A 144,179-nucleotide genomic window follows, 5' to 3' on the forward strand; every position below is an offset into this window, starting at 1 on the left:
GTATATACACATGGAGAGGACTACAGCAGTATATACACATGGAGAGGACTACAGCAGTATATACACATGGAGAGGACTACAGCAGTATATACACATGGAGAGGACTACAGCAGTATATACACATGGAGAGGACTACAGCAGTATATACACATGGAGAGGACTACAGCAGTATATACACATGGAGAGGACTACAGCAGTATATACACATGGAGAGGACTACAGCAGTATATACACATGGAGAGGACTACAGCAGTATATACACATGGAGAGGACTACAGCAGTATATACACATGGAGAGGACTACAGCAGTATATACACATGGAGAGGACTACAGCAGTATATACACATGGAGAGGACTACAGCAGTATATACACATGGAGAGGACTACAGCAGTATATACACATGGAGAGGACTACAGCAGTATATACACATGGAGAGGACTACAGCAGTATATACACATGGAGAGGACAACAGCAGTATATACACATGGAGAGGACTACAGCAGTATATACACATGGAGAGGACTACAGCAGTATATACACATGGAGAGGACTACAGCAGTATATACACATGGAGAGGACTACAGCAGTATATACACATGGAGAGGACTACAGCAGTATATACACATGGAGAGGACTACAGCAGTATATACACATGGAGAGGACTACAGCAGTATATAAACATGGAGAGGACTACAGCAGTATATACACATGGAGAGGACTGCACACGGAGAGGACTACAGCAGTATATACACATGGAAAGGACTGCACACGGAGAGGACTACAGCAGTATATACACATGGAGAGGACTGCACACGGAGAGGACTACAGCAGTATATACAAATGGAGAGGACTACTGCAGTATATACACATGGAGAGGACTACAGCAGTATATACAAATGGAGAGGACTACAGCAGTATATACACATGGAGAGGACTACAGCAGTATATACACATGGAGAGGACTACAGCAGTATATACACATGGAGAGGACTACAGCAGTATATACACATGGAGAGGACTACAGCAGTATATACACATGGAGAGGACTGCACACGGAGAGGACTACAGCAGTATATACACATGGAGAGGACTACAGCAGTATATACACATGGAGAGGACTGCACACGGAGAGGACTACAGCAGTATATACAAATGGAGAGGACTACTGCAGTATATACACATGGAGAGGACTACAGCAGTATATACAAATGGAGAGGACTACAGCAGTATATACACATGGAGAGGACTACAGCAGTATATACACATGGAGAGGACTACTGCAGTATATACACATGGAGAGGACTACAGCAGTATATACACATGGAGAGGACTACAGCAGTATATACACATGGAGAGGACTACTGCAGTATATACACATGGAGAGGACTACAGCAGTATATACACATGGAGAGGACTACAGCAGTATATACACATGGAGAGGACTACAGCAGTATATACACATGGAGAGGACTACAGCAGTATATACACATGGAGAGGACTACAGCAGTATATACACATGGAGAGGACTACAGCAGTATATACACATGGAGAGGACTACAGCAGTATATAAACATGGAGAGGACTACAGCAGTATATACACATGGAGAGGACTGCACACGGAGAGGACTACAGCAGTATATACACATGGAAAGGACTGCACACGGAGAGGACTACAGCAGTATATACACATGGAGAGGACTGCACACGGAGAGGACTACAGCAGTATATACAAATGGAGAGGACTACTGCAGTATATACACATGGAGAGGACTACAGCAGTATATACAAATGGAGAGGACTACAGCAGTATATACACATGGAGAGGACTACAGCAGTATATACACATGGAGAGGACTACAGCAGTATATACACATGGAGAGGACTACTGCAGTATATACATATGGAGAGGACTACAGCAGTATATACACATGGAGAGGACTACAGCAGTATATACACATGGAGAGGACTGCACACGGAGAGGACTACAGCAGTATATACACATGGAGAGGACTACAGCAGTATATACACATGGAGAGGACTGCACACGGAGAGGACTACAGCAGTATATACAAATGGAGAGGACTACTGCAGTATATACACATGGAGAGGACTACAGCAGTATATACAAATGGAGAGGACTACAGCAGTATATACACATGGAGAGGACTACAGCAGTATATATACATGGAGAGGACTACTGCAGTATATACACATGGAGAGGACTACAGCAGTATATACACATGGAGAGGACTACAGCAGTATATACACATGGAGAGGACTGCACACGGAGAGGACTACAGCAGTATATACAAATGGAGAGGACTACAGCAGTATATACACATGGAGAGGACTGCACACGGAGAGGACTACAGCAGTATATACACATGGAGAGGACTACAGCAGTATATACACATGAAGAGGACTGCACACGGAGAGGACTACAGCAGTATATACACATGGAGAGGACTACAGCAGTATATACACACATGGAGAGGACTACTGCAGTATATACACATGGAGAGGACAACAGCAGTATATACACATGGAGAGGACTACAGCAGTATATACACATGGAGAGGACTACAGCAGTATATACACATGGAGAGGACTACAGCAGTATATACACATGGAGAGGACTACAGCAGAATATACACATGGAGAGGACTACAGCAGTATATACACATGGAGAGGACTACAGCAGTATATACACATGGAGAGGACTACAGCAGTATATACACATGGAGAGGACTACAGCAGTATATACACATGGAGAGGACTACTGCAGTATATACACATGGAGAGGACTACAGCCGTATATACACATGGAGAGGACAACAGCAGTATATACACATGGAGAGGACTACAGCAGTATATACACATGGAGAGGACTACAGCAGTATATACACATGGAGAGGACTACAGCAGTATATACACATGGAGAGGACTACAGCAGAATATACACATGGAGAGGACTACAGCAGTATATACACATGGAGAGGACTACAGCAGTATATACACATGGAGAGGACTACAGCAGTATATACACATGGAGAGGACTACAGCAGTATATACACACATGGAGAGGACTACAGCCATATATACACATGGAGAGGACTACAGCAGTATATACACATGGAGAGGACTACAGCCGTATATACACATGGAGAGGACTACAGCCGTATATACACATGGAGAGGACTACATATTAAACAGCGGTAGGGTTCAGCCAGACTGCAGGGTGGAGGTGAATCCATATTAAACAGCTGTAGGTTTCAGCCAGACTGCTGGGTGGAGGTGAATCCATATTTTACAGCTGTAGGGTTAGGCCAGACTGCTGGGTGTAGGTGAATCCATATTAAACAGCGGTAGGGTTCAGCAAGACTGCTGGGTGGAGGTGAATCCATATTAAACAGCTGTAGGGTTCTACGAGACTGCTGGGTGGAGGTGAATCCATATTAAACAGCTGTAGGGTTAGGCCAGACTGCTGGGTGGAGGTGAATCCATATTAAACAGTGGTAGGTATGGGCCAGACTGCTGGGTGGAGGTGAAATAATATTAAACAGCGGTACGGTTAGGCCAGACTGCTGGTGGAGGTGAATCCATATTAAACAGCGGTAGGGGTCAGGCCAGACTGCTGGGTGGAGGTGAAACCATATTAAACAGCTGTAGGGTTAGGCCAGACTGCTGGGTGGAGGTGAATCCATATTAAACAGCGGTAGGGTTCAGCAAGACTGCTGGGTGGAGGTGAATCCATATTAAACAGCGGTAGGGTTCAGCCAGACTGCTGGGTGGAGGTGAATCCATATTAAACAGCGGTAGGGTTCAGCCAGACTGCTGGGTGGCGGTGAATCCATATTAAACAGTGTTAGGTATGGGCCAAACTGCTGGGTGGAGGTGAATCCATATTAAACAGCGGTAGGGGTAGGCCAGACTGCTGGGTGGAGGTGAAACCATATAAATCAGTGGTCGGTTTTAGCCAGACTGCTGGGTGGAGGTGAATCCATATTAAACAGCGGTAGGGGTCAGGCCAGACTGCTGGGTGGAGCTGGATCCATATTAAACAGCGGTAGGGTTCATCCAGACTGCTGGGTGGAGGTGAATCCATATTAAACAGCTGTAGGGTTCAGCCAGACTGCTGGGTGGAGGTGAATCCATATCAAACAGTGGTAGGGTTAGGCCAGACTGCTGGGTGGAGGTGAAACCATATTAAACAGTAGTAGGGTTAGGCCAGACTGCTGGGTGGAGGTGAATCCATATTAAACAGTGGTAGGGTTAGGCCAGACTGCTGGGTGGAGGTGAAACCATATTAAACAGTAGTAGGGTTAGGCCAGACTGCTGGGTGGAGGTGAATCCATATTAAACAGTGGTAGGGTTCGTCCAGACTGCTGCTGGAGGTAAATCTATATTAAACAGTGGTTGGGTTAGGCCAGACTGCTGGGTGGAGGTGAAACCATATTAAACAGTGGTAGGGTTAGACCAGACTGCTGGGTGGAGGTGAATCCATATTAGACATTGGTAGGGTTAGGCCAGACTGCTGGGTGGAGGTGAAACCATATTAAACAAACAGTGGTCGGGTTAGGCCAGACTGCTGGGTGGAGGTGAAACCATATTAAACAGTGGTCGGGTTAGGCCAGACTGCTGGGTGGAGGTGAAACCATATTAAACAGTGGTTGGGTTAGGCCAGACTGCTGGGTGGAGGTGAAACCATATTAAACAGTGGTAGGGTTAGGCCAGACTGCTGGGTGGAAGTTGAGGTGAATCCATGAAGAGGTCCAGAGTTAGGCTATGTTCTGTTTTCCTTCCCCACCGAGACAGACCCGGTTTTATCCAGTTTGAACTGGACTGAACCGGTCAGTAGAACAGTAAACTAGTGTGAAGTAGTTTGGAGCACAGTGATCCACTTTGAACCAGTCTGATCTGGTTTGTCTCTATGAAGCACAGTGACTAGCCCAGCTGAGATCCGGTCGGTAGATACAGAACTCTGCTGTGGAACCAGAACCAGCCAGGTAGAATCCTCACAGTTGTAATCCAAAGGTAACCAGATAAATATACACTGATAAGCCTAATAACTAAAACAAGCTTTGATGGGCTTATTTATCAGAATAGTGAAACTATACCACAGGTCTGCTACGTAAATAGAGTATAATACTGCCTTATTGAAGCATGGTCTGTTAACAACAATAATAACAACAGTGGATTATATTATTATCATTATTTATACAAAATACATTAATATGCAATGATATACACAAAGCAAAGTGACTAAATTAGTCAATGCTTTAATAATTGGCACAGTTATTTATGTCTGTTATTGTACAGAGGCAATGAGCTACCAATATCACAGTGAAATGACACCTACGGCTAGGCTGCATTATAACACTGGAACAGCTGCTAGCTTTGTCTATAAACGGGCTGTCATGTTGGTCTACACATTCTAAAGTCAGGTTGCTACTATTGAGAAACACTTTCTGCTCCTGTCAACACTAGTAGGCAAGTAATAACTTAATAACATATGTGATATAGATTCCCAGTAATTCCTTGATTGATAAAAAACAGAAAAGAGATAAAGATTTAGATAGATGTATATTTTAAATAGCCATGGTGTTGATATGCTTTGTGTTGCTTGGTAAGGAGAAGAAAGACAATGTAGATATCATTTTTCAATCAGCTGTACTAACGGATCAGTCCAGAGGGACCAGTCTTTAGTTAAACCAGCTGTACTAACGGATCAGTCTAGAGGAACCAGTCTTTAGTTAAATCAGCTGTACTAACGGATCAGTCTAGAGGAACCAGTCTTTAGTTAAACCAGCTGTACTAACGGATCAGTCTAGAGGAACCAGTCTTTAGTTAAATCAGCTGTACTAACGGATCAGTCTAGAGGAACCAGTCTTTAGTTAAATCAGCTGTACTAACGGATCAGTCTAGAGGAACCAGTCTTTAGTTAAACAAGCCGTACTAAAGGATCAGTCTAGAGGAACCAGTCTTTAGTTAAATCAGCTGTCCTAAAGGATCAGTCTAGAGGAACCAGTCTTTAGTTAAATCAGCTGTCCTAAAGGATCAGTCTAGTTTTAAAGTTAATTTCCTCCAATTCTGCACATTTTGCCATTGTGTATTCTATTCTATTAGTCTACTTCTTAACAATAAGTTGAGACACCAACTGTTCCCCCGTCCCCCCCAAAAAATCGATATATTTTTTAATTGCTCATGCGTCCCGTGGGCCTCGAGTTGCCCATTCCTGGTCTAGAGGAACATGTAGTTTCTACAGTCTTAAGGTGGAGATGAGTTGTATGGATAGTTGGGAGGTACTGCTGACAGACCCAGTCAACTGGAGGACACCAGAGCTGGGCCATGGAACCTCCTCTTCTCCCTCTCCCTTAGAGGGTCTCTGGATGAGGTGAGAATTCAGTCTAGATATCCATAATGTCAGTCCAAGCAACCATGTCCCGGTCCTGGTCAGCAGTTGGAGACATCTGTCCCCATTGTCTCTTGTAGGGGACAGGAGCTCTAACCAGAGGTCCTGCCATCCATCCGTCCCTAGTCTGTCTCTAGGAGCTGTGTGTGTGTGTGTGTGTGTGTGTGTGTATATATGTGTATGTGTGTGTATATATGTGTGTGTGTGTGTATATATGTGTGTGTGTGTGTATATGTGTGTGTGTGTGTATATGTGTGTGTGTGTATATGTGTGTGTGTGTATATGTGTGTGTGTGTATATGTGTGTGTGTGTGTGTGTGTGTGTGTGTGTGTGTATATATATGTGTGTGTGTGTGTGTGTGTGTGTGTGTGTGTGTGTGTGTGTGTGTGTGTGTGTGTGTGTGTATATATATGTGTGTGTGTGTGTGTGTGTGTGTGTGTGTGTGTGTGTGTGTGTGTGTGTGTGTGTGTATATATGTGTGTGTATATATGTGTGTGTGTCTGTGTGTGTCTGTGTGTGTCTGTGTGTGTCTGTGTGTGTCTGTGTGTGTCTGTGTGTGTCTGTGTGTGTCTGTGTGTGTCTGTGTGTGTCTGTGTCCTCAAACCACGGTGCTGATGCCGCTGTGTTTGGGCTTGGTGGAGGAGGCAGTGGGGGTGGGAGGCAGTGGGTGGTGGTGAGGAGGGGGAGGTGGATGAGAGGAGGAGGGGGCAGACCCAGGGGCAGGGGGGTGGTAGTGGTGGTGGTGGTGATAGGGTGGAGGGTTCTGGCAGTACTGGGCTCCTTGAAGCAACTGGTTCTGTGTATCTGCCTGGCTCTGGGCCGTCTGGTGCAGGTTGGTGGGGTGCTGGGGGGACAGGGAGGGGGACTTGGCCCTCTTGGTCCCGAACAAAGAGCCCAGGAGGGAAGAGGAGGTGGTGGGGATGGAATGTCCTCTGGAAGGACCGTCTCTGTCTCGGGAAGACGTGGCTCTGCGTCTCATGTGGGGACTGGGGTGGCTAATGATGGAGCCCTGTGGACCAGAGAGGACAGTTAGGACACAGACAGAGCAATCAGTCACACTATGAAGTTACTAACAGTGGTTACACCGTGGAACAGACAGTACAGTCAGAACATACTGCAGACTTGGCAACCATTTCTCAGGGCAGACTAGACAATTGGCCAACCACTGATCAACTAACCACTGATCAACTAACCTGGTCCTGGAGAGATACAGGAATGTGCAGGGTTTCGCTCTACCCCAACACAAATGCCAGCTAATCAAATGGTCATTAAGACCTTGTACGGCTGAATCAGGTTGTGTCAGTGCAGGGCTGGAACAAAAGCTTGCACATCATGTAGCTCTTTAGGACTAGGATTGTGGAACATATCTTAGCCTCTGTTTTCAGGAACAGAACAGGTGACATTAAACAAGGCTTTCAAATTAACCTTCATAGACACGCTGCATCCAGATCAGGATTATACAGGACGATATTATGTTCACACCTGACATTCAAATCAAATCAAATATTATTTGTCAAATACGCCAAACACAACAGGTGTAGGTAGACCTTGCTGTGAAATGCTTACTTAGACCCCTTAACAAACAATGCAGGAATAGAGTTAATAAAATATTTATTAAATATACACCACTAGTCAAAACTTTTAGAAAACCTACTCATTCAAAGTTTTTTATTTATTTTACTATTTTCTACATTGTAGAATAATAGCGAAGACATCAAAACTATGAAATAACACATATGGAATCATATGTAGGACCTGCCTTGTTGATAGTTAACCCCAAAAAAGTTATTCAAATAGCCACCCTTTGCCTTGATGACAGCTTTGCACACTCTTGGCATTCTCTCAACCAGCTTCATGAGGTAGTCACCTGGAATGCATTTGAATGAACCGGTGTGCATTGTTAAGAGTTAATTTGTGGAATTTCTTATCTTAATGCGTTTAGTTAAGCCAATCAGTTGTGTTGTGTCAAGGTAGGGGTTGGCCCTAGTTTCTACCTTCTTAACAGCACTATCAACAAGGCAGGTCCTACAGGCCCTAGTTTCTACCTTCTTAACAGCACTATCAACAGGGCAGGTCCTTCAGGCCCTAGTTTCTACCTTCATAACAGCACTATCAACAGGGCAGGTCCTACAGGCCCTAGTTTCTACCTTTGTAACAGCACTATCAACAGGGCAGGTCCTACAGGCCCTAGTTTCTACCTTCGTAACAGCACTATCAACAGGGCAGGTCCTTCAGGCCCTAGTTTCTACCTTCGTAACAGCACTATCAACAGGGCAGGTCCTATAGGCCCTAGTTTCTACCTTCGTAACAGCACTATCAACAGGGCAGGTCCTATAGGCCCTAGTTTCTACCTTCGTAACAGCACTATCAACAGGGCAGGTCCTACAGGCCCTAGTTTCTACCTTCGTAACAGCACTGTCAACAGGGCAGGTCCTACAGGCCCTAGTTTTGTCCCACTTTGACTTCTGTTCAGTCGCGTGGTCAGGCGCCACAAAAAAAGGACTTAGGAAAATTGCAATTGATTCAGAACAGGGCAGCACGGCTGGCCCTTGGATGTACACAAAGAGCTAACATTAATACTATGCATGTCAATCTCTCCTGGCTGTAAGTGGAGGAGAGATTGACTTCATCACGACTTGTATTTGTGAGAGGTATTGACATGTGGAATGCAACAAGCTGTATGTTTGAACATCTGGCGCACAGCTCTGACACCCATGCATACTCCACAAGACATGCCACCAGAGGTCTCTTCACAGTACCCAAGTCCAGAACAGACTATGGGAGGCGCACAGTGCTACATAGAGCCATGACTACATGGAACTCTATTCCACATTAAGTAACTGAGTAAAATTAGTAAGCAGTAAAATTAGATTTAAAAAACACCTTATGGAACAGTGGGGATTGTGAAGCAACATAAACATAGGCACAGACACGTGCATAAACATACACACTATATAAACACATGCACATTAATTGAATACTGTAGATATGTGGTAGAGGAGGAGTAGGGGCCTGAGGGCACACCGTGTGTTTTGACATCAAATCAATCAAAATGTAACAAGGTTATATACAGGGGGGTACCGGTACCGAATCAATGTGTGGGGGTACAGGTTAGCCAGGGTCATTTGTAAGGTGACTATGCATAGATAATAAACAGCTAGTAGCAGCAGTGTAAATTTAAAGAGGGGGGTCAAAGTAAATAGTCTGGGTGGCCATTTGAATAGATGTTCAGGAGTCATATTTAAATTTACCTTTATTTCACCAGGCAAGTCAGTTAAGAACAAATTCTTATTTTCAATGACGGCCTAGGAACAGTGCCTGTTCAGGGGCAGAATGACAGATTTGTACCTTGTCAGCTCGGGGGTTTGAACTCGCAACCTTCCGGTTGCTAGTCCACCGCTCTAACCACTAGGCTACCCTGCCGCCCCAATGGCTTGGGTGTAGAAGCTGTTAAGGAGCCTTTTGATCCTAGACTTGCCGTGCGGCAGCAGGGAGAACACAATACAGTCTATAACTTGGGTGACTGGAGTCTGACAATTTTTTGGGCCTTCCTCTGACATAGCCTAGAATATAGGTCCTGGATGGCAGGAAGCTTGGCCCCAGTGTTGTACTGGGCCGTATGCACTACCCTCTGTAGCACCTTACGCTCAGATGCCGAGCAGTTGCAATACCAGGCGGTGACGCAACCGGTCAAGATGCTCTTGATGGTGCAGCTGTAATTTTTTTTGAGGATCTAGGGACCAATGCCAAATCTTTTCAGTCTCCTGAGGGGAAAAAGGTTTTGTTGTGCCTCTTCACAACTGTTTGTGTGTGTTTGGACCATGATAGTTGGTCGGTGATGTGGACACCAAGGAACTTGAAACTCTCGACCCGCTCCACTTCAGTCCCTTCGATGTTATTGGGGGCTTGTGCGACCCTCCTTTTCCTGTACTCCATGATCAGCTTTTTTGGCTTGGTCAAATTGAGAGAGCAGTTGTTGTCCTGTCACTACACTGCCAGGTCTCTGACCACCTCCCTATAGGCTGTCTCATCGTTGTCGGTGATCAGGCCTACCACTGTTGTGTCGTTGGCAAACTTAATGATGGTGTCGAGATGTGCTTGGCCATGCAGTCGTGGGTGAACATGGAGTACAAGAGGGGATTAAGCATGCACCCCTGAGGGGCCCCAATGTTGAGGATCAACATGGCAGATGTGTTGTTGTCTACCCTTAATACCTTTTTTTTTTTTTTTTTTTTTTTTTTTTTTACCTTTATTTAACCAGGCAAGTCAGTTAAGAACACATTCTTACTTTCAATGACGGCCTGGGAACAGTGGGTTAACTGCCTGTTCAGGGGCAGAACGACAGATTTGTACCTTGTCAGCTCGGGGGTTTGAACTCACAACCTTCCAGTTACTAGTCCAACGCTCTAACCACTAGGCTACCCTGCCGCTACCTGGGGGCAGCCCGTCAGGAAGTCCAGGATCAAGTTGCAGAGGGAGGTGTTTAGTCCCAGGGTCCTTAGCTTAGTGATGAGCTTTGTGGGCACTATGGTGTTGAACCCTGATCTGTAGTCAATTAACAGCATTCTCACATAGGTGTTCATTTTATCCAGGTGGGAAGGGCAGTGTGGAGTGCTATTGAGGTTGTGTCATCTGTGGATCTGTTGGGGCTGTATGCAAATTGGAGTGGGTCTAGGGTTTCTGGCATGATGGTGTTGATGTGAGCCATGACCAGCCTTAAAAAGCACATCATGGCTACAGACGTGAGTGCTACGGGGCGGTAATCATTTAGGCAGGTTACCTTTGCTTTCTTGGTTCACAGGGACTATGGTGGTCTGTTTGAAACATGTAGGTATTCCAGACTCGATCAGGGAGAGGTTAAAAATGTCAGTGAAGACACTTGCCACTTGGTCCGCGCATGCTTTGAGTACAGGTCCTGGGATTCCGTCTGTCCTCGCGGCTTCGTGAATGTCAACCTGTTTAAATGTCTTGCTCACATAGGCTACAGAGAGCGTAATCACACAGTCATCCGGAACAGCTGGTACTTTCATGCCTTCTTCAGTTTTGCTTGCCTTGAAGCGAGCTTAAATGACATTTTTGCTCATCTGGTCATTTTTGCACAAGGCAGCTCGCAGCTGGGTTTCCCTTTGTTGCCCATAATAGTTTTCAACCCCGCCACATCCGACGAGCGTCAGAGCCGGTGTGGTAGGATTCAATCTTAGTCCTGTATTGATGCTTTGACTGTTTGATGGTTCGTCTGAGGGCATAGAGGGATTTCTTATGAGCATCCGGATTAGTGTCCTGCTCCTTGAACGGCAGCTCTAGCCTTTAGCCTGGTGCGGATGATGCCTGTAATCCATGGCTTATGGTTGGGAAATGTATGTATGTTCACTGTGGGGACGTCGTCGTCGATGCACTTATTGATGAAGCCGATGACTGAGGTGGTATACTCCTCAATGCCATTGGATGAATCCCGGAACATATTCCAGTCTGTGCTAGCAAAACAGTCCTGTAGCGTAGCATCGGCATCATCTGACCACTTCCGTAATGAGCGAGTCACTCGTATATCCTGCTTTAGTTGTTGCTTGTAAACTGGAATAGAATTATGGTCAGATTTGCCAAATGGAGGAAGATGGAGAGCTTTGTATTTGTCTCTGTGTGTTTTGTAAAGGTGGTCTACAGTTTTTTCCTCTGATTGCACATGCGACATACTGGTAAAATGCATTTAAGCCTTAATTAAAGTCCGCGGCTGCTTCTGGATGAGCATTTTCTTATTTGCTTATGGCCTTATACAGCTCGTGGTGGTAAATAGACAACTACGAATAATACAGATGAATAATACTCTCTTGGTAGATAGTGTGGTCTACAGCTTATCATGAGGTATTCTACCTCAGGTGAGCAATAACTCCAGACTAATTAAATAACATAGTGCACAAGCAGCTATTGACAAATAGACACACACCCCCATCCTTCGTCTTACCAGACGTAGCTGCTCTGTCCGAAACATGGAGAAGGCAGTCAGCTCTATATAATCTGCGTCGTCGTTCAACCAAGTTTTGGTGAAACATAAGTAATTGCAGTTTTTAATGTCCCGTTGGTAGGATAGTCTTAATTGCAGATCGTCCACTTTGTTTTCCAATGATTGCACGTTGGCCAATAATATGGAGGGAAGTGGTGGTATACCTACTCATCAGCGAATTCTTACAAGACACCTCTTCCCCCTTTTCTTCCATCTTTTCTTCACGCTGATGACGGGAATTTGGTTATTGTCTTGACAAGGCAGTCAGTATATCCTTCACGTCGGACTCATTAAAGCAAAAATCTTTGTCCAGTTCGAGGTAAGAAATCACTGTTCTGATGTCCAGAAGCTATTTTCGGTCATAAGATACGGTAGCTGTAATCGCCGTTGTTGGTGGAAGAAGGTGAGGACCAAGGTGCAGCTTGGTATGTGTCCATATTTATTAAAATGTACACGGAAATAACAAAAAATACCAAAGAGAAATAACCAAAAACAGTTCTGGCTGTTGCAGACACAGAACAGAAAACAATCACCCACGAAACACAATAGAAAATAGTCTCCCTAAATATGGTTCTTAATCAGGGACAACGTTTGAAAGCTGCCTTTGATTGAGAACCATACCAGGCCAAACACAGAAATAGCAAATCATAGAAAAACTAACATAGGCAACCCACCCAACTCACGCCCTGACCATACTAAAACAAAGACCTAACAAAAGAACTGAGGTCAGAACGTTACAGTACCCCCCCCTGAAGGTGCGGATCCTGAACCTTTAGGGGAGGGTCTGGGTGGGTGTCTGTCCGCGGTGGCGGCTCTGGCGTGGGACGTGGACCCCACTCCACTATAGTCCTTGTCCGCCTCTTAGCCCGCCTCCGTGGCCTCTTTAGAGTGGCAACCCTCGCCGCCGACCTCGGACTGGGGACCCTAGCCACGGATCCCGAATGGAAGGGAGATTCCGGCAGCTCAGGACGGACGGGAGATTCCGGCAGCTCAGGACGGACGGGCGGCCCCGGCAGCTCAGGACGGACGGGCGGCCCCGGCAGCTCAGGACGGCCCCGGCAGCTCAGGGCGGCCCCGGCAGCTCAGGACAGACGGGCGTCCCCGGCAGCTCAGGACAGACGGGCGTCCCCGGCAGCTCAGGACAGACGGGCGTCCCCGGCAGCTCAGGACAGACGGGCGTCCCCGGCAGCTCAGGACAGACGGGCGTCCCCGGCAGCTCCGGACAGACGGGCGTCCCCGGCAGCTCCGGACAGACGGGCGTCCCCGGCAGCTCCCAGCTCCGGACAGACGGGCGTCCCCGGCAGCTCCGGACAGACGGGCGGCCCCGGCAGCTCCGGACAGACGGGCGTCTCCGGCAGCTCCGGACAGACGGGCGGCCCCGGCAGCTCCGGACAGACGGGCGGCCCCGGCAGCTCCGGACAGACGGGCGGCCCCGGCAGCTCCGGACAGACGGGCGGCCCCGGCAGCTCAGGACAGACGGGCGGCCCCGGCAGCTCAGGACAGACGGGCGGCCCCGGCAGCTCAGGACAGACGGGAGCTCTGGCAGCACTGGACAGGTGGGAGCACCTGTAGGGAGGAGACCACCTGGTTGAATGCTCCCCGTGGCCAGGCCAGTGCGGCACTGGGCTGTGCTGGCGAACCGGGGTCACCATGCGTAAGGCTGGTGCCATGTACCCTGGCCCGAGGAGACACACTGGAGACCAGATGCGCTGAGCCGGCTTCATGGCACCTGGCTCGATGCCCACTCTAGCCCAGCCGATACGAGGCGCTGCTATGCATCTCACCGGGCTATGCCTGCACAACGAGGACACCGTGTGCCTCACGGCATAACACGGTGCCTGCTCGGTCCCTCTTTCTCCACGGTAAGCAGGGGAGTTGGCTCAGGTCTCCTACCTGACTTAGCCACACACCCCGTGTGTCCCTCCCCAAGACATTTTTGGGGCTGCATCTCAGGCTTCCTTGCCAGCCATGTTCCCTCAAAGCACTGGCTCCCTTTACCTGCTGCCTCCGCTCTCCTGGCTGCCTCCACCTGTTCCCATGGGAGCCGATCCCTTCCAGCCAGGATCTCTTCCCATGTGTAGCAACCCTTGCTGTCTAGAATGTCCTCCCATGTCCATCCCTCCTTATAGCGCTGCTGCTGCTGCTGCTGTTGCCTCCCGTTACCACGCTGCTTAGTCCTTTGGTGGTGGGTGATTCTGCAACAGCCATTGTTGGTGGAAGAAGGTGAGGACCAAGAAACACAATAGAAAACAGGCTCCCTAAATATGGTTCTCAATCAGGGACAACAATTGACAGCTGCCTCTGATTGAGAACCATACCAGGCCAAACACAGAAATTGCAAATCATAGAAAAACGAACACAGACAACCCACCCAACTCACACCCTGACCATACTAAAACAAAGACCTAACAAAAGAACTAAGGTCAGAACGTGACAGTAACAGCAACATTATGTACAAATTGAGTTACTAACAATGCGAAAAAACTAACGAAATAGCACAGTTGATTAGGAGCCAGTAAAATAACATTTAGCTACACACTCAGGATGCCGCCTCTCAGTTTTAACTGGGATGTGTCTGTCCATATCTAAGGCATGCATTTCATGATGTGCTCGATGGAACTTTACTTTAAATGAAACATCTGGGATTGATCAACGATATCGCCATATTGCTGAAAATAGATTAATGACATCTCATGAAATCTCATCTTGTTCCTGACCAATAGGATCTATCATTGCTGCTCTGTCCTGACCTATAGAATGTAGAGTTGCTGCTCTGTAGCTCAGTAGAGGAGTTAGGCTCAGGTAGAGGAGAGAAGAGAGGGTTGGAGAGGAAGAGGTTTTCTTGGTGCACAGTGTCACACCTGTCTCAGTTGAACAGGTTTTCTTGGTGCACAGTGTCACAACTGTCTCAGTTGAACAAACAGCAGAAAGAAAATGACAACAAAATAAACTAAACAACCAGAAACAGAATAACAAGAGATCAATGATCAGAGTAACTGTGTGGTATAGTAATTAGCTGTTTTAGTCCATCATGCTGGCAGAATGGACATAAAACAGAATAACAGGCAGGCCAGGCATGCAGCAGGTGGTATCCCGATCCTCCACTCCTGAAGACAACCAGGGTGAAGAAGAGGTTGAGCCCAGCCACTGAGACCAGCACAAGTAAGAAACAGAAGATACAGGAACATAGAACAGAAATAGAAAACAGAGAAAACAGGGTGCAGGAACAGAAAACAGGGAACAGGAACAGAAAACAGGGAACAGGGTGCAGGAACAGGGAACAGGGTGCAGGAACAGAAAACAGGGAACAGGGTGCAGGAACAGGGAACAGGGTGCAGGAACAGGGAACAGGGTGCAGGAACAGGAACAGAAAACAGGAAGCAGGAACAGAAAACAGGAAACAGGAACAGAAAACAGGGTGCAGGAACAGGGAACAGGAACAGAAAACAGGAAGCAGGAACAGAAAACAGGAAACAGGAACAGAAAACAGGGTGCAGGAACAGGGTGCAGGAACAGGAAACAGGGTGCAGGAACAGAAAACAGGGAACAAGGTGCAGGAACAGGGAACAGGAACAGAAAACAGGGTGCAGGAACAGAAAACATGGAACAGGGTGCAGGAACAGGGTGCAGGAACAGAAAACAGGGTGCAGGAACAGAAAACAGGGTGCAGGAACAGGAACAGAAAACAGGGAACAGGGTGCAGGAACAGGGAACAGGAACAGAAAACAGGGAACAGGGTGCAGGGTGCAGGAACAGGGTGCAGGAACAGAAAACAGGGTGCAGGAACAGAAAACAGGGTGCAGGGAACAGAAAACGGGAACAGGGAACAGGGTGCGGGAACAGCGACCAGGGTGCGGGAACAGAGACCAGGGTGCGGGAACAGAGACCAGGGTGCGGGAACAGAGACCAGGGTGCGGGAACAGAGACCAGGGTGCGGGAACAGAGACCAGGGTGCGGGAACAGAGACCAGGGTGCGGGAACAGAGACCAGGGTGCGGGAACAGAGACCAGGGTGCGGGAACGGGGTGCAGGAACAGGGAACGGGGTGCAGGAACAGGGAACGGGGTGCAGGAACAGGGAACGGGGTGCAGGAACAGGGAACGGGGTGCAGGAACAGGGAACGGGGTGCAGGAACAGGGAACGGGGTGCAGGAACAGGGAACGGGGTGCAGGATCAGGGAACGGGGTGCAGGATCAGGGAACGGGGTGCAGGATCAGGGAACGGGGTGCAGGATCAGGGAACGGGGTGCAGGAACAGGGAACGGGGTGCAGGATCAGGGAACGGGGTGCAGGATCAGGGAACGGGGTGCAGGAACAGGGAACGGGGTGCAGGAACAGGGAACGGGGTGCAGGATCAGGGAACGGGGTGCAGGATTAGGGAACGGGGTGCAGGATCAGGGAACGGGGTGCAGGATCAGGGAACGGGGTGCAGGATCAGGGAACGGGGTGGAGGATCAGGGAACGGGGTGCAGGATCAGGGAACAGGGTGCAGGATCAGAATACAGGGTGTTTTGTGTTCAAAGTGCATCATCACAGAGCGATACATAAATACAGCGAGAAGCCAGACGCCAGTGACATGCAGTAGTGCGATTAATGTCTTCCTACTTACTTCAGTATTGCTGTCTAGTGATCCTGCACTGCTGCGGCGCTCACGCTTACCTGAGCAGGACAGGACAGGCAATAGCAGAGGTTAGACAACCAACCAACATACAGGAACTATCTGACTTACAGCAGGACAACCAATCAACACACCTAGCATACAGGTACAGGCTGCTAGGGTTCCTTACAGGTTAATCTACACTACATATACAAAAGTATGTGGACACCCCTTAAAATTTGTGGAGTTGACTATTTCAGCCACACCCTTTGCTGACAAATGTATAAAATAGAGCACACAGTCATGCAATCTCCATAGACAAACATTTGCAGTAGAATGGCCTTTCTGAAGAGCTCAGTGACTTTCAACGTGGCACCGTCATAGGATGCCACCTTTCCAACAAGTCAGTTCCTCACATTTCTGCACTGCTATAGCTGCCCCAGTCAACTGTAAGTTGTTATTTTGAAGTAGAAACGTCTAGTAGCACAAGTGGTAGTCCACACAAGCTCACAGAACGGGACAGCTGAGTGCTGCAGTGCTTAAAAATAGTCTGTCCTCAGTTGCAACACTCACTACCGAGTTCCAAATTGCTCTGGAAGCAACGTCAGCACAATAACTGTTTGTCGGGAGCTTCATTAAATGGGTTTCCATGGCCGCAGCCACACACACACACACAAGGCTAAGATCACCATACGCAATACCAAGCGCTGGCTGGAGTGTAAAGCTCGCCGCCGTTGGACTCTGGAGTGATGAATCACGCTTCACCATCTGGCAGTCCGACAGACGAATTTGGGTTTGGCAGATGCCGGGTGAATGCTACCTGCCCCAATGCATAGTGTCAATTGTAAAGTTTGAGGAGGAAAATTGGTCTCGGGCTGTTTTTCATGGTTCGGGCTAGTCCCCTTAGTTCCAGTGAAGGGAAATATTAACTCTACAGCATGCAATGACAATCTAGACAATCCTGTGCTTCCAACTTTGTGGCAACAGTTTGGGGAAGGCCCTTTCCTGTTTCAGCATGACGACACCATGCAAAAAGCGAGGTCCATTCAGAAGTGGTTTGACAAGATTGGCGTGGAAGAACTTGACTGGCCTGCACAGAGCCTTGACCTCAAACACATCGAACACCTTTGGAAAGGATTGGAAAGCTAACTGCGAGTCTAAACGCCAAACATCAGTGCCTGACCTCACTAATGCTCTTGTGGCTGAATGGAAGCAAGTCCCCGCAGCAATGTTCCAACATCTAGTGGAAGGCCTTCCCAGAAGAGTGGAGGCTGTTATAGACTCAGCAAAAACAGAAATGTCCCTACTTCAGGACCTGGTCTTTCAAAGATATTTCATAAAAATCCAAATAACTTCACAGCTCTTCATTGTAAATGGTTTAAACACTGTTTCCCATTTTTGTTCAATGAACTATAAACAACTAATGAACATGCACCTGTGGAACAGTCGTTAAGACACTAACAGCTTACAGACGGTAGGCAAGGAAGACAGGATGGACAGCTGATCGTCCTCGCAGTGGCAGACCACGTGTAACAGCACCTGCACAGGATCGGTACATCCGAACATCACACCTACGGGACAGGTTGGCAACAACAACTGCCCTTAGTTACACCAGGAATGCACAATCTCTCCATCAGTGCTCAGACTGTCCGCAATAGGCTGAGAGAGGCTGGACTGAGGGCTTGTAGGCCTGTTGTAAGGCAGGTCCTCATCAGACATCATCGGCAACAACGTCACCTATGGGCACAAACCCACCGTCACTGGACCAGACAGGACAGGCAAAAAGTGCTATTCACTGACAAGTCGGTATCTTCAAAGGAATGAGCGTTACACCGAGGCCTGTACTCTGGAGCGAGATCAAGTTGGAGGTGGAGGGTCCGTCATGGTCTGGGGCGGTGTGTCACAGCATCATCATCGGACTGAGCTTGTTGTCATTGCAGGCAATCTCAAAGCTGTGCGTTACAGGGCAGACATCCCCCCCTCTCAGGTGGTACCCTTCCTGCAGGCTCATCCTGACAGGACCCTCCAGCATGACAATGCCATCAGCCATACTGCTCGTTCTGTGTGTGATTTCATGCAAGACAGGAATGTCAGTATTCTGCCATGGCCAGCAAAGAGCCCGGAACTCAATCCCATTGAGGACTTCTGGGAACTGTTGGATCAGAGGGTGAGGTCTTGGGCCATTCCCCCCAGAAATGTCCGGGAACCTGCAGGTGCCTTGGTGGAAGAGTGGGGTAACATCTCAAAGCAAGAACTGGCAAATCTAGTGCAGTCCAAAAGGAGGAGATTCACTGCAGTACTTAATGCAGCTGGTGGCCACACCAGATACTGACTGTTACTTTTGATTTGACACCCTTTGTTCAGGGACACATTTTTCCATTCCTGTTAGTCACATGTCTGTGGAAGTTGTTCAGTTTATGTCTCAGTTGTTGAATCTTGTTATGTTCATACAAATATTTACACTTGTTAAGTTTGCTGAAAATAAATGCAGTTGACAGTGAGAGGACATTTATTATTTCGCTGAGTTTAGCAGCAAAGGGGGGACCAACTCCATATTAATGCTCATGACTTTGGAATGAGATATTTGACCAGCAGGTGTCCACATACACTACATGACCAAAAGTATCATCCTTACTACAAAGCTGTAGGTCTGTATTATAGGTTTTGGTTTTTGTATTTATGTTTTGAATTTGGACATTAGCACATATAGCTCGTTAGCACATAGGGCGCACCGAGTGGTGTCACGAGTCAATGTGTTACACCTTTGCTGGTTGCCATCTCGTTAGTCATAGTGTTTCACCTGTGCTGGCCCAGGTGATATTTAAGAGCGTCTGGCCCAGTGCTCCAGTTGTCTTGAGAAATGTAGAGGGTTAACAACTTCAGTTGGTGCTCCCTATTTTATTTCTAGAAAAGCATTGCTTTGTCTGATCTGTGCTGTTTTAGTTTTGCACCACCATTTTGGTTTGCTTCCTCTCTAAGTTTGGAGTGGGTTTTTCTTTTGTTTGCCTCTCAATGGGCACTCATGGTGGGTGTCTTTAAGGTCCCAGTTGTTGTTGCAAGTCATCTTTAAGTGCACTCCCCGATGACTGTCTTTCAGAACCCCTCCTAAAACTCTACCTGTTGTTTGTTGGTCAATGACTGTTAGTTCCCTCTTCTGTTTGGGCGACATTTTGTTTTTTCTTGCTGGGGAATGTATGTCTGCCTAGTGGCCACTAGGTTTTTTGATGTTGTCAGTGACCACGAGCTAGAACCAGTCTCATGGAGGGGAGGGGGTCACAGGAGAGACAGAAGGGAAAATAGCACGGAAGAGAGAGAGCAGTCTACAGTAAAACACTGGTACATCTCTAGTACGCTACCACAGCACTACATTAAATAGATACTACGGAGCTTTGAGATTTGGAGATGAACTGAGAATAAAAGTGACTCCTGATAAGTTTGGCCAACCACAACCCATCCCAAACCAAAACCAGAGAAATAAAGGTTAAGAGATTGAACATGTCAGAAGGGCTTAGGCTGCGGAGTTGAGGAACTGAAGTGTGATGTAGACAGAGGGCAGTAGTTCAGCTAACTGTTTCAGGTCATGTGTCTAGTGGGCAGAGAGAACAGGCGATGTGGGCAGAGAGAACAGGCGATGTGGGCAGAGAGAACAGGCGATGTGGGCAGAGAGAACAGGCGATGTGGGCAGAGAGAACAGGCGATGTGGACAGATGGAACAGGCGATGTGGGCAGAGAGAACAGGCGATGTGGGCAGAGAGAACAGGCGATGTGTGCAGAGAGAACAGGCGATGTGGGCAGAGGGAACAGGCGATGTGGGCAGAGAGAACAGGCGATGTGGGCAGAGAGAACAGGCGATGTGGGCAGAGAGAACAGGCGATGTGGGCAGAGAGAACAGGCGATGTGGGCAGAGAGAACAGGCGATGTGGGCAGAGAGAACAGGCGATGTGGGCAGAGAGAACAGGCGATGTGGGCAGAGAGAACAGGCGATGTGGGCAGAGAGAACAGGCGATGTGGGCAGAGAGAACAGGCGATGTGGGCAGAGAGAACAGGCGATGTGTGCAGAGAGAACAGGCGATGTGGGCAGAGAGAACAGGCGATGTGGGCAGAGAGAACAGGCGATGTGTGCAGAGAGAACAGGCGATGTGTGCAGATGGAACAGGCGATGTGTGCAGAGAGAAAATTGCTTCCAACAGTCTACTCAGCAAACTGGATGCAGTTTATCACAGTGCCATCCGTTTTGTCACTAAAGCACCTTATACCAACCACCACTGCGACCTGTATGCTCTAGTCGGCTGGCCCTCGCTACATATTCGTCGCCAGACTCACTGGCTCCAGGTCATCTACAAGTCCATGCTAGGTAAAGCCTTATCTCAGTTCATTGGTCACGATGGTAACACCCACCCGTAGCACGCGCTCCAGCAGGTGTATCTCGCTGATCATCCCTAAAGCCAACACCTCATTTGGCCGCCTTTCGTTCCAGTACTCTGCTGCCTGTGACTGGAACGAATTGCAAAAATCGCTGAAGTTGGAGACTTTTATCTCCCTCACCAACTTCAAACATCTGCTATCTGAGCAGCTCACCGATCGCTGCAGCTGTACATAGTCTATTGGTAAATAGCCCACCCAATTTTACCTACCTCATCCCCATACTGTTTTTATTTATTTACTTTTCTGCTCTTTTGCACACCAGTATCTCTACTTACACATGACCATCTGATCATTTATCACTCCAGTGTTAATCTGCAAAATTGTAATTATACGCCTACCTCCTCATGCCTTTTGCACACTACTGTGTTATTGACTTGTTAATTGTTTACTCCATGTGTAACTCTGTGTTGTCTGTTTACACTGCTATGCTTTATCTTGGCCAGGTCACAGTTGCAAATGAGACCTTGTTCTCAACTAGCCTACCTGGTTAAATAAAGGTGAAATAAATAAAAAATAAAGAGAACAGGTGATGTGTGTGTATAGTGGCAACTTTCTAAAGTCTTTATCTGGATTAACAATAGAACGTTAAGTAACGTTCCTGCTAACAGGCTGAGTACATTACTCAACACGTCCATGGGGCGGCAGGGTAGCCTTGTGGTTAGATCGTTGGACTAGTAACCGAAAGGTTGCAAGTTCGAATCACAGAGCTGACAAGGTACAAATCTGTCATTCTGCCCCTGAACAGGCAGTTAACCCACTGTTCCTAGGCCGTCATTGAAAATAAGAATTTGTTCTTAACTGACTTGCCTAGTAAAATAAAGGTAAAAAAATAAATAAAAATCTGTCTCTAGTCCACACTGAGACCCTAGTTGCACACAGAGACACCATGCTAAACTGAGACTCAAGACTGAGCTTGACTGTGCTTCACCTAACCATTCACCTATAGTATAGCCACTACTGGCCCAGAGGAGGTGATCTGCTCTTCATTTCATAACTGAGTAATCACATCGAGTGAAGTGAGTATCATACCAGCAGCTACTGCCTAGAGAGGAGACTACAGAGCTCTACTTAATGTCACAGGGCACTACACTACACATACTAGTGAAATAGGATACATCTGAAATGGCACACTTTTCCCTATATACAGTGCCTTGCGAAAGTATTCGGCCCCCTTGAACTTTGCGACCTTTTGCCACATTTCAGGCTTCAAACATAAAGATATAAAACTGTATTTTTTTGTGAAGAATCAACAACAAGTGGGACACAATCATGAAGTGGAACGACATTTATTGCATATTTCAAACTTTTTTAACAAATCAAAAATTGGGCGTGCAAAATTATTCAGCCCCTTTACTTTCAGTGCAGCAAACTCTCTCCAGAAGTTCAGTGAGGATCTCTGAATGATCCAATGTTGCCCTAAATGACTAATGATGATAAATACAATCCACCTGTGTGTAATCAAGTCTCCGTATAAATGCACCTGCACTGTGATAGTCTCAGAGGTCCGTTAAAAGCGCAGAGAGCATCATGAAGAACAAGGAACACACCAGGCAGGTCAAAGATACTGTTGTGAAGAAGTTTAAAGCCGGATTTGGATACAAAAAGATTTCCCAAGCTTTAAACATCCCAAGGAGCACTGTGCAAGCGATAATATTGAAATGGAAGGAGTATCAGACCACTGCAAATCTACCAAGACCTGGCCGTCCCTCTAAACTTTCAGCTCATACAAGGAGAAGACTGATCAGAGATGCAGCCAAGAGGCCCATGATCACTCTGGATGAACTGCAGAGATCTACAGCTGAGCTGGGAGACTGTCCATAGGACAACAATCAGTCGTATATTGCACAAATCTGGCCTTTATGGAAGAGTGGCAAGAAGAAAGCCATTTCTTAAAGATATCCATAAAAAGTGTTGTTTAAAGTGTGCCACAAGCCACCCGGGAGACACACCAAACATGTGGAAGAAGGTGCTCTGGTCAGATGAAACCAAAATTGAACTTTTTGGCAACAATGCAAAATGTTATGTTTGGCGTAAAAGCAACTCATCACCCTGAACACACCATACCTGCTAAATGACTTAAATGTAAATGTAATACCCACTGTCAAACACGGTGGTGGCAGCATCAAGGTTTGGGCCTGCTTTTCTTCAGCACGGACAGGGAAGATGGTTAAAATTGATGGGAAGATGGATGGAGCCAAATACAGGACCATTCTGGAAGAAAACCTGATGGAGTCTGCAAAAGACCTGAGACTGGCATGGAGATTTGTCTTCCAACAAGACAATGATCCAAAACATAAAGCAAAATCTACAATGAAATGGTTCAAAAATAAACATATCCAGGTGTTAGAATGGCCAAGTCAAAGTCCAGACCTGAATCCAATCGATAATCTGTGGAAAGAACTGAAAACTGCTGTTCGCAAATGCTCTCCATCCAACCTCACTGAGCTCGAGCTGTTTTGCAAGGAGGATTGGGAAAAAATGTCAGTCTCTCGATGTGCAAAACTGATAGAGACATACCCCAAGCGACTTACAGCTGTAATCGCAGCAAAAGGTGGCACTACAAAGTATTAACTTAAGGGGGCTGAATAATTTTGCACGCCCAATTTTTCAGTTTATGATTTGTTAAAAAAGTTTGAAATATGCAATAAATGTCGTTCCACTTCATGATTGTGTCCCACTTGTTGTTGATTCTTCACAAAAAAATACAGTTTTATATCTTTATGTTTGAAGCCTGAAATGTGGCAAAAGTTCAAGGGGGCCGAATACTTTCGCAAGGCACTGTAGTAATTTAATTTTTTTTATTTTTAAATTTTACCTTTATTTAACCAGGCAAGTCAGTTAAGGACAAATTCTTATTTTCAATGATGGCCTGGGAACAGTGGGTTAACTGCCTGTTCAGGGGCAGAACGACAGATTTGTACCTTGTCGGCTCGGGGGTTTGAACTAGCAACCTTCCGGTTACTAGTCCAACGCTCTAACCACTAGGCTACCCTGCCGCCCCTGCCGTAATGCACTACCTTTGGTCCAATGAGGGGAATAGGGAGCCATTTTGTATGTAGCCTTAAACATAGAACACGAGGCAGGCTGGTGACCTCTGATGTCACAGGGCAGTTCCCTGACCTCTAACCCCTCACCTGCATCTGAGAGGTCTCGTAGTGAGCTGCTGAGGGCACTCCTCTTCAGCCCCTCCCCCATGGCGTAGTTGTCATCAAGGCTCCCTCGACCCAATTGGCCGTTCCCAGAGTCCTTCTTCAGCCCCGAGCTCTGTGATAGACTGGGAAGGACCACGCCCTTCTGCTTCTCTAGCTCCGCTAGAAGGGTATGCAGAGTCAGGTTAGATTACAGCTCTGGGACCTGTCAGTCAGCCTTGAGCTCTGTGATGGGACGGACCACGCCCTTCTGCTTCTCTAGCTCCTCTAGAAGGGTACGCAGAGTCAGGTTAGATTACAGCTCTGGGACCTGTCAGTCAGCCTTGAGCTCTGTGATGGGACGGACCACGCCCTTCTGCTTCTCTAGCTCCTCTAGAAGGGTACGCAGAGTCAGGTTGGATTACAGCTCTGGGACCTGTCAGTCAGCCTTGAGCTCTGTGATGGGACGGACCACGCCCTTCTGCTTCTCCAGATCCATTACAGTGATATAATCAAAGGAGCTTCTGAATCAATTAACGTTAACTTGTATAATCTATTTATTAGAATCCCCATTAGCCGCTGCATAAGCATCTGCTACTCTTCCTGGGTCCACATGAAACATGATAAAATACATAGTACAGAACATTATTAGTCAAGGACTGAAATACATACATTTAAAAATATCACATTCATATTAGTCACATGTGCCGAATACAAAAGGCGTAGTAGAGTAGACCTACAGTGAACTGCTTACTTACAAGTTCAGTGAAAAATAGAAAATAAAAGTAACAAATAATTAAACAGCGCAGTAAAATAACTAGCAAGGCTATATACAGGGGGTACTGGTACAGAGAGTCATGTGGATGCTATATACAGGGGGTACTGGTACAGAGAGTCATGTGGAGGCTATATACAGGGGGTACTGGTACAGAGAGTAATGTGGAGGCTATATACAGGGGGTACTGGTACAGAGAGTCATGTGGAGGCTATATACAGGGGGTACTGGTACAGAGAGTCATGTGGAGGCTATATACAGGGGGTACTGGTACAGAGAGTCATGTGGATGCTATATACAGGGGGTACTGGTACAGAGAGTCATGTGGAGGCTATATACAGGGGGTACTGGTACAGAGAGTCATGTGGAGGCTATATACAGGGGGTACTGGTACAGAGAGTCATGTGGAGGCTATATACAGGGGGTACTGGTACAGAGAGTCATGTGCGGGGGTACCAGTTAGTCGAGGTAATTTGTACACGTAGGTAGAGTTAAAGTGACTATGGGGGGGGAATAGTGACTATGGGGGGGGGAATAGTCTGGGAAGTCATTTGATTAGCTGTTCAGGAGTCTGATGGCTTGGGGGTAGAAGCTGTTCAGGAGTCTGATGGCTTGGGGGGTATAATCTGTTCATGAGTCTTATGGCTTGGGGGTAGAATCTGTTCAGGAGTCTGATGGCTTGGGGGTAGAATCTGTTCAGGAGTCTTATGGCTTGGGGGTAGAATCTGTTCAGGAGTCTTATGGCTTGGGGGGGTAGAAGCTGTTCAGCAGTCTTATGGCTTGGGGGTAGAAGCTGTTCAGGACTCTTATGGTTTGGGGGTAGAATCTGTTCAGGAATCTTATGGTTTGGGGGGGTAGAAGCTGTTCAGCAGTCTTATGGCTTGGGGGTAGAAGCTGTTCATGAGTCTTATGGCTTGGGGGTAGAAGGTGTTCATGAGTCTTATGGTTTGGGGGTAGAAGCTGTTAGGGAGCCTTTTGGACCTGGACTTGGTGCTCTGGTACCGCTTTCCTTGCTGTTAGGGAGCCTTTTGGACCTAGACTTGGCGCTCTGGTACCGCTTGCCTTGCGGTAGCAGACAGAACAGTCTATGACTAGGGTGGCTGGAGTCTGACAATTCTTTGGGCCGTCCTCTGACACTGCCTGGTATGGAGGTCCTGGATGGCAGGAAGCATGGCCCTGGTGATGTACTGGGCCGTACGTACTATCCTCTGTAGTGCCTTGCATTCGGAGTAGCAGCAGTGTAAAAAAGGGCTGCAAGTCTTGGAGTATGTCTCTATAAGCTTGGCACATCTATCCACTGGGATTTTTGCCCATTCTTCAAGGCAAAACTCCTCCAACTCCTTCAAGCTGGATGGTTCCGCTGGTGTATAGTAATCTTTAAGTCATACCACAGATTCTCAATTGGATTGAGGTCTGGACTTTGACTAGGCCATTCCAATACATTTAAATGTTTCCCTTTAAACCACTCAAGTGTTGCTTTAGCAGTAAGCTTAGGGTCATTGTCCTGCTGGAAGGTGAACCTCCGTCCCAGTCACAAATCTCTGGAAGACTGAAACAGATTTCCATCAAGAATTTCCCTGTATTTAGTGCCATCCATCATTCCTTCAATTCTTACCAGTTTCCTAGTCCCTGCCGATGGAAAAACATCCCCACAGCATGATGTTTCACTGTGGGAATGTTGTTCTCAGGGTGATGAGAGGTGTTGGGTTTGTACCAGACATAGCGTTTTCCTTGATGGTGAAAAAGCTCAATTTTAGACTTCCATATGTTTGGGGAGTCTCTCACATGCCTTTTGGTGAACACCAAACATGTTTGCTTATCTTTAAACATTTCTGAGGGTCTTAGGAAGGGAGTAGCAAAATGGAGTTGTGATCTGATTTGCCAAAGCGAGGGCAGGTAGCAGTGGTAGCAGGGTTTTCCTTAAGGGAGTAAAGTCGTACTTCGAACGTTTCGAAAGCTTTTTCCTCAAATTTGCTTTGTTAAAATCCCCAGCTACAAAAAAGGTGGCCTCAAGATATATGGTTTCCAGTTTGCATGAAGTCCAATGTAGTTCCTTGAGTGCCATTGTGGTATTAGCTTGAGGGGGAATAGACACAGCTGTGACTATAACCGAAGAGGCTTGTCTTGGGAGGGTAATACAGTCGGCATTTGATTGAGATATTCTAGGTCAGGTGAACAAAACAACTTGAGTTTCTGTATGTTATCACAATCACACCATGTATAGTTAATCATGAAACATACATCCCCGCTTTACTTCTTCCTGGAGAGTTCTTAATTCCTGTCTGTGCAATGTACCGAGAACCCAGATGGCTGTATGGATGGGGACAGTATATCCCGAGAGAGCCATGTTTCTATGAAACAGAGTATGTTACAGTCCCTGATGTCTCTCTGGAAGGAGATCCTCGACTGAGCTCATCTACTTTATTGTGCAGAGACTGAACATTAGCTAGTAATATAATGGGAAGCGGTGGATGGTGTGCCCACCTCCGGAGTCAGACTAGAAGTTCACTCCGAAAACCTCTTCTCTGCCGGCGGCGTCTTGAAACAGCCTCTGGGAAAAGTTAAATTGCCCTGGAGGGTACGAACACAGGATCCAATTCGGGAAAGTCCTGGTCATACTGCTGATGAGTTACCATCGCTCTGATATCCAAAAGTTATTTCTGGCTGTATGTAATAACACAAAAAACGCTAATAATGCAAGCAATAACACACACAAAAAACTAAATACTGCAAAGTTGCTTAGGAGCTAGAAGCAGAGCTGTCATGTCTGTCGGCGCCATGTTACTTATTTATTTTCAGCAGTCTTGAGGTTCAAACCTAGGTATTTCCACTACTCACACTCTATGCGGTATTTCTCCATCTCCTGGACCTCGGCAATGGATTCTCTCAGGTCGTCAGTGAACTTCTTCCTGTCCTGAGGGTTGGGAGCGTTGAAGTTGATTAAAAGCTTGACATCCGCTCGGGGAACCGCCGATGTTAACCGCACACCATTAGGATAGTCTAGGAGGGATGACATCACAAGAAAAATAACATTTAACCCGAAAGTAGGTTGCAGCAACAGAGGGTTTAATAATAGTTTCAGCTTCATAGGGCAGCACCAGAGGGTTTAATAATAGTTTCAGCTTCATAGGGCAGCACCAGAGGGTTTAATAATAGTTTCAGCTTCATAGGGCAGCACCAGAGGGTTTAATAATAGTTTCAGCTTCATAGGGCAGCACCAGAGGTTTAATAATAGTTTCAGATTCATAGGGCAGCACCAGAGGGTTTAATAATAGTTTCAGATTCATAGGGCAGCACCAGAGGGTTTAATAATAGTTTCAGATTCATAGGGCAGCACCAGAGGGTTTAATAATAGTTTCAGCTTCATAGGGCAGCACCAGAGGGTTTAATAATAGTTTCAGCTTCATAGGGCAGCACAAGAGGGTTTAATAATAGTGTCAGCTTCATAGGGCAGCACCAGAGGGCTTCAAAATTGTTTCCGCTTCATAGGGCAGCACCAGAGGTTTAATAATAGTTTCAGATTCATAGGGCAGCACCAGAGGGTTTAATAATAGTTTCAGCTTCATAGGGCAGCACCAGAGGGTTTAATAATAGTTTCAGATTCATAGGGCAGCACCAGAGGGTTTAATAATAGTTTCCCAGACACAGATTAAGCCTGGTCCTGGACTTAAAATCATGCTCAATATAGAATATTAATTGAAAGCAGGCTGAATCTGTACTTAGGACCACCGCCCAGAGGCACACAGAAACATCACAGCAGTAGATACTTACACTGGTTCTCAAACAGCAGCACCTGCATCCCATGAAGGGAGAAGGACTGTCTGAAGCTGTATGTCACACAATTCTTCTTCTTCTGGAAGATCTTTGTCACCTAGTTGGGGAAAAACACACAGGGACATTCAGGACTCAGTCTGGTCTTGGTCATAAACAGACTAATGTTCCCTCTATACATCAGAAACAACAATGTGAACACGCTGTGTGTCCAAAGGACCAGGATTGAAGAGCTTCTCCTGGGTGAGAAAGTACTAGAGAAATAACTAGAGCCAGACAGAGTTCAGTTCTACAGGACATACCACCACCAGGTCATTGAAGAGGAAGATCTCTCTCTGGTGCAGACCCAGTTTCTGAGGCTTGTTGGGGTCTGGAACCTCAAACAACCTGCAGTAACACACCAGCCTGCGGTGTGGCAGGGACAGAACACAGCCTAGACCATGGTGCAGAGAACCAATCTGCATTTGGGGGGGGGGAGGGGTAAGAAAGAGAGAGAGATCAAGTCATTCATTGTGACAATACACAGGACTAGAATTTCTCAGCAAACAGCTGGAGGCAGTTTGAGCTAAAAAATAATAATAATAATAATAAATATATATATATATATATACATACACTGCTCAAAAAAAATGAAGGGAACACTAAAATAACACATCCTAGATCTGAATGAATGAAATATTCTTATTAAAGCATTCAAACGTGACCAAAACATCAGCCAGGAAGCATAGGAACTGAGAAGTGGTCTGTGGTTGCCACCTGCAGAACCACTGCTTTATTGGGGGTGTCTTGCTAATTACCTATAATTTCCACCTGTTGTCTATTCCATTTGCACAACACCATGTGCAATTTATTGTCAATCAGTGTTGCTTCCTAAGTGGACAGGTTGATTTCACAGAAGAGTGATTGACTTGGAGTTACATGGTGTTGTTTAAGTGTTCCCTTTATTTTTTTGAGCACCATACAAGGACTATAGGATGTCATGCATTGGGTATTGGGTAAGCGTTGAGAGGTGTATTTGTGTTCAAGCCTCTTAAATCAGCATAAAACCGATAGGCGCCATCATCCTTTAACATTTTCTCCACATTTTCTCATGATCTCTTTCTTAATGGGTGAAACCAGATAGGGCGTGGACCTAACCGGCTGTCATCTGAGGGAAGTATGGCATGCATGGACACACCCAAAACGGCCTGGACCCAACCAGCTGTCACCTGAGGAGCGTATGGCATGCCTGGTCACACCCTATAGGGCCCCCTACTAGTACTGACTTTCCTCCCCTGCTAGTACTGCCTTTTTTCCCCTGCTAGTACTGCCTTTTTATTCCTGCTAGAACTGACTTCCCCCCCTGCTAGTACTGCCTTTTTCCCTGCTAGTACTGCCTTTTCCCCCCTGCTAGAACTGACTTTCCCACCCTACTAGTACTGACTTCCCCCTGCTAGTACTGCCTTTTCCCCCCTGCTAGTACTGCCTTTTTCCCCCTGCTAGTACTGCCTTTTTTTCTGCTAGAACTGACTTCCCCCCCCTGCTAGTACTGCCTTTTTTTTCCTGCTAGACCTGCTTTTTCCCCCTGCTAGTACTGCCTTTTCCCCCCTGCTAGAACTGCCTTTTTTCCCCTGCTAGTACTGCCTTTTTCCCCTTGCTAGAACTGACTTTCCCCCCTACTAGTACTGCCTTTTTCCCCCTGCTAGAACTGACTTTCCCAACTACTAGTACTGCCTTTTTCCCCCTACTAGTACTGCCTTTACCCCTTACTAGTACTGCCTTTTCCCCCCTGCTAGTACTGACTTTCCCCCCCTGCTAGTACTGCCTTTTTCCCCCTGCTAGAACTGCCTTTGTCCCCCTGCTATTACTGCCTTTTTTCCCCTGCTAGAACTGACTTTCCCCCTATGCTAGTACTGCCTTTTTTCCCCTGCTAGAACTGCCTTTTTCCCCTGCTAGTACTGCCTTTTTCCCCCTGCTAGAACTGACTTCCCCCCTACTAGTACTGACTTCCCCCCTGCTAGTACTGCCTTTTTCCCCCTGCTAGTACTGCCTTTTTCCCCCTGCTAGTACTGCCTTTTTTCCCTGCTAGTGCTGCCTTTTTCCCCCTGCTAGTACTGCATTTTTCCCCCTGCTAGTACTGCCTTTTTTCCCCTGCTAGTACTGCCTTTTTTTCTGCTAGAACTGACTTCCCCCCCTGCTAGTACTGCCTTTTTTCTGCTAGTACTGCCTTTTTCCCCCTGCTAGTACTGCCTTTCCCCCCTGCTAGTACTGCCTTTTCCCCCCTGCTAGTACTGCCTTTTCCCCCCTGCTAGTACTGCCTTTTTTTTCTGCTAGAACTGACTTCCCGCCCTGCTAGTACTGACTTTCCCACCCCTGCTACTACTGCCTTTTCCCCCTGCTCGAACTGACTTTCCCCCCTACTAGTACTGACTTCCCCCCTGCTAATACTGACTTTTCCCCCCTGCTAGTACTGACTTTTCCCCCCTGCTAGTACTGACTTTCCCACCCCTGCTCGAACTGACTTTTTCCCCCTGCTCGAACTGACTTTTTCCCCCTGCTCGAACTGACTTTTTCCCCCTGCTAGAACTGACTTTTTCCCCCTGCTCGAACTGACTTTCCCCCTGCTAGAACTGACTTTTCCCCCTGCTAGTACTGCCTTTTTCCCCCTGCTAGTACTGCCTTTTTTCCCCGCAAGTACTGCCTTTTCCCCCCTGCTAGAACTGCCTTTTTCCCCCTGCTAGTACTGCCTTTTCCCCCCTGCTAGAACTGCCTTTTTTTTCCTGCTAGAACTGACTTTCCCCCTATGCTAGTACTGCCTTTTTTCCCCTGCTAGAACTGCCTTTTTTCCCCTGCTAGTACTGCCTTTTTCCCCCTGCTAGAACTGACTTCCCCCCCTACTAGTACTGACTTCCCCCCCTGCTAGTACTGCCTTTTTTCCCCTGCTAGTACTGCCTTTTTTTTCTGCTAGTGCTGCCTTTTTTCCCCTGCTAGTACTGCATTTTTCCCCCTGCTAGTACTGCCTTTTTTTTCTGCTAGAACTGACTTCCCCCCCTGCTAGTACTGCCTTTTTTTCTGCTAGTACTGCCTTTTCCCCCCTGCTAGTACTGCCTTTCCCCCCTGCTAGTACTGCCTTTTCCCCCCTGCTAGTACTGCCTTTTCCCCCCTGCTAGTACTGCCTTTTTTTTCTGCTAGAACTGACTTCCCGCCCTGCTAGTACTGACTTTCCCACCCCTGCTACTACTGCCTTTTCCCCCTGCTCGAACTGACTTTCCCCCCTACTAGTACTGACTTCCCCCCTGCTAGTACTGACTTTTCCCCCCTGCTAGTACTGACTTTCCCACCCCTGCTCGAACTGACTTTTTCCCCCTGCTCGAACTGACTTTTTCCCCCTGCTCGAACTGACTTTCCCCCTGCTAGAACTGACTTTTTCCCCCTGCTCGAACTGACTTTTTCCCCCTGCTCGAACTGACTTTCCCCCTGCTAGAACTGACTTTTCCCCCTGCTAGTACTGCCTTTTTTCCCCTGCTAGTACTGCCTTTTTTCCCCGCAAGTACTGCCTTTTTTCCCCTGCAAGTACTGCCTTTTCCCCCCTGCTAGAACTGCCTTTTTCCCCCTGCTAGTACTGCCTTTTCCCCCCTGCTAGAACTGCCTTTTTCCCACTGCTAGTACTGACTTTCCCCCTGCTAGTACTGACTTTCCCCCCTGCTAGTACTGCCTTTTCCCCCTGCTAGTACTGCCTTTTTCCCCCTGCTAGAAGTGAATTTTTCCACCTGCTAGTACTGCCTTTTTCCCCCTACTAGTACTGACTTTTCCCCCTACTAGTACTGACTTTTCCCCCCTACTAGTACAGACTTTTCCCCCTGCTAGTACAGACTTTTCCCCCTGCTAGTACAGACTTTTCCCCCTGCTAGTACAGACATTTCCCCCTGCTAGTACTGACTTTTCCCCCTGCTAGTACTGACTTTTCCCCCCACTAGTACTGACTTTTCCCCCCACTAGTACTGACTTTCCCCCCACTAGTACTGACTTTTCCCCCCACTAGTACTGACTTTTCCCCCCACTAGTACTGACTTTTCCCCCCACTAGTACTGACTTTTCCCCCCACTAGTACTGACTTTTACCCCCTACTAGTACTGACTTGTCCCCCTACTAGTACTGACTTTCCCCCCTACTAGTACTGCTTTTTCCCCCCTACTAGTACTGACTTTCCCCCTGCTAGAACTGACTTTCCCCCTGCTAGTACTGCATTTTTCCCCCTGCTAGAACTGACTTTCCCCCCCCCAACTAGTACTGACTTTCCCCCTGCTAGAACTGACTTTCCCCCCAACTAGTACTGACTTTCCCCCTGCTAGAACTGACTTTCCCCCTACTAGTACTGACTTTTCCACCCTACCAGTACTGCCTTTTTCCCCCTGCTTGAACTGACTTCCCCCCTGCTAGTACTGCCTTTTCACCCTGCTAGTACTGACTTTCCCCCCTGCTAGTACTGCCTTTTTCCCCCTGCTAGAACTGCCTTTTTCCCCCTGCTAGTACTGCCTTTTTCCCCCTGCTAGAACTGACTTTCCCACCCTACTAGTACTGACTTCCCCCTGCTAGTACTGCCTTTTTCCCCCTGCTAGTACTGCCTTTTTCCCCCTGCTAGTACTGCCTTTTTTTCTGCTAGAACTGACTTTCCCCCCCTACTAGTACTGACTTCTCCCCCTGCTAGTACTGCCTTTTTCCCCCTGCTAGTACTGCCTTTTCCCCCTGCTAGTACTGCCTTTTTTTCTGCTAGAACTGACTTCCCCCCCCTGCTAGTACTGCCTTTTCTTTCTGCTAGACCTGCCTTTTCCCCCTGCTAGTACTGCCTTTTCCCCCCTGCTAGAACTGCCTTTTTTCCCCTGCTAGTACTGCCTTTTTCCCCTTGCTAGAACTGACTTTCCCCCCTACTAGTACTGCCTTTTCCCCCCTGCTAGAACTGACTTTCCCCCCTACTAGTACTGCCTTTTTCCCCCTACTAGTACTGCCTTTACCCCTTACTAGTACTGCCTTTTCCCCCCTGCTAGTACTGACTTTCACCCCCTGCTAGTACTGCCTTTTTCCCCCTGCTAGAACTGCCTTTGTCCCCCTGCTATTACTGCCTTTTTTCCCCTGCTAGAACTGACTTTCCCCCTATGCTAGTACTGCCTTTTTTCCCCTGCTAGAACTGCCTTTTTTCCCCTGCTAGTACTGCCTTTTTCCCCCTGCTAGAACTGACTTCCCCCCCTACTAGTACTGACTTCCCCCCCTACTAGTACTGCCTTTTTCCCCCTGCTAGTACTGCCTTTTTTTTTCTGCTAGTACTGCCTTTTCCCCCCTGCTAGTACTGCCTTTTTCCCCCTGCTAGTACTGCCTTTTTTCCCCTGCTAGTACTGCCTTTTTTTTCTGCTAGAACTGACTTCCCCCCCTGCTAGTACTGCCTTTTTTTCTGCTAGTACTGCCTTTTCCCCCTGCTAGTACTGCCTTTCCCCCTGCTAGTACTGCATTTTCCCCCCTGCTAGTACTGCCTTTTTTTCTGCTAGAACTGACTTCCCGCCCTGCTAGTACTGACTTTCCCACCCCTGCTACTACTGCCTTTTCCCCCTGCTCGAACTGACTTTCCCCCCTACTAGTACTGACTTCCCCCTGCTAGTACTGACTTTTCCCCCTGCTAGCACTGACTTTCCCACCCCTGCTCGAACTGACTTTTTCCCCCTGCTCGAACTGACTTTCCCCCTGCTAGAACTGACTTTTTCCCCATGCTCGAACTGCCTTTTCCCCCCTGCTAGAACTGCCTTTTTTCCCCTGCTAGTACTGCCTTTTCCCCCCTGCTAGAACTGCCTTTTTCCCACTGCTAGTACTGACTTTCCCCCTGCTAGTACTGCCTTTTTCCCCCTGCTAGAACTGCCTTTTTCCCCCTGCTAGTACTGCCTTTTTCCCCCTGCTAGAACTGCCTTTTTCCCCCCGACTAGTACTGACTTTCCCCCCCTACTAGTACTGACTTTTCCCCCCTACTAGTACTGCCTTTTTCCCCCTGCTAGAACTGACTTTCCCCCCAACTAGTACTGACTTTCGCCCCTGCTAGAACTGACTTTCCCCCCCCAACTAGTACTGACTTTCCCCCTGCTAGAACTGACTTTCCCCCTACTAGTACTGACTTTTCCACCCTACCAGTACTGCCTTTTTCCCCCTGCTTGAACTGACTTCCCCCTGCTAGTACTGACTTTCCCCCCTGCTAGTACTGCCTTTTTCCCCTGCTAGAACTGCCTTTTTCCCCCTGCTAGTACTGCCTTTTTCCCCCTGCTAGAACTGACTTTCCCACCCTACTAGTACTGACTTCCACCCTACTAGTACTGCCTTTTCCCCCCTGCTAGTACTGCCTTTTTCCCCCTGCTAGTACTGCCTTTTTTTCCTGCTAGAACTGACTTCCCCCCCTGCTAGTACTGCCTTTTTTCCCTGCTAGTACTGCCTTTCCCCCCTGCTAGAACTGACTTTCCCACCCTACTAGTACTGACTTCCCCCCTGCTAGTACTGCCTTTTCCCCCTGCTAGTACTGCCTTTTCCCCCTGCTAGTACTGCCTTTTTCCCCCTGCTAGAAGTGAATTTTTCCACCTGCTAGTACTGCCTTTTTCCCCTACTAGTACTGACTTTTCCCCCTACTAGTACTGACTTTTCCCCCTAGTAGTACTGACTTTTCCCCCTAGTAGTACTGACTTTTCCCCTGCTAGTACAGACTTTTCCCCTGCTAGTACAGACATTTCCCCCTGCTAGTACAGACTTTTCCCCCTGCTAGTACTGACTTTTCCCCCTGCTAGTACTGACTTTTCCCCCCACTAGTACTGACTTTTCCCCCACTAGTACTGACTTTTCCCCCACTAGTACTGACTTTTCCCCCCACTAGTACTGACTTTTCCCCCACTAGTACTGACTTTTACCCCCACTAGTACTAACTTGTCCCCCCTACTAGTACTGACTTGTCCCCCCTACTAGTACTGACTTGTCCCCCCTACTAGTACTGACTTTCCCCCCTACTAGTACTGCTTTTTCCCCCCTACTAGTACTGACTTTCCCCCCTACTAGTACTGACTTTTCCCCCTACTAGTACTGCCTTTTCCCCCTGCTAGAACTGACTTTCCCCCCAACTAGTACTGACTTTCCCCCTGCTAGAACTGACTTTCCCCACCTGCTAGTACTGCATTTTTCCCACTACTAGTACTGACTTTTCCACCCTACCAGTACTGCCTTTTCCCCCTGCTTGAACTGACTTCCCCCTGCTAGTACTGCCTTTTCCCCCTGCTAGAACTGACTTTCCCCCTACTAGTACTGCCTTTCCCCCTACTAGTACTGCCTTTTTCACCCTGCTAGTACTGACTTTCCCCCCTGCTAGTACTGACTTTTCCCCCTGCTAGAACTACCTTTTTCCCCCTGCTAGTACTGCCTTTTTTCCCCTGCTAGAACTGACTTTCCCACCCTACTAGTACTGACTTCCCCCCTGCTAGTACTGCCTTTTTTCCCCTGCTAGTACTGCCTTTTTCCCCCTGCTAGTACTGCCTTTTTTTCCCTGCTAGAACTGACTTCCCCCCTGCTAGTACTGCCTTTTTTCCCTGCTAGTACTGCCTTTTCCCCCCTGCTAGAACTGACTTTCCCACCCTACTAGTACTGACTTCCCCCCCTGCTAGTACTGCCTTTTTCCCCCTGCTAGTACTGCCTTTTTCCCCCTACTAGTACTGCCTTTCCCCCCCTGCTAGTACTGCCTTTTTCCCCCTGCTAGAACTGCCTTTTTCCCCCTGCTATTACTGCCTTTTTCCCCCTGCTATTACTGCCTTTTTCCCCCTGCTATTACTGCCTTTTTCCCCTTGCTAGAACTGTCTTTCCCCCCCTGCTAGTACTGCCTTTTTTCCCCTGCTAGAACTGCCTTTTTTCCCATGCTAGTACTGCCTTTTTCCCCCTGCTAGAACTGACTTCCTCCCCTACTAGTACTGCCTTTTTCCCCCTGCTAGTACTGCCTTTTTCCCCCTGCTAGTACTGCCTTTTTCCCCCTGCTAGAAGTGAATTTTTCCACCTGCTAGTACTGCCTTTTTCCCCCTACTAGTACTGACTTTTCCCCCCTACTAGTACTGACTTTTCCCCCATACTAGTACTGACTTTTCCCCCCTACTAGTACAGACTTTTCCCCCTGCTAGTACAGACTTTTCCCCCTGCTAGTACAGACTTTTCCCCCTGCTAGTACAGACTTTTCCCCCTGCTAGTACAGACTTTTCCCCCTGCTAGTACAGACTTTTCCCCCTGCTAGTACAGACTTTTCCCCCTGCTAGTACAGACTTTTCCCCCCTGCTAGTACTGACTTTTCCCCCCTGCTAGTACTGACTTTTTCACCCTGCTAGTACTGACTTTCCCTCCCTGCTAGTACTGCCTTTTTCCCCCTGCTAGAACAGCCTTTTTCCCCCTGCTAGTACTGCCTTTTTTCCCTGCTAGAACTAACTTTCCCACCCTACTAGTACTGACTTCCCCCTGCTAGTACTGCCTTTTTTCCCCTGCTAGTACTGCCTTTTTCCCCCTGCTAGTACTGCCTTTTTTTCCTGCTAGAACTGACTTCCTCCCCTACTAGTACTGCCTTTTTCCCCCTGCTAGTACTGCCTTTTCCCCCTGCTAGTACTGCCTTTTTCCCCCTGCTAGAAGTGAATTTTTCCACCTGCTAGTACTGCCTTTTTCCCCCTACTAGTACTGACTTTTCCCCCCTACTAGTACTGACTTTTCCCCCTGCTAGTACAGACTTTTCCCCCTACTAGTACTGACTTTTCCCCCTGCTAGTACAGACTTTTCCCCCTGCTAGTACAGACTTTTCCCCCTGCTAGTACAGACTTTTCCCCCCTGCTAGTACTGACTTTTCCCCCCTGCTAGTACTGACTTTTCCCCCCTGCTAGTACTGACTTTTCCCCCTGCTAGTACTGACTTTTCCCCCTGCTAGTACTGACTTTTCCCCCTGCTAGTACTGACTTTTCCCCCTACTAGTACTGACTTTTCCCCCTACTAGTACTGACTTGTCCCCCTACTAGTACTGACTTGTCCCCCCTACTAGTACTGACTTGTCCCCCTACTAGAACTGACTTTCCCCCCTGCTAGTACTGCCTTTTTCCCCCTGCTAGAACTGCCTTTTCCCCCTGCTATTACTGCCTTTTTCCCCCTGCTATTACTGCCTTTTTCCCCCTGCTAGAACTGACTTTCCCCCTGCTAGAACTGACTTTCCCCCCTGCTAGTACTGCCTTTTTTCCCCTGCTAGAACTGCCTTTTTCCCCCTGCTAGTACTGCCTTTTTCCCCCTGCTAGAACTGACTTCCCCCTACTAGTACTGCCTTTTTCCCCCTGCTAGTACTGCCTTTTTCCACCTGCTAGTACTGCCTTTTTCCCCCTGCTAGAAGTGAATTTTTCCACCTGCTAGTACTGCCTTTTCCCCCCTACTAGTACTGACTTTTCCCCCTACTAGTACTGACTTTCCCCCTACTAGTACTGACTTTCCCCCCTACTAGTACTGACTTTTCCCCCTACTAGTACTGACTTTTCCCCCTGCTAGTACAGACTTTTTCCCCCTGCTAGTACAGACTTTTTCCCCCTGCTAGTACAGACTTTTTCCCCCTGCTAGTACTGCCTTTTTTCCCCTGCTAGAACTGCCTTTTTCCCCCTGCTAGTACTGCCTTTTCCCCCCTGCTAGAACTGACTTTCCACACTACTAGTACTGCCTTTTTTCCCCTGCTAGTACTGCCTTTTTCCCCCTGCTAGTACTGCCTTTTTCCCCCTGCTAGAAGTGAATTTTTCCACCTGCTAGTACTGCCTTTTCCCCCCTACTAGTACTGACTTTTCCCCCCTACTAGTACTGACTTTTCCCCCCTACTAGTACTGACTTTTCCCCCCTGCTAGTACTGACTTTTCCCCCCTGCTAGTACTGACTTTTCCCCCTGCTAGTACTGACTTTTCCCCCTGCTAGTACTGACTTTTCCCCCTGCTAGTACTGACTTTTCCCCCTGCTAGTACTGACTTTTCCCCCTGCTAGTACTGACTTTTCCCCCGCTAGTACTGACTTTTCCCCCCACTAGTACTGACTTGTCCCCCTACTAGTACTGACTTTTCCCCCTACTAGTACTGCCTTTTTCCCCCTGCTAGAACTGACTTTCCCCCCAACTAGTACTGACTTTCGCCCCTGCTAGAACTGACTTTCCCCCCAACTAGTACTGACTTTCCCCCTGCTAGAACTGACTTTCCCCCCTACTAGTACTGACTTTTCCACCCTACCAGTACTGCCTTTTCCCCCTGCTTGAACTGACTTCCCCCTGCTAGTACTGACTTTCCCCCTGCTAGTACTGCCTTTTTCCCCCTGCTAGAACTGCCTTTTTCCCCCTGCTAGTACTGCCTTTTTCCCCCTGCTAGAACTGACTTTCCCACCCTACTAGTACTGACTTCCACCCTACTAGTACTGCCTTTTCCCCCCTGCTAGTACTGCCTTTTTCCCCCTGCTAGTACTGCCTTTTTTTTCCTGCTAGAACTGACTTCCCCCCCTGCTAGTACTGCCTTTTTTCCCTGCTAGTACTGCCTTTCCCCCCTGCTAGAACTGACTTTCCCACCCTACTAGTACTGACTTCCCCCCTGCTAGTACTGCCTTTTCCCCCTGCTAGTACTGCCTTTTCCCCCTGCTAGTACTGCCTTTTCCCCCTGCTAGAAGTGAATTTTTCCACCTGCTAGTACTGCCTTTTTCCCCCTACTAGTACTGACTTTTCCCCCCTACTAGTACTGACTTTTCCCCCTAGTAGTACTGACTTTTCCCCCTAGTAGTACTGACTTTTCCCCCTGCTAGTACAGACTTTTCCCCCTGCTAGTACAGACATTTCCCCCTGCTAGTACAGACTTTTCCCCCTGCTAGTACTGACTTTTCCCCCTGCTAGTACTGACTTTCCCCCCACTAGTACTGACTTTTCCCCCACTAGTACTGACTTTTCCCCCCACTAGTACTGACTTTTCCCCCACTAGTACTGACTTTTACCCCCACTAGTACTAACTTGTCCCCCCTACTAGTACTGACTTGTCCCCCTACTAGTACTGACTTGTCCCCCCTACTAGTACTGACTTTCCCCCTACTAGTACTGCTTTTTCCCCCTACTAGTACTGACTTTCCCCCCTACTAGTACTGACTTTTCCCCCCTACTAGTACTGCCTTTTTCCCCTGCTAGAACTGACTTTCCCCCCAACTAGTACTGACTTTCCCCCCTGCTAGAACTGACTTTCCCCACCTGCTAGTACTGCATTTTTCCCACTACTAGTACTGACTTTTCCACCCTACCAGTACTGCCTTTTTCCCCCTGCTTGAACTGACTTCCCCCCCTGCTAGTACTGCCTTTTCCCCCTGCTAGAACTGACTTTCCCCCCTACTAGTACTGCCTTTCCCCCCTACTAGTACTGCCTTTTTCACCCTGCTAGTACTGACTTTCCCCCCCTGCTAGTACTGACTTTTTCCCCCTGCTAGAACTACCTTTTTCCCCCTGCTAGTACTGCCTTTTTTCCCCTGCTAGAACTGACTTTCCCACCCTACTAGTACTGACTTCCCCCCTGCTAGTACTGCCTTTTTTCCCCTGCTAGTACTGCCTTTTTCCCCTGCTAGTACTGCCTTTTTTTCCCTGCTAGAACTGACTTCCCCCCCTGCTAGTACTGCCTTTTTTTCCCTGCTAGTACTGCCTTTTCCCCCCTGCTAGAACTGACTTTCCCACCCTACTAGTACTGACTTCCCCCCCTGCTAGTACTGCCTTTTTTCCCCTGCTAGTACTGCCTTTTTCCCCCTACTAGTACTGCCTTTCCCCCCTACTAGTACTGCCTTTCCCCCCTACTAGTACTGACTTTCCCCCCTGCTAGTACTGCCTTTTTCCCCTGCTAGAACTGCCTTTTTCCCCCTGCTATTACTGCCTTTTTCCCCCTGCTATTACTGCCTTTTTCCCCCTGCTATTACTGCCTTTTTCCCCTTGCTAGAACTGTCTTTCCCCCCCTGCTAGTACTGCCTTTTTTCCCCTGCTAGAACTGCCTTTTTCCCCATGCTAGTACTGCCTTTTTCCCCCTGCTAGAACTGACTTCCTCCCCTACTAGTACTGCCTTTTCCCCCCTGCTAGTACTGCCTTTTTCCCCCTGCTAGTACTGCCTTTTTCCCCCTGCTAGAAGTGAATTTTTCCACCTGCTAGTACTGCCTTTTTCCCCCTACTAGTACTGACTTTTCCCCCCTACTAGTACTGACTTTTCCCCCCTACTAGTACTGACTTTTCCCCCTACTAGTACAGACTTTTCCCCCTGCTAGTACAGACTTTTCCCCCTGCTAGTACAGACTTTTCCCCCTGCTAGTACAGACTTTTCCCCCTGCTAGTACAGACTTTTCCCCCTGCTAGTACAGACTTTTCCCCCTGCTAGTACAGACTTTTCCCCTGCTAGTACAGACTTTTCCCCCTGCTAGTACAGACTTTTCCCCCCTGCTAGTACTGACTTTTCCCCCCTGCTAGTACTGACTTTTTCACCCTGCTAGTACTGACTTTCCCTCCCTGCTAGTACTGCCTTTTTCCCCCTGCTAGAACAGCCTTTTTCCCCCTGCTAGTACTGCCTTTTTTTCCCTGCTAGAACTAACTTTCCCACCCTACTAGTACTGACTTCCCCCCTGCTAGTACTGCCTTTTTTCCCCTGCTAGTACTGCCTTTTTCCCCCTGCTAGTACTGCCTTTTTTTCCTGCTAGAACTGACTTCCTCCCCTACTAGTACTGCCTTTTTCCCCCTGCTAGTACTGCCTTTTTCCCCCTGCTAGTACTGCCTTTTTCCCCCTGCTAGAAGTGAATTTTTCCACCTGCTAGTACTGCCTTTTTCCCCCTACTAGTACTGACTTTTCCCCCCTACTAGTACTGACTTTTCCCCCTGCTAGTACAGACTTTTCCCCCTACTAGTACTGACTTTTCCCCCTGCTAGTACAGACTTTTCCCCCTGCTAGTACAGACTTTTCCCCCTGCTAGTACAGACTTTTCCCCCTGCTAGTACAGACTTTTCCCCCTGCTAGTACTGACTTTTCCCCCTGCTAGTACTGACTTTTCCCCCTGCTAGTACTGACTTTTCCCCCTGCTAGTACTGACTTTTCCCCCTGCTAGTACTGACTTTTCCCCCTGCTAGTACTGACTTTTCCCCCTACTAGTACTGACTTTTCCCCCCTACTAGTACTGACTTTTCCCCCTACTAGTACTGACTTGTCCCCCCTACTAGTACTGACTTGTCCCCCCTACTAGTACTGACTTGTCCCCCTACTAGTACTGACTTGTCCCCCCTACTAGTACTGACTTTCCCCCCTGCTAGTACTGCCTTTTTCCCCCTGCTAGAACTGCCTTTTCCCCCTGCTATTACTGCCTTTTTCCCCCTGCTAGAACTGACTTTCCCCCTGCTAGAACTGACTTTCCCCCTGCTAGTACTGCCTTTTTTCCCCTGCTAGAACTGCCTTTTTCCCCCTGCTAGTACTGCCTTTTTCCCCCTGCTAGAACTGACTTCCCCCTACTAGTACTGCCTTTTTCCCCCTGCTAGTACTGCCTTTTTCCACCTGCTAGTACTGCCTTTTTCCCACTGCTAGAAGTGAATTTTTCCACCTGCTAGTACTGCCTTTTCCCCCCTACTAGTACTGACTTTTCCCCCTACTAGTACTGACTTTCCCCCCCTACTAGTACTGACTTTTCCCCCCTACTAGTACTGACTTTTCCCCCTACTAGTACTGACTTTTCCCCCTGCTAGTACAGACTTTTTCCCCCTGCTAGTACAGACTTTTTCCCCCTGCTAGTACTGCCTTTTTCCCCCTGCTAGAACTGCCTTTTCCCCCCTGCTAGTACTGCCTTTTCCCCCCTGCTAGAACTGACTTTCCACACTACTAGTACTGCCTTTTTTCCCCTGCTAGTACTGCCTTTTTCCCCCTGCTAGTACTGCCTTTTTTCCCCTGCTAGTACTGCCTTTTTCCCCCTGCTAGAAGTGAATTTTTCCACCTGCTAGTACTGCCTTTTCCCCCCTACTAGTACTGACTTTTCCCCCTACTAGTACTGACTTTTCCCCCTACTAGTACTGACTTTTCCCCCTGCTAGTACTGACTTTTCCCCCTGCTAGTACTGACTTTTCCCCTGCTAGTACTGACTTTTCCCCCTGCTAGTACTGACTTTTCCCCCTGCTAGTACTGACTTTTCCCCCTGCTAGTACTGACTTTTCCCCCGCTAGTACTGACTTTTCCCCCCCACTAGTACTGACTTGTCCCCCTACTAGTACTGACTTGTCCCCCCTACTAGTACTGACTTGTCCCCCTACTAGTAGACTTTCCCCCCTACTAGTACTGCTTTTTCCCCCTACTAGTACTGACTTTTCCCCCTGCTAGTACTGCCTTTTTCCCCTGCTAGAACTGACTTTCCCCCCAACTAGTACTGCCTTTTCCCCCTGCTAGAACTGACTTTCCCCCCTGCTAGTACTGCATTTTCCCCCTACTAGTACTGACTTTTCCACCCTACCAGTACTGCCTTTTTCCCCCTGCTTGAACTGACTTCCCCCCTGCTAGTACTGCCTTTTCCCCCTACTAGTACTGCCTTTCCCCCCTACTAGTACTGCCTTTTTCCCCCTACTAGTACTGCCTTTCCCCCCCTGCTAGTACTGCCTTTTTTCCCCTGCTAGAACTGCCTTTTTCCCCCTGCTATTACTGCCTTTTTCCCCCTGCTAGAACTGACTTTCCCCCCTGCTAGTACTGCCTTTTTTCCCCTTCTAGAACTGCCTTTTTCCCCTGCTAGAACTGCCTTTTTCCCCCTGCTAGTACTGCCTTTTTCCCCCTGCTAGAACTGACTTTTCCCCCCTACTAGAACTGACTTTCCCCCTACTAGAACTGACTTTTCCCCCTACTAGTACTGACTTTTCCCCCTGCTAGTACTGACTTTTCCCCCTGCTAGTACTGACTTTTCCCCCTACTAGTACTGACTTTTCCCCCTACTAGTACTGACTTTTCCCCCTACTAGTACTGACTTTCCCCCCTACTAGTACTGACTTTCCCCCCTACTAGTACTGACTTTCCCCCTACTAGTACTGACTTTCCCCCTACTAGTACTGACTTTTCCCCCTACTAGTACTGACTTTTTCCCCCTACTAGTACTGACTTTTCCCCCTACTAGTACTGACTTTTCCCCCTACTAGTACTGACTTTTCCCCCCTACTAGTACTGACTTTTCCCCCCTACTAGTACTGACTTTTCCCCCTACTAGTACTGACTTTTCCCCCTACTAGTACTGACTTTTCCCCCTACTAGTACTGACTTTTCCCCCTACTAGTACTGACTTTTTCCCCTACTAGTACTGACTTTTTCCCCCTACTAGTACTGACTTTTCCCCCTACTAGTACTGACTTTTCCCCCTACTAGTACTGACTTTCCCCCCTACTAGTACTGACTTTTCCCCCCTACTAGTACGGACTTTTCCCCCCTACTAGTACTGACTTTTCCCCCTACTAGTACTGACTTTTCCCCCTACTAGTACTGACTTTTCCCCCTACTAGTACTGACTTTTCCCCCTACTAGTACTGACTTTTTTCCCCCTACTAGTACTGACTTTTCCCCCTACTAGTACTGACTTTTCCCCCTACTAGTACTGACTTTTCCCCCTACTAGTACTGACTTTTCCCCCCTACTAGTACTGACTTTTCCCCCTTACTAGTACTGACTTTGCCCCCAACTAGTACTTTTCCATTGTTCCTCAACTGCAGTGTATGATGTAGCTCTGAGTCTCTACTTTTATCCAAACTCACTGTGACCTATTCAAATATGTCCATGGCTGCACAGACTCTAAACTCACTGTAACCTGTAGAAATGTGTCCATGGCTGCATTGAGTCTAACCTCACTGTAACCTGTAGAAATGTGTCCATGGCTGCATTGAGTCTAACCTCACTGTAACCTGTAGAAATGTGTCCATGGCTGCATTGAGTCTAACCTCACTGTAACCTGTAGAAATGTGTCCATGGCTGCATTGAGTCTAAACTCACTGTAACCTGTAGAAATGTGTCCATGGCTGCATTGAGTCTAACCTCACTGTAACCTGTAGAAATGTGTCCATGGCTGCATTGAGTCTAACCTCACTGTGACCTGTAGAAATGTGTCCATGGCTGCACAGAGTCTAAACTCACTGTGACCTATTGAAATGTGTCCATGGCTGCATTGAGTCTAAACTCACTGTGACCTGTAGAAATGTGTCCATGGCTGCATTGAGTCTAAACTCACTGTGACCTGTAGAAATGTGTCCAAGGCTGCACAGAGTCTAACCTCACTGTGACCTGTAGAAATGTGTCCATGGCTGCATTGAGTCTAAACTCACTGTGACCTGTAGAAATGTGTCCAAGGCTGCACAGAGTCTAACCTCACTGTGACCTGTAGAAATGTGTCCATGGCTGCACAGAGTCTAACCTCACTGTGACCTGTAGAAATGTGTCCATGGCTGCATTGAGTCTAAACTCACTGTGACCTGTAGAAATGTGTCCATGGCTGCATTGAGTCTAAACTCACTGTGACCTATTGAAATGTGTCCATGGCTGCACAGAGTCTAAACTCACTGTGACCTGTAGAAATGTGTCCATGGCTGCACAGAGTCTAAACTCACTGTGACCTGTAGAAATGTGTCCATGGCTGCATTGAGTCTAAACTCACTGTGACCTGTAGAAATGTGTCCATGGCTGCATTGAGTCTAAACTCACTGTGACCTGTAGAAATGTGTCCAAGGCTGCACAGAGTCTAACCTCACTGTGACCTGTAGAAATGTGTCCATGGCTGCATTGAGTCTAACCTCACTGTGACCTGTAGAATTGTGTCCATGGCTGCATTGAGTCTAAACTCACTGTGACCTATTGAAATGTGTCCATGGCTGCATTGAGTCTAAACTCACTGTGACCTATTGAAATGTGTCCATGGCTGCATTGAGTCTAAACTCACTGTGACCTATTGAAATGTGTCCATGGCTGCATTGAGTCTAACCTCACTGTGACCTGTAGAAATGTGTCCATGGCTGCATTGAGTCTAACCTCACTGTGACCTGTAGAATTGTGTCCATGGCTGCACAGAGTCTAAACTCACCGGTTTCTTCCCAACAATGAGTTTCTCGACCTTCTGGACCTGAGAGACGTGATCTTCGTTGGTCTTCAGTTCCCTCTTCCTGATCCTCTCATATATACCTGTCAGCATCTCCCGCGGGATGTCCCCTCCATCATCCACACCTGGAGGAATAGTTGATACAATGTTACAACTAACTCTAACCTCTTGTATCTAACCCTATCAACATCTCCAGCTAGATGTCCTCTCCATCCCCGCTAGAGATACACATACTGTATGTTCACAGTAATATGCACAGAAATACTGCGTTTCCCTTTAGAAAGGTTTGTGAGATTGAGTTTGAATCACTCTGCTTTTCCACTAGTCAAAATCAGATCAATTGGCATACACATACAGTGCATTCAGAAAGTATTCAGACCCTTTACTTTTCCCACATTGTTACGTTACAACCTTATCCTAAAATGTATTAAATAGTTTTTTCCTCTCATCAAAATACACACAATACACCATAATGATAAAAAGAACATGTTTTTAGAAATATCATATTTATAATTATCCAGACCCTTTACTCGGTACATTGTTGAAGCACCTTTGGCAGCAATTACAGCCTCGAGTCTTCCTGGGTATGAAGCTACAAACTTGGCACACCTGTATTTGATTGGCTATGATCGGCTATGAAAAGCCAACTGACATTCACTCCTGAGGTGCTGACCAGTTGCACCCTCTACAACCACTGTGATTATTATTATTTGACCCTGCAGGTCATCTATGAATGTTTGAACATCTTGGCCATGTTCTGTTATAATCTCCACCCGGCACAGCCAGAAGAGGACTGGCCACCCCTCAGAGCCTGGTTTCTTCCTAGGTTCTGGCTTTTTTAGGGAGTTTTTCCTAGCCACCGTATAAAATGGTCTGAATAGTTAGGTAAATAAGGTATTTCTGTTTTTTAGCAAACATTGTGTGTACTGTGTGTAGTAGATTGATGAGAAAAAAATGCAAGTCAAGAAGTTTGAATCCTTCCAAATGCACTGTATAGTCAGAGAAATGTTGTTCTGGTTAAAGAAACTCTGCTTTGCTTGAGTTCCACTGCTAAGCCATGACACAATATAAACACCTTCTAGACAGGGACATTCATCAAGCTGTAGTGCATGAACAGGTTCTATTAGACAGAGGTCAGGAGTTAGTTACAGACCCTGACTACCGCAATGGATTTCTACCTCTGAGGTTCTTGACAAAGTCCTCCAGCTTCATCTTCCTCTCTGGCTTGACGTTGGGAGAGTACATGTCAGTGTTGAGGAGGATGATGGCGAACGCCAGGATGAAGATGGTGTCGGGGTTACGGAACTGTCGTACCACCCCAGGGTTACAGATACAGTACCTCTGACTGGAGAGAGAACAACATCCTGTATTATACAGACTCAAATGTAAACCTAACCATAAGATAACAGAACTGTCGTACCACCCAGGGGTTACAGATACAGTACCTCTGACTGGAGAGAGAACAACATCCTGTATTACAGACTCAAATGTAAACCTAACCATAAGATAACAGAACTGACGCACCACCCAGGGGTTACAGATACAGTACCTCTGACTGGAGAGAACAACATCCTGTATTACAGACTCAAATGTAAACCTAACCATAAGATAACAGAACTGACGTACCACCCAGAGGTTACAGATACAGTACCTCAAGCTGTCGGAGGGAGAAATAATGAGAGAATGAAAAAGAAAGTCACCGAAAGACAGAGACAGAAAGAGAGAGAGAGTTTGAGTTGAAAAAAACAACACGAACACTCAAACAAACAAAAAACATAAATTAAAAACAACACTAAACCTGTACTTTGGCCCAAATATAAACAGTTTGGGAAGACAAGACCTCCCCCAGAGCTGAGAAACAAATAGTGATCATCATGACCAACCTGGGACACTGTATGAGCAGATGTGCCAGAGTTCAGTCTCAGTACAGAATGGACACCCCTCCCCAACAGTAGGATCCAGATGTACCAGATGCATGTTGGTGGCTATAGCTCCATGTATTATCCTCTACGTTGGTGGCTATAGCTCCATGTATTATCCTCTACGTTGGTGGCTATAGCTCCATGTATTATCCTCTACGTTGGTGGTTATAGCTCCATGTATTATCCTCTACGTTGGTGGCTATAGCTCCATGTATTATCCTCTACGTTGGTGGCTATAGCTCCATGTATTATCCTCTACGTTGGTGGCTATAGCTCCATGTATTATCCTCTACGTTGGTGGTTATAGCTCCATGTATTATCCTCTATGTTGGTGGCTATAGCTTCATGTATTATCCTCTACGTTGGTGGTTATAGCTCCATGTATTATCCTCTATGTTGGTGGTTATAGCTCCATGTATTATCCTCTACGTTGGTGGCTATAGCTCCATGTATTACATTTACATTTAAGTCATTTAGCAGACGCTCTTATCCAGAGCGACTTACAAATTGGTGAATTCAAATTCTGACATCCAGTGGAACAGCCACTTTACAATAGTGCATCTAAATCATTTAAGGGGGGGGTGAGAAGGATTACTTTATCCTATCCTAGGTATTCCTTGAAGAGGTGGGGTTTCAGGTGTCTCCGGAAGGTGGTGATTGACTCCGCTGTCCTGGCGTCGTGAGGGAGTTTGTTCCACCATTGGGGGCCAGAGCAGCGAACAGTTTTGACTGGGCTGAGCGGGAACTGTACTTCCTCAGTGGTAGGGAGGCGAGCAGGCCAGAGGTGGATGAACGCAGTGCCCTTGTTTGGGTGTAGGGCCTGATCAGAGCCTGGAGGTACTGGGGTGCCGTTCCCCTCACAGCTCCGTAGGCAAGCACCATGGTCTTGTAGCGGATGCGAGCTTCAACTGGAAGCCAGTGGAGAGAGCGGAGGAGCGGGGTGACGTGAGAGAACTTGGGAAGGTTGAACACCAGACTGGCTGCGGCGTTCTGGATGAGTTGTAGGGGTTTAATGGCACCTCTACGTTGGTGGCTATAGCTCCATGTATTATCCTCTACATTGGTGGCTATAGCTCCATGTATTATCCTCTACGTTGGTGGTTATAGCTCCATGTATTATCCTCTACGTTGGTGGCTATAGCTCCATGTATTATCCTCTACGTTGGTGGCTATAGCTCCATGTATTATCCTCTACGTTGGTGGCTATAGCTTCATGTATTATCCTCTACGTTGGTGGTTATAACTCCATGTATTATCCTCTACGTTGGTGGCTATAGCTCCATGTATTATCCTCTACGTTGGTGGTTATAGCTCCATGTATTATCCTCTACGTTGGTGGCTATAGCTCCATGTATTATCCTCTACGTTGGTGGTTATAGCTGCATGTATTATCCTCTACGTTGGTGGCTATAGCTCCATGTATTATCCTCTACGTTGGTGGCTATAGCTCCATGTATTATCCTCTACGTTGGTGGCTATAGCTCCATGTATTATCCTCTACGTTGGTGGCTATAGCTCCATGTATTATCCTCTACGTTGGTGGCTATAGCTCCATGTATTATCCTCTATGTTGGTGGCTATAGCTCCATGTATTATCCTCTACGTTGGTGGTTATAGCTCCATGTATTATCCTCTATGTTGGTGGCTTTAGCTCCAGGTATTATCCTCTACATTGGTGGTTATAGCTCCATGTATTATCCTCTACGTTGGTGGCTATAGCTCCATGTATTATCCTCTATGTTGGTGGCTTTAGCTCCATGTATTATCCTCTACGTTGGTGGCTTTAGCTCCATGTATTATCCTCTATGTTGGTGGCTTTAGCTCCATGTATTATCCTCTACGTTGGTGGCTATAGCTCCATGTATTATCCTCTATGTTGCTGGGTATAGCTGCATGTATTATCCTCCATTGGAAAGATTGTCAACAGCCTTTTGGGGAAGGACCTGGACCAAACACACCCGCCCGCCTTGTCGATTTTACCCATTCCAGGGAAGAAGCATCGGACACTTTTACACATTATGTACATGGCCTTCTTTCCCACCTCCTTGAACTCCCCCAGCTCCTTGAACTCCCCCAGCTCCTTGAACTCCCCCAGCTCCTTGAACTCCCCCAGCACCTTGAACTCCCCCAGCACCTTGAACTCCCCCAGCTCTGGGGTATGGAAGGAGAGCGACTTACAACACATCATCCAGACCCTCCGTCCTCCTCTAATGCCCAAGCTGCAGCACTAACAATCAGTGCAGGGAACACGTCATCCAGACCCTCCGTCCTCCTCTAATGCCCAAGCTGCAGCACTAACAATCAGTGCAGGGAACACGTCATCCAGACCCTCCGTCCTCCTCTAATGCCCAAGCTGCAGCACTAACAATCAGTGCATGGAACACATCATCCAGACCCTCCGTCCTCCTCTAATGCCCCCATCGCAGCACTAACAATCAGTGCAGGGAACACATCATCCAGACCCTCCGTCCTCCTCTAATGCCCAAGCTGCAGCACTAACAATCAGTACATGGAACACATCATCCAGACCCTCCGTCCTCCTCTAATGCCCCCATCGCAGCACTAACAATCAGTGCATGGAACACATCATCCAGACCCTCCGTCCTCCTCTAATGCCCCCATCGCAGCACTAACAATCAGTGCAGGGAACACATCATCCAGACCCTCCGTCCACCGATCAGAGTTAGAAGTATCAGTCACATACTGCTGATGAAGTACTGGCAAGGAGTCACAGACCTCAGCTACGACGGATCCCCACTCTTTCTCTCAGCTCCTCCAATGATCTTCTTTTGCTCCACATCAGATGACCCAGCTTGGTACACACCTAACAGGCATGAACGTAGGCTGGCTTAACACATAGCATGGGACTGGATGGCAGTATTATAAAAAAAAGGCTCTTCAAAAAGCCACATATCTGGTGGCGTGCCGGTCTTACGGGAGATGACAAACTCTCCAAGCCTGCATAACTGACTCATGGAATGGAGTCAAGCCAGACAAATCACCCCCCTCCAGCTTTAAGAGGAAAAGGTGCTTGTATAAGCCCAAACAGCCAGCTCTCCTCATCAAGGTGAAGGCTGTAATGGCCGAGCTAGAACAATCACTGTACAACAGTCTCTGGGCTGCTTGAAGCTGGAAAGCCATGATCCTAGAAGAAATTGCCTACAGCTTTAAACCAATGATGTCCAGACCAGCAGAAATTGATAAGGGTCGTTTGAAGCTCTTGTATCAGGTCACAGGGTAGGTTATTGGCTACCAGCACCCTTCCCCTATAGGACAGCTGGGGTAGCACCCATTTCCAACGAGACAATCTGGCACACACCTTCCACTACACCCTCATGGTTCTTTTTTTAAAAACATCAGAGCCTAGAAACCCCCCCCAAAGTCTTCATCCGATCTCTGCCCCCTTGGTGACCATGGAGATGACCCTATCTGAAGCTGACCTGGTGACCATGGAGATGACCCTATCTGAAGCTGACCTGGTGACCATGGAGAGGACCGTAACTGAAGCCGAACTGGTGACCGTGGAGAGGACCCTAACTGATGCCGACCTGGTGGCTGTGGAGCCGACCCTATCTGACTGAAGCTGACCTGGTGACCGTGGAGTGGACCCTATCTGAAGCAGACCTTATCCTGAAGCTGACTTGGTGATTGCGGAGGGGACCCTATCTGAAGCTGACCGTGGAGCGGACCCTATGTGATGCTGACCTGGTAACCGTGGAGCGGACCCTACCTGAAGCCCTACTGGTTATCGTGGGTGGACGCTATCTGAAGCTGACCTGGTAACCGTGAAGTGGACCCTATCTGAAGCTGACCTGGTAACCGTGAAGTGGACCTTATCTGAAGCTGACCTGGTAACCGTGGAGGGGACCCTATCTGAAGCTGACCTGGTAACCGTGGAGGGGACCCTATCTGAAGCTGACCTGGTAACCGTGGAGGGGACCCTATCTGAAGCTGACCTGGTAACCGTGGAGCGGACCCTACCTGAAGCCCTACTGGTTATCGTGGGTGGACGCTATCTGAAGCTGACCTGGTAACCGTGAAGTGGACCCTATCTGAAGCTGACCTGGTAACCGTGAAGTGGACCTTATCTGAAGCTGACCGTGGAGAAGACCCCATCTGAAGCTAACCGTGGAGTGGACCCTATTTGAAGCTGACCTGGTCGACTGTGGAGGGGACCCTATCTGAAGCTGACCTGGTAACCGTGGAGGGGACCCTATCTGAAGCTGACCTGGTAACCGTGGAGAGGACACTAACTGATGCCGACCTGGTGGCCGTGGAGCCGACCCTATCTGACTGAAGCTGACCTGGTGACCGTGGAGTGGACCCTATCTGAAGCAGACCTTATCCTGAAGCTGACTTGGTGATTGCGGAGGGGACCCTATCTGAAGCTGACCGTGGAGCGGACCCTATGTGATGCTGACCTGGTAACCGTGGAGCGGACCCTACCTGAAGCCCTTCTGGTTATCGTGGGTGGACGCTATCTGAAGCTGACCTGGTAACCGTGAAGTGGACCCTATCTGAAGCTGACCTGGTAACCGTGAAGTGGACCTTATCTGAAGCTGACCGTGGAGAAGACCCCATCTGAAGCTAACCGTGGAGTGGACCCTATTTGAAGCTGACCTGGTCGACTGTGGAGGGGACCCTATCTGAAGCTGACCTGGTAACCGTGGAGGGGACCCTATCTGAAGCTGACCTGGTAACCGTGGAGTGGACCCTATCTGAAGCTGACCTGGTAACCGTGGAGTGGACCCTACCTGAAGCCCTGCACGTTATCACGGAGTGGACGCCATCTGAAGCTGACCTGGTAACCGTGAAGTGGACCCTATCTGAAGCTGACCTGCCCACAGCGATTCACTCTTTTGCCAATTGACTCTAGCTGAGGAGGCCCACCATTAAAAATAGTCACGTCATCTGCATACGCAGACAGTGCTATCATGGGACCCTTCATAACCCCTGGCACAGAGAAACAAGTAAGCCTCACTCTTAAAAATCAAAGCATTGGTTCAATTGCCAGAAAATATAACTGTCCTGAAATTGGGCATCTCTGCCTAATACCCCTATGGATGTGGATGGGGCAGCTCAAACCACCATCTTAGATAAGCATGCCCCACTTACAAATATTAGAACAAAGAACAGATATAGCCCTTGGTTTGCCCCAGACTTGACTGCCCTTGACAAAAACATCCTGTGGCGTTCTGCATTAGCATCGAAGAGCCCCCATGATATGCAACTTTTCAGGGAAGTCAGGAACCAATATACTCAGTCAGTTAGGAAATCTAAGGCAACATTTTTCAAACAGAAATGTAGATCCTGTAGCACTAATTACAAAACGTTTTGGGACACTGTAAAGTCCATGGAGAATAAGAGCACCTCCTCCAGCTGCCCATTGCAGTGAGGCTAGGAAACACTGTCAGCACTGATAAATCTATGATAATCGTTAATTTCAAAGAGCTTTTTTCTACGGCTGGCTATGCTTTCCACCTGGCTACCCCTACCCCGGCCAACAGCTCAGCACCCCCTGCAGCAACTTGCCCAAGCCCCCCCCCCCCGGACACCACCACTTCTCCTTCACCCAAATCAGACGGGCTAGACAATCTGGAACATCTCTCTTTCAAAAAATGATCTGCCAAAATTGTTGCAACCCCTATTTCAAACCTGTTCAACTTCTCTTTCGTATCGTCTGAGATCCCCAACATTGTAAAGCTGCTGCGGTCGTCCCCCTCTTCAAAGGTGGAGACACTCTTGATCCAAACTGTTATAGACATATATCCATTCTGCTCTGCCTGTCTAAAATCTTCGAAAGCCAAGTTAACAAAACAGATCACCGACCATTTCGAATCCCACCGTACCTTCTCCACTATGCAATCTGGTTTCCAAGCTGGTCATGGGTGCACCTCAGCCACGCTCAAGGTCCTACACAATATCATAAACGCCATCGATAAAAGACAGTACAGTGCATCCGTCTTCATCGACCTGGCCAAGGCTTTCGACTCTGTCAATCACCGCATTCTTATCAGCAGACTCAACAGCCTTGGTATCTCAAATGATTGCTTAGCCTGGTTCACCAACGACTTCTCAGATCGAGTTCAGTGTTTCAAATCGGAGGGCCTGTTGTCCAGACATCAGGCAGTCTCTATGGGGGTGCCACAGGGTTCAATTCTCAGGCCGATTCTTTTCTCTGTATATATCAATGATGTTGCTCTTGTTGCTGGTGATTCTCTGATCCACCTCTGCGCAGACAACACCATTCTGTATACATCTGGCCCTTCTTTGGACATTGTGTTAACAACCCTCCAAACAAGCTTCAATGCCTCCCTCCCGGGTGGCATAGTGCTAGCTGTGCCACCAGAGACTCTGGGTTCGAGCCCAGGCTCTGTCGCAGCCGGCCGCAACCAGGAGATCCATGGGGCGACGCACAATTGGCCTAGCGTCGTCCGGGTTAGGGAGGGTTTGGCCTTGTCTCATCGCGCACTAGCGACTCCTGTGGCGGGCCGGGCGCAGTGCGCGCTAACCAGGTCGCCAGGTGCACAGTCTTTAATTCGGACCTTGAGAAGCTTTGATACCGTATATAGAGAATCTTATGCATTCTAATAACCGCCCTTTCAGAAAAGGAAAATGCAAGATATATATTTACAAAGAGAGATAGAAAGAGAGGGAGACAGAATGAGACAGAAACAGAGAGACAAAGAGTTAGAGACAGAAAGAGAGAAAGAGACGAACAGAGATACAGAAAGAGAGGGAGAAATAGCGATGTATGCATCTTTGAGTCTCTCCACCTTCTGGGCCTATCCCTGCCAGGTGTCTACTGGCTAGGTAGTGTTGTGGTAGTGGTGTGGTAGTACTGTGGTAGTGGTGTGACAGTACTGTGGTAGTGGTGTGATAGTACTGTGGTAGTGGTGTGATAGTACTGTGGTAGTGGTGTGATAGTACTGTGGTAGTGGTGTGATAGTACTGTGGTAGTGGTGTGACAGTACTGTGGTAGTGGTGTGACAGTACTGTGGTAGTGGTGTGACAGTACTGTGGTAGTGGTGTGGTAGTACTGTGGTAGTGGGGTGGTAGTACTGTGATGGTACTGTGGTAGTGGTGTGGTAGTACTGTGGTAGTGGTGTGATGGTACTGTGGTAGTGGTGTGGTAGTACTGTGGTAGTGGTGTGGTAGTACTGTGGTAGTGGTGTGGTAGTACTGTGGTAGTGGTGTGATAGTACTGTGGTAGTGGTGTGACAGTACTGTGGTAGTGGTGTGACAGTACTGTGGTAGTGGTGTGACAGTACTGTGGTAGTGGTGTGACAGTACTGTGGTAGTGGTGTGATAGTACTGTGGTAGTGGTGTGATAGTACTGTGGTAGTGGTGTGATAGTACTGTGGTAGTGGTGTGATAGTACTGTGGTAGTGGTGTGATAGTACTGTGGTAGTGGTGTGACAGTACTGTGGTAGTGGTGTGACAGTACTGTGGTAGTGGTGTGACAGTACTGTGATGGTACTGGTGTGGTAGTACTGTGATGGTACTGTGGTAGTGGTGTGATGGTACTGTGGTAGTGGTGTGGTAGTGGTGTGGTAGTACTGTGGTAGTGGTGTGATAGTACTGTGGTAGTGGTGTGACAGTACTGTGGTAGTGGTGTGATAGTACTGTGGTAGTGGTAGTACTGTGGTAGTGGTGTGGTAGTACTGTGATGGTACTGTGGTAGTGGTGTGGTAGTACTGTGGTAGTGGTAGTACTGTGGTAGTGGTGTGATAGTACTGTGGTAGTGATGTGGTAGTGGTGTGATGGTACTGTGGTAGTGATGTGGTAGTGGTGTGATGGTACTGTGGTAGTACTGTGGTAGTGGTAGTACTGTGGTAGTGGTGTGATAGTACTGTGGTAGTGATGTGGTAGTGGTGTGATGGTACTGTGGTAGTGGTGTGGTAGTACTGTGATAGTACTGTGATGGTACTGTGGTAGTGGTGTGGTAGTACTGTGATGGTACTGTGGTAGTGGTGTGGTAGTACTGTGGTAGTGGTGTGATAGTACTGTTGTAGTGGTGTGCTAGTATTGTGATAGTGGTATGGTTGTAGTGTGGTGTAGTAGTGGTGTGAGTGTGGTAGTATTGTGGTAGTGGTATGGTAATATTGTGGTAGTGGGGTGGTAGAATTGTGGTAGTGGTAGCAGTGTGGTAGAATTGTGGTAGTGGTAGCAGTGTGGTAGTGGTGTGGTATTGGTTTGGTAGTATTGTGGTAGTATGGTGTGGTAGTGGTGTGGTAGTATTGTGGTAGTGGTGTGGTAGTATTGTGGTGGTGGTGGTGTGGGTTGGTAGTGGTGTGTTAGCATTGTGATAGTAGTGTGGTGTGGTATTGGTCTGGTAGTATTGTGGTAGTATGGTGTGGTATTGGTCTGGAAGTAGTGGTGTGGTAGTATTGTGGTGGTTGTGCAGTAGGGGTGTGGTAGTATTGTGGTAGTGGTAGCTGTGTGGCAGTATTGTGGTAATGGAGTGGTAGTATTGTGGTAGTATTGTGGCAGTGGTTGTGGTGTGGTAGTGGTGTGGTATAATCGTTGTAGTGGTAGTACTGTGGTAGAATTGTGGTAGTGGTGTGGTAGTATTGTGGTAGTGGTAGTGGTGTGGTAGTAGTGGGGCGGCAGGGTAGCCTACTGGTTAGAGAGTTGGACTAGTACCCGAAAGGTTGCAAGTTCAAATCCCTGAGCTGACAAGGTACAAATCTGTCATTCTGGCCCTGAACATGCAGTTAACCCACTGTTCCTAGGCCGTCATTGAAAATAAGAATTTGTTCTTAACTGACTTGTTATATAAAGGTGTTTAAAAAAAAGTGGTGTTGTAGTATATAGGGTTAGTGTTACCTGTATGCTTCTATGAGTCTTTCCACCTTTTGGGCCTCTCCCTGGACTCTGATGTGAGCTTGGAACTTCCTGAGAGCCTCATCTAGTTCCAAGGCCGAGAAATCCATCTCATCCACCACACAACTGGAGAAGAGAACATTGGTATAAACATACAGTAGATACTATTCATTCAACTGGAGAAGAGAACATTGGTATGAACATACAGTAGATACTATTAATTCAACTGGAGAAGAGAACATTGGTATGAACATACAGTAGATACTATTCATTCAACTGGAGAAGAGAACATTGGTATGAACATACAGTAGATACTATTCATTCAACTGGAGAAGAGAACATTGGTATGAACATACAGTAGATACTATTAATTCAACTGGAGAAGAGAACATTGGTATGAACATACAGTAGATACTATTCATTCAACTGGAGAAGAGAACATTGGTATGAACATACAGTAGATACTATTAATTCAACTGGAGAAGAGAACATTGGTATGAACATACAGTAGATACTATTCATTCAACTGGAGAAGAGAACATTGGTATATCAAGGAGACATATGTACTTCTGATTCTAAGACTGTCTGGGTACAGTACAGTATAAGCAAGACAAAATATGCCAGGTGCACCGGTTTGTGTCAAGAACTGCAAAGCTGCTGTTTTTTGCATGCTAACATGAATAGTTTCCTGTGTGTAGCAAGAATGGTCCACCACACAAACTGTGGGAAGCAATGGAGTCAACATGGGCCAGCTGCTCATTGAAATATATAAATTACCAGCTGTTTATGTTAACAGATGAGAAGGTGAATGGAGAGCTGAGGGAGTTATATCAATCTAAAGAGTAGCATCAACATGGTGTTTAAGAAGAAGGATTTGTTGGGAAAGGGATGATGGTTTACTGCTGTGATTTTTCTAAAGCTGGTCTTGTTGATACAGTCTATGTAGCTGATCATGTTGATACAGTCTATGTAGCTGATCATGTTGATACAGTCTATGTAGCTGATCATGTTGATACAGTCTATGTAGCTGATCATGTTGATATAGTTGATGATGCTGTACTTGTTGATTCAGTCTATGTAGCTGGTCTTGTTGATACAGTCTATGTAGCTGATCGTGTTGATACAGTATATGTAGCTGGTCTTGTTGATACAGTATATGTAGCTGGTCTTGTTGATACAGTCTATGTAGCTGGTCTTGTTGATACAGACTATGTAGCTGATCGTGTTGATACAGTCTTTGTAGCTGGTCTTGTTGATACAGTCTTTGTAGCTGGTCTTGTTGATACAGTCTATGTAGCTGGTCTTGTTGATTACGTTGATGTAGCTGATCTTGGATGTACAGTCTATGGAGATGATCTTGTTGAAACAGTCAATGTTGCTGGTCTTGCTGATTCAGTCTATGTAGCTGGTCTTGTTGATTACGTTGATGTAGCTGGTCTTGTTGATACAGTCTATGTAGCTGGTATTGCACATACAGTCTATGGAGCAGATCTTGTTGAAACAGTCAATGTTGCTGGTAATGCTGATTCAGTCTATGTAGCTGGTCATGCATATACAGTCTATCGAGCTGGTCTTGTTGATTCAGTCTATTTAGCTGGTCTTGTTGATACAGTCTATGTAGCTGGTCTTGTTGATTCAGTCTATGTAGCTGATCATGCATATACAGTCTATGTAGCTGATCATGCATATACAGTCTATGTAGCTGGTCTTGTTGATACAGTCTATGTAGCTGGTCTTGTTGATTCAGTCTACATAGATGGTCTTGTTGTTTCAGTCTACGTAGGTGGTCTTGTTGATACAGTCTACGTAGGTGGTCTTGTTGATACAGTGATCGTGTATAAACAGTCTACGTAGCTGGTATGTAGTTGGTCATGTCAGTCTATGGACCTGATCATGTTATAAACAGTCTACAGTCTTTGTAGCTGGTCTTGTTGATATGTTGATACAGACTATGTAGCTGATCATGTTGATGCAGACTATGTAGCTGATCGTGTTGATACAGTCTTGTTGATACAGTTTGTAGCTGGTCTTGTTGATACAGTCTTTGTAGCTGGTCTTGTTGATACAGTCTTTGTAGCTGATCATGTTGATACAGACTATGTGTAGCTGGTCTTGTTGATACAGTCTTTGTAGCTGGTCTTGTTGATACAGTCTTTGTAGCTGATCATGTTGATACAGACTATGTAGCTGATCGTGTTGATACAGACAGTATATGTAGCTGATCGTGTTGATGTTGATATCATGTTGATACAGTCTTTGTAGCTGGTCTTGTTGATACAGTCTATGTAGCTGGTCTTGTTGATACAGTCTATGTAGCTGGTCTTGTTGATACAGTCTATGTAGCTGTTGATCTTAGCTGGTCATGATACAGTCTTTGTAGCTGGTCTTGTTTAAACTGGTCTTGTTGATTACGTTGATGTAGCTGATCTTGCATGTACAGTCTATGGAGATGATCTTGTTGAAACAGTCAATGTTGCTGGTCTTGCTGATACAGTCTTGTTGATACAGTCTATGTAGCTGGTCTTGTTGATACAGATCTTGTTGAAACAGTCAATGTTGCTGGTAATGCTGATTCAGTCTATGTAGCTGGTCATGCATATACAGTCTATCGAGCTGGTCTTGTTGATTCAGTCTATTTAGCTGGTCTTGTTGATACAGTCTATGTAGCTGGTCTTGTTGATTCAGTCTATGTAGCTGATCATGCATATACAGTCTATGTAGCTGATCATGCATTGTCTATGTAGCTGGTCTTGTTGATACAGTCTATGTAGCTGGTCTTGTTGATTCAGTCTACATAGATGGTCTATGATACGGTCTAGTCTTGTTGATACAGACTATGTAGCTGATCATGTTGATGCAGACTATGTAGCTGATCGTGTTGATACAGTCTTTGTAGCTGGTCTTGTTGATACAGTAGCTGGTCTTGTTGTAGCTTTGTAGCTGATCATGTTGATACAGACTATGTAGCTGGTCTTGTTGATACAGTCTTTGTAGCTGGTCTTGTTGATACAGTCTTTGTAGCTGATCATGTTGATACAGACTATGTAGCTGATCGTGTTGATACAGACTATGTAGCTGGTCTTGTTGATACAGTCTATGTAGCTGATCATGTTGATCAGTTGTGGTCTTGTTGATACAGTCTATGTAGCTGGTCTTGTTGATACAGTCTATGTAGCTGGTCTTGTTGATACAGTCCATGTAGCTGATCTTACATGTACAGTCTATGTAGCTGGTCTTTTTAAACAGTCTATGGAGCTGATCTTGTTGATACAGTATGTGTAGCTGGTCTTGTTGATACAGTCTTTGTAGCTGGTCTTGTTGATACAGTCTTTGTAGCTGATCATGTTGATATAGTTGATGATGCTGTACTTGTTGATTCAGTCTATGTAGCTGGTCTTGTTGATACAGTCTATGTAGCTGATCGTGTTGATACAATATATGTAGCTGGTCTTGTTGATACAGTATATGTAGCTGGTCTTGTTGATACAGTCTATGTAGCTGGTCTTGTTGATACAGACTATGTAGCTGATCGTGTTGATACAGTCTTTGTAGCTGGTCTTGTTGATACAGTCTTTGTAGCTGGTCTTGTTGATACAGTCTATGTAGCTGGTCTTGTTGATTACGTTGATGTAGCTGATCTTGCATGTACAGTCTATGGAGATGATCTTGTTGAAACAGTCAATGTTGCTGGTCTTGCTGATTCAGTCTATGTAGCTGGTCTTGTTGATTACGTTGATGTAGCTGGTCTTGTTGATACAGTCTATGTAGCTGGTATTGCACATACAGTCTATGGAGCAGATCTTGTTGAAACAGTCAATGTTGCTGGTAATGCTGATTCAGTCTATGTAGCTGGTCATGCATATACAGTCTATCGAGCTGGTCTTGTTGATTCAGTCTATTTAGCTGGTCTTGTTGATACAGTCTATGTAGCTGGTCTTGTTGATTCAGTCTATGTAGCTGATCATGCATATACAGTCTATGTAGCTGATCATGCATATACAGTCTATGTAGCTGGTCTTGTTGATACAGTCTATGTAGCTGGTCTTGTTGATTCAGTCTACATAGATGGTCTTGTTGTTTCAGTCTACGTAGGTGGTCTTGTTGATACAGTCTACGTAGGTGGTCTTGTTGATACGGTCTATGTAGTTGGTCATGTCAGTCTATGGACCTGATCGTGTATAAACAGTCTACGTAGCTGGTCTTGTTGATACAGACTATGTAGCTGATCATGTTGATGCAGACTATGTAGCTGATCGTGTTGATACAGTCTTTGTAGCTGGTCTTGTTGATACAGTCTTTGTAGCTGGTCTTGTTGATACAGTCTTTGTAGCTGATCATGTTGATACAGACTATGTAGCTGGTCTTGTTGATACAGTCTTTGTAGCTGGTCTTGTTGATACAGTCTTTGTAGCTGATCATGTTGATACAGACTATGTAGCTGATTGTGTTGATACAGACTATGTAGCTGATCGTGTTGATACAGACTATGTAGCTGATCATGTTGATACAGTCTATGTAGCTGGTCTTGTTGATACAGTCTATGTAGCTGGTCTTGTTGATACAGTCTATGTAGCTGGTCTTGTTGATACAGTCCATGTAGCTGATCTTACATGTACAGTCTATGTAGCTGGTCTTTTTAAACAGTCTATGGAGCTGATCTTGTTGATACAGTATGTGTAGCTGGTCTTGTTGATACAGTCTTTGTAGCTGGTCTTGTTGATACAGTCTTTGTAGCTGATCATGTTGATATAGTTGATGATGCTGTACTTGTTGATTCAGTCTATGTAGCTGGTCTTGTTGATACAGTCTATGTAGCTGATCGTGTTGATACAGTATATGTAGCTGGTCTTGTTGATACAGTATATGTAGCTGGTCTTGTTGATACAGTCTATGTAGCTGGTCTTGTTGATACAGACTATGTAGCTGATCGTGTTGATACAGTCTTTGTAGCTGGTCTTGTTGATACAGTCTTTGTAGCTGGTCTTGTTGATACAGTCTATGTAGCTGGTCTTGTTGATTACGTTGATGTAGCTGATCTTGCATGTACAGTCTATGGAGATGATCTTGTTGAAACAGTCAATGTTGCTGGTCTTGCTGATTCAGTCTATGTAGCTGGTCTTGTTGATTACGTTGATGTAGCTGGTCTTGTTGATACAGTCTATGTAGCTGGTATTGCACATACAGTCTATGGAGCAGATCTTGTTGAAACAGTCAATGTTGCTGGTAATGCTGATTCAGTCTATGTAGCTGGTCATGCATATACAGTCTATCGAGCTGGTCTTGTTGATTCAGTCTATTTAGCTGGTCTTGTTGATACAGTCTATGTAGCTGGTCTTGTTGATTCAGTCTATGTAGCTGATCATGCATATACAGTCTATGTAGCTGATCATGCATATACAGTCTATGTAGCTGGTCTTGTTGATTCAGTCTACATAGATGGTCTTGTTGTTTCAGTCTACGTAGGTGGTCTTGTTGATACAGTCTACGTAGGTGGTCTTGTTGATACGGTCTATGTAGTTGGTCATGTCAGTCTATGGACCTGATCGTGTATAAACAGTCTACGTAGCTGGTCTTGTTGATACAGACTATGTAGCTGATCATGTTGATGCAGACTATGTAGCTGATCGTGTTGATACAGTCTTTGTAGCTGGTCTTGTTGATACAGTCTTTGTAGCTGGTCTTGTTGATACAGTCTTTGTAGCTGATCATGTTGATACAGACTATGTAGCTGGTCTTGTTGATACAGTCTTTGTAGCTGGTCTTGTTGATACAGTCTTTGTAGCTGATCATGTTGATACAGACTATGTAGCTGATCGTGTTGATACAGACTATGTAGCTGATCGTGTTGATACAGACTATGTAGCTGATCATGTTGATACAGTCTATGTAGCTGGTCTTGTTGATACAGTCTATGTAGCTGGTCTTGTTGATACAGTCTATGTAGCTGGTCTTGTTGATACAGTCCATGTAGCTGATCTTACATGTACAGTCTATGTAGCTGGTCTTTTTAAACAGTCTATGGAGCTGATCTTGTTGATACAGTATGTGTAGCTGGTCTTGTTGATACAGTCTTTGTAGCTGGTCTTGTTGATACAGTCTTTGTAGCTGATCATGTTGATATAGTTGATGATGCTGTACTTGTTGATTCAGTCTATGTAGCTGGTCTTGTTGATACAGTCTATGTAGCTGATCGTGTTGATACAGTATATGTAGCTGGTCTTGTTGATACAGTATATGTAGCTGATCATGTTGATACAGACTATGTAGCTGATCGTGTTGATACAGACTATGTAGCTGATCGTGTTGATACAGACTATGTAGCTGATCATGTTGATACAGTCTATGTAGCTGGTCTTGTTGATACAGTCTATGTAGCTGGTCTTGTTGATACAGTCTATGTAGCTGGTCTTGTTGATACAGTCCATGTAGCTGATCTTACATGTACAGTCTATGTAGCTGGTCTTTTTAAACAGTCTATGGAGCTGATCTTGTTGATACAGTATGTGTAGCTGGTCTTGTTGATACAGTCTTTGTAGCTGGTCTTGTTGATACAGTCTTTGTAGCTGATCATGTTGATATAGTTGATGATGCTGTACTTGTTGATTCAGTCTATGTAGCTGGTCTTGTTGATACAGTCTATGTTGCTGATCGTGTTGATACAGTATATGTAGCTGGTCTTGTTGATACAGTATATGTAGCTGGTCTTGTTGATACAGTCTATGTAGCTGGTCTTGTTGATACAGACTATGTAGCTGATCGTGTTGATACAGTCTTTGTAGCTGGTCTTGTTGATACAGTCTTTGTAGCTGGTCTTGTTGATACAGTCTATGTAGCTGGTCTTGTTGATTACGTTGATGTAGCTGATCTTGCATGTACAGTCTATGGAGATGATCTTGTTGAAACAGTCAATGTTGCTGGTCTTGCTGATTCAGTCTATGTAGCTGGTCTTGTTGATTACGTTGATGTAGCTGGTCTTGTTGATACAGTCTATGTAGCTGGTATTGCACATACAGTCTATGGAGCAGATCTTGTTGAAACAGTCAATGTTGCTGGTAATGCTGATTCAGTCTATGTAGCTGGTCATGCATATACAGTCTATCGAGCTGGTCTTGTTGATTCAGTCTATTTAGCTGGTCTTGTTGATACAGTCTATGTAGCTGGTCTTGTTGATTCAGTCTATGTAGCTGATCATGCATATACAGTCTATGTAGCTGATCATGCATATACAGTCTATGTAGCTGGTCTTGTTGATACAGTCTATGTAGCTGGTCTTGTTGATTCAGTCTACATAGATGGTCTTGTTGTTTCAGTCTACGTAGGTGGTCTTGTTGATACAGTCTACGTAGGTGGTCTTGTTGATACGGTCTATGTAGTTGGTCATGTCAGTCTATGGACCTGATCGTGTATAAACAGTCTACGTAGCTGGTCTTGTTGATACAGACTATGTAGCTGATCATGTTGATGCAGACTATGTAGCTGATCGTGTTGATACAGTCTTTGTAGCTGGTCTTGTTGATACAGTCTTTGTAGCTGGTCTTGTTGATACAGTCTTTGTAGCTGATCATGTTGATACAGACTATGTAGCTGGTCTTGTTGATACAGTCTTTGTAGCTGGTCTTGTTGATACAGTCTTTGTAGCTGATCATGTTGATACAGACTATGTAGCTGATCGTGTTGATACAGACTATGTAGCTGATCGTGTTGATACAGACTATGTAGCTGATCATGTTGATACAGTCTATGTAGCTGGTCTTGTTGATACAGTCTATGTAGCTGGTCTTGTTGATACAGTCTATGTAGCTGGTCTTGTTGATACAGTCCATGTAGCTGATCTTACATGTACAGTCTATGTAGCTGGTCTTTTTAAACAGTCTATGGAGCTGATCTTGTTGATACAGTATGTGTAGCTGGTCTTGTTGATACAGTCTTTGTAGCTGGTCTTGTTGATACAGTCTTTGTAGCTGATCATGTTGATATAGTTGATGATGCTGTACTTGTTGATTCAGTCTATGTAGCTGGTCTTGTTGATACAGTCTATGTAGCTGATCGTGTTGATACAGTATATGTAGCTGGTCTTGTTGATACAGTATATGTAGCTGGTCTTGTTGATACAGTCTATGTAGCTGGTCTTGTTGATACAGACTATGTAGCTGATCGTGTTGATACAGTCTTTGTAGCTGGTCTTGTTGATACAGTCTTTGTAGCTGGTCTTGTTGATACAGTCTATGTAGCTGGTCTTGTTGATTACGTTGATGTAGCTGATCTTGCATGTACAGTCTATGGAGATGATCTTGTTGAAACAGTCAATGTTGCTGGTCTTGCTGATTCAGTCTATGTAGCTGGTCTTGTTGATTACGTTGATGTAGCTGGTCTTGTTGATACAGTCTATGTAGCTGGTATTGCACATACAGTCTATGGAGCAGATCTTGTTGAAACAGTCAATGTTGCTGGTAATGCTGATTCAGTCTATGTAGCTGGTCATGCATATACAGTCTATCGAGCTGGTCTTGTTGATTCAGTCTATTTAGCTGGTCTTGTTGATACAGTCTATGTAGCTGGTCTTGTTGATTCAGTCTATGTAGCTGATCATGCATATACAGTCTATGTAGCTGATCATGCATATACAGTCTATGTAGCTGGTCTTGTTGATACAGTCTATGTAGCTGGTCTTGTTGATTCAGTCTACATAGATGGTCTTGTTGTTTCAGTCTACGTAGGTGGTCTTGTTGATACAGTCTACGTAGGTGGTCTTGTTGATACGGTCTATGTAGTTGGTCATGTCAGTCTATGGACCTGATCGTGTATAAACAGTCTACGTAGCTGGTCTTGTTGATACAGACTATGTAGCTGATCATGTTGATGCAGACTATGTAGCTGATCGTGTTGATACAGTCTTTGTAGCTGGTCTTGTTGATACAGTCTTTGTAGCTGGTCTTGTTGATACAGTCTTTGTAGCTGATCATGTTGATACAGACTATGTAGCTGGTCTTGTTGATACAGTCTTTGTAGCTGGTCTTGTTGATACAGTCTTTGTAGCTGATCATGTTGATACAGACTATGTAGCTGATCGTGTTGATACAGACTATGTAGCTGATCGTGTTGATACAGACTATGTAGCTGATCATGTTGATACAGTCTATGTAGCTGGTCTTGTTGATACAGTCTATGTAGCTGGTCTTGTTGATACAGTCTATGTAGCTGGTCTTGTTGATACAGTCTATGTAGCTGGTCTTGTTGATACAGTCCATGTAGCTGATCTTACATGTACAGTCTATGTAGCTGGTCTTTTTAAACAGTCTATGGAGCTGATCTTGTTGATACAGTATGTGTAGCTGGTCTTGTTGATACAGTCTTTGTAGCTGGTCTTGTTGATACAGTCTTTGTAGCTGATCATGTTGATATAGTTGATGATGCTGTACTTGTTGATTCAGTCTATGTAGCTGGTCTTGTTGATACAGTCTATGTAGCTGATCGTGTTGATACAGTATATGTAGCTGGTCTTGTTGATACAGTATATGTAGCTGATCATGTTGATACAGACTATGTAGCTGATCGTGTTGATACAGACTATGTAGCTGATCGTGTTGATACAGACTATGTAGCTGATCATGTTGATACAGTCTATGTAGCTGGTCTTGTTGATACAGTCTATGTAGCTGGTCTTGTTGATACAGTCTATGTAGCTGGTCTTGTTGATACAGTCCATGTAGCTGATCTTGCATGTACAGTCTATGTAGCTGGTCTTGTTGATACAGACTATGTAGCTGATCGTGTTGATACAGTCTTTGTAGCTGGTCTTGTTGATACAGTCTTTGTAGCTGGTCTTGTTGATACAGTCTATGTAGCTGGTCTTGTTGATACAGTCTTTGTAGTTGGTCTTGTTGATACAGTCTATGTAGCTGGTCTTGTTTAAAAAGTCTATGTAGCTGGTCTTGCACATACAGTCTATGTAGCTGATCCTGTTGAAACAGTCAATGTAGATGGTAATGCTGATTCAGGCTATGTAGCTGGTCTTGTTGATTACGTTGATGTAGCTGGTCTTGTTGATACAGTCTATGTAGCTGGTCTTGCACATACAGTCTATGGAGCAGATCTTGTTGAAACAGTCAATGTTGCTGGTAATGCTGATTCAGTCTATGTAGCTGGTCATGCATATACAGTCTATGTAGCTGGTCATGCATATACAGTCTATCGAGCTGGTCTTGTTGATTCAGTCTATTTAGCTGGTCTTGTTGATACAGTCTATGTAGCTGGTCTTGTTGATTCAGTCTATGTAGCTGATCATGCATATACAGTCTATGTAGCTGGTCATGCATATACAGTCTATGTAGCTGGTCTTGTTGATACAGTCTATGTAGCTGGTCTTGTTGATTCAGTCTACATAGATGGTCTTGTTGTTTCAGTCTACGTAGGTGGTCTTGTTGATATAGTCTATGTAGCTGGTCTTGTTGATTACGTTGATGTAGCTGGTCTTGTTGATACAGTCTATGTAGCTGGTCTTGCACATACAGTCTATGGAGCAGATCTTATTGAAACAGTCAATGTTTGCTGGTAATGCTGATTCAGGCTATGTAGCTGGTCTTTTTGATTAAATCAATGTAGCTGGTCTTGTTGATACAGTCTATGTAGCTGGTCTTGTTGATTAAGTTGATGTAGCTGATCATGTTGATACAGTCTATGTAGCTGATCATGTTGATATAGTTGATGATGCTGTACTTGTTGATTCAGTCTATGTAGCTGGTCTTGTTGATACAGTCTATGTAGCTGATCGTGTTGATACAGTATATGTAGCTGGTCTTGTTGATACAGTATATGTAGCTGGTCTTGTTGATACAGTCTATGTAGCTGGTCTTGTTGATACAGTCTATGTAGCTGGTCGTGTTGATACAGTCTTTGTAGCTGGTCTTGTTGATACAGTCTTTGTAGCTGGTCTTGTTGATACAGTCTATGTAGCTGGTCTTGTTGATTACGTTGATGTAGCTGATCTTGCATGTACAGTCTATGGAGATGATCTTGTTGAAACAGTCAATGTTGCTGGTCTTGCTGATTCAGTCTATGTAGCTGGTCTTGTTGATTACGTTGATGTAGCTGGTCTTGTTGATACAGTCTATGTAGCTGGTATTGCACATACAGTCTATGGAGCAGATCTTGTTGAAACAGTCAATGTTGCTGGTAATGCTGATTCAGTCTATGTAGCTGGTCATGCATATACAGTCTATCGAGCTGGTCTTGTTGATTCAGTCTATTTAGCTGGTCTTGTTGATACAGTCTATGTAGCTGGTCTTGTTGATTCAGTCTATGTAGCTGATCATGCATATACAGTCTATGTAGCTGATCATGCATATACAGTCTATGTAGCTGGTCTTGTTGATACAGTCTATGTAGCTGGTCTTGTTGATTCAGTCTACATAGATGGTCTTGTTGTTTCAGTCTACGTAGGTGGTCTTGTTGATACAGTCTACGTAGGTGGTCTTGTTGATACGGTCTATGTAGTTGGTCATGTCAGTCTATGGACCTGATCGTGTATAAACAGTCTACGTAGCTGGTCTTGTTGATACAGACTATGTAGCTGATCATGTTGATACAGACTATGTAGCTGATCGTGTTGATACAGTCTTTGTAGCTGGTCTTGTTGATACAGTCTTTGTAGCTGGTCTTGTTGATACAGTCTTTGTAGCTGATCATGTTGATACAGACTGTAGCTGGTCTTGTTGATACAGTCTTTGTAGCTGGTCTTGTTGATACAGTCTTTGTAGCTGATCATGTTGATACAGACTATGTAGCTGATCGTGTTGATACAGACTATGTAGCTGATCGTGTTGATACAGACTATGTAGCTGATCGTGTTGATACAGTCTATGTAGCTGGTCTTGTTGATACAGTCTATGTAGCTGGTCTTGTTGATACAGTCCATGTAGCTGATCTTGCATGTACAGTCTATGTAGCTGGTCTTTTTAAACAGTCTATGGAGCTGATCTTGTTGATACAGTATGTGTAGCTGGTCTTGTTGATACAGTCTTTGTAGCTGGTCTTGTTGATACAGTCTATGTAGCTGGTCTTGTTGATACAGTCTTTGTAGTTGGTCTTGTTGATACAGTCTATGTAGCTGGTCTTGTTTAAAAAGTCTATGTAGCTGGTCTTGCACATACAGTCTATGTAGCTGATCCTGTTGAAACAGTCAATGTAGATGGTAATGCTGATTCAGGCTATGTAGCTGGTCTTGTTGATTAAGTCAATGTAGCTGGTCTTGTTGATACAGTCTATGTAGCTGGTCTTGTTGATTCAGTCTATGTAGCTGGTCTTGTTGATACAGTCTATGTAGCTGGTCTTGTTGATTAAGTTGATGTAGCTGATCTTGCATGTACAGTCTATGTAATTGGTCTTGTTTAAACAGTCTATGGAGCTGATCTTGTTGATTACGTTGATGTAGCTGGTCTTGTTGATACAGTCTATGTTGCTGGTCTTGCTGATTCAGTCTATGTAGCTGGTCTTGTTGATTACGTTGATGTAGCTGGTCTTGTTGATACAGTCTATGTAGCTGGTCTTGCACATACAGTCTATGGAGCAGATCTTGTTGAAACAGTCAATGTTGCTGGTAATGCTGATTCAGTCTATGTAGCTGGTCATGCATATACAGTCTATGTAGCTGGTCATGCATATACAGTCTATCGAGCTGGTCTTGTTGATTCAGTCTATTTAGCTGGTCTTGTTGATACAGTCTTTGTAGCTGGTCTTGTTGATTCAGTCTATGTAGCTGGTCATGCATATACAGTCTATGTAGCTGGTCTTGTTGATACAGTCTATGTAGCTGGTCTTGTTGATTCAGTCTACATAGATGGTCTTGTTGTTTCAGTCTACGTAGGTGGTCTTGTTGATATAGTCTATGTAGCTGGTCTTGTTGATTACGTTGATGTAGCTGGTCTTGTTGATACAGTCTATGTAGCTGGTCTTGCACATACAGTCTATGGAGCAGATCTTATTGAAACAGTCAATGTTTGCTGGTAATGCTGATTCAGGCTATGTAGCTGGTCTTTTTGATTAAATCAATGTAGCTGGTCTTGTTGATACAGTCTATGTAGCTGGTCTTGTTGATTAAGTTGATGTAGCTGATCATGTTGATACAGTCTATGTAGCTGATCATGTTGATATAGTTGATGATGCTGTACTTGTTGATTCAGTCTATGTAGCTGGTCTTGTTGATACAGTCTATGTAGCTGATCGTGTTGATACAGTATATGTAGCTGGTCTTGTTGATACAGTATATGTAGCTGGTCTTGTTGATACAGTCTATGTAGCTGGTCTTGTTGATACAGTCTATGTAGCTGGTCGTGTTGATACAGTCTTTGTAGCTGGTCTTGTTGATACAGTCTTTGTAGCTGGTCTTGTTGATACAGTCTATGTAGCTGGTCTTGTTGATTACGTTGATGTAGCTGATCTTGCATGTACAGTCTATGGAGATGATCTTGTTGAAACAGTCAATGTTGCTGGTCTTGCTGATTCAGTCTATGTAGCTGGTCTTGTTGATTACGTTGATGTAGCTGGTCTTGTTGATACAGTCTATGTAGCTGGTATTGCACATACAGTCTATGGAGCAGATCTTGTTGAAACAGTCAATGTTGCTGGTAATGCTGATTCAGTCTATGTAGCTGGTCATGCATATACAGTCTATCGAGCTGGTCTTGTTGATTCAGTCTATTTAGCTGGTCTTGTTGATACAGTCTATGTAGCTGGTCTTGTTGATTCAGTCTATGTAGCTGATCATGCATATACAGTCTATGTAGCTGATCATGCATATACAGTCTATGTAGCTGGTCTTGTTGATACAGTCTATGTAGCTGGTCTTGTTGATTCAGTCTACATAGATGGTCTTGTTGTTTCAGTCTACGTAGGTGGTCTTGTTGATACAGTCTACGTAGGTGGTCTTGTTGATACGGTCTATGTAGTTGGTCATGTCAGTCTATGGACCTGATCGTGTATAAACAGTCTACGTAGCTGGTCTTGTTGATACAGACTATGTAGCTGATCATGTTGATACAGACTATGTAGCTGATCGTGTTGATACAGTCTTTGTAGCTGGTCTTGTTGATACAGTCTTTGTAGCTGGTCTTGTTGATACAGTCTTTGTAGCTGATCATGTTGATACAGACTATGTAGCTGGTCTTGTTGATACAGTCTTTGTAGCTGGTCTTGTTGATACAGTCTTTGTAGCTGATCATGTTGATACAGACTATGTAGCTGATCGTGTTGATACAGACTATGTAGCTGATCGTGTTGATACAGACTATGTAGCTGATCGTGTTGATACAGACTATGTAGCTGATCGTGTTGATACAGTCTATGTAGCTGGTCTTGTTGATACAGTCTATGTAGCTGGTCTTGTTGATACAGTCCATGTAGCTGATCTTGCATGTACAGTCTATGTAGCTGGTCTTTTTAAACAGTCTATGGAGCTGATCTTGTTGATACAGTATGTGTAGCTGGTCTTGTTGATACAGTCTTTGTAGCTGGTCTTGTTGATACAGTCTATGTAGCTGGTCTTGTTGATACAGTCTTTGTAGTTGGTCTTGTTGATACAGTCTATGTAGCTGGTCTTGTTTAAAAAGTCTATGTAGCTGGTCTTGCACATACAGTCTATGTAGCTGATCCTGTTGAAACAGTCAATGTAGATGGTAATGCTGATTCAGGCTATGTAGCTGGTCTTGTTGATTAAGTCAATGTAGCTGGTCTTGTTGATACAGTCTATGTAGCTGGTCTTGTTGATTCAGTCTATGTAGCTGGTCTTGTTGATACAGTCTATGTAGCTGGTCTTGTTGATTAAGTTGATGTAGCTGATCTTGCATGTACAGTCTATGTAATTGGTCTTGTTTAAACAGTCTATGGAGCTGATCTTGTTGATTACGTTGATGTAGCTGGTCTTGTTGATACAGTCTATGTTGCTGGTCTTGCTGATTCAGTCTATGTAGCTGGTCTTGTTGATTACGTTGATGTAGCTGGTCTTGTTGATACAGTCTATGTAGCTGGTATTGCACATACAGTCTATGGAGCAGATCTTGTTGAAACAGTCAATGTTGCTGGTAATGCTGATTCAGTCTATGTAGCTGGTCATGCATATACAGTCTATGTAGCTGGTCATGCATATACAGTCTATCGAGCTGGTCTTGTTGATTCAGTCTATTTAGCTGGTCTTGTTGATACAGTCTTTGTAGCTGGTCTTGTTGATTCAGTCTATGTAGCTGATCATGCATATACAGTCTATGTAGCTGGTCATACATATACAGTCTATGTAGCTGGTCTTGTTGATACAGTCTATGTAGCTGGTCTTGTTGATTCAGTCTACATAGATGGTCTTGTTGTTTCAGTCTACGTAGGTGGTCTTGTTGATATAGTCTATGTAGCTGGTCTTGTTGATTACGTTGATGTAGCTGGTCTTGTTGATACAGTCTATGTAGCTGGTCTTGCACATACAGTCTATGGAGCAGATCTTATTGAAACAGTCAATGTTTGCTGGTAATGCTGATTCAGGCTATGTAGCTGGTCTTTTTGATTAAATCAATGTAGCTGGTCTTGTTGATACAGTCTATGTAGCTGGTCTTGTTGATTAAGTTGATGTAGCTGGTCTTGTTGATTCAGTCTATTTAGCTGGTCTTGTTGATACAGTCTATGTATCTGGTCATGCATATACAGTCTATGTAGCTGGTCATGCATATACAGTCTATGTAGCTGGTCTTGTTGATACAGTCTATGTAGCTGATCTTGCATGTACAGTCTATGTAACTGGTATGGTTTAATCAGTCTATGGAACTGATCTGTTGATACAGTCTACGTAGCTGGTCTCATTGATTCAGTCTATGTAGCTGGTCTTGTTGATACAGTCTATGTAGCTGGTCTTGTTGATACAGTCTATGTAGTTGGTCATGCATATACAGTCTATGTAGTTGGTCTTTTTAGATACAGTCTATGTAGCTGTTCCTGTTGATTCAGTTTACGTAGCTGGTATTGTTGATACAATATGTGTAGCTGGTCTTGCATATACAGTCTATATAGCTGGTCTTGTTGATTCAGTCTATGTAGCTGGTCTTGTTGATTCAGTCTATGTTGCTGGACTTGTTGATACTGTCTATGTAGCTGCTCATGCATATACAGTCTATGTAGCTGGTCATGCATATACAGTCTATGTAGCTGGTCCTTTATAAACAGTCTACGTAGCTGGTCTCGTTGATACAGTCTACGTAGCTGGTCTCGTTGATACAGTCTACGTAGCTTGTCTCGTTGATACAGTCTATGTAGCTGGTATTGTTGATACAGTCTATGTAGCTGGTCATGCATATACAGTCTATGTAGCTGGTCTTGTTGATTCAGTCTATGTAGCTGGTCTTGTTGATTCAGTCTACGTAGCTGTCTCGTTGATTCAGTCTATGTCACTGGTATTGTTGATACAGTCTATGGAGCTGGTCTTGTTGATTCAGTCTATTTAGCTGGTCTTGTTGATACAGTCTTTGTAGCTGGTCTTGTTGATACAGTCTATGTAGCTGATCATGCATATACAGTCTATGTAGCTGGTCATGCATATACAGTCTATGTAGCTGGTCTTGTTGATACAGTCTATGTAGCTGGTCTTGTTGATTCAGTCTACATAGATGGTCTTGTTGTTTCAGTCTACGTAGGTGGTCTTGTTGATATAGTCTATGTAGCTGGTCTTGTTGATTACGTTGATGTAGCTGGTCTTGTTGATACAGTCTATGTAGCTGGTCTTGCACATACAGTCTATGGAGCAGATCTTATTGAAACAGTCAATGTTTGCTGGTAATGCTGATTCAGGCTATGTAGCTGGTCTTTTTGATTAAATCAATGTAGCTGGTCTTGTTGATACAGTCTATGTAGCTGGTCTTGTTGATTAAGTTGATGTAGCTGGTCTTGTTGATTCAGTCTATTTAGCTGGTCTTGTTGATACAGTCTATGTATCTGGTCATGCATATACAGTCTATGTAGCTGGTCATGCATATACAGTCTATGTAGCTGGTCTTGTTGATACAGTCTATGTAGCTGATCTTGCATGTAGAGTCTATGTAACTGGTATGGTTTAATCAGTCTATGGACCTGATCTGTTGATACAGTCTACGTAGCTGGTCTCATTGATTCAGTCTATGTAGCTGGTCTTGTTGATACAGTCTATGTAGCTGGTCTTGCATATACAGTCTATGTAGTTGGTCTTTTTAGATACAGTCTATGTAGCTGTTCCTGTTGATTCAGTTTACGTAGCTGGTATTGTTGATACAATATGTGTAGCTGGTCTTGCATATACAGTCTATATAGCTGGTCTTGTTGATTCAGTCTATGTAGCTGGTCTTGTTGATTCAGTCTATGTTGCTGGACTTGTTGATACTGTCTATGTAGCTGCTCATGCATATACAGTCTATGTAGCTGGTCATGCATATACAGTCTATGTAGCTGGTCCTTTATAAACAGTCTACGTAGCTGGTCTCGTTGATACAGTCTACGTAGCTGGTCTCGTTGATACAGTCTACGTAGCTTGTCTCGTTGATACAGTCTATGTAGCTGGTATTGTTGATACAGTCTATGTAGCTGGTCATGCATATACAGTCTATGTAGCTGGTCTTGTTGATTCAGTCTATGTAGCTGGTCTTGTTGATTCAGTCTACGTAGCTGTCTCGTTGATTCAGTCTATGTCACTGGTATTGTTGATAAAGTCTATGGAGCTGGTCTTGTTGATTCAGTCTATGGAGCTGGTCTTGTTGATACAGTCTATGTAGCTGGTCTTGTTGATTCAGTTTTCGTAGCTGGTATTGTTGACACAATATGTGTAGCTGGTCTTGCATATACAGTCTATATAGCTGGTCTTGTTGATTCAGTCTATGTAGCTGATCTTGCATGTACAGTCTATGTAACTGGTCTGGTTTAATCAGTCCATGGAGCTGATATTGTATAAACAGTCTATGTAGCTGGTCTTGTTGATTCAGTCTACATAGATGGTCTTGTTGTTTCAGTCTACGTAGGTGGTCTTGTTGTTTCAGTCTACGTAGGTGGTCTTGTTGATTCAGTCTACGTAGCTGGTATTGTTGATACAGTATGTGTAGCTGGACTTGCACATACAGTCTATGGAGCTGATCTTGTTGAAACAGTCAATGTTGCTGGTCTTGCTGATTCACTCTATGTAGCTGGTCTTGTTGATTCAGTCTATGTAGCTGGTCTTGTTGATTCAGTCTATGTAGCTGGTCTTGTTGATTCAGTCTATGTAGCTGGTCTTGTTGATTCAGTCTATGTAGCTGGTCTTGTTGATTCAGTCTATGTAGCTGGTCTTGTTGATTCAGTCTATGTAGCTGGTCTTGTTGATTCAGTCTATGTAGCTGGTCTTGTTGATTCAGTCTATGTAGCTGGTCTTGTTGATTCAGTCTATGTAGCTGGTCTTGCTGATTCAGTCTATGTAGCTGGTATTGTTGATTCACTTTATGTAGCTGGTCTTGTTGATTCAGTCTATGTAGCTGGTATTGTTGATTCAGTCTTTGTAGCTGGTCTTGTTGATTACGTTGATGTAGCTGGTCTTGTTGATTACGTTGATGTAGCTGGTCTTGTTGATTACGTTGATGTAGCTGGTCTTGTTGATTACGTTGATGTAGCTGGTCTTGTTGATTACGTTGATGTAGCTGGTCTTGCATATTCAGTCTATGTAGCTGGTCTTGTTGATACAGTCTACGTAGCTGGTCTCATTGATTCAGTCTATGTAGCTGGTCTTGTTGATACAGTCTATGTAGCTGGTCTTGTTGATACGGTCTATGTAGTTGGTCTTTTTAGATACAGTCTATGTAGCTGTTCCTGTTGATTCAGTTTACGTAGCTGGTATTGTTGATACAATATGTGTAGCTGGTCTTGCATATACAGTCTATATAGCTGGTCTTGTTGATTCAGTCTATGTAGCTGGTCTTGTTGATACAGTCTATGTTGCTGGACTTGTTGATACTGTCTATGTAGCTGCTCATGCATATACAGTCTATGTAGCTGGTCATGCATATACAGTCTATGTAGCTGGTCCTTTATAAACAGTCTATGTAGCTGGTCCTTTATAAACAGTCTACGTAGCTGGTCTCGTTGATACAGTCTACGTAGCTGGTCTCGTTGATACAGTCTATGTAGCTGGTATTGTTGATACAGTCTATGTAGCTGGTCATGCATATACAGTCTATGTAGCTGGTCTTGTTGATACAGTCTACGTAGCTGGTCTCGTTGATTCAGTCTATGGAGCTGGTCTTGTTGATTCAGTCTATGTAGCTGGTCTTGTTGATACAGTCTATGTAGCTGGTCTTGTTGATTCAGTTTTCGTAGCTGGTATTGTTGACACAATATGTGTAGCTGGTCTTGCATATACAGTCTATGTAGCTGGTCTTGTTGATACAGTCTACGTAGCTGGTCTCGTTGATTCAGTCTATGTCACTGGTATTGTTGATACAGTCTATGTAGCTGGTCTTCTTGATTCAGTCTATGTAGCTGGTCTTGTTGATTCAGTCTATGTAGCTAATCTTGCACATACAGTCTATTGAGCTGATCTTTTTATTTTATTTTGATTTTTTATTTTACCTTTATTTAATACTGTCTATATAGCTGGTCTTGTTGATACAGTCTATGTAGCTGGTCTTGTTGATACAGTCTATGTAGCTGGTCTTGTTGATTCAGTCTATGTAGCTGGTCTTGTTGATTCAGTCTATGTAGCTGGTCTTGTTGATTCAGTCTATGTAGCTGGTCTTGTTGATTCAGTCTATGTAGCTGGTCTTGTTGATTCAGTCTATGTAGCTGGTCTTGTTGATTCAGTCTATGTAGCTGGTCTTGTTGATACAGTCTATGTAGCTGGTCTTGTTGATTCAGTCTATGTAGCTGGTCTTGTTGATTCAGTCTATGTAGCTGGTCTTGTTGATTCAGTCTATGTAGCTGGTCTTGTTGATTCAGTCTATGTAGCTGGTCTTGTTGATTCAGTCTATGTAGCTGGTCTTGTTGATTCAGTCTATGTAGCTGGTCTTGTTGATTCAGTCTATGTAGCTGGTCTTGTTGATTCAGTCTATGTAGCTGGTCTTGTTGATTCAGTCTATGTAGCTGGTCTTGTTGATTCAGTCTATGTAGCTGGTCTTGTTGATTCAGTCTATGTAGCTGGTCTTGTTGATTCAGTCTATGTAGCTGGTCTTGTTGATTCAGTCTATGTAGCTGGTCTTGTTGATTCAGTCTATGTAGCTGGTCTTGTTGATTCAGTCTATGTAGCTGGTCTTGTTGATTCAGTCTATGTAGCTGGTCTTGTTGATTCAGTCTATGTAGCTGGTCTTGTTGATTCAGTCTATGTAGCTGGTCTTGCTGATTCAGTCTATGTAGCTGGTATTGTTGATTCACTTTATGTAGCTGGTCTTGTTGATTCAGTCTATGTAGCTGGTATTGTTGATTCAGTCTTTGTAGCTGGTCTTGTTGATTACGTTGATGTAGCTGGTCTTGCATGTACAGTCTATGTAACTGGTCTTGTTTAAACAGTCTATGGACCTGATCTTGTAAAAACAGTCTATGTAGCTGGTCTTGTTGATTCAGTCTACGTAGCTGGTCTTGTTGATACAGTATGTGTAGCTGGTCTTGCATACACAGTCTATGTAGCTGGTCTTGCACATAGTCTACGGAGCTGATCTTTTTATTTTTAATTTTATTTTACCGTTATTTAATACTGTCTATATAGCTGGTCTTGTTGATACAGTCTATGTAGCTGGTCTTGTTGATTCAGTCTATGTAGCTGGTCTTGTTGATTCAGTCCATGTAGCTGGTCTTGTTGATACTGTCTATGTAGCTGGTCATGCATATACAGTCTATGTAGCTGGTCCTTTATAAACAGTCTATGTAGCTGGTCTTGTTGATACAGTCAATGTAGCTGGTCTTGTTGATTCAGTCTACGCAGCTGGTCTTGTTGATACTGTCTATGTAGCTGGTCATGCATATACAGGCTATGTAGCTGGTCTTGTTGATTCAGTATATGTAGCTGGTCTTGTTGATACTGTCTATGTAGCTGGTCATGCATATACAGTCTATGTAGCTGGTCCTTTATAAACAGTCTATGTAGCTGGTCCTTTATAAACAGTCTATGTAGCTGGTCTTGTTGATACAGTCAATGTAGCTGGTCTTGTTGATTCAGTCTACGCAGCTGGTCTTGTTGATACTGTCTATGTAGCTGGTCATGCATATACAGGCTATGTAGCTGGTCTTGTTGATTCAGTATATGTAGCTGGTCTTGTTGATTCAGTCTATGTAGCTGGTCTTGTTGATTCAGTCCATGTAGCTGGACTTGTTGATACTGTCTATGTAGCTGGTCATGCATATACAGTCTATGTAGCTGGTCATGTATATACAGGCTATGTAGCTGGTCTTGTTGATTCAGTCTATGTATCTGGTCTTGTTGATTCAGTCTATTTATCTGGTCTTGTTGATTCAGTCTATTTATCTGGTCTTGTTGATACAGTCTATGTAGCCGGTCATGCATATGCAGTCTATGTTGCTGGTCTTGTTGATTCAGTCTATGTAGCTGGTCTTGTTGATTCAGTCTCTGTAGCTGGTCTTGTTGATTCAGTCTATGTAGCTGGTCTTGTTGATTCAGTCTATGTAGCTGGTCTTGTTGATACAGTCTATGTAGCCGGTCATGCATATGCAGTCTATGTTGCTGGTCTTGTTGATTCAGTCTATGTAGCTGGTCTTGTTGATTCAGTCTATGTCGGTGGTCCGTTATAAACAGTCGATGTAGCTGGTCTTGTTGATTCAGTCTATGTAGCTGGTCTTGTATAAACAGTCTATGTAGCTGGTCTTGTATAAACAGTCTATGTAGCTGGTCCTTTATAAACAGTCGATGTAGCTGGTCTTGTTGATACAGTCTATGTAGCTGGTCTTGTATAAACAGTCTATGTAGCTGGTCCTTTATAAACAGTCAATGTAGCTGGTCTTGTTGATACAGAAACATAGACACACTGACTCACTCCAGGACGTCTCTATTGAATTGTTTCTGCCTGTTCCCCAAGAACTCTCCAATCATCTGCCTGCTCAGGCCCTTCCTCTGGAGCAGGAAGTGAGCCACTCCCTCTGGAGTGTCTGGGACAAACCCTCGATCCGTCAGGTACTGACAACCCTTCTCTGGCTTCCTGGAAGGGGGAGAGAGAGAGAGAGGGACAGAGAGAGAGACAGAGAGAGAGAGACAGAGAGAGAGACAGCATTATCATAATCCTGGATTTCTCTGTCTGCATATGTGTAAGAGAAGAGGCATGATTTGGGGTGAGGGTGGGTTAAGGGTGGGGTGCTGGGAATGGGGTGAGGGAGTGGTAATGGTGGGTTCAGCTCCTGCTGGTCTATAGGGGGTTCCCTGAGAGAAGATAGAAGGGAGGTGGCTGGGGAGCACTCCTCTTCTAAAGCAACTTAATGGTCCATAAAGCAAATCAAAGCAGATCAACAATCATCAAGATTAAACACAATCACACAGACACAATCAGTTCAATCACACACACGTACACAGAATAACACAGTCAGTCAGTCCGTCCAATCCTTCTCTAAGACGTGACTAAAAATATTGTCAATAGGTCTTTAGTAGTAATCAATGTTGTATCCGGTGTGAAATGGCGAGCTTGTTAGCGATGTGTGCTAGTAGCGTTTCAATCAGTGACACCACTCGCTCTGAGACCTTGAAGTAGTTATTTCCCTTGTTCTGCAAGTGCCACGGCTTTTGTGGAGAGATAAGTAACAAAGCATTGTGGGATGCAGTTGCTAATGTTTTCAGAGGGTCCCTGGTTCAATCCGTCAATCTCTGAAGGGTTGTACTTCCTCCTCTTTGCCCAACAAACAAATTCAGACTCTGGCCCCATTATGGACAAAATTGCAAAAACATTGATGGCTTTTTGAAAGAGTTTAACTCTGAAAATGGTAGTGAAGTTTTTGCACTTCGGTAATTCACAGAAAAAGAAGTCCTTGATGCCTGACTTGCAATAGATACCAAGAACTCCACAGGGACGAACCAATTGGAGCCAGGTCTTCTCAAGTGTGCTGCCCCCCTCATTGATAGCTCAGTAACCCATATCTTAAATCTAATATTGTTATCAGGAAGTATGGAAAACCGCTTAGGTGCTGCCACTCCATAATTATCTTCCATCTCCAGGAGTCCATATCTAGCTAAGATTTGTGAATCCTTGGTAAATGTACAACTTTGCTTTTTTTATCTGAGAAATGTGTGTTGAATGTCAACCAATCAGGGCTTAGGCCTGGGCATAGCACTATTACAGCAACCACAATGTAAACCAATCAGGGTTTAGGCCTGGGCATAGCACTATTACAGCAACACTATTACAGCAACCACAATGTAAACCAATCAGGGTTTAGGCCTGGGCATAGCACTATTACAGCAACACTATTACAGCAACCGTTCAACCTGTTGTTATGGTGATACTATTTATCAACCTGTCTACCTGTTGTTATGGTGATACTATGTATCAACGTTTCTACCTGTTGTTATGGTGATACTATTTATCAACCTGTCTACATGTTGTTATGGTGATACTATGTATCAACCTGTCTACCCGTTGTTATGATGATACCATTTATCAACCTTTCTACCTGTTGTTATGGTGATACTATTTATCAACCTGTCAACCTGTTGTTGTTGTGGTGATACTATTTATCAACATTTCTACCTGTTGTTGTTGTGTTGATACTATTTATCAACCTTTCTACCTGTTGTTGTGGTGATACTATTTATCAACCTGTCTACCTGTTGTTGTTATGATGATACCATTTATCAACCTTTCTACCTGTTGTTGTGGTGGTGATACTATTTATCAACCTGTTGTTATGGTGACATTATTTATCAACCTGTTGTTATGGTGATACTATTTATCAACCTATCTACCTATTGTTTTATGGTGATACTATTTATGAACCTTTCTACCTGTTGTTATGGTGATACTATGTATCAACGTTTCTACCTGTTGTTATGGTGATACTATTTATCAACCTGTCTACATGTTGTTATGGTGATACTATGTATCAACCTTTCTACCTGTTGCTGTTGTGGTGATACTATTTATCAACCTTTCTACCTGTTGTTATGGTGATACTATTTATCAACCTTTCTACCTGTTATGGTGATACTATTTATCAACCTGTCTACATGTTGTTATGGTGATACTATTTATCAACCTTTCTACTTGTTGTTATGGTGATACTGTTTATCAACCTTTCTACCTGTTGTTGTGATGGTGATACTATTTATCAACCTGTTGTTATGGTGATACTATTTATCAACCTGTTGTTATGGTGATACTATTTATCAACCTTTCTCCTTGTTGTTGTGGTGGTGATACTATGTATCAACATTTCTACCTGTTGTTGTTGTGGTGATACTATTTATCAACCTTTCAACCTGTTGTTATGGTGATACAATTTATCAACCTGTCTACCTGTTGTTGTCGTGGTGATACTATTTATCAACCTTTCTACCTGTTGTTATGGTGATACTATGTATCAACCTGTCTACCCGTTGTTATGATGATACCATTTATCAACCTTTCTACCTGTTGTTATGGTGATACTGTTTATCAACCTTTCTACCTGTTGTTGTGGTGGTGATACTATTTATCAACCTTTTTTTTATTATTATTTTTTTTTTTACCCTTTATTTAACTAGGCAAGTCAGTTAAGAACAAATTCTTATTTTCAATGACGGCCTAGGAACAGTGGGTTAACTGCCTGTTCAGGGGCAGCACGACAGATCGTGTACCTTGTCAGCTCGGGGATTTGAACTTGCAACCTTTTGGTTACTAGTGAAATGCTCTAACCACTAGGCTACACTGCCTGTTGTTGTGGTGGTGATACTATTTATCAACCTGTCAACCTGTTGTTGTTGTGGTGATACTATTTATCAACCTTTCTACCTGTTGTTATGGTGATACTATTTATCAACCTTTCTACCTGTTGTTATGGTGATACTATTTATCAACCTTTCTACCTGTTGTTATGGTGATACTATTTATCAACCTGTCAACCTGTTGTTGTTGTGGTGATACTATTTATCAACCTTTCTACCTGTTGTTATGGTGATACAATTTATCAACCTGTCTACCTGTTGTTGTTATGATGATACCATTTATCAACCTTTCTACCTGTTGTTGTGGTGGTGATACTATTTATCAACCTGTTGTTATGGTGATACTATTTATCAACCTGTTGTTATGGTGATACTATTTATGAACCTTTCTACCTGTTCATATGGTGATACTATGCATCAACGTTTCTACCTGTTGTTATGGTGATACTATTTATCAACCTGTCTACATGTTGTTATGGTGATACTATGTATCAACCTTTCTACCTGTTGCTGTTGTGGTGATACTATTTATCAACCTTTCTACCTGTTGTTATGGTGATACTATTTATCAACCTTTCTACCTGTTATGGTGATACTATTTATCAACCTTTCTACTTGTTGTTATGGTGATACTGTTTATCAACCTTTCTACCTGTTGTTGTGATGGTGATACTATTTATCAACCTGTTGTTATGGTGATACTATTTATCAACCTGTTATGGTGATACTATTTATCAACCTTTCTCCTTGTTGTTGTGGTGGTGATACTATGTATCAACATTTCTACCTGTTGTTGTTGTGGTGATACTATTTATCAACCTTTCAACCTGTTGTTATGGTGATACTATTTATCAACCTGTCTACCTGTTGTTGTCGTGGTGATACTATTTATCAACCTTTCTACCTGTTGTTGTGGTGGTGATACTGTTTATCAACCTGTTGTTATGGTGGTGATACTATTTATCAACCTGTTGTTATGGTGATACTATTTATCAACCTTTCTCCCTGTTGTTGTGGTGGTGATACTATGCATCAACATTTCTACCTGTTGTTGTTGTGGTGATACTATGTATCAACCTTTCTACCTGTTGTTATGGTGATAATATTTATCAACCTTTCTACCTGTTGTTGTGGTGGTGATACTATTTATAAACCTGTTGCTATGGTGATACTATTTATCAACATTTCTACCTGTTGTTGTTGTGGTGATACTATTTATCAACCTTTCTACCGGTTGTTATGGTGATACTATTTATCAACCATTCTACCTGTTATGGTGATACTATTTATCAACCTTTCTACCTGTTGGTTGGGTGATACTGTTTATCAACCTTTCTACCTGTTGTTGTGGTGGTGATACTATTTATCAACCTGTTGTTATGGTGATACTATTTATCAAGCTTTCTCCCTGTTGTTGTGGTGGTGATACTATTTATCAACATTTCTACCTGTTGTTGTTGTGTTGATACTATTTATCAACCTTTCTACCTGTTGTTATGGTGATAATATGTATCAACATTTCTAACGGTTGTTGTTATGGTGATACTATTTATCAACCTTTTTTCCTGTTGTTGTTATGGTGATACTATTTATCAGATTGTCTACCTGTTGTTGATATGGTGATACTATTTATGAACCTTTCTATCTGCTTTTATGGTAATACGATTTATCAACCTGTCTACCTGTTGTTATGGTGATACTATGTATCTACCTGATGTGGTGATACTATTTATCAACCTTTCTACCTGTTGTTATGGTGATACTATGTATCAACCTTTCTACCTGTTGTTATGGTGATAATATTTATCAACCTTTCTACCTGTTGTTGTGGTGGTGATACTATGTATCAACCTTTCTACCTGTTGTTATGGTGATAATATTTATCAACCTTTCTACCTGTTGTTGTGGTGGTGATACTATTTATCAACCTTTCTACCTGTTGTTGTGGTGGTGATACTATTTATAAACCTGTTGCTATGGTGATACTATTTATCAACATTTCTACCTGTTGTTGTTGTGGTGATACTATTTATCAACCTTTCTACCTGTTGTTGTTATGGTGACACTATTTATCAACCTTTCTACCTGTTGTTGATATGGTGATACTATGTATCAACCTGTCTACTTTTTGTTATGGTGATACTATGTATCAACCTGTCTACCTGTTGTTATGGTGATACTATGTATCTACCTGATGTGGTGATACTATTTATCAACCTTTCTACCTGTTGTTGTTATGGTGATACTATGTATCAACCTTTCTACCTGTTGTTATGGTAATAATATTTATCAACCTTTCTACCTGTTGTTATGGTGATAGTATTTATCAACCTTTATACCTGTTGTTATGGTGATACTATTTATCAACCTTTATACCTGTTGTTATGGTGATACTATTTATCAACCATTCTACCTGTTGTTATGGTGATACTATGCATCAACATTTCTACCTGTTGTTATAGTGATACTATTTATCAACCTGTCTACCTGTTGTTGTTTTGGTGATACTATGTATCAACATTTCTACCTGATGTTATAGTGATACTATTTATCAACCTTTCTACCGGTTGTTGTTGTGGTGATACTATTTATCAACCTGTCTACCTGTTGTTATGTTGATACTATGTATCAACCTGTTCTTCATTATGGTGATACGATTTATCAACCTGTCTACCTGTTCTTGATTATGGTGATATTATGGTGATATTATTTATCAATGTGCAGCTGCCTCTACTCTTAAGTCCCTGGATGACGTTTATCACAGCACCCTTCGTTTTATCACAGAGACAGTTTTGTTACTCATCACTGCATTCTTTGCCAAAAAGTTACCCATTCACAAGGTTGGTTAACTTTGGCGACTCCTTCCGTGTCTACAGAGTTAGGTAAATCTGCCTTTCTTTTCCTTGCACCCTATGTTTGGAATAATCTCAAATACATTTTGATTGGATGCTGATTACAACCACTGATCTCCGATTACAACCACCGATCTCCGATTACAACCACCGATTACAACCACCGATCTCCGATTACAACCACCGATCTCCGATTACAACCACCGATCTCCGATTACAACCACCGATCTCCGATTACAACCACCGATTACAACCACCGACCACCGATTACAACCACCGATCTCCGATTACAACCACCGATCTCCGATTACAACCACCGATCTCCGATTACAACCACCGATCTCCGATTACAACCACCGATCTCCGATTACAACCACCGATCTCCGATTACAACCACCGATTACAACCACCGATTACAGCCACCGATTACAACCACCGATTACAGCCACCGATTACAGCCACCGATTACAGCCACCGATTACAGCCACCGATTACAGCCACCGATTACAAACACTGATCTCTGATAATAACCATTGATCTCTGATCACAACCACTGATCTCTGATCACAACCACTGATCTCTGATTACAACCACTGATCAGACTGCTTCAAAAGGACTAGGCAATTTAACTCAGACTTCAGTGTGTGTACCGCTGTCCTGAACCTACTTGTTAAACAGGTTTAGTCCGATACGATAGTGTCTCTTCCTGATGATATCATTACTGAAGGCCGGTGAGTCCCAGCTGCTGCGTGTCTCTTTGTGATAGGTCTGTTTTCTGAGGGTCTGTTCTCTACTGGAGGACTCAGAGCTGCAGTTAATAGTGTCATTACTGTTAGATGTAGAGTTGATACTGTCATTGTCCCCATCTGAGAAGTCCGACTCCGACTTGCTCTGCCGGTTAGCCATCCCGTTGATCGCCAGGTGGGCCTCTAGTGCGCGTGGCCGGTAGCGGGGAGCATCCTCATCCCAGGAGGTTCCCTTGGGGGGAAGGCCACGGGGGTGAGACAAGGAGGAGGGGTGAGGAGGGGGATGTTTGGGGCTGGCTGGCTGACTAATGGGCTGGCGATCGTAGGCTTTCTGTCTCTTCAGAATGGAGCGGTCGGAACGGTCACTGAGCTCCACAGAGCTGTCGCTGGGCGGCTCGATGGTCAGCAGCGGGAGGCGGTCGACCCTAAGCCTCTGCTCCTGCTGCTTCAGGGAGGGTGTGCTGCGGCAGGAGGTGTCTGACCCCTGAACTTTATCATCCTTATGGACCAGAGACCAGGAGAGAGAACGCAAACGCAGCTCCGACTCTTTGGAGGAGGGCCGGTCTACCGATGGTAAGGGGGTGTAGGGGCGCTCTAGGGACTGAGACAGAGGGAGAGGAGAGTAGGAATGGTCCAGGGACTGAGACAGAGGGAGAGGAGAGTAGGAATGGTCCAGGGACTGAGACAGAGGAAGAGGAGGGGACAGCTCTTCCTCATCGATGTAGAGAGTCACATCGCTGTATGATGCTGTCATCTCATCCAGTTTGTGGTGTTCCACACTGCTGTGTGAGGAGGGCTTGACCTGGTAGGAGAACAGCTCTCTGTCTCGGTCATTGTCCAGGTCAGGGTGTCCTCTCCCCCCTTGCCTCGTCTCTCCTGGCCCCCCCTCCTCCCTGTGCAGACTCCTACTATGCAGAGCATCGTCTATCGACTCGGCCAGAGACTTGACCTGACGGGAGAACGCGTCCTCCAGCTCTGTTATAGCGTCAGTGAAGTCATCGTTCTGGGCCACCACAGGTGACTTCATAGTACCTGGGACCACACCCCCCAGGTCAGAGTTGCATTCTGATTGGACCAGGGCCCCCAGGTGTTTGGTTCCATTGTCGGTGAGGAAGGACGACTGATGAACATTTTCAGGGCCTTCCAAGGAGAACTGCATCCTCATGCTGGACAGGACGATACGTCGGGACATGCGGTTCTCGGACATGGAACTGCGGAGACGTTTAAAGTTCTTGTTCATCTGATACTGGCGGAAGGCTGTCTGGATGGTGCGGGCCGCATGACGCGTTATGAAACGGCCTCCATACTTACGCTCCAGCATCTCCACCTGGAGGAGAGAGAGAGAGAAGACAATCAATCAACCAACCAATCAACCGACAGCATGAGAAGTTTGGTTATCCCTTTACATGTTCATTTACATTACAAGCCATTTGAAATTACTATGTGACATGCACTGAGTATAGCAAAACTCCGGAACACCTTCCTATTATTGAGTTGCACCCCCCCTTTTGCCCTCAGAACAGTGTTGAAAGGGTTCCACAGGGATGCTGGCCCATGTTAACTCCAATGCTTCCCACAGTTGTGTCATGTTGGCTGGATGTCCTTTGAGTGGTGGACCATTCCTGATACACACAGAAACAGTTGAGCGTGAACAACCCAACAGCGTTACAGTTCTTGATACAAATTGGTGCGCCTGGCACCTACTACCATACCTCATTCAAAAGCTGTAAAATTGTTTGTCTTGCCCATTCCCCTCTGAATGGCACACATTCACAATCCATGTGGAATTGTCTCAAGGCTTAAAAATCCTTCTTTAACCTTTCTCCTCCCCTTCATCTACACTGATTGAAGTTGCTTTAACAGGTGACATCAACAAGGGATCATAGCCTTGACCTGGAGTCACCTGGTCAGTCTGTCATGAAAGGGCAGATGTTCTTAAAGTTTTGAATTCTCAGTATACATGCCCACACATTTAGGGAAATAACATAACCAGAAACAAATGAACAAACACATATAGAATAGATCTATAGTTCTGTAACACAGTAACACGATAACACAGTAGCATAGTAACAGTAACACAGTAGCACAGTAACACAGTAGCATAGTAACTGTAATACAGTAACACGGTAACATGGTACCATAATAGGCATACTAAAGTTACACTTGTATTTGTATTTATTATGGATCCCCATTAGTTCCTGCCAAGGCAACAGCTACTCTTCCTGGGGTTTATTATGGATCCCCATTAGTTCCTGTCAAGGCAGCAGCTACTCTTCCTGGGGTTTATTATGGATCCCCATTAGTTCCTGCCAAGGCAGCAGCTACTCTTCCTGGGGTCTGGCAGAATTAAGGCATAACAGCCATTGCTGGCTATAATAGCCTATTGTTGTCTATTGCCTCTGAAATGGAGACAGCGGAGTGTACCGGTCCTCCAGAACTATTGCACTTCACTTATTTGGATTGCTATACCTTTGTGCTGATGCTAATGTCAATCATTAGAACTGTATATATATTTGTACTGGTGGCTGTCAGCCCTATGACATGATGTACTAGTTAATTGTAGTCACTATAACTGTATCTTTGTAATGCAGGTAAATGTTAATGTTTTGTATGTTTGTTGTTTTAATGCTCCGCTGGCTGCAAAACCAATTACCCTCTGGAACAAATGAAGTTGAAACTTGAACTCAAAAGTTATGCTTGTTTAAGTTTTGGACATAGAGTGCTTGTCGAATTGTGAATGAGATACGGATGTAGTGTGTACAGCATGTGCAAAAAACAAAGCAGAGCGCGTGCTTTCTTGTGACTTTTTTCAAATCATCACTGGAGTCCCATCATGCAGCCTTACAATGTATTGTAAATCTAAACATATAGCCCAACGTTTGTAGAACAACTAAAGTTACATTAATAACTCTACATTAAGCATATAGTAATATCTATTCCTTTGTTAACCGCTCAACACAGAATAGCTGTATGTGAGCACTCCTTCAAATCGTTTGGCGAAAATATCCTTTATATTTTATTCAGCTATGTTCAATTGTATTCTTCATACTATAAAATAATGCCACGGAATTCGAAGCAAATCTTGTCTGCTAAAAGAACTAGGGTAGCCTACAGCCATATGGCATAGCCAGATCAGGACCTAACATGAGGACAACACAGAGGATGCTATTCTGTTCTTCTGAAATAGACTACATTTTCTTCATATCATGTTTCTTTAGACCTGTCTAAAATAAATAATGGATTTATTGTGATGGCGTAGACTATATTACATGGATTTATTGTGATGGTGTAGACTATATTACATGGATTTATTGTGATGGTGTAGACTATATTACATGGATTTATTGTGATGGTGTAGACAGACTATATTACATGGATTTATTGTGATGGTGTGTGTAGACAATATTACGTGGATTTATTGTGATGGTGTAGACAGACTATAGTACATGGATTTATTGTGATGGTGTGTGTAGACTATATTACGTGGATTTATTGTGATGGTGTAGACTATATTACATGGATTTATTGTGATGGTGTAGACTATATTACATGGATTTATTGTGATGGTGTAGACTATATTACATGGATGTATTGTGATGGTGTACGCAGACTACAATACATGGATGTATTGTGATGGTGTAGGTAGACTACATTACATGGATTTATTGTGATGGTGTAGGCAGACTATATTACATGAATTTATTGTGATGGTGTAGGCAAACTATATTACATGGATTTATTGTGATGGCATTGGTAGACTATATTACATGGATTTATTGTGATGGTGTAGGTAGACTATATTACATGGATTTATTGTGATGGTGTAGACTATATTATATGGATTTATTGTGACGGTGTAGGTAGACTATATTACATGGATTTATTGCTGAGGTGTAGACTATATTACATGGATTTATTGTGATGGTGTAGGTAGACTATATTACATGGATTTATTGTGATGGTGTAGACTATATTTCATGGATTTATTGTGATGGTGTAGGTAGACTATATTACATGGATGTATTGTGATGGTGTAGGCAGACTACAATACATGGATGTATTGTGATGGTGTAGGTAGACTACATTACATGGATTTATTGTGATGGTGTAGGCAGACTATATTACATGAATTTATTGTGGAGGTGTAGACTATATTACATGGATTTATTGTGATGGTGTAGGCAGACTATATTACATGGATTTATTGTGATGGTGTAGGCAGACTATATTACATGGATTTATTGTGATGGTGTAGACAGACTACATTACATGGATTTATTGTGATGGTGTAGACTACATTACATGGATTTATTGTGATGGTGTAGACTACATTACATGGATTTATTGTGATGGTGTCGGTAGACTATTTCATGGATTTATTGTGATGTGTCGGTAGACTATATTATATGGATTTATTGTGATGGTGTAGACTATATTATGTGGATTTATTGTGATGGTGTAGACTATATTATGTGGATTTATTGTGATGGTGTAGACTATATTACATGGGTTTATTGTGATGGTGTAGACTATATTTCATGGGTTTATTGTGATGGTGTAGACTATATTTCATGGATTTATTGTGATGGTGTAGGCAGACTATAATACATGGATGTATTGTGATGGTGTAGGTAGACTAAATTACATGGATTTATTGTGATGGTGTTGGTAGACTACATTACATGGATTTATTGTGATGGTGTTGACTATTAAATGGATTTATTGTGATGGTGTAGACAGACTATTACATGGATTTATTGTGAGGGTGTAGACTATATTACATGGATGTATTGTGATGGTGTAGGCAGACTACAATACATGGATGTATTGTGATGGTGTAGGTAGACTACATTACATGGATTTATTGTGATGGTGTAGGCAGACTATATTACATGAATTTATTGTGATGGTGTAGGCAAACTATATTACATGGATTTATTGTGATGGCGTTGGTAGACTATATTACATGGATTTATTGTGATGGTGTAGACTATATTATATGGATTTATTGTGACGGTGTAGGTAGACTATATTACATGGATTTATTGCTGAGGTGTAGACTATATTACATGGATTTATTGTGATGGTGTAGGTAGACTATATTACATGGATTTATTGTGATGGTGTAGACTATATTTCATGGATTTATTGTGATGGTGTAGGTAGACTATATTACATGTATGTATTGTGATGGTGTAGGCAGACTACAATACATGGATGTATTGTGATGGTGTAGGTAGACTACATTACATGGATTTATTGTGATGGTGTAGGCAGACTATATTACATGAATTTATTGTGGAGGTGTAGACTATATTACATGGATTTATTGTGATGGTGTAGGCAGACTATATTACATGGATTTATTGTGATGGTGTAGGCAGACTATATTACATGGATTTATTGTGATGGTGTAGGTAGACTAAATTACATGGATTTATTGTGATGGTGTAGACTATATTACATGGATTTATTGTGATGGTGTTGGTAGACTACGTTACATGGATTTATTGTGATGTGTAGGTAGACTACATTACATGGATTTATTGTGATGCTGTAGACTACATTACATGGATTTATTGTGATGGTGTTGACTATTAAATGGATTTATTGTGATGGTGTAGACAGACTATTACATGGATTTATTGTGATGGTGTTGGTAGACTACATTACATGGATTTATTGTGATGGTGTAGACTATATTACATGGATGTATTGTGATGGTGTAGGCAGACTATATTACATGGATTTATTGTGATGGTGTAGACAGACTACATTACATGGATTTATTGTGATGGTGTAGGTAGACTACATTACATGGATTTATTGTGATGGTGTAGGCAGACTATGCCTACACCATCACAATAAATTCATGTAATATAGTCTGCCTACACCATCACAATAAATCCATGTAATATAGTTTGCCTACACCATCACAATAAATTCATGTAATAAACTATATTACATGGATTTATTGTGATGGCGTTGGTAGACTATATTACATGGATTTATTGTGATGGTGTAGGTAGACTATATTACATGGATTTATTGTGATGGTGTAGACTATATTATATGGATTTATTGTGACGGTGTAGGTAGACTATATTACATGGATTTATTGCTGAGGTGTAGACTATATTACATGGATTTATTGTGATGGTGTAGGTAGACTACATTACGTGGATTTATTGTGGAGGTGTAGACTATATTACATGGATTTATTGTGATGGTGTAGGTAGACTATATTACATGGATTTATTGTGATGGTGTAGACTATATTTCATGGATTTATTGTGATGGTGTAGGTAGACTATATTACATGGATGTATTGTGATGGTGTAGGCAGACTACAATACATGGATGTATTGTGATGGTGTAGGTAGACTACATTACATGGATTTATTGTGATGGTGTAGGCAGACTATATTACATGAATTTATTGTGGAGGTGTAGACTATATTACATGGATTTATTGTGATGGTGTAGGCAGACTATATTACATGGATTTATTGTGATGGTGTAGGCAGACTATATTACATGGATTTATTGTGATGGTGTAGACAGACTACATTACATGGATTTATTGTGATGGTGTAGGCAAACTATATTACATGGATTTTTTGTAATGGTGTTGGTAGACTATATTACATGGATTTATTGTGATGGTGTAGACTACATTACATGGATTTATTGTGATGGTGTAGACTACATTACATGGATTTATTGTGATGGTGTCGGTAGACTATATTATATGGATTTATTGTGATGGTGTAGACTATATTATGTGGATTTATTGTGATGGTGTAGACTATATTATGTGGATTTATTGTGATGGTGTAGACTATATTACATGGGTTTATTGTGATGGTGTAGACTATATTTCATGGATTTATTGTGATGGTGTAGGCAGACTATAATACATGGATGTATTGTGATGGTGTAGGTAGACTAAATTACATGGATTTATTGTGATGGTGTTGGTAGACTACATTACATGGATTTATTGTGATGGTGTAGACTATATTACATGGATTTATTGTGATGGTGTTGGTAGACTACGTTACATGGATTTATTGTGATGTGTAGGTAGACTACATTACATGGATTTATTGTGATGCTGTAGACTACATTACATGGATTTATTGTGATGGTGTTGACTATTAAATGGATTTATTGTGATGGTGTTGACAGACTATTACATGGATTTATTGTGATGGTGTTGGTAGACTACATTACATGGATTTATTGTGATGGTGTTGGTAGACTACATTACATGGATTTATTGTGATGGTGTTGGTAGACTACATTACATGGATTTATTGTGATGGTGTAGACTATATTACATGGATTTATTGTGAGGGTGTAGACTATATTACATGGAATTATTGTGATGGTGTAGACTACATTACTTGGATTTATTGTGATGGTGTAGACTATATTACATGGATTTATTGTTTTTGTGTTGGTAGACTACATTACATGGATTTATTGTGATGGTGTAGACTATATTACATGGATTTATTGTGATGGTGTAGACTATTACATGGATTTATTGTGATGGTGTTGGTAGACTACATTACATGGATTTATTGTGATGGTGTTGGTAGACTACATTACATGGATTTATTGTGATGGTGTATACTATATTACATGGATTTATTGTGATGGTGTAGACTATATTACATGGATTTATTGTGATGGTGTATACTATTATATGGATTTATTGTGATGGTGTATACTTTTATATGGATTTATTGTGATGGTGTAGACTATTACATGGATTTATTGTGATGGTGTTGGTAGACTACATTACATGGATTTATTGTGATGGTGTAGACTATATTACATGGATTTATTGTGATGGTGTTGGTAGACTACATTACATGGATTTATTGTGATGGTGTTGGTAGACTACATTACATGGATTTATTGTGATGGTGTAGACTATATTACGTGGATGTATTGTGATGGTGTAGACAATATTACGTGGATTTATTGTGATGGTGTAGACTATATTACGTGGATTTATTGTGATGGTGTAGACTACATTACGTGGATTTATTGTGATGGTGTAGACTATTACATGGATTTATTGTGATGGTGTAGACTACATTACGTGGATTTATTGTGATGGTGTTGGTAGAGTATATTTCATGGATTTATTGTGATGGTCTAGGTATACTATATTACATGGATTTATTGTGATGGTGTAGACTACATTACATGGATTTATTGTGATGGTGTAGACTACATTACGTGGATTTATTGTGGAGGAGTAGACTATATTACGTGGATTTATTGTGATGGTGTAGACAGACTATATTACATGGATTTATTGTGATGGTGTAGACTACATTACATGGATTTATTGTGATGGTGTTGGTAGACTATATTACATGGATTTATTGTGATGGTGTTGGTAGACTACATTACATGGATTTATTGTGATGGTGTAGACTATATTACATGGATTTATTGTGATGGTGTATACTATTATATGGATTTATTGTGATGGTGTATACTATTATATGGATTTATTGTGATGGTGTAGACTACATTACATGGATTTATTGTTTTGGTGTTGGTAGACTACATTACATGGATTTATTGTGATGGTGTAGACTATATTACATGGATTTATTGTGATGGTGTAGACTATTACATGGATTTATTGTGATGGTGTAGACTATTACATGGATTTATTGTGATGGTGTAGACGATTACATGGATTTATTGTGATGGTGTAGACTATTACATGGATTTATTGTGATGGTGTAGACTATATTACATGGATTTATTGTGATGGTGTAGACTATATTACATGGATTTATTGTGATGGTGTAGACTATATTACATGGATTTATTGTGATGGTGTAGACTATGTTACATGGATTTATTGTGATGGTGTAGACTATGTTACATGGATTTATTGTGATGGTGTAGACTATATTACATGGATTTATTGTGATGGTGTAGACTATATTACATGGATTTATTGTGATGGTGTAGACTATATTACATGGATTTATTGTGATGGTGTAGACTATATTACATGGATTTATTGTGATGGTGTAGACTATTACATGGATTTATTGTGATGGTGTAGACTATATTACATGGATTGATTGTGATGGTGTAGACTACATTACGTGGATTTATTGTGATGGTGTTGGTAGAGTATATTTCATGGATTTATTGTGATGGTGTAGACTACATTACATGGATTTATTGTGATGGTGTAGACTACATTACGTGGATTTATTGTGGAGGTGTAGACTATATTACATGGATTTATTTTGATGGTGAAGACTATATTACATGGATTTATTATGATGGTGTAGACCATATTCCATGGATTTATTGTGATGTGTAGGTAGACTATATTCCATGGATTTATTGTGATGGTGTAGACTACATTACTTGGATTTATTGTGATGGTGTAGACTATATTACATGGATTTATTGTGATGGTGTAGGTAGACTATATTACATGGATTTATTGTGATGGTGTAGACTATTATATGGATTTATTGTGATGGTGTAGACTATATTACATGGATTTATTGTGATGGTGTTGGTAGACTACATTACATGGATATATTGTGATGGTGTTGGTAGACTACATTACATGGATTTATTGTGATGGTGTAGACTATATTACATGGATTTATTGTGATGGTGTAGACTATATTACATGGATTTATTGTGATGGTGTTGACTATTAAATGGATTTATTGTGATGGTGTTGACAGACTATTACATGGATTTATTGTGATGGTGTTGGTAGACTACATTACATGAATTTATTGTGAGGGTGTAGACTATATTACATGGAATTATTGTGATGGTGTAGACTATATTACATGGAATTATTGTGATGGTGTAGACTATATTACATGGATTGATTGTGATGGTGTAGACTATATTATGTGGATTTATTGTGATGGTGTAGACTATATTATGTGGATTTATTGTGATGGTGTTGGTAGACTACATTACATGGATTTATTGTGATGGTGTTGGTAGACTACATTACATGGATTTATTGTGATGGTGTTGGTAGACTACATTACATGGATTTATTGTGATGGTGTTGGTAGACTACATTACATGGATTTATTGTGATGGTGTAGACTATATTACATGGATTTATTGTGATGGTGTATACTATTATATGGATTTATTGTGATGGTGTATACTATATGGATTTATTGTGATGGTGTAGACTATTACATGGATTTATTGTGATGGTGTAGACTATTACATGGATTTATTGTGATGGTGTTGGTAGACTACATTACATGGATTTATTGTGATGGTGTAGACTACATTACGTGGATTTATTGTGATGGTGTTGGTAGAGTATATTTCATGGATTTATTGTGATGGTGTAGGTATACTATATTACATGGATTTATTGTGATGGTGTAGACTACATTACATGGATTTATTGTGATGGTGTAGACTACATTACGTGGATTTATTGTGGAGGTGTAGACTATATTACATGGATTTATTTTGATGGTGAAGACTATATTACATGGATTTATTATGATGGTGTAGACCATATTCCATGGATTTATTGTGATGTGTAGGTAGACTATATTCCATGGATTTATTGTGATGGTGTAGACTACATTACGTGGATTTATTGTGATAGTGTAGACTACATTACATGGATTTATTGTGGAGGTGTAGACTACATTACATGGATTTATGGTGATGGTGTTGGTAGACTACATTACTTGGATTTATTGTGATGGTGTAGACTATATTACGTGGATTTATTGTGATGGTGTAGACTAAATTACATGGATTTATTGTGATGGTGTAGACTACATTACTTGGATTTATTGTGATGGTGTAGACTACATTACTTGGATTTATTGTGATGGTGTAGACTATATTACATGGATTTATTGTGATGGTGTAGGTAGACTATATTACATGGATTTATTGTGATGGTGTAGACTATTATATGGATTTATTGTGATGGTGTAGACTATATTACATGGATTTATTGTGATGGTGTTGGTAGACTACATTACATGGATATATTGTGATGGTGTTGGTAGACTACATTACATGGATTTATTGTGATGGTGTAGACTATATTACATGGATTTATTGTGATGGTGTAGACTATATTACATGGATTTATTGTGATGTGTTGACTATTAAATGGATTTATTGTGATGGTGTAGACAGACTATTACATGGATTTATTGTGATGGTGTTGGTAGACAACATTACATGGATTTATTGTGATGGTGTAGACTATATTACATGGATTTATTGTGAGGGTGTAGACTATATTACATGGAATTATTGTGATGGTGTAGACTATATTACATGGAATTATTGTGATGGTGTAGACTATATTACATGGATTGATTGTGATGGTGTAGACTATATTACATGGATTTATTGTGATGGTGTTGGTAGACTACATTACATGGATTTATTGTGATGGTGTTGGTAGACTACATTACATGGATTTATTGTGATGGTGTATACTATATTACATGGATTTATTGTGATGGTGTAGACTATATTACATGGATTTATTGTGATGGTGTATACTATTATATGGATTTATTGTGATGGTGTATACTATATGGATTTATTGTGATGGTGTAGACTATTACATGGATTTATTGTGATGGTGTAGACTATTACATGGATTTATTGTGATGGTGTTGGTAGACTACATTACATGGATTTATTGTGATGGTGTAGACTATATTACATGGATTTATTGTGATGGTGTAGACTATATTACATGGATTTATTGTGATGGTGTTGGTAGACTACATTACATGGATTTATTGTGATGGTGTTGGTAGACTACATTACATGGATTTATTGTGATGGTGTAGACTATATTACGTGGATTTATTGTGATGGTGTAGACTATATTACGTGGATTTATTGTGATGGTGTAGACTATATTACGTGGATTTATTGTGATGGTGTAGACTATATTACGTGGATTTATTGTGATGGTGTAGACTATGTTACGTGGATTTATTGTGATGGTGTAGACTGTTACGTGGATTTATTGTGATGGTGTAGACTATTACATGGATTTATTGTGATGGTGTAGACTACATTACGTGGATTTATTGTGATGGTGTTGGTAGAGTATATTTCATGGATTTATTGTGATGGTCTAGGTATGCTATATTACATGGATTTATTGTGATGGTGTAGACTACATTACATGGATTTATTGTGATGGTGTAGACTACATTACATGGATTTATTGTGGAGGTGTAGACTATATTACATGGATTTATTTTGATGGTGTAGACTATATTACATGGATTTATTTTGATGGTGAAGACTATATTACATGGATTTATTATGATGGTGTAGACCATATTCCATGGATTTATTGTGATGTGTAGGTAGACTATATTACGTGGATTTATTGTGATGGTGTAGACTATATTACGTGGATTTATTGTGATGGTGTAGACTACATTACGTGGATTTATTGTGGAGGTGTAGACTACATTACATGGATTTATTGTGATGGTGTTGGTAGACTATATTACATGGATTTATTGTGATGGTGTAGACTATATTACATGGATTTATTGTGATGGTGTAGACTACATTACGTGGATTTATTGTGATGGTGTAGACTACATTACGTGGATTTATTGTGATGTAGACTACATTACGTGGATTTATTGTGGAGGTGTAGACTATATTACGTGGATTTATTGTGGAGGTGTAGACTATATTACGTGGATTTATTGTGATGGTGTAGACTACATTACATGGATTTATTGTGATGGTGTAGACAGACTATATTACATGGATTTATTGTGATGGTGTAGACTACATTACATGGATTTATTGTGATGGTGTTGGTAGACTATATTACATGGATTTATTTTGATGGTGTAGACTATATTACATGGATTTATTTTGATGGTGAAGACTATATTACATGGATTTATTATGATGGTGTAGACCATATTCCATGGATTTATTGTGATGTGTAGGTAGACTATATTCCATGGATTTATTGTGATGGTGTAGACTACATTACGTGGATTTATTGTGGAGGTGTAGACTATATTACTTGGATTTATTGTGATGGTGTAGACAGACTATATTACATGGATTTATTGTGATGGTGTAGACTACATTACATGGATTTATTGTGATGGTGTTGGTAGACTATATTACATGGATTTATTGTGATGGTGTAGACTACATTACATGGATTTATTGTGATGGTGTAGACTACATTACGTGGATTTATTGTGGAGGTGTAGACAGACTATATTACATGGATTTATTGTGATGGTGTAGACTATATTACATGGATTTATTGTGATGGTGTAGACTATATTACATGGATTTATTGTGATGGTGTAGACTACATTACGTGGATTTATTGTGATGGTGTAGACTACATTACGTGGATTTATTGTGATGTAGACTACATTACGTGGATTTATTGTGGAGGTGTAGACTATATTACGTGGATTTATTGTGGAGGTGTAGACTATATTACGTGGATTTATTGTGATGGTGTAGACTACATTACATGGATTTATTGTGATGGTGTAGACAGACTATATTACATGGATTTATTGTGATGGTGTAGACTACATTACATGGATTTATTGTGATGGTGTTGGTAGACTATATTACATGGATTTATTTTGATGGTGTAGACTATATTACATGGATTTATTTTGATGGTGAAGACTATATTACATGGATTTATTATGATGGTGTAGACCATATTCCATGGATTTATTGTGATGTGTAGGTAGACTATATTCCATGGATTTATTGTGATGGTGTAGACTACATTACGTGGATTTATTGTGGAGGTGTAGACTATATTACGTGGATTTATTGTGATGGTGTAGACTACATTACATGGATTTATTGTGATGGTGTTGGTAGACTATATTACAGGGATTTATTGTGATGGTGTAGACTACATTACATGGATTTATTGTGATGGTGTAGACTACATTACGTGGATTTATTGTGGAGGTGTAGACAGACTATATTACATGGATTTATTGTGATGGTGTAGACTACATTACATGGATTTATTGTGATGGTGTAGACTACATTACATGGATTTATTGTGATGGTGTATACTACATTACATGGATTTATTGTGATGGTGTAGACTATATTACATGGATTTATTGTGATCGTGTAGACTATATTCCATGGATTTATTGTGATGGTGTATACTACATTACATGGATTTATTGTGATGGTGTAGACTACATTACATGGATTTATTGTGATGGTGTTGGTAGACTACATTTCATGGATTCATTGTGATGGTGTAGGTAGACTACATTACATGGATTTATTGTGATGGTGTAGAATATATTACATGGATTTATTGTGATGGTGTAGACTATCACATGGATTTATTGTGATGGTGTAGACTATCACATGGATTTATTGTGATGGTGTAGACTATCACATGGATTTATTGTGATGGTGTAGACTACATTACATGGATTTATTGTGATGGTGTTGGTAGACTACATTTCATGGATTCATTGTGATGGTGTAGGTAGACTACATTACATGGATTTATTGTGATGGTGTAGACTATATTACATGGATTTATTGTGATGGTGTAGGTAGACTATATTAAATGGATTTATTGTGATGGTGTAGGTAGACTACATTACATGGATTTATTGTGATGGTGTTGGTAGACTATATTACATGGATTTATTGTGATGGTATAGACAGACTATATTACATGGATTTATTGTGATGGTGTAGACTATTACATGGATTTATTGTGATGGTGTAGACTATATTACGTGGATTTATTGTGATGGTGTAGACTATATTACGTGGATTTATTGTGATGGTGTAGACTATGTTACGTGGATTTATTGTGATGGTGTAGACTATGTTACATGGATTTATTGTGATGGTGTAGACTATGTTACATGGATTTATTGTGATGGTGTAGACTATATTACATGGATTTATTGTGATGGTGTAGACTATATTACATGGATTTATTGTGACGGTGTAGACTATTACATGGATTTATTGTGATGGTGTAGACTATTACATGGATTTATTGTGATGGTGTAGACTACATTACGTGGATTTATTGTGATGGTGTTGGTAGAGTATATTTCATGGATTTATTGTGATGGTGTAGGTATACTATATTACATGGATTTATTGTGATGGTGTAGACTACATTACATGGATTTATTGTGATGGTGTTGGTAGAGTATATTTCATGGATTTATTGTGATGGTCTAGGTATGCTATATTACATGGATTTATTGTGATGGTGTAGACTACATTACATGGATTTATTGTGATGGTGTAGACTACATTACGTGGATTTATTGTGGAGGTGTAGACTATATTACATGGATTTATTTTGATGGTGTAGACTATATTACATGGATTTATTTTGATGGTGAAGACTATATTACATGGATTTATTATGATGGTGTAGACCATATTCCATGGATTTATTGTGATGTGTAGGTAGACTATATTACGTGGATTTATTGTGATGGTGTAGACTATATTACGTGGATTTATTGTGATGGTGTAGACTACATTACATGGATTTATTGTGATGGTGTTGGTAGACTATATTACATGGATTTATTGTGATGGTGTAGACTACATTACGTGGATTTATTGTGGAGGTGTAGACTATATTACATGGATTTATTGTGATGGTGTAGACTACATTACATGGATTTATTGTGATGGTGTTGGTAGACTATATTACATGGATTTATTGTGATGGTGTAGACTATATTACATGGATTTATTGTGATGGTGTAGACTACATTACGTGGATTTATTGTGATGGTGTAGACTACATTACGTGGATTTATTGTGATGTAGACTACATTACGTGGATTTATTGTGGAGGTGTAGACTATATTACGTGGATTTATTGTGGAGGTGTAGACTATATTACGTGGATTTATTGTGATGGTGTAGACTACATTACATGGATTTATTGTGATGGTGTTGGTAGACTATATTACATGGATTTATTTTGATGGTGTAGACTAAATTACATGGATTTATTTTGATGGTGAAGACTATATTACATGGATTTATTATGATGGTGTAGACTATATTACGTGGATTTATTGTGATGGTGTAGACAGACTACATTACATGGATTTATTGTGATGGTGTTGGTAGACTATATTACATGGATTTATTGTGATGGTGTAGACTACATTACATGGATTTATTGTGATGGTGTAGACTACATTACGTGGATTTATTGTGGAGGTGTAGACAGACTATATTACATGGATTTATTGTGATGGTGTAGACTACATTACATGGATTTATTGTGATGGTGTAGACTACATTACATGGATTTATTGTGATGGTGTATACTACATTACATGGATTTATTGTGATGGTGTAGACTATATTACATGGATTTATTGTGATGGTGTAGACTATATTCCATGGATTTATTGTGATGGTGTATACTACATTACATGGATTTATTGTGATGGTGTAGACTACATTACATGGATTTGTTGTGATGGTGTTGGTAGACTACATTTCATGGATTCATTGTGATGGTGTAGGTAGACTACATTACATGGATTTATTGTGATGGTGTAGACTATATTACATGGATTTATTGTGATGGTGTAGACGATATTACATGGATTTATTGTGATGGTGTAGACTATCACATGGATTTATTGTGATGGTGTAGACTATCACATGGATTTATTGTGATGGTGTAGACTATCACATGGATTTATTGTGATGGTGTAGACTACATTACATGGATTTATTGTGATGGTGTTGGTAGACTACATTTCATGGATTCATTGTGATGGTGTAGGTAGACTACATTACATGGATTTATTGTGATGGTGTAGACTATATTACATGGATTTATTGTGATGGTGTAGGTAGACTATATTAAATGGATTTATTGTGATGGTGTAGGTAGACTACATTACATGGATTTATTGTGATGGTGTTGGTAGACTATATTACATGGATTTATTGTGATGGTATAGACAGACTATATTACATGGATTTATTGTGATGGTGTATACTACATTACATGGATTTATTGTGATGGTGTAGACTATATTACATGGATTTATTGTGATCGTGTAGACTATATTCCATGGATTTATTGTGATGGTGTATACTACATTACATGGATTTATTGTGATGGTGTAGACTACATTACATGGATTTATTGTGATGGTGTTGGTAGACTACATTTCATGGATTCATTGTGATGGTGTAGGTAGACTACATTACATGGATTTATTGTGATGGTGTAGAATATATTACATGGATTTATTGTGATGGTGTAGACTATCACATGGATTTATTGTGATGGTGTAGACTATCACATGGATTTATTGTGATGGTGTAGACTATCACATGGATTTATTGTGATGGTGTAGACTACATTACATGGATTTATTGTGATGGTGTTGGTAGACTACATTTCATGGATTCATTGTGATGGTGTAGGTAGACTACATTACATGGATTTATTGTGATGGTGTAGACTATATTACATGGATTTATTGTGATGGTGTAGGTAGACTATATTAAATGGATTTATTGTGATGGTGTAGGTAGACTACATTACATGGATTTATTGTGATGGTGTTGGTAGACTATATTACATGGATTTATTGTGATGGTATAGACAGACTATATTACATGGATTTATTGTGATGGTGTAGACTATTACATGGATTTATTGTGATGGTGTAGACTATATTACGTGGATTTATTGTGATGGTGTAGACTATATTACGTGGATTTATTGTGATGGTGTAGACTATGTTACGTGGATTTATTGTGATGGTGTAGACTATGTTACATGGATTTATTGTGATGGTGTAGACTATGTTACATGGATTTATTGTGATGGTGTAGACTATATTACATGGATTTATTGTGATGGTGTAGACTATATTACATGGATTTATTGTGACGGTGTAGACTATTACATGGATTTATTGTGATGGTGTAGACTATTACATGGATTTATTGTGATGGTGTAGACTACATTACGTGGATTTATTGTGATGGTGTTGGTAGAGTATATTTCATGGATTTATTGTGATGGTGTAGGTATACTATATTACATGGATTTATTGTGATGGTGTAGACTACATTACATGGATTTATTGTGATGGTGTTGGTAGAGTATATTTCATGGATTTATTGTGATGGTCTAGGTATGCTATATTACATGGATTTATTGTGATGGTGTAGACTACATTACATGGATTTATTGTGATGGTGTAGACTACATTACGTGGATTTATTGTGGAGGTGTAGACTATATTACATGGATTTATTTTGATGGTGTAGACTATATTACATGGATTTATTTTGATGGTGAAGACTATATTACATGGATTTATTATGATGGTGTAGACCATATTCCATGGATTTATTGTGATGTGTAGGTAGACTATATTACGTGGATTTATTGTGATGGTGTAGACTATATTACGTGGATTTATTGTGATGGTGTAGACTACATTACATGGATTTATTGTGATGGTGTTGGTAGACTATATTACATGGATTTATTGTGATGGTGTAGACTACATTACGTGGATTTATTGTGGAGGTGTAGACTATATTACATGGATTTATTGTGATGGTGTAGACTACATTACATGGATTTATTGTGATGGTGTTGGTAGACTATATTACATGGATTTATTGTGATGGTGTAGACTATATTACATGGATTTATTGTGATGGTGTAGACTACATTACGTGGATTTATTGTGATGGTGTAGACTACATTACGTGGATTTATTGTGATGTAGACTACATTACGTGGATTTATTGTGGAGGTGTAGACTATATTACGTGGATTTATTGTGGAGGTGTAGACTATATTACGTGGATTTATTGTGATGGTGTTGGTAGACTATATTACATGGATTTATTTTGATGGTGTAGACTATATTACATGGATTTATTTTGATGGTGAAGCCTATATTACATGGATTTATTATGATGGTGTAGACTATATTACGTGGATTTATTGTGATGGTGTAGACAGACTACATTACATGGATTTATTGTGATGGTGTTGGTAGACTATATTACATGGATTTATTGTGATGGTGTAGACTACATTACATGGATTTATTGTGATGGTGTAGACTACATTACGTGGATTTATTGTGGAGGTGTAGACAGACTATATTACATGGATTTATTGTGATGGTGTAGACTACATTACATGGATTTATTGTGATGGTGTAGACTACATTACATGGATTTATTGTGATGGTGTATACTACATTACATGGATTTATTGTGATGGTGTAGACTATATTACATGGATTTATTGTGATGGTGTAGACTATATTCCATGGATTTATTGTGATGGTGTATACTACATTACATGGATTTATTGTGATGGTGTAGACTACATTACATGGATTTGTTGTGATGGTGTTGGTAGACTACATTTCATGGATTCATTGTGATGGTGTAGGTAGACTACATTACATGGATTTATTGTGATGGTGTAGACTATATTACATGGATTTATTGTGATGGTGTAGACGATATTACATGGATTTATTGTGATGGTGTAGACTATCACATGGATTTATTGTGATGGTGTAGACTATCACATGGATTTATTGTGATGGTGTAGACTATCACATGGATTTATTGTGATGGTGTAGACTACATTACATGGATTTATTGTGATGGTGTTGGTAGACTACATTTCATGGATTCATTGTGATGGTGTAGGTAGACTACATTACATGGATTTATTGTGATGGTGTAGACTATATTACATGGATTTATTGTGATGGTGTAGGTAGACTATATTAAATGGATTTATTGTGATGGTGTAGGTAGACTACATTACATGGATTTATTGTGATGGTGTTGGTAGACTATATTACATGGATTTATTGTGATGGTATAGACAGACTATATTACATGGATTTATTGTGATGGTGTAGACTATATTACGTGGATTTATTGTGATGGTGTAGACTATATTACGTGGATTTATTGTGATGGTGTAGACTATATTACGTGGATTTATTGTGATGGTGTAGACTATGTTACGTGGATTTATTGTGATGGTGTAGACTATGTTACATGGATTTATTGTGATGGTGTAGACTATATTACATGGATTTATTGTGATGGTGTAGACTATATTACATGGATTTATTGTGACGGTGTAGACTATTACATGGATTTATTGTGATGGTGTAGACTATTACATGGATTTATTGTGATGGTGTAGACTACATTACGTGGATTTATTGTGATGGTGTTGGTAGAGTATATTTCATGGATTTATTGTGATGGTGTAGGTATACTATATTACATGGATTTATTGTGATGGTGTAGACTACATTACATGGATTTATTGTGATGGTGTTGGTAGAGTATATTTCATGGATTTATTGTGATGGTGTAGGTATACTATATTACATGGATTTATTGTGATGGTGTAGACTACATTACGTGGATTTATTGTGATGGTGTTGGTAGAGTATATTTCATGGATTTATTGTGATGGTGTAGGTATACTATATTACATGGATTTATTGTGATGGTGTAGACTACATTACATGGATTTATTGTGATGGTGTTGGTAGAGTATATTTCATGGATTTATTGTGATGGTGTAGGTATACTATATTACATGGATTTATTGTGATGGTGTAGACTACATTACATGGATTTATTGTGATGGTGTAGACTACATTACGTGGATTTATTGTGGAGGTGTAGACTATATTACATGGATTTATTATGATGGTGTTGGTAGACTACATTACTTGGATTTATTGTGATGGTGTAGACTACATTACTTGGAATTATTGTGATGGTGTTGGTAGAGTATATTTTATGGATTTATTGTGATGTGTAGGTAGACTATATTCCATGGATTTATTGTGATGGTGTAGACTACATTACGTGGATTTATTGTGATGGTGTAGACTACATTACATGGATTTATTGTGGAGGTGTAGACTATATTACATGGATTTATTGTGATGGTGTTGGTAGACTACATTACTTGGATTTATTGTGATGGTGTAGACTATTATATGGATTTATTGTGATGGTGTAGACTATATTACGGATTTATTGTGATGGTGTAGACTATATTACGGATTTATTGTGATGGTGTAGACTATATTACATGGATTTATTGTGATGGTGTTGGTAGACTACATTACATGGATATATTGTGATGGTGTTGGTAGAATATATTACATGGATTTATTGTGATGGTGTAGACTATTACATGTATTTATTGTGATGGTGTAGAATATATTACATGGATTTTTTGTGATGGTGTTGGTAGACTATATTACATGGATTTATTGTGATATGTAGGCAGACTATATTACATGGATTTATTGTGGAGGTGTTGGTAGAATATATTACATGGATTTATTGTGATGGTGTAGGCCTACACCATCACAATAAATCCATGTAATGTAGTCTACACCATCACAATAAATCCATGTAATGTAGTCTACCAACACCTCCACAATAAATCCATGTAATATAGTCTGCCTACACATCACAATAAATCCATGTAATGTAGTCTACACCATCACAATAAATCAATGCAATGTAGTCTACACCATCACAATAAATCCATGTAATGTAGACTACATTACGTGGATTTATTGTGATGGTGTAGACTACATTACGTGGATTTATTGTGGAGGTGTAGACTATATTACGTGGATTTATTGTGATGGTGTAGACTACATTACGTGGATTTATTGTGATGGTGTTGGTAGACTATATTACATGGATTTATTGTGATGGTGTAGACTATATTACATGGATTTATTGTGATGGTGTAGACTACATTACGTGGATTTATTGTGGAGGTGTAGACTACATTACATGGATTTATTGTGATGGTGTAGACAGACTATATTACATGGATGTATTGTGATGGTGTATACTATATTACATGGATTTATTTTGATGGTGTAGACTACATTACATGGATTTATTTCGATGGTGAAGACTACATTACATGGATTTATTATGATGGTGTAGACCATATTCCATGGATTTATTGTGATGTGTAGGTAGACTATATTCCATGGATTTATTGTGATGGTGTAGACTATATTCCATGGATTTATTGTGATGGTGTAGGTAGACTATATTCCATGGATTTATTGTGATGGTGTAGACTACATTACGTGGATTTATTGTGGAGGTGTAGACTATATTACGTGGATTTATTGTGATGGTGTAGACTATATTACATGGATTTATTGTGATGTGTAGGTAGACTATATTACATGGATTTATTGTGATGGTGTAGGTAGACTATATTACATGGATTTATTGTGATGGTGTAGGTATACTATATTACATGGATTTATTGTGATGATGTAGACTATATTACATGGATTTATTGTGATGGTGTAGACTATTACATGGATTTATTGTGATGGTGTAGGTATACTATATTACATGGATTTATTGTGATGGTGTAGACTACATTACATGGATTTATTGTGATGGTGTAGACTACATTACATGGATTTAATGTGATGGTGTAGACTACATTACGTGGATTTATTGTGGAGGTGTAGACTATATTACGTGGATTTATTGTGATGGTGTAGACTACATTACGTGGATTTATTGTGATGGTGTAGACTACATTACGTGGATTTATTGTGGAGGTGTAGACTATATTACGTGGATTTATTGTGATGGTGTAGACTACATTACTTGGATTTATTGTGATGGTGTAGACTATATTACATGGATTTATTGTGATGGTGTTGGTAGACTACATTACTTGGATTTATTGTGATGGTGTAGACTATATTACTTGGATTTATTGTGATGGTGTAGACTATATTACTTGGATTTATTGTGATGGTGTAGACTATATTACATGGATTTATTGTGATGGTGTTGGTAGACTACATTACATGGATTTATTGTGATGGTGTAGACTATATTACGTGGATGTATTGTGATGGTGTAGACTATATTACGTGGATTTATTGTGATGGTGTAGACTATATTACGTGGATTTATTGTGATGGTGTAGACTATGTTACGTGGATTTATTGTGATGGTGTAGACTACGTTACGTGGATTTATTGTGGAGGTGTAGACTATATTACGTGGATTTATTGTGATGGTGTAGACTACATTACTTGGATTTATTGTGATGGTGTAGACTATATTACATGGATTTATTGTGATGGTGTTGGTAGACTACATTACTTGGATTTATTGTGATGGTGTAGACTATTACATGGATTTATTGTGATGGTGTTGGTAGACTACATTACATGGATTTATTGTGATGGTGTAGACTATATTACGTGGATGTATTGTGATGGTGTAGACTATATTACGTGGATTTATTGTGATGGTGTAGACTATATTACGTGGATTTATTGTGATGGTGTAGACTATATTACGTGGATTTATTGTGATGGTGTAGACTACATTACGTGGATTTATTGTGATGGTGTAGACTACATTACTTGGATTTATTGTGATGGTGTAGACTATATTACATGGATTTATTGTGATGGTGTTGGTAGACTACATTACATGGATTTATTGTGATGGTGTTGGTAGACTACATTACATGGATTTATTGTGATGGTGTAGACTATATTACGTGGATGTATTGTGATGGTGTAGACTATATTACGTGGATTTATTGTGATGGTGTAGACTATATTACGTGGATTTATTGTGATGGTGTAGACTATGTTACATGGATTTATTGTGATGGTGTAGACTATATTACATGGATTTATTGTGATGGTGTAGACTATATTACATGGATTTATTGTGATGGTGTAGACTATTACATGGATTTATTGTGATGGTGTAGACTACATTACGTGGATTTATTGTGATGGTGTTGGTAGAGTATATTTCATGGATTTATTGTGATGGTCTAGGTATACTATATTACATGGATTTATTGTGATGATGTAGACTATATTACATGGATTTATTGTGATGGTGTAGACTATTACATGGATTTATTGTGATGGTGTAGGTATACTATATTACATGGATTTATTGTGATGGTGTAGACTATTACATGGATTTATTGTGATGGTGTAGATTACATTACATGGATTTATTGTGATGGTGTAGACTACATTACGTGGATTTATTGTGGAGGTGTAGACTATATTACGTGGATTTATTGTGATGGTGTAGGTAGACTATATTACATGGATTTATTGTGATGGTGTAGGTATACTATATTACATGGATTTATTGTGATGATGTAGACTATATTACATGGATTTATTGTGATGGTGTAGACTATTACATGGATTTATTGTGATGGTGTAGGTATACTATATTACATGGATTTATTGTGATGGTGTAGACTATTACATGGATTTATTGTGATGGTGTAGACTACATTACATGGATTTATTGTGATGGTGTAGACTACATTACGTGGATTTATTGTGGAGGTGTAGACTATATTACGTGGATTTATTGTGATGGTGTAGACTACATTACATGGATTTATTGTGATGGTGTAGACTATATTACATGGATTTATTTTGATGGTGTAGACTATATTACATGGATTTATTTTGATGGTGTAGACTATATTACATGGATTTATTTTGATGGTGAAGACTATATTACATGGATTTATTATGATGGTGTAGACCATATTCCATGGATTTATTGTGATGTGTAGGTAGACTATATTCCATGGATTTATTGTGATGGTGTAGACTACATTACGTGGATTTATTGTGGAGGTGTAGACTATATTACGTGGATTTATTGTGATGGTGTAGACAGACTATATTACATGGATTTATTGTGATGGTGTTGGTAGACTACATTACATGGATTTATTGTGATGGTGTAGACTATATTACATGGATTTATTGTGATGGTGTAGACTATATTTCATGGATTTATTGTGATGGTGTTGGTAGAGTATATTTCATGGATTTATTGTGATGGTGTAGGCAGACTACAATACATGGATGTATTGTGATGGTGTAGGTAGACTACATTACATGGATTTATTGTGATGGTGTAGGCAGACTATATTACATGAATTTATTGTGGAGGTGTAGACTATATTACATGGATTTATTGTGATGGTGTAGGCAGACTATATTACATGGATTTATTGTGATGGTGTAGGCAGACTATATTACATGGATTTATTGTGATGGTGTAGGCAAACTATATTACATGGATTTTTTGTAATGGTGTTGGTAGACTATATTACATGGATTTATTGTGATGGTGTAGACTACATTACATGGATTTATTGTGATGGTGTAGACTACATTACATGGATTTATTGTGATGGTGTCGGTAGACTATTTCATGGATTTATTGTGATGGTGTCGGTAGACTATATTATATGGATTTATTGTGATGGTGTAGACTATATTATGTGGATTTATTGTGATGGTGTAGACTATATTATGTGGATTTATTGTGATGGTGTATACTATTATATGGATTTATTGTGATGGTGTATACTATTATATGGATTTATTGTGATGGTGTAGACTACATTACATGGATTTATTGTGATGGTGTTGGTAGACTATTTCATGGATTTATTGTGATGGTGTCGGTAGACTATATTATATGGATTTATTGTGATGGTGTAGACTATATTATGTGGATTTATTGTGATGGTGTAGACTATATTACGTGGATTTATTGTGATGGTGTTGGTAGACTACATTACATGGATTTATTGTGATGGTGTATACTATATTACATGTATTTATTGTGATGGTGTAGACTATATTACATGGATTTATTGTGATGGTGTATACTATTATATGGATTTATTGTGATGGTGTATACTATTATATGGATTTATTGTGATGGTGTAGACTATTACATGGATTTATTGTGATGGTGTTGGTAGACTACATTACATGGATTTATTGTGATGGTGTTGGTAGACTACATTACATGGATTTATTGTGATGGTGTAGACTATATTACATGGATTTATTGTGATGGTGTAGACTATGTTACATGGATTTATTGTGATGGTGTAGACTATGTTACATGGATTTATTGTGATGGTGTAGACTATATTACATGGATTTATTGTGATGGTGTAGACTATATTACATGGATTTATTGTGATGGTGTAGACTATTACATGGATTTATTGTGATGGTGTAGACTATTACATGGATTTATTGTGATGGTGTAGACTACATTACGTGGATTTATTGTGATGGTGTTGGTAGAGTATATTTCATGGATTTATTGTGATGGTGTAATTATACTATATTACATGGATTTATTGTGATGGTGTAGACTATTACATGGATTTATTGTGATGGTGTAGACTATTACATGGATTTATTGTGATGGTGTAGACTACATTACGTGGATTTATTGTGATGGTGTTGGTAGAGTATATTTCATGGATTTATTGTGATGGTGTAGGTATACTATATTACATGGATTTATTGTGATGGTGTAGACTACATTACGTGGATTTATTGTGGAGGTGTAGACTATATTACATGGATTTATTTTGATGGTGAAGACTATATTACATGGATTTATTATGATGGTGTAGACCATATTCCATGGATTTATTGTGATGTGTAGGTAGACTATATTCCATGGATTTATTGTGATGGTGTAGACTACATTACGTGGATTTATTGTGATGGTGTAGACTACATTACATGGATTTATTGTGGAGGTGTAGACTATATTACATGGATTTATTGTGATGTGTTGGTAGACTACATTACTTGGATTTATTGTGATGGTGTAGACTATATTACGTGGATTTATTGTGATGGTGTAGACTACATTACATGGATTTATTGTGATGGTGTAGACTACATTACTTGGATTTATTGTGATGGTGTAGAGTACATTACTTGGATTTATTGTGATGGTGTAGACTATATTACATGGATTTATTGTGATGGTGTAGGTAGACTATATTACATGGATTTATTGTGATGGTGTAGACTATTATATGGATTTATTGTGATGGTGTAGACTATATTACGGATTTATTGTGATGGTGTAGACTATATTACATGGATTTATTGTGATGGTGTTGGTAGACTACATTACATGGATATATTGTGATGGTGTTGGTAGACTACATTACATGGATTTATTGTGATGGTGTAGACTATATTACATGGATTTATTGTGATGGTGTAGACTATATTACATGGATTTATTGTGATGGTGTAGACAGACTATTAAATGGATTTATTGTGATGGTGTAGACAGACTATTACATGGATTTATTGTGATGGTGTTGGTAGACTACATTACATGGATTTATTGTGATGGTGTAGACTATATTACATGGATTTATTGTGAGGGTGTAGACTATATTACATGGATTTATTGTGAGGGTGTAGACTATATTACATGGAATTATTGTGATGGTGTAGACTATATTACATGGATTGATTGTGATGGTGTAGACTATATTACATGGATTGATTGTGATGGTGTAGACTATATTATGTGGATTTATTGTGATGGTGTAGACTATATTATGTGGATTTATTGTGATGGTGTTGGTAGACTACATTACGTGGATTTATTGTGATGGTGTTGGTAGACTACATTACGTGGATTTATTGTGATGGTGTTGGTAGACTACATTACATGGATTTATTGTGATGGTGTTGGTAGACTACGTTACATGGATTTATTGTGATGGTGTAGACTATATTACATGGATTTATTGTGATGGTGTATACTATTATATGGATTTATTGTGATGGTGTATACTATTATATGGATTTATTGTGATGGTGTAGACTATTACATGGATTTATTGTGATGGTGTTGGTAGACTACATTACATGGATTTATTGTGATGGTGTAGACAGACTATATTACATGGATTTATTGTGATGGTGTAGACTACATTACATGGATTTATTGTGATGGTGTTGGTAGACTACATTTCATGGATTCATTGTGATGGTGTAGGTAGACTACATTACATGGATTTATTGTGATGGTGTAGACTATATTACATGGATTTATTGTGATGGTGTAGGTAGACTATATTAAATGGATTTATTGTGATGGTGTAGGTAGACTACATTACATGGATTTATTGTGATGGTGTTGGTAGACTATTACATGGATTTATTGTGATGGTGTAGACTATATTACGTGGATTTATTGTGATGGTGTAGACTATGTTACGTGGGTTTATTGTGATGGTGTAGACTATGTTACGTGGACTGATTGTGATGGTGTAGACTATATTATGTGGATTTATTGTGATGGTGTTGGTAGACTACATTACATGGATTTATTGTGATGGTGTTGGTAGACTACATTACATGGATTTATTGTGATGGTGTTGGTAGACTACATTACATGGATTTATTGTGATGGTGTATACTATATTACATGGATTTATTGTGATGGTGTAGACTATATTACATGGATTTATTGTGATGGTGTATACTATTATATGGATTTATTGTGATGGTGTATACTATTATATGGATTTATTGTGATGGTGTAGACTATTACATGGATTTATTGTGATGGTGTTGGTAGACTACATTACATGGATTTATTGTGATGGTGTAGACTATATTACATGGATTTATTGTGATGGTGTAGGTATACGTGCATTTATTGTGATGGTGTTGGTAGACTATATTACATGGATTTATTGTGATGGTGTAGGTATACTAGATTACATGGATTTATTGTGATGGTGTTGGTAGACTACATTACATGGATTTATTGTGATGGTGTAGACTATATTACATGGATTTATTGTGATGGTGTAGGTAGACTATATTACATGGATTTCTTGTGATGGTGTAGGTAGACTATATTACATGGATTTATTGTGATGGTGTAGGTATACTATATTACGTGAATTTATTGTGATGGTGTTGGTAGACTATATTACATGGATTTATTGTGATGGTGTAGGTATACTAGATTACATGGATTTATTGTGATGGTGTTGGTAGACTATATTACATGGATTTATTGTGATGGTGTAGGTATACTAGATTACATGGATTTATTGTGATGGTGTTGGTAGACTACATTACATGGATTTATTGTGATGGTGTTGGTAGACTACGTTACATGGATTTATTGTGATGGTGTAGACTATATTACATGGATTTATTGTGATGGTGTATACTATTATATGGATTTATTGTGATGGTGTATACTATTATATGGATTTATTGTGATGGTGTAGACTATTACATGGATTTATTGTGATGGTGTTGGTAGACTACATTACATGGATTTATTGTGATGGTGTAGACAGACTATATTACATGGATTTATTGTGATGGTGTAGACTACATTACATGGATTTATTGTGATGGTGTTGGTAGACTACATTTCATGGATTCATTGTGATGGTGTAGGTAGACTACATTACATGGATTTATTGTGATGGTGTAGACTATATTACATGGATTTATTGTGATGGTGTAGGTAGACTATATTAAATGGATTTATTGTGATGGTGTAGGTAGACTACATTACATGGATTTATTGTGATGGTGTTGGTAGACTATTACATGGATTTATTGTGATGGTGTAGACTATATTACGTGGATTTATTGTGATGGTGTAGACTATATTACATGGGTTTATTGTGATGGTGTAGACTATATTACATGGACTGATTGTGATGGTGTAGACTATATTATGTGGATTTATTGTGATGGTGTTGGTAGACTACATTACATGGATTTATTGTGATGGTGTTGGTAGACTACATTACATGGATTTATTGTGATGGTGTTGGTAGACTACATTACATGGATTTATTGTGATGGTGTATACTATATTACATGGATTTATTGTGATGGTGTAGACTATATTACATGGATTTATTGTGATGGTGTATACTATTATATGGATTTATTGTGATGGTGTATACTATTATATGGATTTATTGTGATGGTGTAGACTATTACATGGATTTATTGTGATGGTGTTGGTAGACTACATTACATGGATTTATTGTGATGGTGTAGACTATATTACATGGATTTATTGTGATGGTGTAGGTATACGTGCATTTATTGTGATGGTGTTGGTAGACTATATTACATGGATTTATTGTGATGGTGTAGGTATACTAGATTACATGGATTTATTGTGATGGTGTTGGTAGACTACATTACATGGATTTATTGTGATGGTGTAGACTATATTACATGGATTTATTGTGATGGTGTAGGTAGACTATATTACATGGATTTCTTGTGATGGTGTAGGTAGACTATATTACATGGATTTATTGTGATGGTGTAGGTATACTATATTACGTGAATTTATTGTGATGGTGTTGGTAGACTATATTACATGGATTTATTGTGATGGTGTAGGTATACTAGATTACATGGATTTATTGTGATGGTGTTGGTAGACTATATTACATGGATTTATTGTGATGGTGTAGGTATACTAGATTACATGGATTTATTGTGATGGTGTTGGTAGACTACATTACATGGATTTATTGTGATGATGTAGACTATATTACATGGATTTATTGTGATGGTGTAGGTAGACTATATTACATGGATTTCTTGTGATGGTGTAGGTAGACTATATTACATGGATTTATTGTGATGGTGTAGGTATACTAGATTACATGGATTTATTGTGATGGTGTTGGTAGACTACATTACATGGATTTATTGTGATGGTGTTGGTAGACTACATTACATGGATTTATTGTGATGGTGTAGGTAGACTATATTCCATGGATTTATTGTGATGGTGTAGACTACATTACGTGGATTTATTGTGGAGGTGTAGACTACATTACATGGATTTATTGTGATGGTGTATACTATATTACATGGATTTATTTTGATGGTGTAGACTACATTACATGGATTTATTTCGATGGTGTATACTATATTCCATGGATTTATTATGATGGTGTAGACCATATTCCATGGATTTATTGTGATGTGTAGGTAGACTATATTCCATGGATTTCTTGTGATGGTGTAGACTACATTACGTGGATTTATTGTGGAGGTGTAGACTATATTACGTGGATTTATTGTGATGGTGTAGACTACATTACATGGATTTATTGTGATGGTGTAGACTACATTACGTGGATTTATTGTGGAGGTGTAGACTATATTACGTGGATTTATTGTGATGGTGTAGACTATATTACATGGATTTATTGTGATGGTGTAGGTAGACTATATTACATGGATTTATTGTGATGGTGTAGGTAGACTATATTACATGGATTTATTGTGATGGTGTAGGTATACTATATTACATGGATTTATTGTGATGATGTAGACTATATTACATGGATTTATTGTGATGGTGTAGGTATACTATATTACATGGATTTATTGTGATGGTGTAGACTACATTACGTGGATTTATTGTGATGGTGTAGACTACATTACGTGGATTTATTGTGATGGTGTAGACTACATTACGTGGATTTATTGTGGAGGTGTAGACTATATTACGTGGATTTATTGTGATGGTGTAGACTACATTACGTGGATTTATTGTGATGGTGTAGACTACATTACGTGGATTTATTGTGATGGTGTAGACTACATTACGTGGATTTATTGTGGAGGTGTAGACTATATTACGTGGATTTATTGTGATGGTGTAGACTACATTACATGGATTTATTGTGATGGTGTAGACTACATTACGTGGATTTATTGTGGAGGTGTAGACTATATTACGTGGATTTATTGTGATGGTGTAGACTATATTACATGGATTTATTGTGATGGTGTAGGTAGACTATATTACATGGATTTATTGTGATGGTGTAGGTAGACTATATTACATGGATTTATTGTGATGGTGTAGGTATACTATATTACATGGATTTATTGTGATGATGTAGACTATATTACATGGATTTATTGTGATGGTGTAGGTATACTATATTACATGGATTTATTGTGATGGTGTAGACTACATTACGTGGATTTATTGTGATGGTGTAGACTACATTACGTGGATTTATTGTGATGGTGTAGACTACATTACGTGGATTTATTGTGGAGGTGTAGACTATATTACGTGGATTTATTGTGATGGTGTAGACTACATTACGTGGATTTATTGTGATGGTGTAGACTACATTACGTGGATTTATTGTGATGGTGTAGACTACATTACGTGGATTTATTGTGGAGGTGTAGACTATATTACGTGGATTTATTGTGATGGTGTAGACTATATTACATGGATTTATTGTGATGGTGTTGGTAGACTACATTACTTGGATTTATTGTGATGGTGTAGACTATATTACTTGGATTTATTGTGATGGTGTAGACTATATTACATGGATTTATTGTGATGGTGTAGGTAGACTATATTTCATGGATTTATTGTGATGGTGTAGGTAGACTATATTACATGGATTTATTGTGATGGTGTAGGTATACTATATTACATGGATTTATTGTGATGATGTAGACTATATTACATGGATTTATTGTGATGGTGTAGACTATTACATGGATTTATTGTGATGGTGTAGGTATACTATATTACATGGATTTATTGTGATGGTGTAGACTACATTACATGGATTTATTGTGATGGTGTAGACTACATTACGTGGATTTAATGTGATGGTGTAGACTACATTACGTGGATTTATTGTGGAGGTGTAGACTATATTACGTGGATTTATTGTGATGGTGTAGACTACATTACGTGGATTTATTGTGATGGTGTAGACTACATTACGTGGATTTATTGTGGAGGTGTAGACTATATTACGTGGATTTATTGTGATGGTGTAGACTACATTACTTGGATTTATTGTGATGGTGTAGACTATATTACATGGATTTATTGTGATGGTGTTGGTAGACTACATTACTTGGATTTATTGTGATGGTGTAGACTATATTACTTGGATTTATTGTGATGGTGTAGACTATATTACATGGATTTATTGTGATGGTGTAGACAGACTATTACATGGATTTATTGTGATGGTGTAGACTACATTAAATGGATTTATTGTGATGGTGTAGACTATAATACATGGATTTATTCTGATGGTGTAGACTACATTACATGGATTTATTGTGGAGGTGTAGACTATATTACATGGATTTATTGTGATGGTGTAGACTACATTACTTGGATTTATTGTGATGGTGTAGACTATATTACATGGATTTATTGTGGAGGTGTAGACTATATTACATGGATTTATTGTGGAGGTGTAGACTATATTACATGGATTTATTGTGATGGTGTAGACTATATTACATGGATTTATTGTGATGGTGTAGACTATATTACATGGATTTATTGTGATGGTGTAGGTAGACTATATTACATGGATTTATTGTGATGGTGTAGGCAGACTATATTACATGGATTTATTGTGATGGTGTAGGTAGACTATATTACATGGATTTATTGTGATGGTGTAGGTAGACTATATTACATGGATTTATTGTGATGGTGTAGGTAGACTATATTTCATGGATTTATTGTTATGGTGTAGGTAGACTATATTTCATGGATTTATTGTGATGGTGTAGGTAGACTATATTACATGGATTTATTGTGATGGTGTAGGTAGACTATATTACATGGATTTATTGTGATGGTGTAGGTAGACTATATTACATGGATTTATTGTGATGGTGTAGGTACACTATGTTACATGGATTTATTGTGATGGTGTAGGCAGACTATAATACATGGATGTATTGTGATGGTGTAGGTAGACTACATTATATGGATTTATTGTGATGGTGTAGGTAGACTATATTACATGGATTTATTGTGATGGTGTAGGTAGACTATATTACATGGATTTATTGTGATGGTGTTGGTAGACTACATTATATGGATTTATTGTGATGGTGTAGACTATATTACATGGATTTATTGTGAGGGTGTAGACTATATTACATGGAATTATTGTGATGGTGTAGACTATATTACATGGATTTATTGTGATGGTGTAGACTATTACATGGATTTATTGTGATGGTGTAGACTATATTACATGGATTTATTGTGATGCTGTAGACTACATTACATGGATTTATTGTGATGCTGTAGACTACATTACATGGATATAGTGATGGTGTTGACTATTATATGGATTTATTGTGATGGTGTAGACAGACTATTACATGGAGTTATTGTGATGGTGTAGACTACATTACATGGATTTATTGTGATGGTGTAGACTACATTAAATGGATTTATTGTGATGGTGTAGACTATAATACATGGATTTATTGTGATGGTGTAGACTACATTACAAAGATTTATTGTGGAGGTGTAGACTATATTACATGGATTTATTGTGATGGTGTTGGTAGACTACATTACTTGGATTTATTGTGATGGTGTAGACTATATTACATGGATTTATTGTGATGGTGTAGAATACATTACTTGGATTTATTGTGATGGTGTAGACTATATTACATGGATTTATTGTGATGGTGTAGACTATATTACATGGATTTATTGTGATGGTGTAGGTAGACTATATTACATGGATTTATTGTGATGGTGTAGGTAGACTATATTACATGGATTTATTGTGATGGTGTAGGTAGACTATATTACATGGATTTATTGTGATGGTGTAGACTATATTACGGATTTATTGTGATGGTGTAGACTATATTACGGATTTATTGTGATGGTGTAGACTATATTACATGGATTTATTGTGATGGTGTTGGTAGACTACATTATATGGATTTATTGTGATGGTGTTGGTAGACTACATTACATGGATTTTTTGTGATGGTGTAGACTATATTACATGGATTTATTGTGATGGTGTTGGTAGAGTATATTTCATGGATTTATTGTGATGGTGTAGGTATACTATATTACATGGATTTATTGTGATGGTGTAGGTATACTATATTACATGGATTTATTGTGATGGTGTAGACTATATTACAAAGATTTATTGTGGAGGTGTAGACTATATTACATGGATTTATTGTGATGGTGTTGGTAGACTACATTACTTGGATTTATTGTGATGGTGTAGACTATATTACATGGATTTATTGTGATGGTGTAGAATACATTACTTGGATTTATTGTGATGGTGTAGACTATATTACATGGATTTATTGTGATGGTGTAGACTATATTACATGGATTTATTGTGATGGTGTAGGTAGACTATATTACATGGATTTATTGTGATGGTGTAGGTAGACTATATTACATGGATTTATTGTGATGGTGTAGGTAGACTATATTACATGGATTTATTGTGATGGTGTAGACTATATTACGGATTTATTGTGATGGTGTAGACTATATTACGGATTTATTGTGATGGTGTAGACTATATTACATGGATTTATTGTGATGGTGTTGGTAGACTACATTATATGGATTTATTGTGATGGTGTTGGTAGACTACATTACATGGATTTTTTGTGATGGTGTAGACTATATTACATGGATTTATTGTGATGGTGTTGGTAGAGTATATTTCATGGATTTATTGTGATGGTGTAGGTATACTATATTACATGGATTTATTGTGATGGTGTAGGTATACTATATTACATGGATTTATTGTGATGGTGTAGACTATATTACGTGGATTTATTGTGATGGTGTAGACTACAATACATGGATTTATTGTGATGGTGTAGACTACATTAAATGGATTTATTGTGATGGTGTAGACTACAATACATGGATTTATTGTGATGGTGTAGACTACATTACATGGATTTATTGTGATGGTGTAGGTAGACTATATTACATGGATTTATTGTGATGGTGTAGGTAGACTATATTACATGGATTTATTGTGATGGTGTAGGTAGACTATATTTCATGGATTTATTGTGATGGTGTAGACTATATTACATGGATTTATTGTGATGGTGTTGGTAGACTACATTACTTGGATTTATTGTGATGGTGTAGACTATTACATGGATTTATTGTGATGGTGTAGGCTATATTACATGGATTTATTGTGATGGTGTAGGCTATATTACATGGATTTATTGTGATGGTGTAGACTACATTACATGGATTTATTGTGATGGTGTAGGTAGACTATATTACATGGATTTATTGTGATGGTGTAGACTACATTACATGGATTTATTGTGATGGTGTAGACTACATTACATGGATTTATTGTGATGGTGTAGACTACATTACATGGATTTATTGTGATGGTGTAGACTACATTACATGGATTTATTGTGATGGTGTAGACTACATTACATGGATTTATTGTGATGGTGTAGACTACATTACATGGATTTATTGTGATGTGTAGACTATATTACATGGATTTATTGTGATGGTGTAGACTACATTACATGGATTTATTGTGATGGTGTAGACTACATTACATGGATTTATTGTGATGGTGTAGACTACATTACATGGATTTATTGTGATGGTGTAGACTACATTACATGGATTTATTGTGATGGTGTTGGTAGACTATATTACATGGATTTATTGTGATGGTGTAGACTATATTACATGGATTTATTATGATGGTGTAGACTATATTACATGGATTTATTGTGATGGTGTAGGCAGACTACATTACATGGATTTATTGTGATGGTGTAGACTACATTACATGGATTTATTGTGATGGTTTTGGTAGACTACATTACATGGATTTATTGTGATGGTGTAGACTATTACATGGATTTATTGTGATGGTGTAGACTATTACATGGATTTATTGTGATGGTGTAGACTATATTACATGGATTTATTGTGATGGTGTAGGTAGACTACATTACATGGATTTATTGTGATGGTGTAGACTACATTACATGGATTTATTGTGATGGTGTAGACTACATTACATGGATTTATTGTGATGGTGTAGACTACATTACATGGATTTATTGTGATGGTGTAGACTACATTACATGGATTTATTGTGATGGTGTAGACTACATTACATGGATTTATTGTGATGGTGTAGACTACATTACATGGATTTATTGTGATGGTGTAGACTACATTACATGGATTTATTGTGATGGTGTAGACTATATTACATGGATTTATTGTGATGGTGTAGGTAGACTATATTACATGGATTTATTGTGATGGTGTAGACTATATTACATTGATTTATTTTGATGGTGTAGACTATATTACATGGATTTATTGTGATGGTGTAGACTACATTACATGGATTTATTGTGATGGTGTTGGTAGACTATATTTCATGGATTTATTGTGATGGTGTAGACTATATTACATGGATTTATTATGATGGTGTAGACTACATTACATGGATTTATTGTGATGGTGTTGGTAGACTATATTACATGGATTTATTGTGATGGTGTAGACTATATTACATGGATTTATTGTGATGGTGTAGACTATATTACATGGATTTATTGTGATGGTGTAGACTATATTACATGGATTTATTGTGATGGTGTAGACTATATTACATGGATTTATTGTGATGGTGTTGGTAGACTATATTTCATGGATTTATTGTGATGGTGTAGACTATATTTCATGGATTTATTATGATGGTGTAGACTATATTACATGGATTTATTGTGATGGTGTAGACTACATTACATGGATTTATTGTGATGGTATTGGTAGACTACATTACATGGATTTATTGTGATGGTGTAGACTATATTACATGGATTTATTTTGATGGTGTAGACTATATTACATGGATTTATTATGATGGTGTAGACTATATTACATGGATTTATCGTGATGGTGTAGGTAGACTATATTACGTGGATTTATTGTGATGGTGTAGACTATATTACATGGATTTATTTTGATGGTGTAGACTATATTACATGGATTTATTATGATGGTGTAGACTATATTACATGGATTTATTGTGATGGTGTAGGCAGACTACATTACATGGATTTATTGTGATGGTGTAGACTATATTACATGGATTTATTGTGATGGTTTTGGTAGACTACATTACATGGATTTATTGTGATGGTGTAGACTATATTACATGGATTTATTGTGATGGTGTAGGTAGACTATATTAAATTGATTTATTGTGATGGTGTAGACTCCATTACATGGATTTATTGTGATGGTGTTGGTTGACTACATTTCATGGATTTATTCTGATGGTGTTGGTAGACTATATTACATGGATTTATTGTTATGGTGTTGGTAGACTATATTACATGGATTTATTGTGATGGTGTTGACTATGATATGGATTTATTGTGATGGTGTAGACTACATTACATGGATTTATTGTGGAGGTGTAGACTATATTACATGGATTTATTGTGATGGTGTAGACTGTATTACATGGATTTATTGTGATGGTGTAGGTAGACTATATTACATGGATTTATTGTGATGGTGTAGGTAGACTATATTACATGGATTTATTGTGATGGTGTAGACTATATTACATGGATTTATTGTGATGGTGTAGACTGTATTACATGGATTTATTGTGATGGTGTAGACTGTATTACATGGATTTATTGTGATGGTGTAGGTAGACTATATTTCATGGATTTATTGTGATGGTGTAGACTATATTTCATGGATTCATTGTGATGGTGTAGGTAGACTATATTTCATGGATTTATTATACTTTCTCAAATGTAGATGCATCAGTGGCTTGTAGGTTGTGTGTGGAAGCCAGGATTTGCTGAATGTGTTTGTTTATTAACGGACAAATACCATGAGAACGGCAGTTATATGATTGAGTATCACCGGCTGACCAAATTTCATGACCTAGGTACAACCCATCTGACCTTACCTCCTTTTCTTGGTCGTCATGGAAACTGGTTGAACTCCAGAGTCTGAGTGGTGTGGCCCTGAGAAAGTTACACCCAACCCACTGACTCTATCTAGTTAACTAGCACTGCCTCTCCCTGGCCTGAGTCAGTGGGTAGGGAGTAAGTATCTAGTTAACTAGCACTGCCTCTCCCTGAGCTAGAGTCAGTGGGTAGGGAGTAGGTATCTAGTTAACTAGCACTGCCTCTCCCTGAGCTAGAGTCAGTGGGTAGGGAGTAATTATCTAGTTAACTAGCACTGCCTCTCCCTGGCCTGAGTCAGTGGGTAGGGAGTAAGTATCTAGTTAACTAGCACTGCCTCTCCCTGAGCTAGAGTCAGTGGGTAGGGAGTAGGTATCTAGTTAACTAGCACTGCCTCTCCCTGAGCTAGAGTCAGTGGGTAGGGAGTAAGTATCTAGTTAACTAGCACTGCCTCTCCCTGGCCTGAGTCAGTGGGTAGGGAGTAAGTATCTAGTTAACTAGCACTGCCTCTCCCTGAGCTAGAGTCAGTGGGTAGGGAGTAAGTATCTAGTTAACTAGCACTGCCTCTCCCTGAGCTAGAGTCAGTGGGTAGGGAGTAAGTATCTAGTTAACTAGCACTGCCTCTCCCTGGCCTGAGTCATTGGGTAGAGAGTAGGTATCTAGTTAACTAGCACTGCCTCTCCCTGAGCTAGAGTCAGTGGGTAGGGAGTAAGTATCTAGTTAACTAGCACTGCCTCTCCCTGAGCTAGAGTCAGTGGGTAGGGAGTAATTATCTAGTTAACTAGCACTGCTCTCTCCCTCTACCGGTCCTATGGGTGCTATACCGTACCATGTGTTCCCTACCTTTTTGTCCTGTAGGTCGGCTGACAGCTCATAGCTCTCAGAAAGGGATCGGGAGCATTTGATTGCCTCCTCCTCGGCCTGCTTCCTGAGGATGGACTGGTTGTGCTGCAGCTTGGGTCGTCGTGACCGTGGTTGCCCTGGTAACACCACGTGGCTGAAGAGATGTCCACCGTCGAAGCGGTCCTGCCCGGTACCGTCTACACTGTGGGTTAGAGGGATGCCTCGACTGTATTGGTCGAAAGACCCGCCCACCTCGTAGGCGCAAGCCTCCTCACCTTCCACACTGCAGGGAGAAGCGACAGAGAGATCTGTTAGATCACAGCATGACCAAGACCTTCAATTAAAGGGGCAGTGGTTTTCTATTTCCTTCAGATGATTAGTGCCTGGCACCTGGGGACAATTTCACCCCGATTGTACACAAACGTTCTAGGCAAAGATCTGACGGTCTTACAACAATGGTTAAGAACACAAAATGAAAAAATTGTCTCTAGTCAATAAACCCGTGTACTGTACAGTACCACAGTGAAATGCCAGTGTTAGTAAGGTACTGCACTGTACCACAGTGGAATGCCAGTATTAGTAAGGTACTGCACTGTACCACAGTGGAATGCCAGTATTAGTAAGGTACTGCACTGTACCACAGTGGAATGCCAGTGTTAGTAAGGTACTGTACAGTACCACAGTGAAATGCCAGTGTTAGTAAGGTACTGCACTGTACCACAGTGGAATGCCAGTGTTAGTAAGGTACTGCACTGTACCACAGTGGAATGCCAGTGTTAGTAAGGTACTGTACTGTACCACAGTGGAATGCCAGTGTTAGTACTGTACTGTACCACAGTGGAATGCCAGTGTTAGTAAGGTACTGTACCACAGTGGAATGCCAGTGTTAGTAAGGTACTGTACCACAGTGGAATGCCAGTGTTAGTAAGGTACTGTACCACAGTGGAATGCCAGTGTTAGTAAGGTACTGTACCACAGTGGAATGCCAGTGTTAGTAAGGTACTGTACCACAGTGGAATGTCAGTGTTAGTAAGGTACTGTACCACAGTGGAATGCCAGTGTTAGTAAGGTATTGTAAAAAAGTGGAATGCCAGTGTTAGTAAGGTACTGTACCACAGTGGAATGCCAGTGTTAGTAAGGTACTGTACCACAGTGGAATGTCAGTGTTAGTAAGGTACTGTACCACGGTGGAATGCCAGTGTTAGTAAGGTACTGTACCACAGTGGAATGCCAGTGTTAGTAAGGTACTGTACAGTACCAAAGTGGAATGCCAGTGTTAGTAAGGTACTGTACAGTACCACAGTGGAATGTCAGTGTTAGTAAGGTACTGTACCACAGTGGAATGCCAGTGTTAGTAAGGTATTGTAAAAAAGTGGAATGCCAGTGTTAGTAAGGTACTGTACCACAGTGGAATGACAGTGTTAGTAAGGTACTGTACCACAGTGGAATGTCAGTGTTAGTAAGGTACTGTACTGTACCACAGTGGAATGCCAGTGTTAGTAAGGTACTGTACCACGGTGGAATGCCAGTGTTAGTAAGGTACTGTACCACAGTGGAATGCCAGTGTTAGTAAGGTACTGTACCACAGTGGAATGCCAGTGTTAGTAAGGTTCTGTACAGTACCAAAGTGGAATGCCAGTGTTAGTAAGGTACTGTACAGTACCAAAGTGGAATGTCAGTGTTAGTAAGGTACTGTAACAGTGGAATGCCAGTGTTAGTAAGGTACAGTAACACAGTGGAATGCCAGTGTTAGTAAGGTACTGTACAGTACCAAAGTGGAATGTCAGTGTTAGTAAGGTACAGTAACACAGTGGAATGCCAGTGTTAGTAAGGTACAGTAACACAGTGGAATGCCAGTGTTAGTAAGGTACTGTACCACAGTGGACTGCCAGTGTTAGTAAGGTACATTACCACAGTGGAATGCCAGTGTTAGTAAGGTACTGTACCACAGTGGAATGCCAGTGTTAACAAGGTACTGTAACACAGTGGAATGCCAGTGTTAGTAAGGTACTGTACTGTACCAAAGTGGAATGCCAGTGTTAGTAAGGTACTGTACCACAGTGGACTGCCAGTGTTAGTAAGGTACATTACCACAGTGGAATGCCAGTGTTAGTAAGGTACTGTACCACAGTGGAATGCCAGTGTTAGTAAGGTACTGTAAAAAAGTGGAATGCCAGTGTTAGTAAGGTACATTACCACAGTGGAATGCCAGTGTTAGTAAGGTACTGTACCACAGTGGAATGCCAGTGTTAACAAGGTACTGTACCACAGTGGAATGCCAGTGTTAGTAAGGTACTGTACTGTACCACAGTGGAATGCCAGTGTTAGTAAGGTACTGTACCACAGTGGAATGCCAGTGTTAGTAAGGTACTGTACCACAGTGGAATGCCAGTGTTAGTAAGGTACTGTACCACAGTGGAATGCCAGTGTTAGTAAGGTACTGTACCACAGTGGAATGCCAGTGTTAGTAAGGTACTGTAACACAGTGGAATGCCAGTGTTAGTAAGGTAATGTAAAAAAGTGGAATGCCAGTGTTAGTAAGGTACTGTACCACAGTGGAATGCCAGTGTTAGTAAGGTACTGTACCACAGTGGAATGTCAGTGTTTGTAAGGTACTGTATTGTACCACAGTGGAATGCCAGTGTTAGTAAGGTACTGTACTGTACCACAGTGGAATGTCAGTGTTAGTAAGGTACTGTACCACAGTGGAATGCCAGTGTTAGTAAGGTACTGTACCACAGTGGAGTGTTAGTAAGGTACTGTACCAAAGTGGAATGTCAGTGTTAGTAAGGTACTGTACCACAGTGGAATGCCAGTGTTAGTAAGGTACTGTACCACAGTGGAATGCCAGTGTTAGTAAGGTACTGTAACACAGTGGAATGCCAGTGTTAGTAAGGTATTGTAAAAAAGTGGAATGTCAGTGTTAGTAAGGTACTGTACCACAATGGAATGCCAGTGTTAGTAAGGTACTGTACCACAGTGGAGTGTTAGTAAGGTACTGTACCAAAGTGGAATGTCAGTGTTAGTAAGGTACTGTACCACAGTGGAATGCCAGTGTTAGTAAGGTACTGTACCACAGTGGAATGCCAGTGTTAGTAAGGTACTGTACCACAGTGGAATGCCAGTGTTAGTAAGGTACTGTACCACAGTGGAATGCCAGTGTTAGTAAGGTACTGTACCACAGTGGAATGCCAGTGTTAGTAAGGTACTGTAACACAGTGGAATGCCAGTATTAGTAAGGTAATGTAAAAAAGTGGAATGCCAGTGTTAGTAAGGTACTGTACCACAGTGGAATGCCAGTGTTAGTAAGGTACTGTACCACAGTGGAATGCCAGTGTTAGTAAGGTACTGTACCACAGTGGAATGCCAGTGTTAGTAAGGTACTGTACCACAGTGGAATGCCAGTGTTAGTAAGGTACTGTAACACAGTGGAATGCCAGTGTTAGTAAGGTAATGTAAAAAAGTGGAATGCCAGTGTTAGTAAGGTACTGTACCACAGTGGAAACCAGTGTTAGTAAGGTACTGTACCACAGTGGAATGTCAGTGTTTGTAAGGTACTGTATTGTACCACAGTGGAATGCCAGTGTTAGTAAGGTACTGTACTGTACCACAGTGGAATGTCAGTGTTAGTAAGGTACTGTACCACAGTGGAATGCCAGTGTTAGTAAGGTACTGTACCACAGTGGAGTGTTAGTAAGGTACTGTACCAAAGTGGAATGTCAGTGTTAGTAAGGTACTGTACCACAGTGGAATGCCAGTGTTAGTAAGGTACTGTACCACAGTGGAATGCCAGTGTTAGTAAGGTACTGTAACACAGTGGAATGCCAGTGTTAGTAAGGTATTGTAAAAAAGTGGAATGTCAGTGTTAGTAAGGTACTGTACCACAATGGAATGCCAGTGTTAGTAAGGTACTGTACCACAGTGGAGTGTTAGTAAGGTACTGTACCAAAGTGGAATGTCAGTGTTAGTAAGGTACTGTACCACAGTGGAATGCCAGTGTTAGTAAGGTACTGTACCACAGTGGAATGCCAGTGTTAGTAAGGTACTGTACCACAGTGGAATGCCAGTGTTAGTAAGGTACTGTACCACAGTGGAATGCCAGTGTTAGTAAGGTACTGTACCACAGTGGAATGCCAGTGTTAGTAAGGTACTGTAACACAGTGGAATGCCAGTATTAGTAAGGTAATGTAAAAAAGTGGAATGCCAGTGTTAGTAAGGTACTGTACCACAGTGGAATGCCAGTGTTAGTAAGGTACTGTACCACAGTGGAATGTCAGTGTTTGTAAGGTACTGTATTGTACCACAGTGGAATGCCAGTGTTAGTAAGGTACTGTACTGTACCACAGTGGAATGTCAGTGTTAGTAAGGTACTGTACCACAGTGGAATGCCAGTGTTAGTAAGGTACTGTACCACAGTGGAGTGTTAGTAAGGTACTGTACCAAAGTGGAATGTCAGTGTTAGTAAGGTACTGTACCACAGTGGAATGCCAGTGTTAGTAAGGTACTGTACCACAGTGGAATGCCAGTGTTAGTAAGGTACTGTACCACAGTGGAATGCCAGTGTTAGTAAGGTACTGTAACACAGTGGAATGCCAGTGTTAGTAAGGTAATGTAAAAAAGTGGAATGCCAGTGTTAGTAAGGTACTGTACCACAGTGGATTGCCAGTGTTAGTAAGGTACTGTACCACAGTGGAATGTCAGTGTTTGTAAGGTACTGTATTGTACCACAGTGGAATGCCAGTGTTAGTAAGGTACTGTACTGTACCACAGTGGAATGTCAGTGTTAGTAAGGTACTGTACCACAGTGGAATGCCAGTGTTAGTAAGGTACTGTACCACAGTGGAATGCCAGTGTTAGTAAGGTACTGTACCACAGTGGAATGCCAGTGTTAGTAAGGTACTGTACCACAGTGGAATGCCAGTGTTAGTAAGGTACTGTAACACAGTGGAATGCCAGTGTTAGTAAGGTATTGTAAAAAAGTGGAATGTCAGTGTTAGTAAGGTACTGTACCACAATGGAATGCCAGTGTTAGTAAGGTACTGTACCACAGTGGAGTGTTAGTAAGGTACTGTACCAAAGTGGAATGTCAGTGTTAGTAAGGTACTGTACCACAGTGGAATGCCAGTGTTAGTAAGGTACTGTACCACAGTGGAATGCCAGTGTTAGTAAGGTACTGTACCACAGTGGAATGCCAGTGTTAGTAAGGTACTGTACCAAAGTGGAATGTCAGTGTTAGTAAGGTACTGTACAGTACCAAAGTGGAATGTCAGTGTTAGTAAGGTACTGTACTGTACCACAGTGGAATGCCAGTGTTAGTAAGGTACTGTACTGTACCACAGTGGAATGCCAGTGTTAGTAAGGTACTGTACCACAGTGGAATGCCAGTGTTAGTAAGGTACTGTACCACAGTGGAATGCCAGTGTTAGTAAGGTACTGTACCACAGTGGAATGCCAGTGTTAGTAAGGTACTGTACCACAGTGGAATGCCAGTGTTAGTAAGGTACTGTACCACAGTGGAATGCCAGTGTTAGTAAGGTACTGTACCACAGTGGAATGCCAGTGTTAGTAAGGTAATGTAAAAAAGTGGAATGCCAGTGTTAGTAAGGTACTGTACCACAGTGGAGTGTCAGTAAGGTACTGTACCACAGTGGAATGTCAGTAAGGTACTGTACCACAGTGGAATGCCAGTGTTAGTAAGGTACTGTACCACAGTGGAATGCCAGTGTTAGTAAGGTACTGTACCACAGTGGAATGCCAGTGTTAGTAAGGTACTGTACCACAGTGGAATGCCAGTGTTAGTAAGGTACTGTACCACAGTGGAATGCCAGTGTTAGTAAGGTACTGTACCACAGTGGAATGCCAGTGTTAGTAAGGTACTGTACCACAGTGGAATGTCAGTGTTTGTAAGGTACTGTACTGTACCACAGTGGAATGCCAGTGTTAGTAAGGTACTGTACCACAGTGGAATGTCAGTGTTAGTAAGGTACTGTACCACAGTGGAATGCCAATGTTAGTAAGGTACTGTACCACAGTGGAGTGTTAGTAAGGTACTGTACCACAGTGGAGTGTTAGTAAGGTACTGTAACACAGTGGAATGCCAGTGTTAGTAAGGTACTGTACCACAGTGGAATGCCAGTGTTAGTAAGGTACTGTACCACAGTGGAATGCCAGTGTTAGTAAGGTACTGTACCACAGTGGAATGCCAGTGTTAGTAAGGTACTGTACCACAGTGGAATGTCAGTGTTTGTAAGGTACTGTACTGTACCACAGTGGAATGCCAGTGTTAGTAAGGTACTGTACTGTACCACAGTGGAATGCCAGTGTTAGTAAGGTACTGTACTGTACCACAGTGGAATGCCAGTGTTAGTAAGGTACTGTACCACAGTGGAGTGTTAGTAAGGTACTGTACCAAAGTGGAATGTCAGTGTTAGTAAGGTACTGTACTGTACCACAGTGGAATGCCAGTGTTAGTAAGGTACTGTACCACAGTGGAATGCCAGTGTTAGTAAGGTACTGTACCACAGTGGAATGCCAGTGTTAGTAAGGTACTGTACCACAGTGGAATGCCAGTGTTAGTAAGGTACTGTACCACAGTGGAATGCCAGTGTTAGTAAGGTACTGTACCACAGTGGAATGCCAGTGTTAGTAAGGTACTGTACCACAGTGGAATGCCAGTGTTAGTAAGGTACTGTAACACAGTGGAATGCCAGTGTTAGTAAGGTATTGTAAAAAAGTGGAATGCCAGTGTTAGTAAGGTACTGTACCACAGTGGAATGCCAGTGTTAGTAAGGTACTGTACCACAGTGGAATGCCAGTGTTAGTAAGGTACTGTACTGTACCACAGTGGAATGTCAGTGTTAGTAAGGTACTGTACCACAGTGGAATGCCAGTGTTAGTAAGGTACTGTACCACAGTGGAGTGTTAGTAAGGTACTGTACCAAAGTGGAATGTCAGTGTTAGTAAGGTACTGTACTGTACCACAGTGGAATGCCAGTGTTAGTAAGGTACTGTACCACAGTGGAATGCCAGTGTTAGTAAGGTACTGTACCACAGTGGAATGCCAGTGTTAGTAAGGTACTGTACCACAGTGGAATGCCAGTGTTAATAAGGTACTGTACCACAGTGGAATGCCAGTGTTGTAAGGTACTGTACCACAGTGGAATGCCAGTGTTAGTAAGGTACTGTACCACAGTGGAATGCCAGTGGAATGCCAGTGTAAGGTACTGTACCACAGTGGAATGCCAGTGGAATGCCAGTGTTAGTAAGGTACTGTACCACAGTGGAATGCCAGTGTTAATAAGGTACTGTACCACAGTGGAATGCCAGTGTTAGTAAGGTACTGTAACAGAGTGGAATGCCAGTGTTAGTAAGGTATTGTAAAAAAGTGGAATGCCAGTGTTAGTAAGGTACTGTACCACAGTGGAATGCCAGTGTTAGTAAGGTACTGTACCACAGTGGAATGTCAGTGTTAGTAAGGTACTGTACTGTACCACAGTGGAATGCCAGTGTTAGTAAGGTACAGTACTCTACCACAGTGGAATGGCATTTTTAGTAAGGTACTGTACCACAGTGGAATGCCAGTGTTAGTAAGTTACTGTACCAAAGTGGAATGTCAGTGTTAGTAAGGTACTGTACAGTACCAAAGTGGAATGTCAGTGTTAGTAAGGTACTGTACTGTACCACAGTGGAATGCCAGTGTTAGTAAGGTACTGTACCACAGTGGAATGCCAGTGTTAGTAAGGTACTGTACCACAGTGGAATGCCAGTGTTAGTAAGGTACTGTACCACAGTGGAATGCCAGTGTTAGTAAGGTACTGTACCACAGTGGAATGCCAGTGTTAGTAAGGTACTGTACCACAGTGGAGTGTTAGTAAGGTACTGTAACACAGTGGAATGCCAGTGTTAGTAAGGTACTGTACCACAGTGGAATGCCAGTGTTAGTAAGGTACTGTACCACAGTGGAATGCCAGTGTTAGTAAGGTACTGTACCACAGTGGAATGCCAGTGTTAGTAAGGTACTGTACCACAGTGGAATGTGTTAGTAAGGTACTGTACCACAGTGGAATGCCAGTGTTAGTAAGGTACTGTACCACAGTGGAATGCCAGTGTTAGTAAGGTACTGTACCACAGTGGAATGCCAGTGTTAGTAAGGTACTGTACCACAGTGGAATGCCAGTGTTAGTAAGGTACTGTACCACAGTGGAGTGTTAGTAAGGTACTGTAACACAGTGGAATGCCAGTGTTAATAAGGTACTGTACCACAGTGGAATGCCAGTGTTAGTAAGGTACTGTAAAAAAGTGGAATGCCAGTGTTAGTAAGGTACTGTACAGTACCAAAGTGGAATGTCAGTGTTAGTAAGGTACTGTACCACAGTCGAATGTCAGTGTTAGTAAGGTACTGTACAGTACCAAAGTGGAATGTCAGTGTTAGTAAGGTACTGTACCACAGTGGAATGTCAGTGTTAGTAAGGTACTGTAACACAGTGGAATGCCAGTGTTAGTAAGGTACTGTACTACAGTGGAATGCCAGTGTTAGTAAGGTACTGTACCACAGTGGAATGCCAGTGTTAGTAAGGTACTGTACCACAGTGGAATGCCAGTGTTAGTAAGGTAATTTAAAAAAGTGGAATGCCAGTGTTAGTAAGGTACTGTACCACAGTGGAATGCCAGTGTTAGTAAGGTACTGTACCACAGTGGAATGCCAGTGTTAGTAAGGTACTGTAACACAGTGGAATGCCAGTGTTAGTAAGGTACTGTAACACAGCGGAATGCCAGTGTTAGTAAGGTAATGTAAAAAAGTGGAATGCCAGTGTTAGTAAGGTACTGTACTGTACCACAGTGGAATGTCAGTGTTAGTAAGGTACTGTACCACAGTGGAATGCCAGTGTTAGTAAGGTACTGTACCACAGTGGAATGCCAGTGTTAGTAAGGTACTGTACAGTACCAAAGTGGAATGTCAGTGTTAGTAAGGTACTGTAACACAGTGGAATGCCAGTGTTAGTAAGGTACAGTAACACAGTGGAATGCCAGTGTTAGTAAGGTACTGTAACACAGTGGAATGCCAGTGTTAGTAAGGTACAGTAACACAGTGGAATGCCAGTGTTAGTAAGGTACTGTAAAAAAGTGGAATGCCAGTGTTAGTAAGGTACTGTACCACAGTGGAATGCCAGTGTTAGTAAGGTACTGTAACACAGCGGAATGCCAGTGTAAGTAAGGTACTGTAAAAAAGTGGAATGCCAGTGTTAGTAAGGTACTGTACTGTACCACAGTGGAATGCCAGTATTAGTAAGGTACTGTAACACAGCGGAATGCCAGTGTTAGTAAGGTACTGTACCACAGTGGAGTGTTAGTAAGGTACTGTACCACAGTGGAATGCCAGTGTTAGTAAGGTACTGTACTGTACCACAGTGGAATGCCAGTATTAGTAAGGTACTGTAACACAGCGGAATGCCAGTGTTAGTAAGGTACAGTACTCTACCACAGTGGAATGGCATTTTTAGTAAGGTACTGTACCACAGTGGAATGCCAGTGTTAGTAAGGTACTGTACCAAAGTGGAATGTCAGTGTTAGTAAGGTACTGTACAGTACCAAAGTGGAATGTCAGTGTTAGTAAGGTACTGTACTGTACCACAGTGGAATGCCAGTGTTAGTAAGGTACTGTACCACAGTGGAATGCCAGTGTTAGTAAGGTACTGTACCACAGTGGAATGCCAGTGTTAGTAAGGTACTGTACAGTACCAAAGTGGAATGTCAGTGTTAGTAAGGTACTGTAACACAGTGGAATGCCAGTGTTAGTAAGGTACTGTACAGTACCAAAGTGGAATGTCAGTGTTAGTAAGGTACTGTACCACAGTGGAATGTCAGTGTTAGTAAGGTACTGTACCACAGTGGAATGCCAGTGTTAGTAAGGTACTGTACAGTACCAAAGTGGAATGCCAGTGTTAGTAAGGTACTGTACTACAGTGGAATGCCAGTGTTAGTAAGGTACTGTACCACAGTGGAATGCCAGTGTTAGTAAGGTACTGTACCACAGTGGAATGCCAGTGTTAGTAAGGTAATGTAAAAAAGTGGAATGCCAGTGTTAGTAAGGTACTGTACCACAGTGGAATGCCAGTGTTAGTAAGGTACTGTACCACAGTGGAATGCCAGTGTTAGTAAGGTACTGTAACACAGTGGAATGCCAGTGTTAGTAAGGTACTGTAACACAGCGGAATGCCAGTGTTAGTAAGGTACTGTAACACAGCGGAATGCCAGTGTTAGTAAGGTAATGTAAAAAAGTGGAATGCCAGTGTTAGTAAGGTACTGTACTGTACCACAGTGGAATGTCAGTGTTAGTAAGGTACTGTACCACAGTGGAATGCCAGTGTTAGTAAGGTACTGTACCACAGTGGAATGCCAGTGTTAGTAAGGTACTGTACAGTACCAAAGTGGAATGTCAGTGTTAGTAAGGTACTGTAACACAGTGGAATGCCAGTGTTAGTAAGGTACAGTAACACAGTGGAATGCCAGTGTTAGTAAGGTACTGTAACACAGTGGAATGCCAGTGTTAGTAAGGTACAGTAACACAGTGGAATGCCAGTGTTAGTAAGGTACTGTAAAAAAGTGGAATGTCAGTGTTAGTAAGGTACTGTACCACAGTGGAATGCCAGTGTTAGTAAGGTACTGTAACACAGTGGAATGCCAGTGTTAGTAAGGTACTGTACCATAGTGGAATGCCAGTGTTAGTAAGGTACAGTAACACAGTGGAATGCCAGTGTTAGTAAGGTACTGTAAAAAAGTGGAATGTCAGTGTTAGTAAGGTACTGTACCACAGTGGAATGCCAGTGTTAGTAAGGTACTGTACCACAGTGGAATGCCAGTGTTAGTAAGGTAATGTACCACAGTGGAATGCCAGTGTTAGTAAGGTACTGTACTGTACCACAGTGGAATGCCAGTGTTAGTAAGGTACTGTACTGTACCCCAGTGGAATGCCAGTGTTAGTAAGGTACTGTACCACAGTGGAGTGTTAGTAAGGTACTGTACCACAGTGGAATGCCAGTGTTAGTAAGGTACTGTAACACAGTGGAATGCCAGTGTTAGTAAGGTACTGTACCACAGTGGAATGCCAGTGTTAGTAAGGTACTGTACCACAGTGGAATGCCAGTGTTAGTAAGGTACTGTACCACAGTGGAATGCCAGTGTTAGTAAGGTAATGTACCACAGTGGAATGCCAGTGTTAGTAAGGTACTGTACTGTACCACAGTGGAATGCCAGTGTTAGTAAGGTACTGTACTGTACCACAGTGGAATGCCAGTGTTAGTAAGGTACTGTACCACAGTGGAGTGTTAGTAAGGTACTGTACCACAGTGGAATGCCAGTGTTAGTAAGGTACTGTACCACAGTGGAATGCCAGTGTTAGCAAGGTACTGTAAAAAAGTGGAATGCCAGTGTTAGTAAGGTACTGTACCACAGTGGAATGCCAGTGTTAGTAAGGTACTGTACCACAGTGGAATGTCAGTGTTAGTAAGGTACTGTACCACAGTGGAATGCCAGTGTTAGTAAGGTACTGTACCACAGTGGAATGCCAGTGTTAGTAAGGTACTGTACCACAGTGGAGTGTTAGTAAGGTACTGTAACACAGTGGAATGCCAGTGTTAATAAGGTACTGTACCACAGTGGAATGCCAGTGTTAGTAAGGTACTGTACCACAGTGGAGTGTTAGTAAGGTACTGTACCACAGTGGAATGCCAGTGTTAGTAAGGTACTGTAACACAGTGGAATGCCAGTGTTAGTAAGGTACTGTACCACAGTGGAATGCCAGTGTTAGTAAGGTACTGTAACACAGTGGAATGTCAGTGTTAGTAAGGTACTGTACCACAGTGGAGTGTTAGTAAGGTACTGTACCACAGTGGAATGCCAGTGTTAGTAAGGTACTGTACTGTACCACAGTGGAATGCCAGTATTAGTAAGGTACTGTAACACAGCGGAATGCCAGTGTTAGTAAGGTACTGTACCAAAGTGGAATGTTAGTGTTCGTAAGGTACTGTACCACAGTGGAATGCCAGTGTTAGTAAGGTACTGTACCACAGTGGAATGCCAGTGTTAGTAAGGTACTGTACTGTACCACATTGGAATGCCAGTGTTAGTAAGGTACTGTACAGTACCACAGTGGAATGTCAGTGTTAGTAAGGTACTGTAACACAGTGGAATGCCAGTGTTAGTAAGGTACTGTACCACAGTGGAATGCCAGTGTTAGTAAGGTACTGTACAGTACCACAGTGGAATGCCAGTGTTAGTAAGGTACTGTACCACAGTGGAATGCCAGTGTTAGTAAGGTACTGTACCACTGTGGAATGCCAGTGTTAGTAAGGTACTGTACCACAGTGGAATGCCAGTGTTAGTAAGGTACTGTACCACAGTGGAATGCCAGTGTTAGTAAGGTACTGTACCACAGTGGAATGCCAGTGTTAGTAAGGTACTGTACCACAGTGGAATGCCAGTGTTAGTAAGGTACTGTAACACAGTGGAATGTCAGTGTTAGTAAGGTACTGTACCACAGTGGAATGCCAGTGTTAGTAAGGTACTGTAACACAGTGGAATGCCAGTGTTAGTAAGGTACTGTAAAAAAGTGGAATGCCAGTGTTAGTAAGGTACTGTACCACAGTGTAATGCCAGTGTTAGTAAGGTACTGTACCACAGTGGAATGCCAGTGTTAGTAAGGTACTGTACCACAGTGGAATGTCAGTGTTAGTAAGGTACAGTAACACAGTGGAATGCCAGTGTTAGTAAGGTACTGTACTGTACCACAGTGGAATGTCAGTGTTAGTAAGGTACAGTAACACAGTGGAATGCCAGTGTTAGTAAGGTACTGTACTGTACCACAGTGGAATGCCAGTGTTAGTAAGGTACTGTAACACAGTGGAATGCCAGTGTTAGTAAGGTACTGTAACACAGTGGAATGCCAGTGTTAGTAAGGTACTGTACCACAGTGGAATGCCAGTGTTAGTAAGGTACTGTAAAAAAGTGGAATGCCAGTGTTAGTAAGGTACTCTACCACAGTGGAATGCCAGTGTTAGTAAGGTACTGTACCACAGTGGAATGCCAGTGGTAGTAAGGTACTGTACCACAGTGGAATGCCAGTGTTAGTAAGGTACTGTACCACAGTGGAATGCCAGTGGTAGTAAGGTACTGTACCACAGTGGAATGCCAGGATTAGTAAGGTACTGTACCACAGTGGAATGCCAGTGTTAGTAAGGTAATGAACCACAGTGGAATGCCAGTGTTAGTAAGGTACTGTAACACAGTGGAATGTCAGTGTTAGTAAGGTACTGTACCACAGTGGAATGCCAGTGTTAGTAAGGTACTGTACCACAGTGGAATGCCAGTGTTAGTAAGGTAATGAACCACAGTGGAATGCCAGTGTTAGTAAGGTACTGTAAAAAAGTGGAATGCCAGTGTTAGTAAGGTAATGAACCACAGTGGAATGTCAGTGTTAGTAAGGTAATGAACCACAGTGGAATGTCAGTGTTAGTAAGGTACTGTAACACAGTGGAATGCCAGTGTTAGTAAGGTACTGTAAAAAAGTGGAATGCCAGTGTTAGTAAGGTACTGTACTGTACCACAGTGGAATGTCAGTGTTAGTAAGGTACTGTACTGTACCACAGTGGAATGCCAGTGTTAGTAAGGTACTGTAACACAGTGGAATGCCAGTGTTAGTAAGGTACTGTAACACAGTGGAATGCCAGTGTTAGTAAGGTACTGTACCACAGTGGAATGCCAGTGTTAGTAAGGTACTGTAAAAAAGTGGAATGCCAGTGTTAGTAAGGTACTCTACCACAGTGGAATGCCAGTGTTAGTAAGGTACTGTACCACAGTGGAATGCCAGTGTTAGTAAGGTGCTGTACCACAGTGGAATGCCAGTGTTAGTAAGGTGCTGTACCACAGTGGAATGCCAGTGTTAGTAAGGTACTGTGCTGTACCACAGTGGAATGCCAGTGTTAGTAAGGTACTGTACCACAGTGGAATGTCAGTGTTAGTAAGGTACTGTACCACAGTGGAATGCCAGTGTTAGTAAGGTAATGAACCACAGTGGAATGCCAGTGTTAGTAAGGTAATGAACCACAGTGGAATGCCAGTGTTAGTAAGGTAATGAACCACAGTGGAATGCCAGTGTTAGTAAGGTAATGAACCACAGTGGAATGCCAGTGGTAGTAAGGTAATGAACCACAGTGGAATGCCAGTGTTAGTAAGGTAATGAACCACAGTGGAATGCCAGTGGTATTAAGGTACTGTAACACAGTGGAGTGTTAGTAAGGTACTGTACCACAGTGGAATGTCAGTGGTAGTAAGGTAATGAACCACAGTGGAATGCCAGTGGTAGTAAGGTAATGAACCACAGTGGAATGCCAGTGTTAGTAAGGTATTGTACCACAGTGGAATGCCAGTGTTAGTAAGGTATTGTACCACAGTGGAATGCCAGTGTTAGTAAGGTACTGTACCACAGTGGAATGCCAGTGTTAGTAAGGTAATGAACCACAGTGGAATGCCAGTGTTAGTAAGGTAATGAACCACAGTGGAATGCCAGTGTTAGTAAGGTACTGTACTGTACCACAGTGGAATGCCAGTGTTAGTAAGGTAATGAACCACAGTGGAATGCCAGTGTTAGTAAGGTACTGTACCACAGTGGAATGCCAGTGTTAGTAAGGTAATGAACCACAGTGGAATGCCAGTGTTAGTAAGGTAATGAACCACAGTGGAATGCCAGTGTTAGTAAGGTACTGTACCACAGTGGAATGCCAGTGGTAGTAAGGTAATGAACCACAGTGGAATGCCAGTGGTAGTAAGGTAATGAACCACAGTGGAATGCCAGTGGTAGTAAGGTAATGAACCACAGTGGAATGCCAGTGGTATTAAGGAACTCAAGCCCTCCCCAGAGAGTACTATTTACCCATCTATCTATGTATACTATTTGCCCATTTAACCAGTACCACATTACCCATCTCATTTCTTCTCCTTCTACACTCCCAATGGTCATACACTCTACTATCTTACATGGGCTGTAAAAGTTCACTATTACCAGATTCTCCCCACCGAAACAAACCTCTACACATGTTCACAACTCCTCTCCCTACCCCTGTTTACAATCCTATATGGATCCCGTTCATCTGAATATGGATCACCTGTTAACCCACTGTTTACATACTCCTCTCCCTTCTCTACACATCCCGTTTACATACTCCTTTCCCACCTATATGAATCCCCTGTTTACATACTCCTCTCCACCTATATGAATCCCCTGTTTACATACTCCTCTCCCAACTATATGGATCCCCTGTTTACATACTCCTCTCCCACCTATATGGATCCCCTGTTTACATACTCCTCTCCCACCTATATGGATCCCCTGTTTACATACTCCTCTCCCACCTATATGGATCCCCTGTTTACATACTCCTCTCCCACCTATATGGATCCCCTGTTTACATACTCCTCTCCACCTATATGAATCCCCTGTTTACATACTCCTTTCCCACCTATATGGATCCCCTGTTTACATACTCCTTTCCCACCTATATGAATCCACTGTTCACATTCGGTGCTCCCATAGCCCCCTGTTTACAATACAAACTGCCCCTCTAACCCACCTATATGGAATCCCCTGTTTACATGGATCTCCTCTCCCACCTATATGGATCCCCTGTTTACATACTCCTCTCCACCTGATCCCCTGTTTACATACTCCTCTCCCACCTATATGGATCCCCTGTTTACATACTCCTCTCCCACCCACCTATATATGGATCCCCTGATCTCCCACCTGTTTACATACTCCTCTCCCACCTATATGGATCCCACCACCTATATACATATCTCTCCCACCTATTGGATCCCCTGTTTACATACATACACCTATATGGATCCCCTGTTTCTACTCCTCCACCTATATGGATCCCCTGTTTACATACTCTCTCCCACCTATATGGATCCCCTGTTTACATACTCCTCTCCCACTATATGGATCCCCTGTTTACATACTCCTCTCCCACCTATATGGATCCCCTGTTTACATACTCCTCTCCCACCTATATGGATCCCCTGTTTACATACTCCTCACCTACCTATGGATCCCTGGACTCCTCTCCTATATGGATCCCCTGTTTACATACTCCTCTCCCACCTATATGGATCCCCTGTTTACATACTCCTCTCCCACCTATATGGATCCCCTGTTTACATACTCCTCTCCCACCTATATAGATCCCCTGTTTACATACTCCTCTCCCACCTATATGGATCCCCTGTTTACATACATACTCCTCTCCCACCTATATGGATCCCCTGTTTACATACTCCTCTCCCACCTATATGGATCCCCTGTTTACATACTCCTCTCCCACCTATATGGATCCCCTGTTTACATACCTATATGGATCCCCTGTTTACATACTCCTCTCCCACCTATATATGGATCCCCTGTTTACATACTCCTCTCCCACCTATATGGATCCCCTGTCCTCTCCCACCTATATGGATCCCCTGTTTACCTCCCACCTCCCACCTATATGGATCCCCTGTTTACATCCCCTGTTTACATACCTCTCCCACCTATATGGATCCCCTGTTTACATACTCCTCTCCCACCTCCCTACATACTCCTCTCCCACCTATATGGATCCCCCATACTCTATATGGATCCCCTGTTTACATACTCCTCTCCCACCTATATGGATCCCCTGTTTACATACTCCTCTCCCACTCTATATGGATCCCTGTTTACATATCCCCCTATATGGATCCCTGTTTACATACTCCTCTCCCACCTATATGGATCCCCTGTTTACATACTCCTCTCCCTTCTCTACACATCCCCTGTTTACATACTCCTCTCCAACCTATATGCATCACCTGTTTACATACTCCTCTCCCACCTATATGGATCCCCTGTTTACATGGACTCCTCCTCCCACCTATATGGATCCCCTGATCCCCTGTTTACATACTCCTCTCCCACCTATATGGATCCCCCCTGTTTTTCCCACCTATATATCCCTGTTTCCTCTCCTCTCCCACCTATATGGATCCCCTGTTTACATACTCCTCTCCCACCTATATGGATCCCCTGTTTACATACTCCTCTCCCACCTATATGGATCCCCTGTTTACATACTCCTCTCCCACCTATATGGATCCCCTGTTTACATACTCCTCTCCCACCTATATGGATCCCCTGTTTACATACTCCTCTCCACCAATATGGATCCCCCACTCCTCTCCCACCTATATGGATCCCCTGTTTACATACTCCTCTCCACCTATATGTTTACATCCACCTGTTTACATACTCCTCTCCAACCTATATGCATCACCTGTTTACATACTCCTCTCCCACCTATATGGATCCCCTGTTTACATACTCCGATCCACCTATATGGATCCCCTGTTTACATACTCCTCTCCCACCTATATGAATCCCCTGTTTGACGAATACGCTGATTCGGTGTGCGAGTTCATTAGAACGTGCGTTGAAGATGTCGTTCCCATAGCAATGATTAAAACATTCCCTAACCAGAAACCGTGGATTGATGGCAGCATTCTCCTCCCGTTGACAACTCCTGAAACTGAAAGCGAACCACTGCTTTCAATCAGGGCAAGGTGTCTGGTAACATGACTGAATACAAACAGTGCAGCTATTCCCTCCATAAGGCTATTAAACAAGCTAAGCGTCAGTACAGAGACAAAGTAGAATCACAATTCAACGGCTCAGACACAAGAGGCATGTGGCAGGGTCTACAGTCAATCACGGACTACAGGAAGAAATCCAGCCCAGTCACGGACCAGGATGTCTTGCTCCCAGGCAGACTAAATAACTTTTTTGCCCGCTTTGAGGACAATACAGTGCCACTGATACGGCCTGCAACGGAAACATGCGGTCTCTCCTTCACTGCAGCCGAGGTGAGTAAAACATTTAAACGTGTTCCCTCTCCCCTCGCAAGGCTGCAGGCTCAGACGGCATCCCTAGCCGCGCCCTCAGAGCATGCGCAGACCAGCTGGCTGGTGTGTTTACGGACATATTCAATCAATCCCTATACCAGTCTGCTGTTCCCACATGCTTCAAGAGGGCCACCATTGTTCCTGTTCCCAAGAAAGCTAAGGTAACTGAGCTAAACGACTACCGCCCCGTAGCACTCACTTCCGTCATCATGAAGTGCTTTGAGAGACTAGTCAAGGACCATATCACCTCCACCCTATCTGACACCCTAGACCCACTCCAATTTGCTTACCGCCCCAATAGGTCCACAGACGATGCAATCTCAACCACACTGCCCTAACCCATCTGGACAAGAGGAATACCTATGTGAGAATGCTGTTCATCGACTACAGCTCGGCATTCAACACCATAGTACCCTCCAAGCTCGTCATCAAGCTCGAGACCCTGGGTCTCGACCCCGCCCTGTGCAACTGGGTACTGGACTTCCTGACGGGCCGCCCCCAGGTGGTGAGGGTAGGTAACAACATCTCCTCCCCGCTGATCCTCAACACTGGGGCCCCACAAGGGTGCGTTCTGAGCCCTCTCCTGTACTTCCTGTTCACCCACGACTGCGTGGCCACGCACGCCTCCAACTCAATCATCAAGTTTGCGGACGACACAACAGTGGTAGGCTTGATTACCAACAACGACGAGACGGCCTACAGGGAGGAGGTGAGGGCCCTCGGAGTGTGGTGTCAGAAAAATAACATCACACTCAACGTCAACAAAACTAAGGAGATGATTGTGGACTTCAGGAAACAGCAGAGGGAACACCCTCCTATCCACATCGATGGAACAGTAGTGGAGAGAGTAGCAAGTTTTAAGTTCCTTGGCATACACATCACAGACAAACTGAATTGGTCCACTCACACAGACAGCATCGTGAAGAAGGCTCAGCAGCGCCTCTTCAACCTCAGGTTTACATACTCCTCTCCCACCTAGGCTGTTTACATACTGAAGAAATTCCTGCTTGTCACCAAAAGCACTCAGAAACTTCTACAGATGCACAATCGAGAGCATCCTG

The 144,179-nt window shown here is 42.1% G+C and overlaps 1 protein-coding gene across 1 annotated transcript; it reads right to left on the bottom strand.

Moving 5' to 3' along the window:
* Window positions 1-6,914: 6,914 nt before the first annotated feature.
* On the bottom strand, window positions 6,915-86,771 carry iqsec1b (IQ motif and Sec7 domain ArfGEF 1b). The gene is made up of 12 exons (XM_064967366.1): window positions 86,125-86,771; window positions 85,366-86,016; window positions 78,977-79,138; window positions 56,979-57,101; window positions 47,406-47,572; window positions 46,213-46,352; window positions 29,409-29,564; window positions 29,107-29,206; window positions 28,174-28,335; window positions 24,567-24,743; window positions 17,020-17,069; window positions 6,915-7,423 (listed from the first exon to the last, which is right to left on the bottom strand). The coding sequence occupies exons 1-12, from the start codon at window positions 86,763-86,765 to the stop codon at window positions 7,013-7,015; spliced, it is 2,940 nt and encodes a 979-aa protein (XP_064823438.1). The 5' UTR covers window positions 86,766-86,771; the 3' UTR covers window positions 6,915-7,012.
* Window positions 86,772-144,179: the final 57,408 nt, after the last annotated feature.

This window comes from Oncorhynchus masou, chromosome 6, assembly GCF_036934945.1.
Source record: "Oncorhynchus masou masou isolate Uvic2021 chromosome 6, UVic_Omas_1.1, whole genome shotgun sequence".
NCBI classification, from domain to species: Eukaryota; Metazoa; Chordata; class Actinopteri; order Salmoniformes; family Salmonidae; genus Oncorhynchus; species Oncorhynchus masou.

Bases quoted from the DNA above. Each gene is read 5' to 3' on its own strand.
- iqsec1b (XM_064967366.1), bottom strand. From the start codon at position 86,765: ATGCTGGAGCGTAAGTATGGAGGCCGTTTCATAACGCGTCATGCGGCC. The intron at 46,353-47,405 runs GTAGAAATCCAT...CTATTCCTCCAG, and splicing joins CTTTGTCAAGAACCTCAGAG to GTGTGGATGATGGAGGGGAC. The intron at 7,424-17,019 runs GTAAGTAGGAAG...TCTGGTCCACAG, and splicing joins CACTAGACAGCAATACTGAA to GGCTCCATCATTAGCCACCC.